The sequence below is a fragment of the Leptosomus discolor genome, chromosome 12 (assembly GCF_034619465.1).
Source record: "Leptosomus discolor isolate bLepDis1 chromosome 12, bLepDis1.hap2, whole genome shotgun sequence".
NCBI classification, from domain to species: domain Eukaryota; kingdom Metazoa; phylum Chordata; class Aves; order Leptosomiformes; family Leptosomidae; genus Leptosomus; species Leptosomus discolor.
The window spans coordinates 12,876,319-12,991,405 of NC_141402.1; the positions used below are offsets into that span (position 1 = coordinate 12,876,319).

General features: G+C 56.2%; 5 protein-coding genes across 6 annotated transcripts; 1 reads left to right on the forward strand and 4 right to left on the reverse strand.

Annotated features, from left to right (window-relative positions):
* Positions 1–373: 373 nt before the first annotated feature.
* On the reverse strand, positions 374–28,140 carry DUSP8 (dual specificity phosphatase 8). Of its 2 annotated transcripts, XM_086472263.1 has the most exons (7): positions 27,910–28,140; positions 21,383–21,521; positions 12,149–12,340; positions 4,608–4,774; positions 2,188–2,347; positions 1,856–1,979; positions 374–1,469 (listed from the first exon to the last, which is right to left on the reverse strand). In XM_086472263.1, the coding sequence occupies exons 1-7, from the start codon at positions 28,138–28,140 to the stop codon at positions 374–376; spliced, it is 2,109 nt and encodes a 702-aa protein (XP_086328389.1). The 2 variants fall into 2 exon arrangements, with proteins under 2 accessions (XP_086328389.1, XP_086328390.1); XM_086472264.1 differs by lacking the exon at positions 12,149–12,340.
* Positions 28,141–53,422: 25,282 nt separating this feature from the next.
* On the reverse strand, positions 53,423–63,953 carry IFITM10 (interferon induced transmembrane protein 10). Its single transcript, XM_086472325.1, has 3 exons — positions 63,928–63,953; positions 62,514–62,928; positions 53,423–53,572 (listed from the first exon to the last, which is right to left on the reverse strand). The coding sequence occupies exons 1-3, from the start codon at positions 63,951–63,953 to the stop codon at positions 53,423–53,425; spliced, it is 591 nt and encodes a 196-aa protein (XP_086328451.1).
* Positions 63,954–68,364: 4,411 nt separating this feature from the next.
* CTSD (cathepsin D) lies at positions 68,365–84,706 on the reverse strand. The gene is made up of 9 exons (XM_086471941.1): positions 84,618–84,706; positions 83,983–84,139; positions 81,482–81,605; positions 79,733–79,851; positions 75,597–75,796; positions 74,310–74,432; positions 72,990–73,134; positions 71,925–72,023; positions 68,365–71,264 (listed from the first exon to the last, which is right to left on the reverse strand). The coding sequence occupies exons 1-9, from the start codon at positions 84,704–84,706 to the stop codon at positions 71,103–71,105; spliced, it is 1,218 nt and encodes a 405-aa protein (XP_086328067.1). The 3' UTR covers positions 68,365–71,102.
* A 9,606-nt stretch (positions 84,707–94,312) lies between these two features.
* LOC104345579 (cytosolic 5'-nucleotidase 1A) lies at positions 94,313–98,611 on the reverse strand. The gene is made up of 6 exons (XM_009950078.2): positions 98,567–98,611; positions 97,688–97,855; positions 97,196–97,325; positions 96,459–96,581; positions 95,170–95,348; positions 94,313–94,615 (listed from the first exon to the last, which is right to left on the reverse strand). Exons 1-6 carry the CDS (start codon positions 98,609–98,611, stop codon positions 94,313–94,315), a joined length of 948 nt encoding a protein of 315 aa, XP_009948380.2.
* A 6,114-nt stretch (positions 98,612–104,725) lies between these two features.
* On the forward strand, positions 104,726–107,559 carry SYT8 (synaptotagmin 8). Its single transcript, XM_009949588.2, has 8 exons — positions 104,726–104,843; positions 105,204–105,361; positions 105,508–105,603; positions 105,838–106,005; positions 106,213–106,380; positions 106,573–106,690; positions 107,101–107,234; positions 107,326–107,559. Exons 1-8 carry the CDS (start codon positions 104,726–104,728, stop codon positions 107,557–107,559), a joined length of 1,194 nt encoding a protein of 397 aa, XP_009947890.1.
* Positions 107,560–115,087: the final 7,528 nt, after the last annotated feature.

Genomic DNA, 115,087 nt, shown 5'->3' on the forward strand with positions numbered 1-115,087 from the left:
GCAGCTGTGGTCCCCCCCCGAGGTGCTGTGCCCCATGCCTGCAGCCAAAATTGTGACCCCTGTCCCTTCCCACTTGAATTTTACGCCCAAATTTCGAGCGCAGGTCTTCGAGGGCCGAGACTCCCTGGAGATGAGGGAAAGGACCGGGGCGGGTGCAGGAGGGACACTAAGCATGCGCTGTTATGTTTCCCGACTCTGGAAAGACTCATCCACCTTCGCTTCGGTTTCAGCACGTGCGCTCCTGAAAATGCACGCGTGGGTATAAATACTCCCCTCCCCAACCCTGCCGCCCCCCTCCCCTCCCATCTCCCCCCAGCTTAAATATCCTCCCGCCCCGTCCCCGTCCCTGCTCTCCCAGTGCCCCGGGTGGGTGTCAGGACACCTCGATGATCTCCATGCTGCCTGAAAAGCTGGACTGTTTGCTGATTTTGCCCAGCTCTTCCCGGGCCCTGCCCTCGGACATGGTCTCCTCGAACTCCATCTGGCAGCTCCTCCGCTTGAACTGCTTCTCGGCGCCGGCCTCCTCGTGCCAGCTGTGCCGCCCGTCCCGCGGCTCGGCCCGTGCCTTGTCCCTCAGTCTGATCTCACAGCCGCCCGCCACCCCGCCGCAGCCGAACGGCGGTGGATACGGGCCGGTGCCGGCGAACAGGTTCCCACTGCTACCGCCGGCGCTGCCGGAGTCCATGCCAAAGTACCAGCCAGCCTCGCCGGAGGGAGTGCTGGGGGACTCCAGGTGCACCCCGCCCCAGGCAGCGGTGGTGGTGGTGCCACTGGGAGCGGTGGCTGGCTGGCCGAGCCGTGGCGGCAGCCCGTCCTCGGCACTGGGGCTCTTGCGTGCAGTGCAGGCCCCGCCAACGTTGAGGCTGAGGCCGTGGGCCGGCGAGCCCGCCGGGTGCCGGTGCTTCCGCCGCTGCCTCACCTTGGCCTCCAGCAGGAGGTCGGGCCCGCTCGGCCGGTCGGGGCTGTCCGCCCCTGGAGAGAAGGGGCCGAGGCCACCGGGGCCCGAGGGGCTGTCCAGCTTACAGAGTTTGGGGGCATCCCCGGGGCCAGGAGGTCCAGGGGGGTCCTGCCGCAGGCCAGGGGAGTAGGCGGACTTGATGTCCAGGGAGAAGGAGCGTTTCAGGCGGTTGGTGTCCTGGATGCGCTCGGAGGAGAGGTGCAAGCCGTTGAGCCCCTGCTGCAGGGCGGTGGGCGACAGGACCTTCGGGGTCCCGCCTGGCCGCTCGGGGTCACTGTGGGGGGACGCCGAGCTGGTGCCTCTCGGCACCTCCTCGGCCTTCTCTGAGGTAGGTGGTGGGGGATGCCGGCTGCCCTCAGCTGCCTCTGCCAGGTCCTGCTGGGTCTCCCCCTCGCCCCGGTCGCCCTTTGACTTCAGGGCCTTGAGGAGCTTCAGGCTCCTCTCGTACTCCAGGAGCTGGCCCAGGAAGTTGAAGTTGGGCGAGATGGACGGGCGACGGTCCTTAACGAACCTGCCGAGAGGCACAGACAGCCCCGGTTGGTGCTTGGTCCTTCAGTGGCTCACCCCTACTCTCTCAGCCTCTTTGGGGAGAAGAGGCATCGTCCACAACCTTCTGACCAGACTCTCCAAAGAAAGGGGTCTTGGGGAACCACGGGGCCTTGGACTGTCCCAGGTGTACAGGTAGGACTGCCTCCCCCCTCCATTTTACCATTCCCAACTATTCCTCATTACATGCATTTTATGAAGGGAGGTTTGGTTTGGTTTCACTGGGACTCAGCCAAGGCAAGACAGAGCTTCAAGGAGCTCCCACCCTCTCCTTCTGGGCTCAGCCCACTTTACTTCCCTGGAGTGAAGCATACCAGTGTAACCCCTCCCTGCCCTCTGGGCAAAACTCACCTGTAAGCATCATCTGACGACATACCCATGGTCTTCATGATGTAGGCAATGGCAATGGTGGCCGACCGGGAGATCCCGGCCAAGCAGTGCACAATCACCTGGCAGCTGGACACCTTGGCCTTGTCTGGAGCATGGTAGAGGAAACAGGGAGAGAAGCATCGATGCGGTCAGAGATAGTGAGCAAAATTACTCCAGCCTCCCTACCCAGCCCTCAATCCCTTTGTGTGAAAGGACAAGGGTTGCTGGGAGTAAGACCACGGAGGACAGAAGAAGAGCTCAGGTTTTGAAGGCTGAGAACTGGAGGGTCTGCAACCATTGTAATAAAAGCTCACCAATGAATTCAATGGACTTGTCCAGCCAGGGAAGCAGCTTCTCACAGTAGTTGTCATTGACAGGAATGCGCATGAAGTGACTATCACAGATGAAGTCTGGCTTGGGACAGGAGTTGCTGGCGTTGAGGACATAGCTTATCCCGTTCTGCGTCATCAAGTCCTGGTGGGAGAGAAGCAATCAAATGATCGGCTGAGTTCAGCCAGCAGCGAGCGCTGAAGATCTGCCTCGCCATGCACTCCCTGCCTTCTCCCATCCCAGTGTTTCCTCCTTTGCGTCTCCCACTGCTGCCTTGGCCTAGTTGATGGTAGTACAGCAGAGACCAGCTGAGAGGGTTGTGCCAATTTAGATGACACAGGTTTGAACCTCAGCAGATCTTTACTTTGGTCGAAGTAAAAGTAAGCAAGACCAAAGACACCTGGAAGGGGGTCCCAAAACCCAAGAACCCCAGTATGAGAGAAACAGGAAAATACAAGAAAGAAAATCAGCAAAAACTCTCGCTGAAAGCTTTGAAAGTGTCAGCTGAGGGAAAGAGAAGGCATATCACCAACACAGTGGGGTGAGTCATTGGTAGCATCCTATGTTAACCAACGTCAACCCATGCCTTTGCTCCCACACTCCTCACAAACACATCAGGAGTTCTCACAGATTTGTTAGTTGTTCACAGTTCTGCACTGTGAACATATGCTCTTGGGTTGGGACATAGGCAGGCAGGTGAGGTGAACCATCTCTTCCCTCTTTCTGACTCTGGAGTGAACCTGAACTTGTTTTCTGTGACTTTTCTGCTTTGGCCACTCAATGGCCACCATCACTGCCCATGTTTCTGACTCAATAAAATGCAGTGGCACAAGAAAGATCTTAGGTAAATGGGGTCAGATGAGAAACTGCAACGAGGGGGTGAGGTTCGACCCACAGGCTATCCGTCAGGGAACTGGCTTGCTGGGTGTGTACTGCTGCATCTACACCAGCCTCCATTTCTTCCCTCCCAGGGCTACAGCCAACTTCACCTATAATGTGGTGTTGACACCAAATTTATGCCTCACCTGACCCCTGTCTCTTTCCTTGTCCCATCAGATTAGGTATCACCTGTACAACTGGGGGCAGGTTGCTCATAAAAAATGGGGAAATGTCTGTGCCAGCTGCTGGGTCTCAGTGCACTATTCCAGGGAAGACCCAGAATTAAATGGAAGGAGAAAACATGGAGATAGAAGAGTCCTTCCACACATCTGAGTGCGTGGAGCTGCCATGTGGGATCCCTCCTTTGCAATGTGCTGGAGAAGAGAAGCATTGCCCATGCATGGCCTCCAAACTTGACCCTGCTCTGCTGCCTATGAATAGAGCATCTTCTGGCCACATTGTGGGGATGGCAGAAAACACAGCTCCAAAAGATGAAGAAAATCCTCCGAGGAGGCGGGGAGGGAAGGAAACCATCAATTTCCCTGCCTGACATTGGCTCCTCAGGAGACCGCACCGGGATTTCGGCCTTGGCTCTCCAGCAGCTGGTTCCTGCCCACCCCAGCAGGCTCTGCAGAGCCCAGCCTCAGCTCCGCGGAGCCAGCCCAGCTCCCGGGCTCACATTCTTGGCATTTTTCTCTTTCATTTCCTTCTACTCCCTGTATATAATTTCTCTCTCCCTCCTTTCTGTCTCCAACCCCCCTCTGGCATTGTGGTCCCTCTCCCTCCTTGGCTGCCCCAGGCAAGGACGCCCGGCTGGCTCCCTCCTGCCCCTGGTAGGCAGGCGCCCGCTGGCATTTTAAGTGCAATTCCTCTTTCTTTCTTCTCGAAGTTATTTTTCCTTTAAACAAAATTCCTTCCCTGGCGTGACATCACAGCACAGCCCTTCCAGCACCTTTAAAAGGGCACCATACCTCTTTTCTCCTCTCTCCCCATAGCAAAACTTTGCTCACTTTTGGGCCTCCTGAACAAGCCCCTGACCCTGGTCAGAGCTGCCCGTCCCTGCGCTGCCGCGGCTGAATACCCCAGCTTGCTTCCACTCTCTCTGGCTCCCAAGGAGATGGCAGGGTTCCTGAAACCAGCGTTATCTGGCAGCCTGGCTGGCAAGGTGGGTGGGTGCAAAGCTGGCTTCTGTCCCACACCTCCCTCCAGCTGTGGTAACTCCCCTTCCAAGGCCAGGTGTTTTCCCAGCTGTGCTCCTCCTGCCCCTGATTTTGCTATGGGTACGTGGGAAGAGTTTGACCATCCCAAAGCCCATCAATATAAGATGACTCATCCTGCGACCACTCCCCCCAGTTCTGCCAGGCTCTGCCCATGCACTCCCTGCCCTCAGCCTCCTGGTAGGGTCAGGCCAACCACACGTGGTCCTCCCACCGTGCAGGAGAAGAGTCCTTAACGCCTTCACCCCTCTGCATGGCTGGGGTCCCACATGGGACAGAGCACACGTGTCCCCTCGACAGGGCTGTACCTTGTTTAGGACATCTTTCTGGGAGCCCAGGTAGAGATGCGGCAGGATCCGCGTGGGGCCGACATTGGCCACAGGCAGGCATGGCTGGGAGATGCTCATCGGCAGGATGGCAGCTGGCTTCCCCTCGCAGAGCCCCGGGAAGCAGGACGAGAAGGTGGCAAAGCCTCCTGTGGAGAAAATGGGGACACTGAGCTCGTAGCAGTGAGGCCGGCACCATCAGCACCCGGCACCCCAAGGCCCAGCCTGGGGACAAAGTGGTGGTAACCCTGCAAGACTGAGAACAGAGCCCTGAGGAGCAAAAAGACACCAGTCATTGCTAACCAACACAGACACGTTGTGACGACTGTGCCACACACATGGAGAAAGGAGTGGAGACCCAGCTCTGATTTTTCCTGCCACAGCTGGATATTAACACACACATGAGGCATCCTGCACCCCCTCCTGCTCTTCGCAGCTTCCGCCAGACAAACGACAGGAAGAGAAAGTCCTTTTCTTGGCTGCCTGCTCCTTTGAGGACAACCAGGGTCACTTTCTGATAGCAAAACCGACCAGTGCAGGACGATGAAAAGCAAGCCCACCAAGGCACAAATCTCCTCGGGCTGGGGAGGCCAGCCCAGACCTTGCTGCAATGGCTACACCTCCACATTGCAGTTTCTGAGCTGCCTCCTCTGCCCAGCCTCGCCAAGCCCATGACTTCTGCCACGTTGGACCGTTGGTACCTGCAGGCCATTTCACACTCTGACCTTACTGAATGCGACAGCAAGCAGCGCCCAACTGATCGCACCAAGCTGCTGGGCAGTCATACCCCGCTTGAGCATCTTGAAGCCCGATGTTGAAAGAAATCCCCCAGCTGGGGCCACTGTAGGTGTCATCTGACAGCCAGAGCTATCGCCACGGTGTCTGGCACGGTCAAAACCACAGTCTAAATATGAATGAGCCTGCCTGAAAGCCAGTCCCCAGCTCAAGCTGCAAGAGTACTGACTTGAGCGTTGCAGCAAGTGTTGCCTTGCCTGCATGGTGGGGAGCTGGAAAACCCCCAGTGCTGTCGCATGTCCCGCACAGTTGCATAAGGCCAGATTTGCTCTCACTCACCAATCATGTTCTCTGGAGTAGAGACAGGCCTGGCTAGTGGTGACATAACCTCACTCCTTCCAACTGAGGACATCTGGGTGGAAGCTTGGTGCAACGGAGAGGACCTTGGGTCATATCAGCCCAAGCAGTCTCCCTTGAGGTCTTTCCAGTCATGTGAATGAGCAGATGCTATCACCGAAAGGTGACATCACCCAAAGGGCAGAGAAGACTTTGGGACTTGACCACCTTTGACTGTCAGAGGGACCAGGATGACCCCACGAGATCCTTCTGAAAGTCCCACGTGTCTGGACTCAGCACCATGGGAATCCCTAGCCCATCTCCACAGCTAAACAAGACGTTTTAATGAGCCCTTGGTAATAACCTTTCCATTCAGTCTCTCTCCCCTTCGGAAGTGGGGCAGCCCTGGCACATTCTCAATTTATCTTCTTCAGCACCTTGCCAGCATTTCTGCTGATCCTCCTGGAGCACCTCCCTGGCTGCTGGTGTGGCACCCAGGCTCTGGTGGCTGCAGACAACCCACCCCATGTGTTTGGGAGGTGAAGGCGATGGAGAAGCCAGAGCAGCGCACAAAATCGTGCTCATACCACCTGGGAACATCCAAGGTCCTCCATCACCCTCCATCTCAGCAGCTCCTGGTGTCAGCTCCCACTGCTCCAAGAAGAAGGTGTCCTCCATCCAAGCTCTCTCTTCCCCTCTCTTATGTTTTTCTTGCTGGCAGCTAACACAGCTCGCAGCTTCAAAACCCAGCCAAGCCGGAAGGGGTAGAGTTAAAGCACCTTATCTTCTCCAGCACTTCCTTTTCTCTGGCTCCCTGCGAAATGACATCACCTCTCAACTGGGACATTAAATCAGAGCGAAAGCAGGAGGCCCAGGGCAGGTGCAGCACAGCTCTGGTTACTGCTCATCCTTGCACTGCGTCCCCATTGCCAAGGAGCGTAAACCACCGGCCAGAGCCCTGCGTGGACACGTGCGACCTCTCTGCTTCACCTCGCACTTGAGCACACGCTGCTGAAGCCTGGGGGATGTTCCAGCAGAAACCCTGCAGGAAGGGTTTCCTTCAGCTGACCCCAGGGAAGCCTGCAGCACATGGGGTCGAGTGGGGTGCAGATTTGACCCCCGGACTTGTGCAAAACAACATGGGAATCTTTCTGAAGGAACCCAGCACATTTTTGAGGAGCAGGGTGCACAAAGCGCAGCCCCAGGGATCGGTGCCTGCTCCAGTCCCCAGCCTCTCGTGCTCAGTCGTACCCATCAAGAGCCGCCCGGGGCTGTCTACAGCTTCCTATCACTCTTTAAAAGCTGGGAGCGTGGGGTGATCTCATAGCTAAAGCAGGTCGGGGCACGCCGCTCTCTCCCCCTTGCCCGCCTCCGCCGGCACTTGCCCGGCAGCAGATCCTCTGCCAGCCCTGCCCGGGGAAGTCCAGGCAGGGGCAGAGGGGGCTGCGAAGACAGTGGCAGCGGCACCCTCAGCTGCGGTGCCTACCCCAGCACATTGCCAGCAACTGGAGGATGCTGGCACCAAAACGATGCCCACAGCTTGCCACGCTTGTCCCAAGCAAAGCCTCAACCCTGTGTCTGGGAGCCTGGGCATGCTCCCATCCTGCCTGTCCTCATTACCCCCATGCTTGCAGCTGCTGAGGGCAGCCCGGGCTTGGGGGAAATCCTAGAGATGGGGCCGGGTACCTGATGCCATCCCAACCTCGAAGCGAGGCTCACCCCACCCCATGCCGGCTGCTCTAGCATGCCTTTCATTTTTAGAAAGCAAAGCAGCTCTTCAAAACAATCCCAAAGGCAGTGAATGTCCCTGGCTGGGCTCCAGCTGATACCTGGGCTTTCCCCCCTCTATACCCTGGGCCACGGATCCCAGCTTTTGCTGGGAGAGAGCAGCAGAGCCCCACAGGGCGAAGAGCCAGAGCAGCACTGGGTCCTTCTAGTCTTTCCTCTTTTATTTGCAGTGCTGGTGCTGGGAGCGCCATTTCTCTTGGCACGTGTAGAATTAAACTCAGGAAGGATTTGTATCTGACGTGGAGTGGGTGCTTGTGGATCTCTGGTTTCTTCTTGATGCTCCCCTCAAGCCTGGTGAGGAGTTGCTGGGGGGGAACAAAGCCATAAGTGGGGATGCCTTCCCTGCTCCCGCTGAAGATGGAGGGAGGTCCTGATGCTTCCAAGAATCAGCATCAGGCAGGTCTCTGCGAGGGCTGGGGGGTGAAAATCACCGCCCCAACTTTGGGGCATTCATTCAGCAATGCCCCCAGAGACATAAAAACCCTCAGTGGTTTCCAGCTCAAGGTGGGGCTGAAGAGAAATGCAGCTTTTGGGAGGGAGGGGAGTGCTGTCACCCCTCTGCAGACGAAAGAGGGAAACTGAGAGAGGGGCTGTTGCAGCACCTTAGTGCCACAAGAGTGCAACAACTGAAACCTTGTTTTTTCCCCCCTCCTGAGCTTTGCTCACAGGGTGTTCAGCACCTTTCTACCTCCTGCTGTGCCCTGCTTTGTGTGGCCCTGGCAGCAAACAGCGGAGAGGGGAAAAAAACCCCTAACTTCTCCCCCACCCCCATCTTTGCCAGGCCCTCCCCTCTGCACGTTTTGCAGCTGAACATCTATGACAACCTCCCAGTGAAACTGGATTTGTCGTGAGGACAGATGCTGCAGAGAGAAGGAGGCCAGCCCGGAAATCCCTCCCAAGCCCTTCCATCAGCCCAGGGGGAGATGCCAGTAGCATCTTTCAATAAGCCCCTGTGACACCAGCACTGCTGCATCTGTTGGGGAGCCCTGTGACTTTTCCCCTTGAGCAGCAAACTGCACAGTGAGGAGCCCCTGTGGCAGTCTCTTTTTGCACTCGTGGCTGTGTAAGACCCTGAGATGGCTACAACCAAAAGGAACAAAGAGCCCCAGTGCTGGCACTGGGCTGAAGGGCATGGAAGGAGAGAGGCATCAGACTGCCGAGCTGGGACCCTGCCATACCTGGGAACCCCTCTGCTGCCTTGGCTGTCACCTTCAGGTGATCTCCAGGGACATCCAGCTCATAGTTGGGACACTGACAACATCTCAGGCATCACCCATTACCTGCAGGTTGCCCTGTTTCCCTCTCTGCCAAGGCAGGGCAGCAGTGGTGGTGCAAGAAGGGTGACACAGAAGGTGGCAAAGTCCTGGCTAGGGACAGCGACGTGGTGTGGCATCATTTTCCTCCTGGTAGTGAGCCCCAGCTTTGGGGATTTACAATCCATTAAGCTGCATGGGATGTTAGGGGAGATGCTGCTGCGGACAAAAGGGAGGTGTGGGGCACATTAAGCAGGGCTATCCCAGCTCCCTGCTGCTCCCTGCATCCCTCCCTGCACTAAGGCTGTCTTCCTAGGCTGGAGGCATAAAGTGGAGACAGGGAAATGACAGGGCTTGAAAACCCTCTCAGTCTCACTCTGACGGACACAGACTGCCCATTCATCTCCAGCCCCATGGACTCACCCGCTTGAGTCCCTTGAAACAACCCAACAGCTCTGGCCTTGATGCTGCGCCCCGACGACTGCAAGAAGCTGTGAAAGGGCTGCTCAGGGCACCTGTCTCACCCCAAACCCACTCTTTGGGAGAGCCACAGGCCTCTCGAACACCCCCAGCACAATGTGTCTCTTAAATGCCCTCCCCGCTCAAGACATACTGCACAGCAGGGACATGTCCTGTTTACCAGCCTCCCATGCACATGGTGGAGCACACCCAACCCAAAGCCCCCCAGCAAGAAACAGGAAGAAGAGGTGACATGTCACCCTGCCGTGCCATCAGTCTGTGGCAGCAAGGAGGAAGGGAATAGGTACAGCCAGAGCTGCAAACCCTCCCTGGGCCAGCAGCTGCTGCACCCCACCTCCTCACCCCCAGCTCTCACACCAGGAGCTGGCAGGAGACCTATGGGGGTGTTATGGTTTATAGCCCACCCTCACTGCTGCCATAATGAGTGTTAAGGAGCAGCAGCCGGAGCTGCTCACAGACCAGTTCCCTGGGCAGGTGCTGGAGCTTTTGTGGCAGCCTGTGGCCCCACCAGTGGGTTTTGTGCTTGTGCTCATGCTGGAGACCCTCTGCCCCCCCTAGAGCTCCTGGCCATGGAGGGGCCTGAACGAGGCCGGGCTCTGCCCAGCTCTCATTAAAATGCCTGTGGTGGCTGAGAGCCGCTGCCAGGGCGGCACGTGGCGAGGGGCAGCGGGGCATGCAAGCGAGCACGCGCCTCGGCTGCTGCTGGAGCAGCCACCACGCCAGCACGGCTCCCCTGCTTTTGTGCCGGCTCGGTGGCCAGGATGGAGCCTGGATGCCCCTTCCCCATCACCCCAGCCCCCTGGGGACATGCTGCTCCCAGTGCCCCGACACATCCGTCCCCAAGTACCACCTTGCTGAACTGAGGCATTTCGAGGAGATGAACAAGAGGCGGGGGGGACCTGCAAAACCCCAGCCCTTGCCTGCATTGCACTCAGCCTTGGCAGGGCAGTGAGCTTGAGCGCTCAGCTGAGCATCTCTGCAGCAGGTTGAACCGAAGGAAGGAAAGCGGAGGGGCCAGGCACGCCACATGTCAATCCCCAGAGCCGCTGGGAAAATCCCTTCTTGCAAAACGCTGCCTCCCTGGCTCTCGTGCTGGGTGGGAGCCTGTCAGTGCCGGCAGCTAAGCCGGGTGGCATGATGAAACACCGCTTACTGCCACCCTTACTCACTGCACTCTGGGAAGCTCCAGGCCTTTGTCAGCACCTTCTGCTGCCTGGGACCTTGCTGAGTTTTCCCCCTGCCTCCATCCTCGCTGTTCCCCTCTTGGTGCTGCAACCCCCTTTGCTTTTCCCCAGCAATGCCCGGTGCAGGCAGTCCTGCCAGTGATGTCTGGTGCAGACAGCCCGCTTCCTTGCATGCCCTTCCCACCCGCCTGGGTGAAATCCCAGTGCTCCGCAGCCTGGCCAACTCGCCCTCTTCTGGCTGATGCTCTTCTACTTCCACCCATCTCAGTGCATTGAGGAGAGATGTCCAGTGCTCACCTAGTCCCCTGTCCCCCTGCACTCCCCTGCCCAGTCTCTGTGCTCTCCCCCAGTCTGGGTTTCACCCTTCCTTCACTCAGCACCAAATTTCATCACCCCACTGCTGGCTCCATTTTTTTTTCCAGGCAGTGAGGATGAGAAAGCCGATGAATCAGCCCTATTATGGATTCATGTAAATTCCCCATTTCCCCAACAGTCACCCCGAACAGCGTCTGCCCATCTGCTGCTACATCACTCTGCTGCCTCCCAACCCACGCCAGCCCCCCCTGGCCTCACAGGTTGGTCTCAGACCCTCATCCCATTCTCCCGAACGAGCAGAAAATGTCCTTAAAAAAAAGGAAAAGCGGCAGAAAGGAAGCCCTCCACCCACACAACCATGGCCACACTCCCCAAGCTGCTGGTCTTGATTTTCCTCTGGTGACTGTGCCTGCTTTGACACAGCCTTACTCGTTCTAAGTAAAGAAAAATGTGTCATTTCCAGGAGTGACTTATTACTAATGACACCATCACTGGGTTATGTGCTTCATGCCACAAAAACCTGTCAAGCACTTTTAGCAGGCTCCCATTTTAAGTGGTGATGGAGGGGAAGTTTCTTGATTCAATCCTTCGGTAATCTAGGTCATTCCAGGCTCGGCATGTTTTTAAGCTGCTCCAGTTAATATCCCCTTCCTCCGCTTGCCCTTCACCCTGGCACTGGGGCGGTGGAAAGACTGCAAAGCCCCTTTCTGAAAGAAAGCCCCCGAAGATGGGCAGGCAGCAACGGCGCTAGCGAAGCGAAATGGCTCCGTCGGGCAGCTGCCTGGCTGCGGGCAGCAGCGCAGCGCTTCCACCCGACTGCTCCTGGCACCCCTCGCCGCCCTCGCTCGTCCTTTCCCCCGCCCCGCGCACCCCCCTTTGCCCGGGGCGACCCCTCCAAACCGGCGCCCGAAGGCGCAGAGATGCTGGCGGCAGAGGGAGGCTCCCGCCGCCTTCCTCCTTCCTTCCTCCTCCTCTGCTCCCTCCGCGCCCTCGCCAACCCGAGAAAGGGTTCAGGGGACTCCGGAGCGGTGTCCCCCCCGCCCCGGCTAGGCCGCCTCACCGGACCCCGCACCCGCGGGGATGCTGCCGACCGCCGGGAGGGCTGCGGCTGCCCCCGCCCGCTGCAGGCAGCCCCTCACCTGCCCGAAGGAGCTGCCCGCCCCGCGCAGCTCGTGCCCCGGCTGCCGCCTGCAGGGCCGGGCTAGCAGCCGCTGCCGCACATCGCCCCTGGCTGGGAGCGGGCGATCGCCCCCAGCTCCCCGCTCGCCAGCCGCCCGGCGCTCTTCGCACCGCCAGCCGTCGCGCTCCGCTCCCCGCCGGCCGCTCGGCGAAGGCGATCGCCGGGCCCCGGGCAAAGCGGGGCTCGAGCGGAGCAGCCCCCTCTTCCCCCTCAGTCCCCGTGGGAAGGAAAGGAGCCGGCCGGCTGACAAACCTCTCATGTCCCTGCTCTCCTTCATCCTCCGCACCCTTATCTTCAGCTTCATCTGCCCCTCGCGCATGTCCGTCCAGAACGGGTCCTCGGAGGGAGCAAGCATTACATCCACGGGCATCCAGGCAGCTGCGCTGCGGCTGGCGGGGGCACCTCTTGCCTTAGCAAAACAACAGCTGGCGGGCAACCGAAACACTAAAAAAAAAAAAACAAAAGCCCCCCCCCCCCCCCGCGGCAGGCCACCGCCAGCCTCCCTCCGGCTCCAGCCTTCAGGCTGAAAAAATAAAAAGCATTAAAAAAGGATAATTAAAAAAAAATTAAAATCGAGCGGGGCAAAGGGGCCCGGCGTAGCCCCTTTCCCCCGGCCGCCCTCCTCCTCCTCCTCCTCCTCCTCCTCCTCCTCGCCTCTCGCTCCCTGCGTGCCGGCTCCCGCTCCAGCCGGAATGAGCTCAGCCCCGGAGCAGCAGCCCCGCTGATGCATCCACCGCCGCGCTCATCGCTAACGGGTCAGGCATGCGGCCGCATTCCTTACTCAGCACACAGACACGCAGGAGAACGCCGGGCCTGACAGACGCTTCGCTCCCTGCTTAAAGGCGCAACTGCGCTTTTCTCGCCCGCCCAAACCCCCCCCCCTTCCCCGCAGCGAGCAGCCGCGGTGGGAGATGGAGCGCTGATCCACGCCGGATTTGGCCCCGCGGAGTTAATTTGGGGACAAGGGACTTGGAAGGAGGAAGGTAATGGCCACACTTCGTTGTAGCACCAGCCAGGGTGGTGTGCGATCAAAGCCCCGCGCAGAAGCGAGGGGGGATGCGGCACCGCTCGCCATCCCTGCTCCCCGCTGCCCACCGTCCGGTGATGGGCACCCCACGGCGGCGCCCCGTCCTGCCCCCTCCCCACAGCTGCTCCTGGCAGGGCCGGCCATTCCCCCAACCCCCGCGGGATGCTTAACTCTGAAACCCAGCGCTGAGAAGGGCGATGGCACGATCGCAGTTTCCCAAGGGGGGAAACTGAGGCACAAAGGATTAAATAACTTCTCCGGGGTTCTCTGCTGCAGGGACCAAACAGCAGGTCCTTAACCACCAGCTCATCTTTCCTCTGGATGTCTCCACGGAGAGCATCACCCAGGAGGGATGCTCATCCTGGAGTGGTTTCCAACAGCTGGAGGCGAATGGGCCCCCACAGCTGGCTGGGAAAGGGGCTGGTGCTGGCCTGCTCACACCTGCGCACCCCGCGCCAGCCTGAGTTATCTGCCCCGTCCCAGCGGAGCAGGACTGGGGGCTGGAGGAGATGCACCCTCCGCCAAAGCCTTCTCACATGCAAAAGTCCAGCAAGAGGGGACACGTAGGAAGGGGCTATCCCAGTCCTGCTGGGGTCCAGCCATCAGCGGTGGCTTCTGAAGCTGGTGGGGGCTGCTGTGTTTTCTTCTTTGCATTTGTCCTGAGGGAAAGAATTACTTGTCCCCCGCTTCCTACCCGTGGGACTCCTTAATACGTCTCCACACAGCTCCTTACGAGTTTATTGGTCTGAGCCCAGGCCTCCAGAAAATCATTCAGGATTATAGTAAGCGGAGGAGCGAGGCGGGGGGGGGGGGGGCATGTATTGTGCCTTTGAAAATCTGAAGCTTTATGGGCTGAAAAACCTCAGGCTGAGCCATATGTGAGTGACTTCAGTGTTTTTCCTTTGAATGACATCACATGAGATGAGGTCATTGGCATTAACTAAGTGCTCTCCCCTCCCCCCCACCCCGAGCGGAGCCAGCCTCCTAACGAGCCTTGTTGTTGTAACAAATATGGTTTGATTACTATCAGATGTGGGTCAGAGGTTGGATAAAATTTAAAGTGTGCTCCAACTAGGCTGGAAGAGAGAGGAGCAGCCTTCCCCCAAGAGCCATGCTTGGGAAGCAGCTCCCACAGCAGCTCCCCAGGGGGTCCGTGGTCCCCCACATTTGACACCTCTGTCCCTACAAGGGAGGGCGCATGATGCTGGTGGCCAGTGCCAATGGCTCCCGGCAATGGTAATGCCTCCATCTCCCACCACCGCTGTGCCAGTGGTGCTCTACCCATGCTGGTGGGCGATTCATCTGCAAGGCGCTCCGTTGGCTGAGGCTGGGTCTCCGCTGGGGTGGAAACTATCACTGGGTCATGCAGGGGCAGCGGCTGGCTGGCCACTCTGTGCCAGCCAAGAGGGATGCTGCAGGAAGCACGTGGTGAATTAGGGGGTGCGATCATCAACCTGCCCCCAACCCAGCAGTTCACAAGCGTGCATTTGCCTTCCCTTGCTGCCCTCCGGTTTCTTGACTCCCTCAGCCTTGCAAGAGCCCTTGGCACAAGTTGTTTCGGCACTGGCAGGTTCCTTCAGGATGTGTTTGAACCGAGCTATCAGTTCAGGGCTGGTGGGAGCCCCAGCTGGGGAGCTGGGCATGACACCACCAAGCAGCCCTTGAAGCAGAAGGCTCACTGGCGTCTCATGTCCCACTGCCCATCACCAAAAGACAAGTGAGCACAGGTAGGCAGCAGCCCCCTTCCTCCACCAGTGTGAGGTCCAGCCACGTGGAGATGTCACCTGCAGCCACCATTCCCCAGGCAGCACCTTCCTCCCTGCTCCCTCCCCATCTTTTTCACCCCTTTGCCAGGACCACGGAGCTGGTGCTGGTGCAGGGGGGAGCTGGGAAGTAGAGATATGAAAGACAATGTCCATATATGTGGGATGTCCAGAAATACATCCCACATACCAGCTGCAGCCCCTCAGCCCCTTTCCCCAGGTGCTCCACCTTGCCAGGCTGTTGCCCATCCTGTCTCCAGGCCCTGTTTAGGAGAATGAGGTGCATCACCCGGGGAGCGATACCTCACTTCACTCTCATTGCCACAGCACTCCCCAGAAAAGCATCTGCTGCAATGGGTCGGAGAGACTCATGCAACCTGCCTGCAAGAGCAGGGAGAAGAACGAGTTCCTTTTTGGCACCTACATACCTGCAGTGACAATATCTATAGCCTGGCACGAGCCCAGCCGGGCAGCGACCAGCGGTTCCTCTCTCCACCCAGGGCTGACCTTTTGCAAGCCTGTGGCACAGGCCCAGGGAAAGGGGGAGGCGGATGAGGGGAGGCAGGTTTCTCAAAAGGAAGGAAATCGTAACTGGGCAGCGGCTCCTGCCCATCGGGATCTCTTACTGGGGAAGTCGCCTTCCTCCCATCAGCTTTCCAGAAATGAGAAGCAAAATTACACGGCGGTTTTGTAAGTCTTGGCAACCTGAGGGCTGCTCTTCCTTAAGTCCCTTCTCCTCTGTCCCTCTCTGCCTTCGGCCCTTTTGCTCGCCTTTTCTGGGTCCGATGGTTAAAAACGCGGCTGGAGGGGGAGGGGAAGCTCCTTGGGTAATTATAGAATCGGGAAAACAAGTTGTCTGACGACAGCGTTGCTAAACAGGGAGGTTTAGAGCATAGGTCTGGAATACAATCAGCTCGTGCGTACATGACCTGGCTTAACCCCTCCCAGGGATGCAGCCACCATTCCCGCCGGGTCCAAAACTTCTCCAGGCATCTCCTGGTCATGGTGGAGGGTGGGAAAGGGGCACCTTACCCCGATGCTGTGTCTCAGGCTGCAGAGACTGGGAGCACTCCCTAGGGCCACTGCTGGGTTGGGTGGCTGACGCTGGATGCCAGCACCCACTGGATGGGGGCTGGAGGGCAAGAAAACAGGGTCCTGCCCTGGCCAAAGTGGTCCCAGATGGCTTTGCTGCAGGAAAGAAAGCAACTCCTCTGGTGCCATGGACCCAGGGATGTTTTATGTGGGAGGAAGGGAGGTTTGGAGAGTTACCTAAACCTCCGGGACTGTAAAAGTCACAAACCTTGGTGTTACCATTTGATTTTTAAAAAAGTGCCTCTCCCACTAGACTGGCAACAGCACCCTACCTCCAGCCCTCTGGACAAGTCAAAAGAAAAGCACCACTGCAGGTAATCCCCCTGTGCCCCACCACCTACAGCTTGAGAAAAGCCGGGCATAACCCCCTCCACAGCACTTCTTACGTTCCTGAGCGTCACGTGGGACATTTGTAGATGAAGAACAACCAGGATCACCGTTCACATTATTTGCAAAGCTGTTTCTTCCAAACTCCCAAATCTGGGAGAAGCAAGAAACTGAGAGTCCCACGTGAGCGCTCCTTGCCATCTCAGCCCACCCTTGTGACCTCCTTATTCATACCCACACTCCTGCCAGCTGAGGAGCTGCTTCTTTTGGCTCACCACAGTATGCTATGGGATGGAGACATCCATGGGTGGGCAGAGGTGCTCGTGGGAGGTTCAGAGGCAGTAATTAGAACAAAATCTTGTGGGTACATCCGAGGGATTCACGCCAATAAGTCCACAAGTGCTCTTAGACCTTCCAGTCTGAGGGTACCCGAAATAGCCCTAATGCGTCCATCTTCAGGCTTGTGTACTGAGCAGAGGCTCTGCTGGAGTCCGAGGAGAGAGTCCACCGGCTAGTGCATCCTGCATGTGCCATGTCCCCAGGAGACACACTCACATGCCAAAGTCATCAGATGAAATCATGATGCCGTCCAGAGCGGGCGATGAGGAAGGTGACCATCAAATCACCAGCTGCAGTGGGCTCCTGCTTCCCCACTCCCGTCAGACAGCTTCTGACTGACGACCAAAGTGTGGATGTTGGGGGTATTTTCTTTCTTAGGTTTTAGGTTATTTTTGTCTTACATTGGGTTTGTAAAGACGCCTTGATCCTGCTTCTGGATCCTGCTAAGCTTTTAGCTTCAGCATCAACCACGACAAGCTTTGCAGATTCATTGGTATTTTTGCTGCCTTTCGGATGCACACGCTGCCTCCAGCCCCTGGACCTCTGACTGAAAACAAGCCCTCTCTGCTCTGCCCTGCCTGCGTGCTGCTTTTGCACCTGCCTAGCTTGCCTTTTTTCATTCATCTTCTCTATTCCTCTAAAAGAGCTTCAGCCCAACGTGTTTCAAGAGGAGCAGGCAGCAAGGGAGATGTGATGCTGGCATGTGGCTTCTCACCGACATGACATGCAAAAGCATCACAGTATTTTCGGCCAAGGATGAGCAAAGTCACATTCAGCTGCTCTGATGTTTAACCTCCTTTTAGGACTGTTTCTATGCAGCAAAAAAAAAAAAAAAAAAAAAGTGCCTTTTCTTTTTTTTTTTTTATGAAAATCCTCTGTCCCCGAGTCCTTGTTTCTAAAATAATTCCAGGCAGTGCTGAACCCACTCATGCCTGGGCAGCCCAAGTCAGCTCCTGTAATGGAAATCCCCTTTCTTTTTTCACTACTTCATTTTGTCCACTCTGAAGTCACCTGCCTTTGGTAGATTCCCCCAAAATCCCCCCAAATCTCAGCCCCTTCCTGGATCACCATCACCATGCAATTACAACTCTTCCCGGCCGTGCCTGCTGGCTGTGGCACTGCCGGGCTGGAGAGGACCTGGGTCATGGCCAGCACTGCCGAAGCCAGCCCACTTGCCGAGGAGGAGGATGGCGAGTGGAGGGCTGGGAGGGATTTCTCGCTGATGATATTGTGACATTCTTTCCGAATCCTGGGAGTAAACAGACGCTCCAAATTTAGAAAGAACAGGACTGGAAAATTTAAACATTCCTTGAAGAATTGGTACAAAGGCGGGGGGGGGGTGGGTGCTGAAGATGATCTCACACACGCTCCCGAGCCAGATGAAAAGCTCATGACTCGAGTTCAGAACGCAAGCGAGGGGCCTGTTTCAGGTCGGAGCGCGATATCGCAACGATAAAGCTCCCCCCCACGTATGAAACTGCTGTGGAAAGAGCCTGTGCAGTGCGAGGAGGGGTCCCAACCCCCGCAGTCCGGGCTGTGGGGACCACCGCTGCTGGCCACGCTGCCACCCAGCTCCACCTCTGGCTGACAGATGGTTTCGGATGCAGGAGAGAGGAGCCCGGCGCTTGGCCCCAAGACCAGAGGTAGGGACAGGATGGGTGCCCGAGCATCATCTGGACGAGCATCCCAAGCCCTCGGCTGCTGCTTTTAGCTGCTGAATGGGAGCAAAGGAAGAACTACCCACTCTCCGCTGCAGCTGGACAAACGGAGAGGAGCTGGTGAAGCTCAGCACCCAGCAGCTCAGCACCACGCTAGGGCTCTGGCTGGGCTCCAATACAAGAGCTGGCACGCGGGAGCCATCAGGGAGCCAGACTGCTGCTGCTGCTTCATAAACAGATAATGGCTGTTAATAAAAACCAAGCGGGAGTTTGCAAAGGGGAAGAAGAAGGGGGGAAAAAAGGCAAAGTGAAATAAAAAAGAAAAGTAAAAAAAAACACAACAAAAAAAGAAAAAAAAATAAAGCAAAAAAGCGAAGGTTTGTGCTGAAGTAAACAAAGGTTAAAGAACAGTCAGGCTCCTGCAGGAATAGCAGAGCTGGGCTGGGAGGGAGGGAGGGGGCATTACGTAATGCAGGAAAAATGTTGGCTCCATTCAGTTTTCCACCACTTCATGTGATGTCAGGAAAACCATATAAATCAACAGGCTTTCTGCTCCCACGGATGGAGGGCAGCAAGCAGCACTATTTATACTTACACAATTAAAAAAAAAAAAAAAAAGGAATAAAGAAGAGAAGCTGATGATTTCCAAGACTGGGAATAATTGACTCAGGTTCCTCCTTCCCAGCCCCACTGGAATCCCTGCTTCTGGGCTGTTAACCCTTGAGGGGTCCCTACCAGTTCTCTTGCCACCCCCCAGCTCCCCTGTCCTGGACCATCAGCTGCTTCAAGGGGCTGAAGGACGATGGGCTGGAGGCGAGCAAGAACGGCCAAGCACGGCGTTTGCACGAGAGGGGGACACCAAGGCATGGACGTGTGTCCTATCTGCTGGGGCTGAGGAGAGCTGCGGAGGACGGAAGGGCCGCATAGGGCTGCCACACTGGATTTGGGATCCTCAGGATGGGGTTCCCTGTGGTGCTGGCATCCATTTAGGGATGGGCTGAGACTTCAGCATAGGACCCTGAGATTTCAGCAGCCCTTGCCAGCCCAACTCCCCGCTGGGGTCAGAAGCCACCTCCAGGGGGGACCCAGGAACCTCTTCTGGGACATGGGATGGGTTGGGGCAGGACAAGGTACCTGAGTCCAGAGCAGATGGATAGAGGGGTTAAACCCCACCAGGTCGAGGGGTTAGAATCAGGCCCAACCCTGCTGCTGCCCACCATGAAGGCAGGAGGAAGCTGTACCTGTCAGCAAGCGTGCCCAGCCTCCCCCGGACACTCCCTGCAGCCACTTCCAGTCACAATTTCCATGTGAAATGCCACTGCCGTGACCCAGTGTTCTACATTTTAGTTCCCCTTTTTCCCACTCGCTGGTGGCCCATGTTCCACATCAGGCTGTGGCCCTGCAGCACATTTAATTAGGGAGGTTTCAGCTTTGCTTGGCGCCTAGCACAGCCACACTCCTCCTTTGGGGTCTGGGCTCCTGCAGCCCAGGGGGATGGAAATGGCCGCCCTGAAGATAGAGGACGCGTGTGCCCAAGCAGGGTGCAGGTTTGCCCACGGGAGGCTCAGTGGTGGTGATGCTGATGGCTGCGGGGGTAGCCCACTGCCGGCACTCACCCACCATGGGGCATGCTGTGCATGTGGCTGGGGTGCACTGGTACTATGGGGGTCACCCAAGCCTCCTCTCGCTTTCCCAGAGAGAAGAAGGCTCCAGAGCTTTCAGAGCCATCTCACCCAGCCCCGTTTCTGCTCCAGGAGGACTCAGGGAGTGGGGGTTTGCAGCCAGCGCACAGCGCTGCCCCTCACCCAGCCTTGGGAAAGCGGTGGCGGGTCGGTGGGTGCCAGGGTCACGCCGTGAAGGCTGTTTCCTGACCTGTCCTGGTGACTGCACATGATCCTTCCCAGATGAGACTGAATCCACCCTCTCCTTCCCCTGCACCGTGTGCCAAGCCATGCCATTGTATACGCCATGATGACCTGGGAGCTGCAGGCACGGCTGCTGGGGCAGGCCAGGGGCTGCTGCAGCAAGCTCATGGCAGCATCCTCCAGCACTGGCATCAGCAGAGCTCCTGCAACCCAGGCCACGTTAATTAGCTTTAGTGTGATTTCATGTAGTCTCTGCCTGCTTTTGAAACCCTGGAACCGGGGGTTTATTCACGCTATTTCTCTGCTCTGTTCTTCCCATCACAATGCCGCTGTGCGAATTCAACAGCACTTACCCAAGCCTTGCACGGGCAAGGCTCCCTGAGCGCCACTTGCTCATGCCACCTTCCCCATCACAACTACCCCTTCCCAGAGTCTGTCACGCTGCTGGGTTTGTGGGGATGGCTGCTCCCTCCCTCCCTGCGATGCCCTGGGGACACAGAGGTCGGTATACTCCACCTCAGCCCCAAAGCAGTACTCCATTGCCACAGGATGAGGATGGGCTTGGGAACGGAGATGATCCCCATCTCTGTGCTTTTGGCACTATCTAGGAGCCCAGCTGAGCTCAGCGGGACCGAGGGGCTCCGTGGGGCTGCATGGGGCAGTGCCTGCCCACCCCTCCATGGGCAGAAAGCTCGGAGGGGGGCAGCCAGCCAGGCAGACGCCTGGCCATCCCAGCCAAGGGGAATTAAAGGCAGCTTTAACTCTCCCTTCAGCAGCTCACTGCCTCTTTCTCCTCCTCTCTGCTGGGTTGGAGTGTTTCATTCATCAGTTGCCTGCCTCCCATTTTGCTCCGCAGAAGGGCTGTAATTAGGGCAGCACGTGCCTCCTCCTGCCTGCGTGCTTGTGCCTGGAGAGCATCATCTCCAGCAGACCCTGACTCACCCAGTGATGACCCTCTGCCTTGCCCTCCTTCCCCTTCCCCTTCCCAGCACATCCATGGATTTCCTCTCCTGCCCTCCCCTCAACAGCAGCGAGAGGGAGCAGAGCGCTTGAACCGGGTCCAGCCCTTGGCACATTTGCCAGGGACGAAGTAGCACAGGGATGGGGGAACGAAGGGCAGCTTTTGGGTGGCTGGATCCATGTCACTGCGACCCCTCCATACCCTCCTCTCTCCTTCACCCTGGCTGGTGGGCACAGCAGCGGGGAGCTGGATGGCACAAGGAACGAACACACGGGGAGGACCCAGCGATGCTGGCGTGGGTTGAGCCTCCTCAGTCCGCATGTGGGGCCGCTCTCTGCCATCACAGCCACTGGTGGCCGGGAAAATAGTTGCAGATGGACACACATGGCCACAGCTCCGTAACTCCAGACTAAGGGCACGAGCACCAGGCAAAGTGGTAATCCGGGGCTCCTACCTGTGAGGATGGAGACGCTGTGGAAACAGCTGTCCAGCTTGCCCAGGAGGATGGAGAGGAAGCTGTCGGCAGCCAAGCCGGTCACGTCCCGCGTGCTCTGGTCATAGACCACCACGTCCTGGTGCTCCTCCGCCTCCACCTGCAGGGGAACAGCGAAACCTGGGTGTCAGAGAAATAGGCTGAGCACTGAGGATGCTGCTGCCCGCACCACCATGGGAAGCAAAGCTGAATTTAGTGGTCACAGAAGTGGGACGCACCAGCTCCATGCCATCCCCACGAGCTGGCTTCGCTCACCAAATGATGGGTCCACCCAGGCTGGGACTCTGCTCTACGGCTACAAGCGAGTGTGTCAGCACAGATGCCTGTCGGAGCAGCCCTACCAACTGCAAGCGGTTTTGAGCATCCTACCCAAAAATAGGGACACTCCTCCCCATCGCCCACCCTCTGCTTGCCATTACTTAACCGCATCCCAGAAGTCACTGCGACTTCTTCCACCACCTCCTCCCCACCCAACCTTTGCCCTCAGATACTCCTCTGCAGCCTGGCTGGTGTCACGGGGATTTGGGGGTGGTTCTGCAGGCAAGGGTGCTCCCAGCACAACCCTTGTGCTGCGGCTGGAGTGAGCGGGGCTGGAGCAACAGCTCTTCAGGGCTCAGCCTGGACATCGTGCCCAGCACAATAACACCTCTGTAGGCACCACTCCTCTGGAAGCTCAACCCAAACTTGCAGCTCACCCCTGAGGTCTGAAGAAGAGGGAAACTCTCTTCTTTACAGCACCCAGCCCTGCTGCTCACTGCTGCAGTGTCTCTGGGGTGGGTGAGATGGTGGGGTACCCCGCAGGCAAGCAGCTGTCTGCAGGCAGGATTTCCCTCAAGCCTGGTTATGGCTGGATTGCCGTGAGAGCACTCAAGGCACAGCCGGCTGTTCCTACACCTACCCGAAGGTCCGTGCATCAGAAGAAGATAAAAACCCTCGCAGAGCCACAGCTCAGCGCATCTGCTGCATAGCCAGGCGGCCGGCATACGCCTGCCTCGTGAGCGCCTGCCCTCCCAGCCGGCAGGGTAAGGCCCATCCATCACATCATGCGAGGAGGAGGAGGCAGCAGCAGCCTGGGAAGGAAGGTCTGCACCCCCAAGCTGCTCTCTCCTCTGGCTTGTGTTGGAGCTGCCCATCGCCCAGCCCCTGCTCAGCCCTCTCCAAAACCTCTTTAGGAGACCACTGGAACTAGGAACAACTCACGGACACCCACCTCCTTTTCCTGGCTCCCTGCCATGCCCTCTCTCACCACCAGAGCAGATTTGCTCAGGGTTGCTGTCGATATTAATGCTGCTTTCACACCCTGCTGCAGGTGCTTCCCTGCTTGGCAACGTGAACGCCATCCAAATAAAACTGCAGGGCGCACTGGTTTAGCTGAGCTCATCATGTCTCCTTGCTGCAGCAGAAGGACAGCCCCGCACCAACAGAAATCCCCGCCGGGGCACCATGCACAGCTCTGCACTAGGAAGGGGGGGGCTCAAAGAAGCCACTGTCCCCAGCCCAGCACCAGGCACTGGAGAGCAACACTGGCCCCACAGGTCAGCGGGATGATGGGAGGGATGAAAAAGCAGCAGCAGGATGAGAGGGAAGAGAAAAGGACATGGGGATTTTAAAATAAGACACTGAAAAATGATCGAAGCCACCTAGGGTAAGCCAGCTGAGGATCTACCCCAGCGTCTCTACCTCAGCCATCCCTGAAGCAGGATTTTCACGGGAGGCCATCCCAAGCACAGCTGGAGGGAAACACAGAGGCTGCCGAGCCAGCTAGGACCCGAGAGTCCACCAGTCCTTAGCAGGACCACTATCCCTTCAAGCCCCCCTAGCATGCCATTAGCACGTCCCAAAACCCCAGTCCTCAGCCTGAAGCCCCATGCCAGTGAAAGCATCGGCCCCAAAAGCACAGTGAGGTGGGGACCAAGTTGCGGCGGGGCAGGGGCTCATCCCGGCTGCATGGTCCAGGCTGGGGCGGCTGCAGGGGAGATATCAGCTCTGGCCAAGCAGAATTATCCCACAATAGGATTTAGTGTTCCCTCCACACGGGGAGGCTTTGTTTGGGCCATTACTGCAGGGTTGCTGAGCGACGGCAGAGATGGGCGACACGGTTTACATCTTATTGAAGTTATAAGGTTTCACTCAATGTAAATGCCAAACAAGCACTGGCCTCACATGGCCTGGCTGCAGAAAATAAACACCCGGCTTGATGGGGTGAGGATGGCTGCAGGATGGTCCTGAGGAGCCCTTGTGGAGCACACAAGGAGCCTGCACCGGCATCCCAGCTCCTCGCCACAAAGGGAAACGAGGGGGAGATGTTTAATGAGGTCCATGGGTCTCCCATTAACCTCACGCACTCCTGATATGCAGGGGAAAGCACAGACCCATCTCTAGCCTTAAATGTATGAAGGTTAAAAGCTGACTGGGGCAGAGGAGGAGGGTAACGCTGAAGAGACGCTCAGGGCCAGATTCCTGCCTCTGCCAGGTGCTGGCATAGGGCAGGGGCACGGCTGACAACAGAGGAGTCCCTCCAAGAAGCAGCACCTTCATGGTGGGAGCTCTCCCATGGGGGTTTCCCACCGCCCCAAGGCTGCTGAAGTAACCAACTCCCCAGGCATCACCCCCCGGTAAAGGTCCCCAAATCCAGCCAGCAAGGGACAGTGAGGCCAAGGCGCAGCAAATCTTTTGGCCCCAAACAGATTGAGTGGGGCTTGCAAACCCGTGCATGCCTTTGAAAAGCTGCTGGCCCACCCCAGCGCTGGAGGTGCCCCAGGGCATCCCCTCAGGGACAAACCTCCTCCTTGTCAGCATGTCGGCTGTGGGGGTGGCCAGCCTAGAGCAGGGACCACCCAGCCAACAGCTCCAACCAAAGCCCAGCTGAGACCATCCATTGCTTTTGCACCAAGCCCAGTGCTCCCCATCACCCTCCCCATCTCTGGCTGGAGGTAACTCTCTTGTGGACATCTGGTCCTGGGCACTGGGTGGTTCAACACAGTCCAGGTCCCTGCTCTGTCTCTCTCTGGCTGCCAAGCAGGGATGATGATGCTTTACAGGTGATCCGGGCTAAGATAAGAGTGAGCTATTCTTATTATCCCAATTACTACCAACATCTCAGTCACATATTGTTTCAAAACACAGTGAATCACCCCACTGAAATAACAGGGCTTCCATCAACATAAAGAGCAGCCAGGCACACAGCTCAAAAATAAGCCCCGGCTTTCCCTCAAGCAAAACAGCTGCTTGCAGAGCCATGCTCCTAACGCAAATAAATAAATAGTCCCATCGCCCAAAGAGACCCTTGTCATGCCTCAAACCGTGGCTATAGCTGCTCTGGAGATAGCTACATTTCAGGAAGCGAGAAGAGGTTGAGAGGTGGAAAGACTTTCCAGGGGGATCTTGAAGAAGTGAAATTTTCAACATTTCCCTCAAGAAATGCTAGTGAAAACCCCAAGCAGGAATTTCCCATAACCTCTGCCCCTGAAACTGCACCGAGGAGCTGAATTATTCCAGTTGTTATTGGAATTTATTATTGGGAGAATTTGTTATTGTTAGAACTGGGAGAAGGGTTCAAAATCAAAACCAGAACAGCACATTGGTACCATTTTTGTGTGGAGGGAGTCTATTGCTAATTGGGAAATGATTTGCTGCTGCAGTTTTTCCCAGCTTGGGTACCACAGGAAGATGGCACACAATGGGGCTCAGGGAGCATTGGCTTAGCTATGCCCATGATCGTAGGCATATTTAACTGAAAAAAAGGAAAGGATTTTTATTTTCCCCTTTCCTACCAAATGGTCCTTTCCTTTTCTTGCACCAAAAAACCCAGAAGCTGCTGTTATCCCACAGCATCGCTCCAAACTGCAGCATCCTCCCTGGCAGTGCTCAAGGCCAGGCTGGATGGGGCTTGGAGCAACTTGGTCTGGTGGGAGGTGTCCCTGCCCACGGCAGGGGGTTGGACTAGATGGTCTTTAAGGTCCCTTCCAGCCCAAACCATTCTGCGACTCTCAGAAGCATTGTTAATGGAACCTTTCCTTAGCAGTGGTACGGAAAAGAGGGGTGCGAGCACTGGGAAGAGCAAATCAGACAAATGCTCTCATCCCCGCTGCCTGCACGCAGGCAGGAGGAGCGGAGGGGAAAACCAGGTGGGGTGGCCCAAAAGCTTCGCTCTGTATCAGCCCCTGCCTCCCTCCCCAGAAGGCGATCGCTGCCTGGGGCATCGCTGAGCTGGGAGGCGCAGGTCAAGCTCTCCTTGCGTTGGGCAGATAAGAAGGAGTGGGACGAGGTGGGGACTCAGGGCTGCCCTTTCCCTGCCCGGGTAGCCCCGCGTCGCTGCCGGCCGCCTTTGTCTCGGCAGCCCTGGCCAGCCGGGAGCAGGAAACAGGAGGAGGGCGGGAGGCCCGTCAGGAGGAATAATGGGGCTGGACAATCGCGCCACTGATGTCACCCTTCCTGCCATCTGCTCCCAACGCCAGTCGTGCCCCCCGTCCCCCCCTGCTTAGCCCCACCGCCTCCCCCAGCCCTGGTGTGGGGAGCCAAGGGCAGAGCAGGGCCGGGGGTGGGTTGGCCAGTGATGGCAGGTGGAGGCAGGGAAATGATACGGGGGGTAACTGAGGTCTAAACCAGCTTTCAGCATCCCCCTCTGAGGGTCTGTGCACCTCGAGGCAGCAGATTGATTTCTGGGTGTCCCAAAAGACATCCACAACCCAAGTGGCTGAAATTGGAGGCACGGGGGGAAGAGAAAGGGGGAGAGGAGAGTTCATCCCCCCAAAATGCAAACTCACAGGTGCATGTACGGAAAGAATGGACATCCTGAGCCACGGCCACCATCCCTGCTTTACAAGGGATACGGCTGTGACCCCCTGTCCCCTGCTCCAGCTTCCCAGGGCAAGTGGCTTAACCTCACAAGGGTGCCCTGAAGCTTAATTAATTCCTGGGCTGCGTGCGCTGGGAGAGCCAGCACGGAGCAGCGAGCGCGGCCCGGGGCACGCTGCCTCCCGCCCGTGGATGCGCCGGGAGAGATTTCAGCCGTACCAAAAAGAAAAGAAAAGGGAAAAGCTGTGAATTAAAGACAGTGGCAACGCCTCTTCTCCGCTCCCCTCCACAGCATCCCTGGTTATAATCACGTTGCCAGCCGGTACCTGGACCATTACGCAATGATCCAGGAGCGGGGAGGAGGCGATTGCTCCTTCTATGGGGACAGAGCAGGGATGGCCAGGCTGGACCAGCCGACCCCTTCGGAAGCCTCTGCGGCTGACGAGCTGCAGGTTTGCAGGCAGATGGCATCAGCTGACGTTAACTCTTCCATGCTTCCCCCTTCCCCATCATTCTCCTCTTCTTCCTCCCCCTTGCGCATCGCTTTTGCTGCTGCTGCTGCTGCTGCTGCTCCACGTGACAGCGGCCACTGCAGAGGTGACCCTCGCCAGGAGGAGGGCGACTGCGCCGCTCTCCTCCTAGCTTGTGAAAAACTGATTATTCTGCTTTATTCTCCCGGGGATTTAAGAGCAGCTTAAAGCCGTTCAGGAATCAGTCTCTGCAATCCCCTCCAAATCGCCCAGCTCGGAGCATCACGGCAGCAGATTGGCGCGAGGCCGGCCCCCCCGTGCTGCGCGTCCCCTTGATCCCGGCAGGGTGATGTCACCGGCAGCCAATGCGGACAGCGGGGGCTTCGTGGGGTGGCGAGGGGGGGACACGCTGCAGATGGCTCCAGCTGGGCCCAGCATTTGATTAATCGCCTGAATTACCCTCGCTTTGCCATAAAATGACAAGGCGGGAGGGGGTAACGGTAAAAGCGAGCCGGTGGGAGGGCGGCCTGGGATGGCAGACCACCCTCCGGCTCGTCCCGCAGCCCGGCACCCACCGGCACAGCCCTCTGGCAGCACCTCGGCCTATGGCATGGCAGGGGCACCCGGCGCTGATCTGGCCGGGGCTCCAGCCCAGCTCCGTGGCTCAGAGCCACCTCTATTATTTAACCAAGAGCGATAGAGAGAGGAGCCCGGGAGAGATAATATGCCATGACACCGGATAAGAGCTTCTGGCGTCACAGGGGAGGAGGATTACATGTCCCTGAATGGAGTTAGAGATGACAGAGGGGAGGGGAAGAGTTTTTAGCAGGGGATTAAGCTTACAGCTCCAGGAAGGCTTTGGGGGGTTGTTTGCTGGCACAGGACAAGTCCTAAGGCTGATAGACCTGTTAGACTTGCCTGGGGAGGGCTCCTGGCTCAGGGAGCCACGTCACTGGGGTGGTGGCAACAAACAGGTCCCCAAGGACAGCCCTGTGGCCACATCAGCTCAGGCTCCAGCTCTCCAAAGGGTGCCAGAGAAATGCTGGCAAATACTGAGGTCAAGGGATGGAGAAGGAGGATGCACACCCCAGGCGTAGACCAGCCCTTAGGGGGCATACCACCCCCACAGGCCCAGGGGGCACACCACCCCCACCCTGCCCCTTTCTACCAGGGAAGGGGGTGCAAGAACCCATCAGAAAAGGTGAGGGCCACGTCTCTTACCTTCATCTTGGAGGCGGGCTGGATGAGCTCCGTGATGGAGACCTTGTCCTGCTGGAGCCTCCTCTTGACGAGCTTAGAGCAGCAGATGTTGACGGAGCTAAGGACGTGCCAGGAGTTGTACTCCACGAAGGAGCGGCTGTCGATGACCAGGGTGCCCTCTGCTCCGTTCCTCAGGAGGCTGGCCAGCTTCTTTGGGTCCATCACCTTGCGTGGGAGCCTGTCCCCAGCCATAACGTGCCCGTCCCCTCTATGGTGAGTGGGGGCAAGGGGCGGAAGGGCAGGGCAGGGATGCCAGCACCCGTCTCCCCGAGGGGAACGAGCGAGGGGGTAAGGGGTGAGCAGGGCAGCACCCGTCCTGGATTCCTCACGCTGCTAACACCCAGGATGCCAACTCATTGTGCTGAACCTGGAAAGAGAGGAGAGGAGAAGATGACTGGTCAGCTGGGCAGGACACGACATGCACCTTGGGCCAAATCCTCAAGGGCTTGGCCTTCAGAAGATGCCTTCAGAAGAGCATAAGTGTGCAACAAGCCACACTTTCCAGGTACGTTCTCCCAGCCCACGGGCATCTGTGGCTCCAGAGCTGCCCAAGCCAGAGGTTTTATCTTTGTATTTAATAGCTCAGTGGAGCTTTCTTCCATGAATTTGTCTAATTGCTTTTTGAAGCCTCATCAGCGTTTAACAGGCACAGTGGCCAGTGGCAGGGAGCACAATGGTTTGCCAGCTACGATGAAGAAGTCCTTCCCCTGGTTTGCTCCAAACCTGCTAACTGATGGCTCCTCTGGGTGACCCTTACTACTTGCACTGGAAGAGGCCAAGCATGCCCGTTCCCTAATCACCTTCCCCATGGTTCTCACCACATTTAGACCTCATTTAGGAGCCTTTCAGGTCAGAGCATCTACAGAGCTGCCTGTTGCACAGGCACCTTTTGCCACCCTGGCCAGCCCTGATGCGCTGTGTTTCAGAGGCAGGCACACCGGTGACCTGCATGAGGCAAGATGTCTCCTCCTTTCCTTGTTCCCAGCCCAACAGCTCCTCACACTCAATTTGCTTTTTCTGACCTCTGCCGAGCACAAAGTTGATGGTTTCACAGAAGCAGCTTAGCTCAGCTCTAAGGCTTTGCTGCTGCATGGTAATAGCTAGTTCGGGGCCCGTCAGACACACCAGGTTTATCCACCCACGTCCACCACTTCACACTGGCTTTCACCTGCCTTTTCATAAGAGCCTGCTCATGGGTTTCTTGCCAGCTTGCCTCCTGGCAAGTCAAGAGAAGATGACCTCTCTTGGAAGCCAAGAAGCCAAGCTGACCTTCACTCTTGCCTTCAAGAAACAGGCCAGGCTTAAGGGCAGAGGCCCTGGGAAGCTGTACTTGGTGCGAGATGGCCCCAAAGAGGCTATGCTTGCCAGCATCTAACTTGCACAGACTTTGAAAGGGGGTTCATATGCAGGGGTACATATCTGGGCTCCATCTTAGGAGCTGAGGAGGGTTGAGTGTGGTGCTCTCTGAAGTGCTACCAAAAGGATGAGCTTCCTCCACACCCAGCCTGTGGGGTCTGCAAGAGCAATAGACAGGCTGGAGGGCATTCAGCTCAGGGTGTCTTCTTAGGTTTTAATGGCACACGTCATTGCAGGCATGTTTTAATCGCATTAGGTTTTAATGCCACTGCAGTCATTCAGAAAATAAGCCTGGGCTACTACCAGGCTCCTCTTGTTCCTGCCAGACGGTGTTTTAGAGAGAACCCACAAGCTGTTCCATGGAAGCTTTAATGCATCTGAATTAGGAGGACTATGAATACCATGCCTGAAAAGGCCAGCGTAAAGATTTTCATTGACTTCTGCAGGGCCAGGATTTGGGCTAGAGGAGGCTTACGCGTCACTCTGATCCAAGCAAGCCAGCAGTTCTTGGAAGCTCCTATACCCGAAGCCCCTGCAGTGCGGGCACCTACTGCAACAGTACCTCAAGACACAAAAGAGATGCTTGAGCAGGACACGCTACACGGTGAAATGACAAGGACCTCAGTTTCCAGTCACCAAACCTGGAGGACACATCCAGCTCGCAGCAAAAGGATGGAAAGCCACAGAATATGAGGATGGGGGATCCAGCATTTGCTCTGGCTCATGACTCCAGTGTTAACAGCCCCAACTTCCCTGGGCTACCACACCCGCCTCCCATAGCAGGGGGTAGATGTCCCAGGCTTCAGTGGCAGGATCCAAGCTCCCAATACGAGGCCATGATAGGAGGTGCAATCCTCCCCTGCCCCTGTATCACACCCCTGCTGCCTCCGCCAATGTGTTAATTCAAATTAGAGGGGGAAAAAGAGTCCCCTAAAGGCTGCAATAGCGATGGCCCCTCCTGGCACAAAGCATTTCGGCAGCCCCGCAGCAATACGGCATCGCTGTCCCCAGCCCCATGGCAAGCTTGTGTCGCCCTGCGGCTCCTTGCTGCGACTCCAATTAGAGCTGCCCCCTCGGCGGGTGGCTGGCGGTCCCCCCGCCGCAGGAACCTCGCTCCCCCTGCCTCCCCCCAGCACTCCTCCGGGGGGGCTTAAAAATTGAAACAGTTCTAATTAGGGGGTCTGAGGGGGGAGCGAGGCTGGCTCCTGCTGGGATATGACACACCTCATTACGTCGCTACCGCCTTGCCAGAGGACCCCCTGCTGTACCTTGGCTATAGAGCCAGGGCACTCAGAAAGGATGCAAATTAGCCAGCTTTTCCCCTTCGTCTTCCTTTCACACCCCACTCCCCAAATTGCTTTCTGCCTCCCTTCCCCATCAGGACACCAGGCTGCAAATTCTTCTCGGCTATTCCAATTAAATCCAAGAAATAAAAAGGGAATGGAGAGAGTCAGCAGACAAAAAGGATGAGGATAATACTGTGGCAGAGGGGTGACAGTGAAAAACTGAAGTGGGAGGAAGGAGTAATCCAGCATGGGGAGGGGACACTGCACAGTACCTCCAGAGATAACACGGTATGTGCTCTCCAGATAATGATCAAAGGGTAAATTTTGGGGGTCTCAGACACAAACAGAGGGCTCTGGGAAAGATAACAGATCCTTGATCGCCTAACTGCTCTGAGAGAAACCCATTCAGAAAGCCTTTCCATGAATGAAGTTCTGGCAGATGACCAGGAGCTTGGGTGGAAAAGATTGGAGAAGACAGACGAGGGGGTTCCCCAGCTCAGCTAACAGTCACCCTCGTGCAGAATGACTGGATAAATGTCCACTCCAGCACACCCAGGTGGACCTGGTGGCAGACATGTGTGACACATCAGCCAGGTCCCACTCCCAGCTCCGCCAGAAAGATGTGGGGGAAGGCAGGGCAAGTTTGGTCCATTCTGCCCCTCCTTCCAGGAGGATTTAAGGGGGATGGAGACGACCGATGGAGTGTGGTTGTAGGGAGCTGTAACCTTGGCATTAGACCCAAGACACAGGGACTTCTCTAAGAATATGTCCAGCATCAAAGGCAGATGAGCCACTTCCCTGTCAGCAACCACAGGACATTTTGAGGCCACACTGAGGGGTAGTGGTTCATCCCCAGCTAACAGGTACCCCAGGTACCAGGAGAGACTACAAGACCTTCACAGTACCTCGCAGGCTGAGTGTGAGATGGCGTCTGAGAAGAACAAGCTCTAATGCCTCCATCCCTGGGAAGGCTACCAGAGAAGGAAGGCTACCAGAGAAGGAAGGAAGGTGATTTTCTGCTCAGACGGGTCAAAAGGAAAATTGAAGGAACAGACATTGCCATGGAGCACTGCTGAAGTAAGAGATCTTCTCACCATGGTGACAGGAGACCAGGGGAAAAGGTTAACCTGGAACCTAAATTAGGGTTTCAGAAACATAGCTGTGTCCCTTTCTTATCAGTTTATTAAAGCCATCTTAATCTTCTTGAGTGTTCCTCAAGAACATTACCATAATCCTTTAATCCCACCTCTCCCTGGAGTGCCTGTAATGAGGAGATGGGCACATGGCTTAGCTGAATGGGGACAGCCAAGCAAGAGAGGCCATACTGCAGCTGAGGGACAGAAAGACGGGCAGAGCTTAGCACACAGGCTGGGCCAACTGCCCACTCTCTGGGACTCTGTCCCTGGCGTCACCTCCACGGACATGCGTGTCAGGAGAGGGGTGCTGGCCGCACGAGTCATGAGCGTGACTGAGATGCATGTGGCAAGCCAGGCTAAGAGCAGGCCAGGCAAGAGGGCAAGAAAACCCAAAACATGCCACAGCCTGAGTCTATCTGTGTGGCATGACGGACCATGCAAACTCATCCCTGTGCTGGCCCAACACAGGCCACCAAGGTGGAGGCCACTTCCCTCCATTTCTCATCTTGCACAAGGCCCCCAGCTGCCAGACGTGGTATGGGAAGGGCGCAGATCTGGTTTCTCTTGTACTGGAGATATCAACTGGAAGGCCAGCATGCCTCAGTAGCAACCATAAACCTCACTAACCAGCATGTCCACTCTTTGCACCAAGCTAGTAGTTGTATCCTGGAGAGCTCTACTCTCCACACACAGTCCAGTTGAGGAGATGCTCCCCCCGCTGCCTCAGGCAGGCCAGCTTTGCTGCAGGAAACAGCTCTGACCCCATGAACACATTTCCATCACGCGAGACTGGACCTACACATGCTCCCTGTGATGCCCATCCCAGGTGCATGCTCTCCTGGTGGCATCTCCACCTTGAGTTTACAAAGGGATAAGAGTAACACAGAGAAATGCCTGCTGGTTTGTCCCCAGTAACCCATGAAAGCAGCCATTCCCAAAGAACTGCCATATCCACCAGGAACCCAGCAGCACTGAGCTAAGTCATCTGGCTTTTCCCCCTGCAGCCTACCTGGGGAAAAATCCATGTCCTCTGAGCCCTGCAGCGAGATGCTGCCTGGCCAGGGCTCCTCCATCCATCCAGGTCACCCTTGCCACCAGCCCCAAGCTTACTGCTGGGATGTTGGCAGGACCCCACCAGCCCCCAGCTCTCCAGACACTTATTAAGATGTAAAACGTGGCACTTTTGCCAAGGCCTCCACCCTTTTTTTTCCTTCCCATCCCCTCATTTCTTTCAAGTGCTTCGGCACTTAGCGAACTCCCCTCGGCAGGCTCATGCTGTTTGAGGGATTCCTAAATCACGGCCTATTACTAATTATTATTATTTTGCAGCAGCAATCAGGGACGTGGGGCTCATTAACAAGTTAGCACCTCTGGTTTCCCTGGAAACCCGCAGCTGCCAGGCAACGGCTGCGTCTCCGGCCGGAGGCAATGCTACTGCAGTGCCTTGGGCTCACTCCCAGAAAGATGCTCGGGTCCTGCACGGGCTGATGAACCAAGCTCAGCAAACGGGACGGGGCCAGGAAACTCCAGAATGTGTCCCCCTGCTCTACCCCATCCGCTCTAACGTCAGCCTATCTACTGATCCCCTTGTGCCACTCCCAGCATCATAAACTGCGTAGCAGCTTCTCCCTCCCAGCGAGAGGCACAGGCTTTCTCCAAGGGCGAGGAATTTGGAGCACTAATGATTCCCCAGGGTGGCAGTGGGACAAAGCTGTCAGGTGCCTGCAGTAGCCACTTTGGAGGTGATGTAACCACTGATGATTTCTTAGCAGCTACTCAAGGTCCCTTTAAAAGGCAGCACAAAAGATTTCTCTGCTTGATGATGGAAAAATCGAGGGTTTTTTTCCTTTTGCTCCTTAAAACGAGGCTGGGAAACACCACTAAACACATCCACTAACCCAGATGCAAAGTCTGCTTGTCTATCTTTCCCTGATGAATCTCAAGGATAGGAAGGAACAACATCATCTGAGCCCCAGCCGTATGAAGAGGTAGGGGAGATGGCAAAGCCGCCTGCTGCCCTGCTCTAACTCCCCGCCCTGAGACCCGCAGGGGGTTTTCCCAGGGCAGAGAACTCCCTCCCAGCCTCATCCACGCTGATCTCACATCCCCATCTCATTTCCCTACACACCACGGGCATCTTCCTCCCAGGATGAGAGCCCCTGCGCACTCCCTCCATGCAGGGAGGGCTTCGGGAAGGGGCAGCCTCCCCTTCTTCCCACAGCACATTGCCAGGAGGCAGCCACTGCCCCTTTGCCAGGGTTTCAGGCCCAGCTGCTTGCTGATCTCGTGATTTTTTTTAGTACTTTTTTTCCCCCTCCTCCTTTCCGTGCCGCAGTCTCCTTTCAATTCCCACAGGCTGGAAGCAGCACGGTGGGGAGCCCTGCGAGGAGCTGCACGCGCCCGAGCAGCACCCCCTCGCCTCCCCGTGCCTCCCATTTCCCCTTGCACCTGCAGCCCTCGGTCCAGAAGGTGTTTTCCACCGGAGGACACGGCTGAAGGACCAGGATGTCCTTCAGCAAAGAACAAGATGGTGCATTCACACCAAACGAGAGTCACGGCATGGAGGTACATGGCAGCACTGGCACGTGGGATGGTCAGCCTCGGGTATGCGGCTGGGGACATGGGGCAGCTCAGGGGCTGCTCACGCTCGAGCCGCAGACAGGAACACAGGGATGCAAGGAAAGGGGAGAAGTCACACCCAGCTGCAAGAGAGTCTTTCCCACGCACCCCCCACTCTGCAAGGCAGACCAGCTCTTTCGGTTGCAGCTGAGGCAAGTGAAGGGGTCCCTCACCCCCTCCCACCACCTGAAGTTGTGACAGCAGCTCTGCATGGGCTATGACTGCAAATGCAATCACCTCCTAGCCTGCTTCCACCAAAGCGACCCAGGTGCATTTAAGGGTTTGCAGACTGGCCATTCCCAGAAACCTTTCTGACTGCAGCCGTGGTGGTCAGTCTGGAGATCCCATCAGGAAAAGCCAACGGGAATAGCAGGGAAGGCAATTTAGCTGGCGTCTAGATGACAAGGCCAGTATCTCCTCCTCTTAGACTTGTGCTTTTAACGTGATTTATATGGTTTTTCCCCTTTAGGATAAACACAAGCATTCATTTTGAAGCCTACAAAAGCCAAGACCAAACGTTATCCATGACCAGCCAGCCATTTAATTGCTGCCTTTGCCCACGCTGAGGATGGAGCTCCCAAGCATGCTGCTCTCTAACACCAAAGCTATCCCGCTTCCATCACTGCCCTGCCAAGCCAAGAGCTGGCCAGGCTCTCATCTCAGAGCTGAAAGCACCTTCTGCTTTGAACAGCCTGGCACACATCGCAAAGGACATGACACTGGAGAAGGGAAATCTAGTCCTACTGATGCTTCAAGAGTTCCCTTGCTGCCCACTGCCTGATATCCCCATCATTTGCTGCTTGAGCCCATGAGCCCAGCAGGCTATCTTGAGGACCTCCAGGAGCTTGTTTGCCTTTTTGCAACAAGAGCAGGCAGAGGCAGCCCAGGAAGGTATGCAGTTAGATACTTCTGCAGGGCTGGTCCGTCTCTCTTGTCCCAGGACACGAGACACCATAAATACCTGCGGGGTGCATTTGCAGTCTCCTGGAGAAAGGGTCTCCAGGACCCGCATATTGTTTTCCCACACCACCTACACACTAAGTGAAAGAAAGCACAGGATTAAGCTGTGGCTTTTCAAGGTTGCAGATAAATACGCCAACTTCTCACTTTTTAAAGACAATGCCAAGTGACAGGAGCTTGTCCATCTCAGCAGGGTGCCAGTGACAGTCACAGGTGAGGCCAAGGCTGGTGAAACAAGCACCTAGCAAAAGCAGGGGCAGTGTCATTAGTCCTCCATATCTAAATGACAAACGTGACCCCTGGCCTCACTGAAGAACAATGATGTTGCTGCCTCCTGGCAGGTTTTATGCAGTTTCTGACAGCAACTGGTGCAAACTAAAGTGCAGGTGCAGACCCCAGCACAGGTTTCCAGCCAGTAGATGCCAATGCCCACACTTAGGCCGCCCTACACCCTCTGAAACTTTGGCCCTCCTTAGGAGACCCAGAATTCAACTCAAATGCAAGCGGCTATGCTGGTTTTCCACAGGATGAGACACTCCCCAGGGCAGTAAATATGTTTTGCAAGAATTTTCTGACCTGGTTCAAGGCTTGCTGGATTTCCTATATGCACACAATAGCCAAATTGCTCACAGGTTTGGGATGAATTAGCACTTGTCAGCTCAGGCTCTACCTATTACCACAGCCACAATGAGAAGGCGCCAACTCCAGGTTTTGGAGGATTACCTTTATCTAGAAAAACCACACAGGACAGGCAAAGCCCAAGCTGACGTTCCTGCCCCACTCTCTCCTTTTCCCTTGGGGGCTGTGATTCATTACCAGTTGGTTTTGTTCTGTTAATCTGAGGTGACACCAGGGTCAAAGTGTTTCGCAGGTCTTCCTCCATCCTCACCACCAGGGACAAGCACGTGCCCACTGACCACACTGAAGCCACAGAGTGCTTGTCAGATGCCAGAGCTCTTCATGTACAAAATCCTACAGCCTAGCCTCTTGACTGAGAGCTGGGTATTGCAGCATTTTGTAATATGGGCCTTCTCTCTTAACCCGTACCATCACCAGTATTGTGGGTGGCAAACTAGATGAACTCATTCACTGGGGAATCGAGCAGCACTATTCCCCTCACCAACTCCAGGCAGACATTGAAGCACGATATGTGTATTTTTTAAACCCCAGTTTAAAAAAAAAAATCCACAGAGATATATATAATGACATCCACCCAACATCCTCCAACTCGTTTCCATGCCAGCAGGTCTCACTCATCTCTGCTTCTGACCACGCAGCAGAAAGCATGGGTGATCACACCAAGCCTTGCCCCTTTAGCGTTGCTGGTTGACCCCCAGCTAAGATCAGTTCAGTCCTCTTCACCTTCCTGCCCTTCCTGCTAGACTCCAACAGAGCTCACACTTATCTTTGTATCAGTTACTGCTGAATGAACCTTGCTCAGGTGCCAGACAAAGAGGCAGCCAAGCTCAAAGCAGAAGGGATTGCAAGGATGACACAGAATTACAGGCATCAGCATTCAGCAAGCAAGCGGAGAACACGCTGATCTATTTTTAATGGTACAATGCAAGTGCTTTACAAAAGGATGCGTCTGGGGAGATTCTGCCCAGTCAGAGATTTGCATTCGAGTTTTTTGCAGCAGTCAACTTCCCTTGGTGCATGGGAGGCATTTTGTCCCTTCACCACCCCACAGAATAATTCAGACAGCCCCAGCTCAGTTTCAGCTGAAGGCTCATCCCTCCAGGTCACCTTCCTGCCCTGCCACATCCTTCTGACTTTCCATCAGAAGAGCCAAACCTGAGTGAGCAGCAGGCAAGGCATAAAGCAGAGCTCCAGGCTTGCTTGGCTCCTGGGTCTCAGCCCCACTGAGTTAGCAAAGCTGCCGGGGACATCTCTGCAAGGTCCACCGAGAGCAGCAAAGCAGTTAACGTGGTTTCTCACAGGCGAGCTCACAAGTCAGCAGCGCTGGCACCCTCTCCGCACCAGCCCTCTACTCAACAGCCTCAAGTGCCAAGCGAGGCTCAAGCTGCACCCGTCCGCTCCCCACGCAGGGCTGCCGGCCAAGGCAGATGAAGATGGCATGAATAACTCCACTCAAGCTACGGCTCAAGGAGGACCAGGCTGCCATTGCAAGCTTGGAAATGAGGGTTGTTAGAGGCAACGCAAAAACAATCGGATGCTGTAGATACTTCTTGGTTGCTTCTTTTCAACAGCACGCCCCAGAGACTGATGGACCCTCTTTGTTCGGAGCAGATTGCCTGGCGCTACCCAGGAGGGGCTGGATTTCAATGGGAGATGTGTGATTTAAGCAGACGCAGGTTTAATGTGTGGGAAGGGCTTGACTTGCTTGACGAAAAAAACCCTGCAGTCACCTAATAAACGGACTGAAATTTCTACCGGAGCTTCTGCTGCATCAGCGGAATTACCATGTGCTAGCTTTAGACAGCAGCGCTCCTCAAAGAATTAAATCCCCTATTAAAAAGGAGAGGAAAGGCAAGATGAAAAGCTGTGGATGCGGGCACACCGCGCACCAATATGCCGGGTGAATAAGGCAGGTGGGTAGAGACGAACCGGAAAGACGCACTGCATCATTAGCAGGGCTGGAGGACGCGGGCTGTGGAGGGGAGGATGCCAGGGTCATGCTGTCATTGGAATCTCCACACAGGATCAAAGCAGTGGTCCACCTTGTTTCACATCCCTTCACCATCGCTGCCTAATAACAGGTATTTTACAAAAGCCTGGGAGAAGCATGATGGTGGCTATTTATGGAGTAGTCATGGAATAATTTAGGTTGAAAGTGACCTCAGGAGCTCATCTGGTCCAGCCCCTCTCTCCCTTAAAAAAGAGCTAATGTCAACACCAGAACAGGTTGTCTTGTCCTTCTGGTCACCAAAGGACTTGTTCCCAGCCATCAGCAGGCTCAGAAATTATGCTACCCATAACTCAGCATGCAGAAATGCTGCACAGAGAGCCTCTTTGGCAAATTGCTAGAGCACTCTGAAGGGCTCTGGAGAAATTTCTGAAGAACACAAGGTCTCTACCCCAAGAGACTTGAAGGTTTGGTTAAAAAAGGTACAACAAAGGCAGACAAGTCATGCACGCACACATTGGGGCGGACAAACAGGAACCATGAAGGCCTTCCATGCACAGCAAACAACATGGGAAAAGGCATAAGAGGAGTGGGAAGAAAAGAGGGAATCAAGGAAGGATTTTCAGCCCCAGATAGGTTGTTGGGATGCTCTTAATTTAAGTCAGTGCAAAATGCATCACTTATTTTACCTTCATGAAGCACAGTCCCTGCATTTCTGTGCTGTTATTGCTCCCTCTTGGTGCTAGGAGACTCTTCATGTACTGGACCGGTTTCCAATGAGCACCTCCAGGTTCTCCTCTGATCCTAGTCCGGGCTACCGCCGCACCTACTTTCTGAAACACTGATCCTTCCAAGGCACCATGCAAGCAAACACTACCTGCAAGTCCAGAGCACCAAAAACCCACAGAAGCTCTGGGCAAAGCAAAGGAAGAAGCCCCCTGCACACCAACCTAGATTACCTTGTCCAGCTGGGTCTTGAAAACCTCAGAGGAAGAGCCAAATAGCAGAGAGATGGAGCAAGCTGTCCTACAGGAGCCACGGCAGTCTGAAGCATAGGCTGGGCAGGGCTCTACGTTGGGTATGTCCCCCCAAACATGGCCCTCATTTTACTCTCCTTCCTTCAAGTTGAGATGGTTGAGAGCCAAAGAAGCCTCTTGGACAGCACTGACCCAAAGGCTTGGGATAGAAAGCCTATGAACATCTCTTGGAAGAGAGAGAGATAAGATCCTGTTTTCCTTTCCATAACTTCATGCTAAAGAGGAGACAGGGTGACCAAGGCACCTGCTGTGGCCAGAGCTTGCCATGTTCCACCATGGTCTCAGCTGCTAGCCCACTTCTGGCAGAGCATCTCTCCCACGGAGATGTGACACATGCCATGGTCTCCCCCTCCATCAGAGGAGCAGGCAAAGCCATCAAGCCATCGCTGGGGTGCAACCCACGGTCCCCACAGGAACCTGCACTGCTGCTAATCACTGCGAGCTCTGCCTGGCTTTGAGGACAGCCCCTGATACCACTAGTGCAGAGCATCTTGGCATGGTCAGTTTTTACCCCCCTCATGTTCCCTTGGCTGTGTTATAATCCTGCACACCAAGTATGCCCTGGTCTCCTGAGCAAGCTTGAGAAAATCTTGCGTGGAGAGCTTGTTTAGCTTCTTATCTGATGAATGCTCCCAGGCCACTACCTCCCTTCCCCAAGCCTGCCTGTAATTACGTCAGGTGCCTCCTTCCCACTCGGCATCAGGCGGGACAGGTGTATCTTCAGAGAAGAAAGGTAAAGCTTGAAAAACAGGTTTTAAAACCCAGAGGGCATGGGGATGCAGAGGAGCGGGTTGAAGCTTTCCCCACAGGATGACGGCATTGCTGCTCTGGCTGCAGGAGTTTCTCTGCATAGCAGCAAGGAAGAAAGCCGGGTGAAACCTCGCAGCTGCGCTCGGAGGTCCTGGAGTGCCTCGGTGTTTCTGCAGCCATCTCCCCCTTGACATTAAACCCCCGGCGGAGGGCAAAAAGGTCTACAAACTCCCCTAGTGCAACCTCCCAGCTGTCCTACCGGGCAGAGAGGAGTCAGCATCCGTAAGCTCCTTCTCTTCATCAACCTCCTTCCCTACAAGGCTCAGTTTGGTAGAACAGTTTCAGTATGACAGCAGCATCCTATGAGCCCACACCATAAATCAAGGCTGCCAAGCGCTGGAGCACTTCCTTTTCTTCCTTCCATCCCTGCCAGCGTTAACACCCTCTGCACCTGCCTGTGCCCAGGGCTTTGGGAGCCAAGCTGCGCACCCGAGAAACTAACCTCTGATCCCTGAGAACAGCCTTGCTTAAACACAACGACGCAAATCCAAAGAGGAAAAGCACCTATAATACACCTCCTATCTCTTAGGTAGATTAAAGCAGCTGGTGCAGAGGTAAGGAGTAGGCATGGAGTGGGGACTGGCTCATATTCATGCCAGGAGAAGTCATTTCAGAAATCCAGAGCCCAGAAATTCAGAGCCACAACGGGTTTCCAGACTTTGGGGAGGTCTTTGGGGGGGGGGATGACACACGACGTGGCTGCAGGGGAGGAAGCTAGTTTTCTCCCACCACCCAAGATCCAATTTGGCAGTATGGGACAGATACTGCTGCAAAGTCCTACCCAGCCCTTGGGGGTGTTTTGGTAGTAATAGAGGCGTTGCATTTAATTTTAGGTGAATTTAAGCTCTCCAAAGGGAGGCACCTCAGTGGCTTTCTCAGCAGGGTGCCTAGCACCCAACAAAAACACAGTCCGCAGACAAACACAGTGCAGTATTTGCAAGAATAATCTCCATGCAGAGCCCCCAGTGAATGCTCCTAAGGACTCTGGCCACTTTACTCAGCTCTCACAAGCATAGCTGAGGCTAGATTTTAAACAACAATGCTAGATCCAGGTTTTCCTTCCCTAGTCCCTACCTTGCGTCAAGGCAGGGACAACCAAAAGCCATCGGAGGCAAATCTGCTGGGTTAAAAGCCTTCTGGTGTGAGACGCCACCATCTCGGCTTGGAGACCCTCCAGCCCAGGTTGTGCTGGTCGAGCATGTTGCCGATGGACTGAGGGCAGGAATTTCTGCCTACTGCCATCGCAAAGAGGCATTTGGGCATCCATCTGCTGCTCACGCATCCAACTGCCTTCTCTGGTCTCAGCCATTCGGACAGTCCTACACATCCAGGCTCTGCCACCATGGCTGTGCCAGGCAAAATTTGGGACGAGACACCTGCAAAGCCCTTGCAGGCATTTTAAAATCCCAAATGCCTCCAGCTATGGCCAGGAGGGTTTTCTCGGTGCTGCAGCTTATTTCGTTTTGGGAACCATTACGAGCAAAACCAAAGCAAGCACAGGAACCCCCAGCCAGACCCAAAACCCCAACAAACCTCTTCCGCAGAGAGAGCCCTCCTGGCACGGACACCCTCCGACAGCACAGGCAAACCCCGTCTGACAGAGGTAAGGCCAAACCCATAAGCGCCAATTCCCGTGCATCGAGTCCTTCCGAAAACAAAGCTCTCCGCAGCCGCGTTTGGGCGCGTAGGCAGCCGTGCCCCCAGCCTTTCGCCTTAGCGCAGGAGGATGAGACAATGCCAGCGGACGTGAAACATCGCTCCACGGGCAAGCTGCTTTCAAGGTTAACATGGCCCCTGGACTGCCAGGCGCGATCCTCAGCTCTACCTGTTCAGGGCTTCTTGGCTATCCTGACCATCTCCTGGCAGGGGGTGTCTGCCTTTATACCCCAAATCAGAAGGAGATCGAAACCTCCGGCAACTGTTCCCAATGCGATTGTCATCGCTAGCTGCTTGGGATGGGGACGGTTTCTTCCACACAGGCTTATGTAGCGCCCAGCTCCCACCAGGGAGCCACAGATAACGACCGCAATACGAAGGATAAACGCATTCGTGCCTAGAAAAATCCAAACACCCTGACCAGAACAGCACTGCACCGCGTCCGTCCGTCCTTCTAACGAAACCGCAAATTACTGACCTGTGCACAGAGCTCCCCCAATGCAAGCTGAAGCACTGACATCAGCTTTTGCTGTTGCTCAGGAATTTAATTCTGGGGGAGGAGAAAAGGGAGGGGGGGGGGAGCAGGAAGGAGAAGGAACTTATTTATCAATAAGGGAAATAACCAGGAATCTTGAAAAACAACCAACGCTCAGCACAGAAAGCAACATTTATCACTGTATCATAATTGGGGAGGGGGGGTGTGTGATCAATGGGTCCATGCACATTAGGGGAGGCGGAGGGGATTATTTTAAACGGGCAGTTTAACTCATTAATCGCGAGCAGCGCCTTCGGAGCCGCAGCAGTGAAGTGTTGCATGAAAACCCCCGCTGCTGAACACATGCCGGCTTCGTTTAAACGCCAAGGACACAGGGCGACACTCAACCTCTTTCATCATCAGAAAAACCACAGCGCGGTTGACACCGGGGCCTCAAACACCAGCCCCCCCCCCAAGAGAAAACCCCTCCGGCCGCGACCCCCGGCCCGGCACGACAGCGGGGGATTCCCCGGAGCTCCCCAAACCCCCTTCTCACCCGCACCACCACCGCCCGGCAAACGCACACCGCGAAGGCGGGGGGGGATTTTCAACACCCACCACCACCACCACCCACCCCCCCGTCTCCCAAAACAAGCGCAGTGCCCCCGCCATGCGCGGCCGCGGAGAGCCGGCCCCCCCCGCCCCAGCCGGCTGCAGGGCTGCTCCCTTCCCAACACCCCCCCCCATTTTTTTTCCTTGCCCCACAATAATTCCACACCCCCCCCCCCCCATTAAAACCCCAAAGCCCCATATCTACAGGTACATATATACACGTACGTAGACAGGTATATTGTTTTCGCGCTGTCCACCGGCGCTCGGGCGCGATGCCGGCTCCGCTCCGCACATGCGGAGCTGCACCGCGCCGCCCCCCCCCCCAACTCCGCCCGCCCCCCCCCCCCCCCTCCGCCGCGGGGCGCACGGACTCGGCGCATATAGACACCTATAGGGGATGCACTGACCCGGCGCGGCGGGCGCGGACGGCCGCGCCGCTCCGCGGGCTCTCCGCTGGCGCGGCCGCTGCCAGCGCCGCAGGGCCCGCATGCCTGGGGCGGGGGGAGGAGGGGGGGCGCGCGCCCGCTCCGCGCTGCTCCGCGCTGCTCCGCGCCGCTCCGCGCGCCGCCGGGAATGCGCCGGCGATGAGGTCATGCCTCGGGAACGGGGGGGGGGGGGGGGGGGGGGGGGGGGGGGGGGAGGGAAAAAAAAAAGACGGGGGGGAAAAAAGACAGCGTTGACGTCACCCGCAGCCAATCAGCGCGGGCGGCGCAGGGGCAGGGTGACGTCAGCCCCGCGGGCGCGGAGCGGCGCGGAGGGAGCGGGCGCTGCTCCCCCCTCCCCTGCCGGCCCGGGCTCCGCGGGACTTGCACGGCCCCGGCGTAGCGCCGCGTCTCCCAACCCCCCCCCCCCCCCCCCCTTTCCTCCGCGCCCCGGGGCCGCGCTGCCTGCGCGCATCCCGGGCGGCCCCGGCCTTGCTCCGTGCGCTGCGCGGGGGGTCGCGCGGCTGCGGGGTTTGGGCGATGCTCTTTCGCAGGCATGGGGGTGCGGGAGAAAGCGGCCTGAGCAGCGCAGGGCTTTTTTTTGGGGGGAGGACCCCCTCCTGAGGTTCCCGGGGGACACCTCCAGTGCCGCGCTGCTCCCGGCTAAAAAAAAAAAAGGCGCTTCCGTGTGGTTTTGGTTCAAAGGTGGTTCCTGGGCTGCACTTCGGGGCTGGGGCGGGCAGCGCTGCGCATGGAGCTCGCCCGCAGGCTGGGCCCCCCCCTCCTGCCTGCAGCGCGCCCTGCCTGCACCTCACCTGCCCGCTCGGCCCGCCTCGGCCCCCGCGGGTGCGGAGCTCGGCGCAGCGGGGCGGCTGCCGGGGTGGACTCGCTCGCTATGAAGCGCCCGAGCTGGAGACGGACAGAGGTCAAGGCAGCGTGGTCTGGGAGGGTGGGATGGCAAAAAGCAACCCAAAAGTTGGGGTGTTCAGGGGGAGCCTGGCCCACGGGTTGGCTCCTGGCCGGGCAGGGTGGGCTCACCTCCACCCCGTCCCGCGGCGGCGGCACCAGAGAGCGGCGCGGCTGGTTTGGCCAACGCAGCGGGGGCTTTTCTCTGTCCTTGGCCCTGGCCTGGCAGCTCCAGCTTAGAGAGGGATTAGGGTTTAGGAGCTTAGGTTTTGCTGGCGCTTAGAAAATCAAGGGAACCTTCCTCCCTGCTGATACGGATGCCGGATGTTTTAAAATTAACTCTCATCTCTCCGGACACGCAACCAGCAGCTTGCCCAAGAAGAGTCTCAAGCTCCTGGTTACTGGTAGCAAAACCTTTCCCAGAAAGGTCATTTCTTGTGAAGCATCAGAGGTACAAAACCCTGGGATGCTAAAAAATCTCGCTCTCCCCATTGCATAAGCAGCGCTGAGTTCATACCCTGCTCCTACCACAGAAAATCAGCTCACCCAAAGCCGTCAGCAGGGAAAATTTTGCAAAACCAGAGCTATTCTACCTAAACGGCACAGATTTCGGCCCGGTTACCACAATTGGTGGCAGGATGCTGGGGTAGCACAGGTGCTCGCTCTAGTGGCTCTGGAACGCTTGATCCTGGTGTGAGCGGGAGCAGGAGCATGCCTAGGATGGCTGGGACAAAGCTGGGGTCTTTCTTCCATTCTGCCTTTCCTGCTGGTTTTCCTGCCCAGCTCCCTCCTCGCAGCCGGGCAAAGCACCCTGGCTGGGGAAAAACTGAGAAAGACTTCTCCTGCTTCAGCTTAGGGCTGTTTCCTCCCTTGCCCGACACCCGTTTTCAGGGGTAAAATAGAAAAAAAAAAAAAAAAGAAGGGGAAAGGAATGAGTTTGAAAATCCCCAAGCTTCCTTGTAAAACCTATTATCTAGGCAGAGCGCCACAAGCTCGCAAAGCCTGCTGAAGGAAGAGAATTTCAACAGTTTCTTTCCAAACTCCGGTTAAAATTCATGTTTCCAGCCCTGGGCTTGGCACACCGCTGCCAGATGAGCATCCCAGGTGGGCTATTGCAAAGATCGCTCCGTGGCCGGCCCGTGGCATGGTGCAAGGGAGGAGTGCGAGGAAGGAGATGGGAGAAGGATGCTGGGCTGGCAGTAGGCGAGGGATGGGGAGGTGGTGAGGAAGAGGCAGAGGATGGGGTGTCCTGAGGGACTGCCAGCCACCTGCCTTGGGCTGATCATTCCAGCAAGAGGCCGAGCTGAGCTCCCTCTTGAGCCTTCATCTCCAGCAACCTCTCCTCAGCCACCCCACGGACCCCCTGGTGCATCCCTGGGTGATGGAGACACGGGCGATTTGACCCGTACAAACCCCCTAATGGCAGCAAACAGGAGGAGATGCCCCGGTGGGGCTGGGGACCAGTGGCACACCGGTTCTCACGGCTGGCGGGAGAGGCTCCGGCCCACGAGCCCTGCATCTCTCCCACGCCCACTGCTCCTGCACCAGGCTCTGCAGCCAAGCGCCTGGTGGGAGAAACCAAAACAAATGATTCACCGCTGCTAAACTGCTCCTGGGATTGCAGGGGCTGGGAGCAGGCGGCAACGGAGCCTTGCAAAACCTCACCTGCCTCCCAAAGCCCGGAGCTAACCCTATTTAGATCCCGATCCTGTTCAACCTGAAATTCTGGCATTCGGGTGCGGACCTGTGGCTACCTGGAAGAGGGCAGCCGGCCTGTGCGAGGGCAGGGCTGCGAGCACGCCCGGTCAGCTCCGGGTGGCTGGGGCGCGCTGGCCGGGCGAGCCGCATCCCTCTTTTCCCCGCGGGAAATCCAGCGGGAAGAGCCGGGGCGATGCTGTTATGGTCAGGCAGGCAGAACAAAGCAGCCTCCCGCTCTAAGCTCCCATTTACCAGATGTGAATCTATTGTCTCAGCCCCAGGGCCAGCATCCCCCCCCCCACTTCCCCATCACAACCATCATGAGCTGAGCAAAAATGATGCAGGGAGTTGCTTATTGCTAAAGGGAAGTGCTTTATTTCAGGTAAAGCACTAGAAAAAGAATTCGCCTCACTCTGATTTTTCCTCTTTCCCAGATTTCAGGAGCATCTGAAGATGGATTGCATCCCAGCTACGTGTTTTGAATGCGAGTTACGCTTCTACACGTAACAGTTCTTGCTAAAAGGTTTTCCAGAGCCCCTAATTGCCATGGCAGGCCAAGCGCAGAAGAGCGCAGTGGAGCCTCCTGCATCCTACAGGGATCAAAATCAGAACCTGATCATGAAGGAACTAAAACTAGGAAAAAGAAATCGCTGCCAAACCAACTTTCTTATCCATCAAAAAGGAGAGACTTTTTGCCAACCTGCAATTACTTTAAATGGCAGGATAACGGTGTTTTTAACCTTGCTGGGTGTTCAGACGTGGCTCCTTGTGCCACTGGCCGAGCCAGCCTCCCACTGCCCCCGAGCCAGCAGTGCTGGCTGCGGCGCAGGACGCTGTATTCCCACCGCAGGGGTATTGGCACCTCAAAACTGTGCTGATGGCTGAAGCCAGCGTCTACACTTGGGCTGACATGGCTCTGCTTCTACCAAGCGTGGTTGTTTCCACCACACTCATGCCTGTCACCCTCATCATGGTGTCCCGGAACGGGGCACGGCAAGGCGCTGGAGGAAGAGGTTTGCCAGGCTCCGCATCACTCCGGTTTGTAAAGAAACATATTGACCTCGGTGAACTGTGCACCCCACCATGGGAAGGGCATCGCTCCCCTCTTTGACTCCTGCCCCTGTGCTCCCTGGGAGCCAGGTCTCCGCCTCTCCCACCCCATGGCTGGGATGGAGCCCAGCAGATTACCAGTGAATCCCAGCATGCTGCCTTCCTCCTGCAAAGCCCAAAAGGGTGTCACTCTGTTAGCGAAGAGAGCTGACGTGCTTGAGCAGGCGAAAGGTGCTTGCAGCATCGCCAGGCAGCTGTGTTTCTTACACAGGGGGCTGCCCCGAATCTGTCTCCGTTTTCCTGATGGAAACACCTGCCCGTGCACAGGGTGGCTCAGCTCTTGCAGGGCGCAGAGCTGCGCGTGCACGTCGCAAAAGCGGCCACCGCGCAATTAGTTGCAGAAGTAGCAGGCTGGAGGGCTGCGTGCTGTGCCATTCAGCTCAGTGCACGCTGCAGAAGCATTCATTCTGCGGCTCTGACTGTGCAGCGAGGCACTCCTGCCAAAGGGAAAAAGGGAAAAAAACCCCACCCATAGTACGTTGAATGAATTCCTTCTGATTCCCTCTGCCCTGGATGTGTCTGGGAAAAGCTGGGCAGGAGCACAGAGATGTGCCAAACGTGGGGCACGGTTGCTGAGTACCGACACGATGGGTCAAAGTCAGGGGATGGGAGGGGTGGAGGAGCAGGACCTTTGCACCGGCATGAAGTGATCACGCCGGAGGAGCCAAGGCCGGTGGCAGCAGCTGAGCCGCACAGAGGTGCAGGTGCAGGAAGCGTGCTTGCTCCTTCCCCCAGTGCTGGAACGGTGGGCCATGTTGGCATGCACATTGGTTTGCCCTGGGCAGTGAGGGTAGGCGAGTGGCTGTGGTGTGCCTGGAAGTTGTCTGGGGTCATATTCACTCCTCTGAAGGTGGTGGGAGGGGGGCAAGGGAGAGGACAGGGACAGGGGAAGGGGAGAGATGCTGAATGGTTTCATTTCAGTATATTCAAGTCTTAAAAAATAATCACTGCCCAGTGTTCCAGGACAAGGCATGGTCTTTCTTTGCCAAATGTGAAAAGGAGGTGGGAAAAACATTACCCTGGCCAGAAGGCAGCACAGAGTCAGGCTCCATGCAAGGGTCCGTCAGGTCTAGACCCTTTTTCTCTACCCTTGTGCTGGTTTTTGTTAGGCTGCTCACCAGTTGCTAGGGTTTTTTTGTTTTGTGTTTTGCTTCAATCATTTTCACTGATGAGAGCATCTGCTGCCATCTGTGCCTCCCCCTCCTCCCCCCGGCAGGGCTGCGCACCGCCGCGGGCTGCCTGCAGAGCCGGGCACTCTTCACTGTCCAACCTGCCGCACGGATCCTGCCCAGGCCTGCCAGTGTCCGGGGATGGGGAGGAGGGAAGAGGCAGCTGCACCGGTGCCCTGCTCTTCCCCTGGATCCACTGACCATATCCAGGCACTGCTGCGGTGGCACCGGTTGTGGGGTGCCCATGGTGCCAAGGTCCCAAACAAGCCCAGGACCTGGCAGCACTAAGCAAGGCTGTGGTTCCTCCTCTGAGAAGCCAACAACTGGTGAGGCAGTGTTCGACGGGAAAACACAGAGGTGAAGGGATTTTGGTAAATTCACCCAGGACATCAGCACATGGCGGGGAAGAGAGACCCGAGCTGCTGCTTGCCCGCACTGTGACTGCCTCCTGGCCCGCAGAGCGCCTGGGAAGCAGGGTTGTGATGCTACAACCTGGTGTTGGGTTTTGCTGGTGGCTTACACACCAGCAAAGAATAGAGGTTCCCATTTACATCTCTCTCTGACTCTCCATTTGGGTATCCAGGCTCCAGCCCTGACTCACCATGCCTTGCCTGCATGCCCCGCAGCTCAGCCCCAGCGTGGGACCCGGCGGATGCTGGCGCTGGGCTGGGGGGTCATTACCCGAATCACCTCCAGCTCGCCGTGCTTACCGCCGCCAGCCCCTCGACGTAGGCGAGCTGTGGGGTCGCATTTACCAACCGAACCCAAACCAGTTCGCCCCGGCTGGGATTCGACGCTGAGATTCACCTGCAGACTGGCCCGCTGGCATTTGCGCGGGGGGCGGCATCGCTGAGCCCTCCGGGGCAGAGCCCGACACCGGCCCCTGGCCCCGCTTGGCCCCCAGCCACCCCCTGCCAGCGTGGGGGGGGGCGATGTGTGACAGCGCCCAGGCCCTGGCATGAGACCCGCGTCCCGGCTGGCACCACGGGGCACATCCCTGCGGGGGGGCTGGGGCTGTCGCCTCGCCCCCACCCGCTCCTGGCTGGTTTTGGGGCACAGGAGCCACCCTCACCCCCCATCTCTGCTTCTTGCACCAGCCAGCGCTTGCCCCGCGCGGGGGGGTTCGCATCTCCTCGGCTTGAAGGGGGGGGGGGGGGAGAGTCCCGGCTGCTCGGGGGGCCGAGCAAGGGGCGAGGGGCCCGAAGCCTCCCGGCCCGCCCAGAGGCCGCGGGGATGGGCGGCGCGGCGGCGAGGTGCCGGCTGCGGTGGAGCGGTGTGAGGGGGCCCTCTGCCTGCCTCCCGCAGCACGGCTCCTCGCAGGGCAGCTCCAGCATCCCGCTCCCTCCTTCCCTGACCTCCTCCGAGGGGCTGGGGCTGCCTGGAGGGCCGTGTCGGTGTCGTTCCCCGTCCCCGTCCCCACCCCCTCCGCCCCGAAGCCGTTTCATCGCCGGAGTGAACAGCCCCGTTCCCCCAAAATCTCCTCCCCGGGCAAACGAGCCCCTCGCCAGCCTTGGTGGCCTTTCCCTGCGCCCACCCCAAACGCCTGTCATGGACCAGAGACACAAAACCAGCATCAGTATTTTAGGCGCAATCTCACGACGTCGACTAAAAGGGAACAATCACTCCCCCTCCCCTTCCCCGTTTCTCCCCTCGAGCTAAAGAAAAAGCAAAAAGAAACCCTCATCAAGCTGTCAAGCTCAGTTTCCTGAAGGAATACAATTAAATCTCGACATGGCAACGTGACCGTCAGTTCTTCCCCATCTCAAAAGATGCTTCTCAAGCAGCATTCCGCTGTTCCGCTCTTCCACCCCCTCCTCTCGGTTTTCCTTCCCGCCGCTGAGCGCAACAGAGGCTGCGGCTTCGCAGCCAAAAAAAGGTGCGATTTGGAGAGCGCGGCGCGACGTTGTGAGTGGCAGAAGTGAAAAGGCAGAGAAGCAACCCTCGAAAGCCTGCCTTCTGCTGCATCAGGTGTCAGCCTTGGCAAAACCTGAACTTCCAGAATTTTCTTTCAAAATCAAAAAAAAAAAAAAGCAGTTGGAGGACCTGTCGGATTTGGCTGCTGCTTTTCTTTCCCTTGTTACCCCAAAATGAAAAAAATTCTTTCTTTCACTTAACTGCACAATCAGTGCAACCTTAGGTTCCACATTAACATAAGGAAAAACTTTTTCACTGTGAGGGTGGCAGAGCCCTGGAACAGGCTGCCCAGAGAGGCTGTGGTTGTGGAGTCTCCTTCTCTGCAGACATTCAAAACCCACCTGGACGCGTTCCTTTGTGACCTGCTCTAGGTGGTCCTGCTCTGGCAGGGGGCTTGGACTAGATGATCTTTCGAGGTCACTTCCAACCCCTAACATTCTGTGATTCTGTGATCTGGGATGTACCTGCCTGCCAGTATATGGGGACACAGTTTTGCCGTCTCAATTCGGGGTTCCCAGACACTGGGAAGATGAAATGAATGCTAAGCACCTTGGTGCTGCTGCACTTGGAAGACCTCCAGATGAATAAATGACTTTTTTGTTTCCTAAGCAGGGTTGGAAATCTATATATCCCCCCCCCCCATTTTTCCCATTTGGGGGGTTCTTTACTGCTGCCGTGAGTTTGGAGGAGCTCCATTAAAATGCATAGGGGGGCCCTAAGTGAGAGGAGAGGAAAGCGCAGGGGCTTTGCTGCTCCCAGCCCAGAGCCGCAGGTGGAGCCAAGGGCTGTGGTGGAGCTGAGCATCTGCCTGGGGTGATCATTCCATCTTCCAGCCACGGGGTTACTGCATCCTCCTCTGCTATGCTGTTCTTGTTTGAGGCAGGTCTAGGCGGACCTCTGACCTGCTACAGCACAGCAATCTCAGCGTTCACACCTCCTACAACGTGGGCAACAAATAATAAATATGATGGTTACTAATAATAGCCCACCCTCTCCATCCCTGATGGTTTATGCATGCAAAAATGCTGCAGAGTCAGTTCAATATTCCCCCTGGTTCATTAAACCAGCATCCATTTTCCTGCAGATAAGACGGTCCGTCAGGGGAAGGGATGATGGTAACTCATTTGTCACACTTGTTAAATGTAGGAAAGGCTGGCTTTGGGATACTTCCAATTTTGTGTCAGCTCTGCCTTTATCTGAGCAGCCCCGCGCCTGCGTGCCAAGCAGGGTGGCTCTCTCCTGTGTGGCACAGGAGATGGAGAGGGTGGCACCGTCCCTGCAAGTTCTTTTGCAGAGTTGGGGGGGTCTCCAAGTGCAAAAGAACTTGCAACATGGCTCCAACGAGCCCCAGCTCATAGAGAGGAACACACTTGTTATTGCGAGATGTTCCAGGCACATTGGTCCCACAGTGACCTAAACCTGGGGCTTTGAGCCCCTGGCACTGCAAGTGGGGCCCGAGCCGATCCTGCCGGGCTTGTGTTTGGTCTGCAAAGCTTGAGAGGTACGATGGGCACCCAGATGGTGAAGGATATCGAGCCAAGACCTTGGGAACAGTCAACATGAGCTCAGTGCAGGCACAGGGAGAGGAAAGAGGTGATGCAACCTCACCTCTACACTCCTCCTAACCCTTGGAGGATTTTGGGGTGACTGGTCCAGGTCTTGCCTAAACCAGAACCATCCCAGCAGGCTTTAATTTGCTCCAATTACCAGGTGCCAGCTCAGGGTGGGGGCAACGTGAGTCATTTTGGCTGCACCCTCTTTGGAGGCATTGCCATTGTGCTAGGCCACCTCCTTCCTCTGTCAGGGAAAAGGACAGGATACAGCCCCTAGATATGTTAGTATGGAAATGCTGGTGGCTATGACCTCTCAGATTTTGCATCAGGGAAGGGAGCAAGAAGTAACCAAGAAAGTTTGGGAAGAGTCTTGACCTCTGGATGAGTGAACACAGAGTAGTTCTTGGCTAGGATACTTCCCAGGGCACCACGTACTGCACTGCTGGTGGAAACTTCAGCGCAAACCAGACCCCTAATCCAGTCTGGGGTGGAAATGCCCTCCAGCAAGTGGGGAGCAGGTAGGACTGCAAGTCCTTCTGCCTGTAGCTTCCCCCATAAATGAGCCCAGGGGGTTAAAGCATGGAGACCTGGGCAGGAAGGAGGTGGCATCTCATGAGGCTTTCAGGGAAGCATCCTCGTGGTCTGTCCCCACGGCTCACTATGGCACAGCGCGGCCCAGAGACAGCACGGGGATTTAACCACGGACTCAGCAAAGGACAAAGTGTCCCACAACATCCTGCCTGCATTCCCCATCTCTTGCTGCACCTTCGCTTTCGTGGTGGGCGCAAAGGTGTGTGCTCTTGCCTCCTCCTGGCTCCAGTGGCTGGTCTGCAGCAACCGGTCTTCCTCGGCGCAAGGTCGTCTTACAGCTGGAAAAAGATGAGGCGGCTGCGGCATATGAGATGAGACAAAGGGTCAGAGGGGCTGAAAAGCTGTATTTTAGTCCTGGTCTTACCATTCATTTCTAGTGTTTTCAAGTCAGGGCATGTTGATTTGCAGCCCCACAGGCAGCCGCAGGCACCTATTGGGAAGGGCTCCAAGCTCCTGCCCCGTTCAGCAGCAAAGGTGTGGCATCTCCAAAACCTGGCTCTCGGTAACGACCCCGGGAAGTGCTGCGGTAGCAGCAGGTTCGGACTGCAGCGATTTATTTCGATCTTCAGCGTTGGTTCTAGCAGGGGAGGGGGGACCTGCCCACTCGGCTGCCTTTGCCTGCTTGCCATTGATCGACCATCACGGGAGTCGCCGAGGTGTCCGCTCTTAAATCTGGATCCGCGCCCTCCTTCACGGCTGCATGCGGCCCCGACCTGCAGCAGCATCCCTCACTCCTGCTTTAAATCTCTCCCAAGCAGCCGCTGGTGACATTAGCATTTTCTCTTGCCAGCCCGTAGAGACCAGGAGCCCAGCCCTCCTAAGGAAGGAATTAACCCAGCAGCATCAGATATCAGAGGTATCTTTTATTGACCATTTACAGAAATACAGTAGCACTCGGTTTAGGGGGCTTAGGCGAGTTCTCCAGAAGATGCCTTCCTTCTCAGCATTGCCAGGAGATCCCGAGGAGAAACGTGCCCTTTAACATTTTGGGGTTTCTCTGGAGGCTTTGGGGCTCCCCAGCATGAACTTCCTAACACCCTCAGCTCTCCAGGAGTTGGGAGTTGTTTGAACCAGTGGATGAAATTCAAAAGAGAAAAAGGAAAAGAAACCCCCGTATGTCAGGGGGTGGTGGGGTGTTCTGAACACACCTGATATGTTGTGAGCCAGCCCTGCCATGGTCCCCATCCATCACTGCACATGCCTCCCGCTCGGCAGGACCCCACTTCTCCCAGAGCTCAGCTGTCTGTCGCTAGGCGTGCGTCGCTCTGGGCTTTGCACACTCTTGTCACACGGCTTGTTGGCCATAAAATAAATATTTCTTGGTCTATTTTTCTCCCTGTGTAAGAGTGAGACCCTTTCCTACAGCAGTTCATATACTGTTTGGGGGCAGGAAGGGTATGCTCGGCTGGGCTGATAATCTCATTTAATTTTTATTTAATTGGCTTTTTTTTTTTTTTTTGCAATCAAGGTGGAGTGTTGGGTGGGGTGGTTTTTTTTGCGTCCTTGCTACAAGAAACAACTGCAGACACTTCTGGCATAGAGGCATTTTGGCGGCGGCCGCTGCTGTTGGCCTCACTCTAGTAGTCAGTGAGGGGATATCGCAGGAAGATGAAGATAAGGATGATACAGAAGGTGGCAAGGGCTGAGCTGGTGATGTTAAAAAGCCGGGCTGTCTTGGCATCTTCAACTGCTCCATTTAAGTCATTGAGGAGTTTCTTATCCCGGACCTGAGACCAAACAAACAAAAATAAATTAAATAAAATAATCAGGAGATGTATAAAAGGCATAACTTGTTTCAAGCAACACCCACAAAACCCGACGCACTTGTAGGGTACTTGTGCAGCGGATGGGGGCTGGGCTGTGACTTTTTGCATTTGAATGCTTGGGGTGCTGTAAAACACCCTGAGGTGAGGTTTGCACCCCTTCCCCTGTCCTGCTACGGGTTGAGCTTGTGAAGCCAAGCACTGTAGTACCTGGGAGCGGAGAAGACCTGGAAGAGTGACCCCTTGCTGTTACCAGCCAAGCCAAACGGGTCCCTGAGACCCCTGGAGTGGGGCAGTGCCAGGGTGCACAAGGAAAATGAGGTGCCGTCTGCACCCCACACACACGGGCACTAAAGCATCCATCCCACCGTGTCGTAGCCCCCTGACCCTGCAGCCCCAGCCTTTGGCTCCCCCGGCCCACAAGCGAGAAGGCTGGCTGCGCTGTGGGTGTGCGTCCCCGTGCCTCTGCCTGCGCCGAGGGGCTGAGCGGGCGAAACCTGGCACGGCGTCCTGCTGCAGCTCCGGGGCTGCGCAGGAGCCTCCAGCATATTAAGCAGTCCTGGGTTAATGAGCTCCTTTTGCAGGTCTTATGCGGCGCGTGTAGCATCTCTGCCACTGCCAGTTTTCAACCCTGACAGCGTGCTCTGCTCTCTTCGTTATCCTGAGGGCTGGGACTTTCATGGGCTTGCCTTGGGGCAGCTCTGCAGCGGGTAGAGATCGTGCGCGGCTGTGTCACTGGCCTGTCCCCACCTCCTCCGGGCTGCCAGGCAGTGCATGGCACTACCAGGCAGCGACAGCACCAGCAGGCAGTGGGTGGCACAGCTAGTCAGCGGATGGCACTGCGAGGCAGCGGTGCCACTAGCAGGCAGCAATGTCACTGCCAGGCAGTGGATGGCACAGCCAGGCAGCGGATGGCACAGCCAGGCAGTGACGGCATCGCAAGGCGATGACGCAGCCAGGCAGCGACGCCACTAGCAGGCAGGGAGAGCACCACAAGGCGGTGGATGGCACAGCCAGGCAGCAGATGGCATCGCCCCGCAGCAAATATCACTAGCAGACAGCGATGGCACTGCCAGGCAGCAATGGCATCAGCAGGCGGCAGATGGCACCGCCAGGCAGCTGATGGCACTGACCGCCAGCAGCAGCTCTGCAGTTTGAGCCCAGCAGACGAGGGGTCGGGATCCATCCCTTCCTAGCAGGGAAGTGTCTCTGTCCCCAAATTGCCCCTTGAGCCAGCACCCAGCAGACCCAGGCAGCTGGAGCCACGACAATGTGGGATGAAAGGACCAGGAGACTTTAACCCTCTTCCCTTCCTGGTATCTGAGCCGGGCATCCAGGGGCCAGCACAGCCTGGCAGTGCCTGCTTCACTGCCTGCTTTGTGGCCGGGGGTTGCAGGCCGTGGGAACGCAGGTCCTTCGCAGCCCGCCTTTGCTGCCGGCAGCATGGATCCCTCCGTGGCACGGCCGGCTGAGGGCCAGCTGTCGGTAGCAGGCTGCAAAAACCAGCCCCAGAGTCCTATCTAGAAATATTAAATGGCTTTTATCGACCAGGTGCTTTCTGAAAAGACTCTGCAATGGATTCAGACCATGTCTTAGTGACTTTTTCTCTCTCCCTCCTGCAGTGCTTACCCAGGGGGCTGTCCTCAAAGCCTTCTCCAACCTGCTGGCTATGGGGAAGTGTTGCTGAACCCCCCGTTCCCACTGAGCCATGCTGGTTCACAAAGCCTCCAAAACCACATCTCAGACCCTCAAGCAATGTCCCCTCCTCCGTTCCACCAGTGAGGACCTCTCTGCACAAGCATCCCCTGCTCTTCGTTAAGCCTGGACCCTGAGTAGGCAGGCTGCTGCTGGCAGGCACATAGGCAAGAATGGGACCTCTGTTTTCCTCCTTGGGTTAAATCCTGCGGTGCCACGTTCTCGGCCTCCATTGCACCCTGCTCCTGGGAGCCTGCAGCTGGAGCCAGGGCCATCCATCCACCACCCCACTGCTGAGTGCTCGGCAGCTACAGGGCATCCTTCTGGGAGGGGGGACAGAGGGCAGTCACAAGCAGTGCGTGGTTCTGTGGCATGCTTGGCTGGTGCTCCCAGCAGCGGAGATGACCTGTGGGAAGGCAGCGAGCCGGCAGCCTGGGAGCCCACATGCCTTTTTGTGTCAGCTTTGTGTCTGGCATGACTCACCTTTGAAATTATCCGGTAGGTTTAGCATCCTACCGAAACCTGTGGGTACAGCAGTGCCAGGCAGCTGGCACCTCCTCACCTACCAGTGAGAAGCACAGAGGGCCCTGGAGCCAGAGCCCCAGGGCTGCTGGATTCAAGCCAGAAATTCCACCCGCTGCTCCCAGCAGGCTCTTTGAAGCTCTCTCACATTTTCCTCTTTCCAGCGGTGGGGCTGCCGAAGGCAAACCCTGCGCGGAGCAAACGCCTTTGGCCCGTTCCTCCTGTAACCCAGCCGCGGCTGGGAGAGGTTGCACTCTGCCGCAGGCAAGCTGGTGTTTGCCATCGGTGTTTGCCAGGCAGACAGAGGTTTCTCCGGCAGACCGGTGTGGCCGGCACACCTAGCTCTGCAACCCTCCTGCAGACGGGCTGCTTGCTTTGCCTGTGTCGGGCCAGTTCCTCTTGGCCCCAGGAGCTCTCTCCCCCTCCTTGCCTCCTGCTCCTCCTGTCCCTGGGGTGCCCTGCCGCCCTAATTTCCATGCCCAGCCCTCTCCCAGTGCTCCCAGCAGCCTCTCACACCTGACACCAGCTCCCACTCATGACCAGCACTTTAGCTCTTTCCCACGGCGTGCTTCAGCAGCGCCTGTCCTTGACTTTCCTGTGGCTCTCCCTTTGGCCCTGCTCCAGTTCTGCTGCTGCTGAGCATCTCTAGTGAGGGGCACTTGGAGCTGCCCTCTTCCCAGTGCCACCATTTCCTCCCAATTCCTTTTTTTTGTGTCTGGGATCTCTTCCCATCTCTTCTCTTTCCTGCTGTTTGGGCCCAAATGATGGTACAACAGCCATCTTCGACTCCTGCCAAAGGGTGCCCAGATGCCTCCTCTCCCTGTCCCTCTGGCTGGTACCACCCACCTGCTCCTGGCAACCCCTGCGGCACATCAAGCTCTGCCCGCACCCCCTGTCTCCGGCAGCCCCCTGGCTTTTCCCTTCCCTTGCTCTCCCCTGGCTCTCCTCTGGCTGCTCTGGCCTTGGTCACCTGGATCCCTTATCCTTGCCAAGTCCTTCGTCCCCTTCCTCTCCTCCCTCATTATTTCCCCATGCACCCTATGGCTTCAGCGGTCACCCTCATGCAAATCATCCCTTATTGCGCATTATCATTTATATTGCAACGGAGCCCTTAAGCGCCGGACAAGGGCCAGGGTCCCTGCGGCACACAAGCGCAATGAAAAGGCATTTCTCCTTCCCAACCACTCGCAGCCCCAACCTCCCACATCTCTCGAGGGCAGCCTCGCCTCCTCCTGCCTGGCCTTGCACCCCCAGATGCTTCTAGATGTCTCCCTTTAATGTCCTTCTGCAGCATCTGAGCTGGGCTCTGGAGGAGGAGCTCTCCTGGTGAGCAGATAAGTGTTTCAGCTCCTTCCCTGCTTTGTCCTTAAGAAGATGCTGGTGTCTTTCTCATAGCCCAGCCTCAGCTTTTCTTATTTTCATGCTTCTGTGGCCACCATCACCATAATGTGCTGGCAGCTGGTGCACGAGCTTCTGGGACCCCTGGAAGCTGCTTCCTTCCACAGCCAAAGAGGTGAAGCATGGTGAGGGTCAGGTACCCAAGGTCACAACACTGAACTTCCCCAGACCCAGGTCTGGTGTTTCCTTAATCACAGACTCTTTTCTCATCGTCACTTCGACCTTTCTCACCTTGCCTAAAATTAGATGGGGATTTTTGGCCCTGTTTTGCACGGAGATGACTGGTGTGTAAGGATAATTACATCTGCTGGCTGCAGGGTTTCCCCAGACACCCCAAAGCACTGTGTGGTGGCCCCTTTGGAGATCCCGCCCAGGACAAGGCAGAGCTCATCTCTGGTCTGGCTTGGCAACTTACATGGTTCCTCTCCTCTTCCATGCCTGGCATTCCATGAAACACTCTCTAACTAGTGAAAGGCAGTGGTGGCCCTTCCCTCCATCCCTGCTCGCCTATCACCTCCCTGCTGCTAACCTTGTCCTCCTCCAGCTCACCTTGTCCTCCAATATTTCCAGCTCACCTCATCCTCTACCATCTCCATCTCACCTTGTCCTCCACCATCTCCATCTCACCTTGTCCTTCACCATCTCCATCTCACCTCATCCTCCACCATGTCCATCTCACCTTGTCCTCCAGTATTTCCAGCTCACCTTGTCCTCCACCATCTCAATCTCACCTTGTCCTCCACCATCTCCAGCTCAATGTGTCCTCCAACACCTCCAGGTCAACTTGTCCTCCAACACCTCCAGTGTGTTGGTGCCCAAGGACTCTTTCTTTCCTCCCTCTAACCACTGTCCCCTGCCCTTCCTCCCCTTGGGGTTTTGCCTTCAGCTTCCTCTCCAAGCACTCCCCTTGGCTCCTGCCACTCCACTCCTTCCCAGTCCCTTCCACAGCAGCCACCTTCCCTCTCTCTTCTGTGGGGCTCGACCCCTTTCAGTTTTGGGAGCAGGGAACTTGCTGTGCAAGTACGAAGTGCTGCCTCAGCTTGCAGGAGGAGACGAATGGTTTGTTGATAACGAGCCTAATGAGGCTGTATTTAAGGCAGCCTGGCTTTTGGTGTGCAGCCCACAGCTGGTTGCCTGTAAACCCATTTCTGTGCAGAGCTCTGCATCCCTACACACAACGAGTTCTGGAGGGGATCCTTGGATTTATTTGCTCTGTGAATAGGTCAAGAACTCTCCAGCCTGCATACCTCCACCGTACCAGCACCGGTGTCATGGAGCTGTCACCCCTGCATTTCGCCCACCTCCATAAACCATCGCTCCTCCTGCAAAGCAGGCTGAGAGCCTGCCTCTCGGTCGGGTGCCGCAGCCTCTCTGCTTCTTGGGGTTAATAAATAGCTACGGATTTGTGCCAGTCCGCTTCCACTTGAAATGGGAACGGTCAACAAGTGGTGAGAGGTGAAGGCAAACAGCCGTGCCCAGAGCTGCGTGCTAAGGGCTGGGCATAGCAGGCAGGAGAGCTCAGCTCTCCTGGGGTGCTGTCACACCACATAACTCGGTGGCCTCAAGGGGTTAGAAAAACTCTGCGAACAACCCTGAGGGTGGCTAGTGGGGCTTAAAAAGCCAGCAGGGCTTCTCGCCATCTTCATCTCCATACAGCCACGTGAGCAGCTGTACCGCAGCTCGTCTCAGATCCCAGCTCCTCTGATCTACCGCCGCATGGTGGAATGGGGACTGGGAAGGACTTGGCTCACCCCGGCGGCCTCTGGAGACAGACCTCCTCACAACTGAAGCGAGATCTCCTGCCACCAGGCACTGATGCATCATTCATTATGGCTTGGAGCTGGGAAAGAGGGAGGGAGCTGCCGAATATCAGGCCATGGCATTTGCTCCTGAACAAACCCGACTGAGTCCAAAGCGTTGCCATTGGGGCAACCCTTGCATCTGTGCTGCGCTGGGGTTAAGGTTACTTTAGGGTTTCTAACTTCCCCGGTCCTGCTGTTTATCTCCTCTTCCCCAGCACCAACATACACTTACAGGGATGTGCAATCACCTTGCTTGCACGCCAGGAGGCTGACCTTGAGAAGCCTGAGATGCTAGAAATAACCCCTGGAGGGGTACGTGAGTTGGTGCGATTCTTGCAGCCCAGCAAGATGTGTCTGCTGAAGATCTGGCCCGCTATGGGTGTAAATAAAGACGAGGCATGCCGTCACACTCTTATTCAGAGTGCTTGGCTGGGATGTCTGTCACACAGAGTACTTGGCTTGGATGTCACAGTCTCTGCCCTCACCTGACTTCATGTGTTTCTTCGAATAAGAGCATAAATTCTTTGGTGCTGGTTGATTTTTTTGGCATTTTTTAGTAAACGGTGGTCACTATGAAATAGCATTTCTCTGCAGAAGGAAATCTAGAAGGCTGTAGCTGACGTACAAAAGGCCAGGCAGGCATGGAGGTACTGTTTTCCCAGCTGCGGCTGAAAGAAATAAAAGTGGGCAAGGGGAAGGAGCCAGCTTTATGGGAATAGTCAAGTCTACCTAAGCATACATCTGGCTTCCAGTGTGGGCGTCGTGCTGCTGAAACCGGTGGGAATAGTAGGGTGTGCTAAGATATATAATGAAACACCTCATGGACTTGGGCATGAAGGAGCTACTGCTTTATTAACAGTATGAATCTGGCAAAAGCAGATGACGTTTATGGCAGAGTATTGAAAACACTATTTCTGAAAATGAAAACAATGATTCCTGAAGTTGCTAGATGTTTCAGTTATTTAAAGGAAATGTAAAAACCATAACTGTTTAATTCCCTTCAGCCGGGAAGCCTGTGCTCCACTGGCCAAGGGCTCTGCCATCAGAGGTCCCAGAATGGGCTCAGGGAGGGGAAGGTGCTGCTTCCCTCCTCTCCCTCCCACAGCACCTTATTCAGTCTCTGCAGAGCACAGACATTCTGGAAGAGCTGGGACTTAAGTATCTGCTGCTCAATTGTCCTTACATTTAATTGCAGAGGTACAAGAGAAGTTGTTTAAAGGGACATTTGTCCCCAGGGCATTTCTTGCTTCTGCTTTCTCTGAACTTCTGGGAAAAACTTTATTGACTGTAAAAGAGATGAAAACAACAGGCTTCTGGAGAAACAACCCTAACATTCAGCCTAGTCAGGGTGTTGCGACAGTCTTTGCAGTAGCTGCGAGTGAGGAAGGATTCCGTCTTTCTTAACATCCCAGTGGTCCTCCCCAGGCCAGACCTTCTCCTACTGCCACAGCATCCCTGTTGCCTCCCACACCCATCCCCACAGCAGCCCATGAGGGCACTCACCATCCCTTCGGCCACTTGCTAGCTCTGTCCTATGCCTCTGAGGGACATTTTGCTTCTATTTTCCTCCTGCCACAGAGTCACAGCCACTGGGGAGCTCCAAGCCCAGAGCAGGGTTATTCCTACCCGCTCAGCTCCATGTCCGTTCAGGTACCACCATCACATCCAATCACTTACTGCCTCCGCAGTCCAAAAACCAAGGCTGTTTTTTGACAGCCATCTTCTATTTTCCTTTCCCTGATTTGGAGCAAAGTTGCCCATTGGCTTTCCCTCACCACTGCTGCTTTTTTTTTCATGCTGGAGTTTACGTCCTCTAGACCTTTGCAGCCAGATGCTGAGCCCACGTCTCTGCCCTGGCACAAGGCTCTGGCCCTGGGTTACTTCTGGGCTTTGCCCTTCGTTCCACCTCGTGCCGAGGATAGTGTCCAGCATTTAAAAACAGTGTAGGTGGCCGACTGCACTCCATCCTGTCCCCTGGGGATGGGTCAGCCTGGTCCTCAGGCTATCCTGTCCCCGATGCTGGCTGCAGCCGAGGGACCACATCTGCCCAGATACCCGCTGTAGCTACCTTACGTCCTGGTGGCGTGACACCCATTCTTAGCCCACTGTGACCGTACGGCTTGTATGGGAAAGGCGCCAATCGTTAAAGGCAAATTCAGACGAGCAAAGACTTAAAAAATAAGGAGGAAGCCAGTTTCTTCCCTCTCTGACTAAAAGAGTAGAGGGTGTTAAGGGACTCCCTCCCCCTGCTTGTGTTAGGCGGCTGCTGCCTGGATTTGCCCTTGGGTCAGTCCTGCTTGTGATGGTGCTCAGCCCTGTCATGATTTAAGCTGTAAGTGCTTCGCCCAGGCAGCAGTGAAGCCTGGGTGGTGGATGGGTGATCATCTCCCATCTCAGGGAAGGGGAAACTGAGGCAGACACCACGGTGCAAGTGCCGGGTGAGCCAGGCTTGTCCCCAAGTGGTTCTGCTGGAGACCCTGATGGGCTCGGGAGCAGCCTCCTTGCAGTGCTGGGCGCTCGCAGTCCAGCTCGCGGGATCTGGATGGGGTTAATTGATCTGCTTCTGTGACGAAGCCTATCTGCGTCCTGGCCTTCCTCTAAATGCTGCCTGCCAAAACAAATCAGCTAGCTCTTCTCCGGGGCCACCCAGCCGCCCCGGGCTCTCTGCACATCCATTCAGTTAGTTTTGCATCTGGCAGGCAGGGAAGGGGAGGGCAGCCCAGGCCCCTCTCTCCCGGCAGCTGCAGAGGGGCTGCCTGTCTGCTGGCCTGCTCTCCCCTGCAGCTACCGGGAGTAACCTGGTCCAGTCCCCGTCATGGTCTGTGCTCCGTGCCATCGCCCTCTACATCAACACAACTCTGTTTCCCCCCAGCCCCGATGCTGGGTGAAGCCCTCCTGCACTCTCTTCCACCTCCTTGGCTACCTGGAGCTGGTTCCCACGATGCTGGCAGGTCTCCAGGACTTGCCTTGGGATTTATAGGGCTCAAGGGAGGATGTGGCCACCAGCTCTGGCATTTTAATTAGGAAGAGGGCAAGAAGGAAACAGCACCTTGGCAGCCTCTACCCCCTGCAACTTGCCAGGTGCCGGCTGATCCTGGCCAGCTGCTTCTTACTGCTTCTGCCCAACCAGCTGAGCTGCCGGATCCTATCCTGATGATCTCTAACTGATAGGATCCCGAAGAAGGGACCGAGTGCCGGGGTGCCTGTGAGCACAGCATGAGCCAAGCCAGCCCCGTGTTGCCTGCCCATCACCCTGCTGCCACGGTACAAAGGAGCCTCCGAGGGTACCAGGGCAAGTCAAAGCGCCTCTTCCCCATCCAAAACAACATCCCTGGTTCCAAAACACACCTTGGCTCTCCCCATCCCTGTTTCCAGTGGCTGCAAGCTCTCATTTGGGTGGCAAAGATGGAATTCACATCAGGCAGGACCCCCAAATACTCTCCCCTCTCTGGTCACCCCTTACCCTGTGCCTCGCGCTCAGTACTCACTTTCAAGGAATAGGCCAAGGCGATGAAGCCGAGGCAGCAGAAGTTGAGGTATACGAAGTTGAAGATGGACCAGAGATAGTAGTCGTTCACCTCGGTGGTGTCAGGGTAGATTTCGATGACGGTGGTGGGGTTGGTCATCGTCTTCTTCTCCACGGAGTGCTTGCACGGGACCGCCGGCCGCAGGCTGTCCCCTTTGTAGCTCTTGCTCTCCATGAGATAAACGGCAGAAGAAGGAGACAGGACGGGCGAAGCTTGCCGGAGGGCCGGGGACTTGGCGATGCAGGCGAAGCAGCCCTGCGGGGGGCCCTGGGGGGGTCTCGGGGTCCAGGCCACCCCCTCGAAGGGGCACGGCGGGCCCAGGGGGGGGTCCTGTGTCCTCTCCGTGGTGGCTGCCGCGGCGTCACCGCGCTCTGCCCTAGCAAAGCAAAAGCCCCCCCTTGAAAAATGGGGGTGAGGGGATGGAGAGGCTGGGGGTGGGGGGGTGGGAGAAGAAAACGGGGGGGAAGGAGCAGAAAAGGGGAGACGTGGGGGGAAGGCAGGAGAGAGAGAGGGACCGGGAGACAGAGGAGAGAGCGGGGAGAGGAGTGAGGGAGTGGGCAGAGGAGAGAGGGAGGAGAGGAGGGCAGGCGGGAGGGGGAGGAGGCAGCACCGCTACACCCGGGGACCACGAAGCCGCCGCCTCGGCGCGGAGCTGCCGCCGGCCCCGGCCCCGCGGCGGGGGCAGAGGAGTGGGCAGCGGCGGGCAGCATCCCTCCCCCTCGGCCTCCCCCCTCCGCTGCCCGCTGCCCTGCGTGACCCGCGCCGGAATCACGAGTGGGGAGATAAATTAAAAAAAAAAGAAAAAAAAAAGAAAAAAAAAAAAGAAAGAAGAAGAAGGAAACAAATAAAAGCAGAAAGAAACATTTGGGAGGAGGCGGGGGGCGCTCCGGGGGAGTTGCCAGCTAGCCGCTCTGCACCCCCCCGCAGCCCTCCCCGCCCGCTGTGGGTCTGTAGGTCTGTCGGTCTGTCTGTCGCGGCCTTCTGCTCTGTCCCATGCCGGGATGGGAGCGGGTCGCTCGGCTGCGGGGCGGCGGGCGGAGCGGGTCTCCCGGTGCGGCAGAGCAGCCCGGCCCTTCTCCCTCCCTCCCTCCTTCCTCGGGGTTGTATTTTGGGGGGGTGGGTGGGGGTGCTTTATGGCTGAGTCCTCGTCCCTGCGGGGTTCCAGATGGGATTGCTTTTCCCCATTCCTTCCACCTGCCAGCAGGTCGTCGCCCCCCCGCCCTTTTTTTGGGAGGGGAGAATATCGTGGCCGGAGAGGAGGAGGAGGAGGAGGAAGAGGCGATGAAGACAGAGGATGGGGAAGGGGATGTGGGAAGAGGTTCCGCCCCCCCTCCCCCCCCCCCCCCAGCTTTGCAAATAGGACAGACTGGTCCACCTCTGGCTGCCCGTCCGTCCGTCCATCCGTCTCCTCCGAAGGCATCAGGAGGAGCGAGGGATACTCACGAGGAGGGATGCGGGGAGTCGCTGCATATCCGGCTCAGCGCTGCCTCCGGCTCGGCGGCCTCGGCGCTGGAGTTGCGGGAGGAGGGGAGGGCGGCGGGGGTGTGTGTGTGTGGGGGGGGGGGGGGGTGTGGGGGGATGCACCCATGGGCTAGGGGTGGGCAGGGGGGGGAGTTAGGGGATGGAAAGGTCAACCTGCAGCCCCTTCCCTCCCTCCCCCGACCATGCTCCCCGCAGGAGAGCTCCTCCGTGCCTCAGCCCTTCCCCTGTGTTCCCCCCGCAGGGACGTCACCTCCTGCTTGGAGCATCCTGGCGGTGCCCCGCGGGAGAAGGGCATCGCCCGGGCCCCGGCCGAGCGGCTCCCCCGGCACCCGGAGCGGCTGCTTGGCCTGGCTCTGCCCAGCATCACCCACGGAGACCTTTGCAGCGGGGACTCGCCGCAGCCTGGGCGGCGGGTTCGCTCGCACGGGCCTGGGTGAAAACCTCAAGCAAGCGTGGCAGGGGCATGAGGGGACGGCTGGGACTGCGCGACAAGGGGAGGTGGCGGCAATGCAGAGCTGGGGGGGTCGGGAAAGTGCTCTGGTTGTGGGGGATGAATGGAAAGGGGATAAATCCTGTGCGTGGGGTGATAAATCCTGCCGGCGCTGAGCAAACCCCAGTGCGGGCAGGGGCGGGAGCGCCCCGGCAGTAGGACGCAGGGTATGCGGCTGCGTTAGGGGAGGGAAGTGGGGATGTCACGAAGGATGGACAAGCCCGGGAGGATTTGGCCGTGCCCAAGCTTGGCAGAGGATCAGGGAAATGCTTGCTGCCTCCCCCTGCCAGCTGCCCTGGGAGCTGCGTGGAAAAGTGATTCTGGGGTGCTGCAGGAGCATCCCCCCAGGGACACGGTGCCAGAGAGCAGCTGGTGCTGCGCAGGGACAGCGGGCAGGTCACTGGGGAGGACGCAGACATGGCGTGGGAAGGATGAGGACAGGAGGACATGCCGTGTCACCCCGCAGCAGCAGAGCCCGGCCCAGTGCAGGTGGCCTTGAGGCAGCACGCAGTTCAGCTGGGGCACTGGGGAAGGGGAGCAGAGGTCCCAGAGTACTGGAAACAGGCTGGGTGAGACAAAAGTTCATGTGAGCAGTACCTGCAGGGGAAGGGAAATCCTCTGGAAATGCCTTAAGCCTACCCACAAAGTGCTGAGCTAAGAAATAGGGATGGTAATTCACTCGACTGTTCACAGGCAGGTTTAGCTCCTGTGTGGGGGCACCCACGGCATGTTCATCCCCGTGGGTAGGTGTGATGCCAGGGGACTTCTTGTGCATCCACAGCGCTCCCAGGCTGGAGGGGGTCCAGGTTCCACAACCCCTCTGAAGGCATCTGCACTGGTTAAAAAAGGACAAATTGCCCTCTGGTTCGATATTTATCGCTGCTGGAGCGGTGTTGGGTCCTGCCAAAGTAAAGAGGGTTTTATTAGTGCTATGCCTGTGATGAGACCCAGGTCTCTCTCTGAGAAGCCGCTAAGAAGCAGAAGTGAGAGTGATGTTCCTGTGGGATTAAGAGGTTTGCAGGAGAAGCAGAGCTGCGGACAGCTGTCGTCAGCTTTTCTGGAGAGCTTGGACAAACCTGGGCGACCCGCAGCTGCATGGAGCATCCTTCCCACAGGCTCAGGAGGAGCAACAGAACCCCTTGGATGCAGATAGCTGCCTGCCACAGGAGCTACCGATGAGTCTGCTGGTCACTTGTCTGGGGAAAGCTGTGTAGGTAGGGGTGCTCCTCTTCTTAATGTCAGGCAGCGATGGAGGGCAAGCACAGAAAAAGGTCAAAGAGGTGGTCTGGGGGAGGCAAGAGGAGGCTGCAGGGTGGTGTAGGGGAACGTGGGATCAACAGGGGTGGGCACATTCCCTGGTGTGAATGGGACTGAAAGGTCAGGGAGGTTGGATGGCTGCTTTTTCTCTTCTCTGGGTTCCAGGTCAGCCCTACAGTTTGTAGAGCACTTTTGGGTCTTTGGGTTGGTAATTCATCGTCTTTCTTGATGCTAAGTGTAAGCAGTGAGAGGTCTATTACTGTGGACCACCACAGCATGTACTCAGTGGTCCCTGCAGCCGAGCAGAGACGGTCCATCACCCATTCAAAAAACATTCATGTGACCCTTCAAAATTAGGGAACTGGCTTAAAAAATAATGACACAAGGAATAAAATCCCCTCAATATTCTGCATTATTCTAGCATTTCTCCTATTTTCTAGGAGTCTTTAAAGGTCATGGGTGACCTTTAAAGGTCGACCATAAGGTCTAAGACCACTTTCCTTTCAAATAAAAGCTGGGGTGAGTATGAATAATCGCCTGTATTACTGTGTCATCAAAGCCCCCATCCCCTTGTGCTAAGCATGGGACAAATAGAACAGAAAGATCTTCCCTGCCCCAAAGCAATTCTCCTGTAATCGTGTTAGAGAATTGTGGGCTGTAGCATAATCAAGTGCAGTAAGACCCGTGAGAAAGTCTTCCATCTCAAATCCTACTCCAGCTCTCTGGAAAACCATTAGCAGGATCTGCTCCTGCTTTTTTCTGAAGGAGAAAGACCACAGCCTCCTGAATGCTCTTTCGTGTTCCCCCTACAAAATTCCCCAACGGGTTGCTAAGCCCCTTAAGCAATATGGTGGCCTGAGGCTTGGAGGGGTAAATCCCATCTCCCCACTCTCCCTTGATCTCTGTCTCCTGTCCTCTAGGCTTTCAGTCTGCACTCTGCTGCTTTTCCCTCCCAAAGGAACCTAAAAATAAATAAATCCAAGAAAGAGCGGAAAAAGAAAAAGCCACCAGCCCCCAAAACAACGTGCTTAGTCATTCATGATGAGTAAAAATAGTTTCCAAAATGAACAAATTGCTGAGCCAACCAGATGAGCAAGTCATCTCCATAAACAAGGGGTCTCATCCTCCCTCTCCTTGGGCAGGCTCTTGTCTGAACGGGCTTTTGGCAAGGCCCTGAGCAGAGCTGGTTGGAGAAGGATCAGGCCCACGAAGACAACCCTGAGGCCCATAGGGCCAAGCTCCCTACTACTCAAGGGGAAGGGTAATAAAAAAGTTTATTTTCTTTGCATCAGAGGAGACTTACTAAAGAGTGAGTTATCAAATTGTCGTGTGCACGGAGCTCTGCAGGGACAGTGCAGTAAATGAGGGGGCTGGTGTAAACCTGAGGGTTTGCCAGGCAAGGTAACGCGAGGCCATGTGCAGGCTGCTCGTGGGGTGGGCTGTGCTCTGCTCCCTGCTGGAAAAGCATGGGTGGACAGTCCTGGCTCTTGACTTCTCCAGCTCTTGGCCAAGATCAAGCCTGTGATTGTTCCTGCTGAGATGTAGCGTTCAGTCCTCACGGCACGATGAACAGCTTAGGCACAATCCCCCCAGCAGCGCCAACACCCTCATACTCCTGTCGATAAATATTTGGCAGAGGATGACTTGTTCTCCCCCTAGGCTATTGAGGAACAGTGGGCTGCATGATTAGTTTTCAGGACCCAGCCAGCCCTTTTGGGTTAAATCCACCTCTTTAACATAGAAGAACCGCTGATTGGGGTATTAAGGCATCCTGGGGGAACAGAGGCTCGGGACGTGTCAGTGGGGAAATCAGTTAAGCTCTCTGTGTGCTTAGATCTGTGCTCAGAAGATGGGATGGGACTTGGCTGCATCCCTCTTGCTTATGTAGATGACGCTTCTTTCAAAGTAGGGATTAGCTCTTATCTTCCACCTGGCACATGGGGCCTTCGTTCTGCATTGGAGTCTCCAGCTCCCGTACAGCAGCACTAGGACTGAAAATCACAGCCAGGCAAGGGGGATGGATTTTTCCTACATTTTTGAAAAAAGCCCCAAACAACCCCATGTTCTTCATCACCGGGCTCTGGGAACATAAACTCCACATCCTAGTGGGTTTTAGGCTGGACATAGAAACTGAGTCCCACTTTGGCCACTACAGGACCACTCTATGTCCCAAGTCGAGCAGGAGTTTGTTCTAGCTGTCCCAGAGGACCAGGGGACAGCCTGAATACCCTGTTGGAGGACTACCCTTGGCGGTACTCAGCCAGGGAGATGTGGCCCCAGGAGAAGGCAGTAGGCTAGGAGAGATGCTGGGAGTGCCTGCTGCCCTGGTGGCACTGGGTCTGGCAGGTGACACGGTCATGTCACCCTGCAGAGGCTGGGTTATGTTTTAACACATTGGAAAAGACAAACCCGACAGGCTCCCAGCATGTTTCCTTTTCAGAGAGCAGGGAAGGAGCCCTTCTGAAACACCTATGAGTCCACACCAGTGGGTGAGCAGACATACAGGGACAAGAGGTCAGGCATAGTCTATGGACACCGAGAGTCTGGCATTTCAAACTCCTTAAGGAAAGACAACTCTCAGAGTTAAGGGGGGAAATACTGTATTTTCTTTTCAATTTTCTATGATGAAACAGTAATTCTGACAGCGAATTAGATTAAAAAAAACAGTCACGCGGTTAGAGTTTGGTTTAAAAATGCAAATAAAAGAACAAGGGGAGCAGACCCATTCAGGGAAGACTACGATGAACCGCTCCACCAGCCTATCCTAAGGTACATCACTCAGGACATTACTCTGGGCCGTGCTCTTTCCCCAGGCAGCAGTCTCCTGCCCACCCGAGGACAAACATCAGCCCGGCCTTGGGTTACCGCGGAGGCACAAGGCATCGCACGCCCGGCAGGACCGCGGCCCAACGGCTCCTTCTGGGGCTGCGCTGCACCTCCCGCTTCATCCTGACGCTGAAGACTTCAAAACCCGCTGCCAGTCTCGTGTCAGGCTTCCCCCCTGCACCAGGTCTGATTTGCAGGTACCCAGAGAGGCTGTCGCTGTCTTGCTGCGCTGAAGAAATCCTGCAGCTGGGAAACGACGTAGAACCCGGAGGAGCTCTGGGCACTTAGCTGGTGAGAAACCGGGGCTCTCCAGAGAGGTGCTGAGTATCTGCTGATTTTGGAGTACCTATTGATGATTTTTTTTGGTAACACACTACTGTTCTCTAGCCAGTCGGCAACAGATGTCCTTAGGCTTCCAGACACAGGGTTGCAGGTGAAGACTACGAGCAGGCAGAAGCAAATTTGGGGAGCAGCATTTGACGCATCTGGGCTTGCAGGGGACAGTGCATGTGTCCCAAGTGTGCCCAGGCTGGTCCTCACTGCCCACGCCAGACCCCTCCAATGCGTGAGGCATGGTTATAAAGCCAAACCGATCAACTGCAGCAGGTGGGGACAGGGGAGCCACAAGGTATGTACTCACTTTCTCCCACAGCTCACCTCGGGACCTCTTCCCCACCTCTGCCTCTGACGCTCGTGGTGAATTCAGTATTGGGGATGATGCACATGCATTCCACTGGGCACAACCATTTATTCACTCACTGCCCAAAGACCTTTCTTGGGAACTTCCTTGGTTCTGCTGGCAGGATTATCAGTGAATTTTGGGGAATAATCTGTTTCGCCTGGTCTGGGGTCACGGCCAGTGCCAGTCTGATCCTCTCGTCACCCTCAGCTTTGCCTCTCACCTGCTGCCACTCCCCAATTTCAGGACCTGATCCAGCACACTGAGAAAGTGAAGAGTCTCTTACTCCCAGCACAGGCTGGGATTCTTGGCAGACTCTCTTCTGCTTTCCAGTGCTGCTTAAAACTCGCTTTATCGTCCTCCCAGCTCCACCAGTGTTTGCCTACTGACGCCAGCGCAGCGAAGCGAGTGGCTCCATATGCGCAGATCTCAGCTCTCCAGGAGGATCTGCGAGCACAGCTTAAATCAGCTACAACCTCTCCGAGGCACAGTTGTGCCTCACTCCATCTGCAACACGGGGTGTACGTGAACAGAGCTCTCACCAGCGTTAGTAAGGTTGAAAGCAGGTAAGGAGGGTGTCCAAGGCAGTTGGGTTTCCAGACAGGGCAGCGGGGAAAGCAAATGCAAGCCCAGCAGCTGCCGTGGCACCCTCCTGCCCAAGGGGCTTGTCTTGAGTTTCAGGCAGTTCAAAATGCTGCGAATAATGTTTCCAAAAGGCCTTATGTGGCTGACGAACACCTACGGATTATATCAGTGTGACTTTGGCTTGCAGATCACTTAGTTTCTTTAGGAAACATTATTTTCAACTCACCGGCTGCGGATGAAGCTGGGAAGATCTGCAGTTTGGGGAACCTGGGAGAAGTTCACCAAACTCGAGAGAACCTGTGTCAAGTGACTTTGCTCAGCAGGAAGCCGGGCCTTCACGGCCACGAATTCAAGTGACCTCTGTTAAATCCTATCTTGACCCCTTTATATTCGTACTCCCCAGGGTCCCATTGGCTGAAGCTCCCCTACAAATCCCTGTCCTGTTCGGTCAGGCACGAGGACGTCATGCCTCCAGCTCTCTCACTAGTGTCATCACTACACAAAACCACACCACCAGAACCCTCTGGCTCTCAAACTCGACCCTCGAGGCATGCTATTGCAATCCCCCGGTGCTCCAGCCCAGGACGTGCTCTCCTAGGACCAAGCCAGCACAAACCCACTGAGGAATGACCTAGCCGTCACTGCTGCCTCAATCTGTCACAGAGGGGTGATGAAGACAGACTCTTCCCCACCTCCCACTCCCCCACTTCATCAGTGAAAAAGCAAGAGGTAAATAACGTGCCAGCCAGCCTTCCCCATCCCTCTCCCCTAGCGCAGAAGCCCAAACCCAAGAGCAGCGACACAGCCTCTCCGCAGGAACAGAGCGCCGGGTGCTGGCTCCAGCCAGCTGCTCCCTCAGGAAGGAGAGACAAGGGCTGGGAGATGCGAGAGCCTTGTGCAGCTCTGAGAATCATCCTTAAAAACAAATACGGGAAGACCTAGCAGTAAAGCGAGGGGCTACTCCAGCTGGAGTTGTCAACTAGAGACCTCCCAGCACCACTTACTCAATGGAGGGGAAAAAAGTAGCTAGCAGGGCACTAATGACTATTTTCCATATAATTTTAAATCTAGTTCCATTTCTTTTTCCTTTTTTTTTTTTTTTTTCCTCCTTTTCTTTTCTTTTTTTTTTTTCCTTTCCACTCACTGGCTTTCTAATCCTGGTAATCTTTCTCTATGGCTCCCGTGCATGTGTGTAAGTGTGTGTGTGGCAGAGGCAGTGGGGGTCAGGTGCTTAGGCACATTTGGCAAAGCCAACAGAGTCGTTATCACGGTCAAAGACGGTGTAGTAGGGACCGATGAAGACATCTCCCAGGATCCAGAGCGGGCCCCCGGGGGGTGGGACGTCCAGACCTGAAAAGCCACTCAGGCAGATGGTCTCTCCTTGTGCAGAAACCTAGACAGAAGAGGGAAACCTTCAATCTGAGGAGGTCCTGCCCTTCCCTCAGCCTCGCAGGCTCAGCAAACACCCACCAATGCTGGCTGCGCTTCAGCCTCTCCCAGCCCGAGACCCACGGCTTGCACAAGTAACTCCCAACCCACCTCTCCCGCAGCTCCAAACCCAGCTCCCCCTCCCAGGGCCCTGATGCAGCAAAGCAGCAAGTAAAGCCGCACGTGCCCATAAGCCTCCCAGCCGTGGCTGAAATTCTGCCCAAGGTGGTCCTTGCAAGTTGACTCTGATGGCTTAAATGCCAGGCTGGTGGCCTCTGCTATGATAGGCTGACCTCACAGCACCAGAATCCAGCAGGAAAGGGCAAAATTTTTGTAGAAAGTGATGCAACAGCCTGCCTGCCCTTCCTCTCCCATCCCGCTACCCCTCATGAGCATCACACAGGGGGTCTTCTTCCTCCAGGACTCTGGTGAGGTTGCCTGGGTCCATCAGCAGCATCACCACCCTGTCACTCCAACCTTTCAGACTTTGACCTAAGTGCCAGCTCCAGCCTTGCTTTTGCTGCTGTTGCATTTTGGATTTCATGGTTTGAGGTTTAAGTGGAGGAGGCAAAAGTCTGGGCCTTGGGGGAGAAGCATAGGGCTGGCAAAAGCTGCCTGGACGTACCTTGAAGACATACTGCTCTCCGGTGAGCTGGTAGGGCTTCCCTCCCAGCGTCAGCGTGACGACAGGCAGAGATGACACCTTATCACAGGGGATGACGTACTGAAACAGCAACGGTAAAGGTTTTAGATGGCAGCTCCCACACCCTCAGGAAAGGGCATGGACTCCCTGGGAACAATCACGTCTTTGCTGGGGTGTTCCCCAAAACCAGCTCATCGCAGAGTGCAGAAGAGGCTTGAGCTGGGGTCAGTAGGCTGCTCCCTGCCCAGGGCTGCAAGCTGAGGGGCCAGGGGGTTTTAGGGATAGAAATGGAGCCAAAAGATGCTCTGGGTTCTGGATGCTAAGCCCCAAAGCACAGCACCTGGTATGGCAGGGCTGGGGGTCTCTCCTCTGCCACAGGAGGGGGTGACATGGCTCAATACAGCCTAGAGGCACAGACAGGGACTCGTGCTGTGATGAACAGGCAAAGTCGGTTTAATTAACACTGGCAAGTTTTGGGGAGGGTGTCATGTCCAAGCCTGCAGCGTGGGGTCTCCGACACTCCAGAAAAACCCTAGAAGTCCTCATGGCTCTGTGATTTGGGAGGGGTTTGAGAGCACAGCATCCTTCCTAGAGGTTCCATATAATCCCTGTTCCTCTTTATTCAAGAAGGAGAGATGACTTTGTGAGATTAGCTGCCACGGTTAAAATCTTGGCAGGGAAGGGCTGTCACAGGCATTAAACATATTTGTATTAAAGTGCCTCTGGACTCACGTTAACATGAATCCCTGGTCTCAGCTGCAACTCACACCCCTTCTCCTCCACCTCCCAGAGATGGGTGGCAGCGGGAACCCAAAGCCTCCCGAAGTTCACAGGACCTGGCCCTCTACTGAGAGCACGAGCAGGGTGGTGAACACTACCCAGGGTCAAAGGACGGAGGGGTCCCTGCTATGCCAGGGGCTTTTCCAGGAGCACAGGCTGGGAATGGAGAGCGTTCTGGGGGCCTCTAGAAGCATCTGGGTGCAAAGCAGGGTGTCAGCACGGATGCCACAGTGGCCATGGACTCCCACTTTCCCAGCCTGGCCTCACCTGGCCTTTGATGAGTGGTCTGGCACCAATGGCTGTCTGCAGCTCCTTCACTTCCTTGGTGGGGCCAGTGATCAGTGAGGTTCCCGTGTCCACGATGGCCTCGCAGCCCCCTTTGCACAGAGTCAGCCCGTTGGCAACATCCACCCTGGGGAGAGATGTCCAAACAGAAGACAACCCTTAGAGGCCTCCCAGCGAAGGCTGCAGGAAGCAGCAGGCGAACCAGTACGTGGGCACGCAAGGCAGGGCTGTGGCAGGCGCCCAGGACGGACAGATGCTAAGGAATACTGACACAGCACTGACTCAGTGCACAGACCCCCTGGCTGCCCCTCGCCTGCTCCCGGTGGAGCGGGTGCCTCGAGGAGTTACTGCATTTCTGCAGAGAGCCTGGACCGCTGCCTGCGCACCCTGCCTGCTACCTGCCCTCCAGAGCCAGCGCCGCAGCTAACGGGCATGTGGGTGAGCTGAGGGCAAGACATGAGGGACTAGTATGACCCGTGCTATTGCAAGAAGCGAAGGGTTAAAGGGGTGGTGTGACAGCTGAGAGGGTCACGGGCAAGTGAAGGGTTTGTGTACATCAAAGAGGGAAGACAGGAACTGCTGGGCTTCCTCACCCGCACCGCGCCTCGCAGCAGCGCGAGCAGCTAAAGCCTTCCTGCCAAGGGTCTGCCACGCTCTGCCAACGTGGCGGGGCTGGGGGAAGATGAGAACTAAAACCCTGCACTGGGGAGGGATGAGATCCCCAGGAAAAGGACACACTCTGATCACAGGCTGCTTTTAAGTTCCCATCACGTGGGAGAGCTCAGAATAGACCGCAGGGCTGGCGGCCGGCAGCTCAGCCTGCTCTCCTCCCCTCTGCCTCCAACAATGCACGCTGATTGCCGCGCCGTGCCCTTCAGTCAAGGGCTGGCTTCCTGGGGCCTCATCCTGCTCCTCCAGAGACGTGTGCAAGCAAGTCACACAGCTCAGACCTCGCTGAGAGCTGAGCAAAGCCAGGGTTTAACCTGTGGGGCTCGTCCTGCCTGCAAGGAGGACACACTGGCGTTTTTCCCTGCTTTGCAAGGGTACAGCAGGCGTTTTCAAGGGCCAAGCCATAAACCAGAGGAAAGGATTTTGCAGAACTTCTCCTGCTGTTTTCTGCCTCTCCTCCCCTTCCTGCAACAAACGACCCAGCCTTAGGGTGGGATTTTATTCTGCTTTTTTTTTTGGTGTGGATGTGTTGCAGGGATAGAGATGATTCCTTTTCGGAGAGGGTCATGCCCCAGGCGTGAGTTGTCTGCACACGTGTCCCCATGCATCTAATCAGGTGGAGGGGGAACTTACGCATCCATGTGGACCTGCCAGTAGGCCTTGCGCGTGACGTTGACCCAGCTGAATTCGCCGCTGTAATACTTGGGGTCAGTCCCTCCCAGAAGCAGCTCGCCACCAGGCTGAGCGGTGGGGTCTCTGAAAAAAACCCAAAACAAACCCCAAACCTGTGAACATCAGGGGCAGGACAAGAACAACCCCCTCCATGTACCCCCAAAATACATGCTGGGGTGCTTGGTGAAGCACAGCATTAGCAGCATTACAGACAGACTACTTATGTCGCGCTATAATATGTCAATATAAAGACAGATAATGGGAGACACGCTGGGGTGTGGAAATAGGAATATTGTGGCCCAGCCAATGCATCCTGCAGCTTTTCGCCTGGTGCCTTCTCATGGACACCTGGAGAAACTCACTGCAGAGCAGGGGAATGGCAAAGGGGAACTGAGCTCTGACACAAGGCCCCCCGATATAATCAGCTTGTAACGAGCACTCATGCAGGGTCGGATGCGGCTGATGCAGCATTAGGTTATCTGCACTCGACTCCGCGCCAGCCAGCAGCCTCAGAGCCGAATCCTCAAGGTTACCGTCAGATAAAAGCTCGCTGTCGAGCAGATGGGAAGAAATATGGTGATGGGGGAGGGCTGGTGCTTGAACGGCCAGCAGCAGCCCTCTCTGCCCTCCCTGCTCCCAGAGTGCTACTTTTTGGGCTCAAGTAGTTCAGAGTCCCCCCTGCGGGGCCAGGAGGGTGATGTGGTGTCCTGGAGGGGAGCAGCAGTGGGTGGGAAGGCGGTGGGAGCTGCAGAGGAGGATTTCCTGGGGGGTGAGGGTGTGTTAGCCTCATCATTAGTGATAACTGGTGGGGGGGGCATGCTTGCCTGGGAGGTGGCAAGGTGGTGGCCACATGGCTTGTGGATTTTGGCAACAGACTGAGGCTGCTTTTACCCCCTAACGGGGACTGCACTAGCAGCATGCAATCTCATGATCATAACCCTGTTTATTTTTACTTCTCTTCCCTCTGGAAACATCCTCTGTCTCTTCATAGTTAAGAAATCCAGTAGCAGATCTACCCAGTTTCTTATCAGCAAAATGGCTGCATTTCTACTTCCCTTCTTACTTCAAAGAAGTAAACAGAAGAGATTTTGGCCTGACTGCTCCAGCAAGGAGACCTTGCTGAGACCTCCCCCACGGTGCTGGCCAGGGCATAAACCAGCACACAGCAAGAGGTGCTACCAGGAGACAAAGAGAAATGCCCAGCTGGGCCTGCCCTCACAAGAAGTATGCCACCAAACCCAACGCTACCTGTTCAGGTAGAAGGAGAAGATGTTTTTCTCAATCAGCTTCTGTTGCATGATGTTATCGAAGAAAGGGGTGACCTTGTCCACAGAGATTCTCGGGAATGCCATGCCCAGGATGCCATCGAACTTGGCAGCGATGAATGTGATGCCTGGCTGCTTCACGGCCTCCCCGAACATCTGGTTCTTGATTTTCAAGTTACCAAGCTGAGGGGAGATGGGGAGGGAAGGGAAAAGCAGAGTGTAAAGAAAACCGACTCAGGGGACCAGGGCGGCAATGGGATCTCACTGAACACGGGCTGCAGCACGTCCCTCAACACGCTGCCAAACTCCTGCCTGCTTTCACCCTTGCATTTGCAGCCAGCTGCAGAAACCAGATATCCTGTGCCACCCTCCTTGAGGGCAGAGAGGGCAACTCTGGCTACACAGTGGCACCTCCTGAGCCCATGCAAAGCCCTAAGAGCAGGAGCCCCTCTTTGCTCCTTGCCCACCTCACTCAGCCCTTTCAGCCTTTTGCTGGGTCCCAGCACTGGCCATGCCATTCTGCAGCTCCTCCTCTTCACACAGAGGGCCCTGTATCACTTTGTCCCCTCTACGTACCTTCCCCCTATCGCTTACTTCATCCTTTCCTCCCAGTCTGAAAAGCTCTTGTGCTGTGCCTTTAAGCCTCTTCCCCACCCTGAACATCTCCTAAGTCATCTCCACATCCCAGCTCCTCGGGTGCTGCACGCGTCCCCGGTTGGGAGCACAAATCCCTCTCACCTCTGCCAACGAGCCCTGCGACCTCCCCTACATAAGAAACAGCCCCAGGATACTGTTGCATCTCCACGAGGAGCCACCAGCCTGCAGAGACCTTCCGTGCGAGGGGAGAAGACCCAGCTAGGAAAGCGAGGTTGAGCCTGAAGCACGAAAATAGCAAGTGGAGTACTGTGAATGCAAAGGTCACCTCTCTTGCCAGCCATGAGGACTGGCGTTCCCCGCTGGAAAGCTGAAACGCCTCGCAAGGGCAGATCCCCGGAAAGAAGGAGCTCGCAGAAAGCATGATAGCTCTGCTGATAGGGAGCAGGACATGCCTGCTGGCTCCTGACTCTAGCAGTTCAGGAGGTTTCTGAGCTTCTTGCTGACCACTGGCAATTTTAGCATCCGTGCTAGGACAATTTCAGCCTCTTAGCCTGCAGCCAGCAGCCCTGTAGTGAACCGGGTTGGACTGAAAAGCTGGCCTCTCCTACCTGATGGCAGATAACGATCCCTGTAAATTACAAATATCCCCCCAGGGTTAGGCAGCTCAAGGCTGGTAGGGGCAGCGCCGGCTTTAATGGTATCGGAGGCTTGCGCCAGGAAAGGGCGATCGAGCCTTGCAAAAGCTAAAAGCCACAGGGCAGGATGTGGGGTGAAACTGCTCACAGGAACGCATCCGCTCCCTGGCACGCGGCGAGCACCCCAGTTGCACGCTGCAGGTTTACAAAAGCCACCACTCCATCACTCAGCACAGCTGGTCCTGCAGCAGCTCAGAAAGTTCGATAAAGCTTTCACTTAAAAACCAGTAAAATGCAACGGACGGATAAAACTGAGCACCAGGTTTGTCTGAATACTGCCCTGGTTGCACAACCCAAGAGGGAGGCAGGTACCTGGCCGGGGGTGGCGTCTCAGCAGACCCTGCCTGCGCTTGGTCCTCAGCAGGACTGAAACCCAAGAGCATCTTCAGCAGAGCGCTGGCCCCAGGTGACAGATCCTTTGTCCCTCGGCATGGAGGGACCTGAAGTCATTCCCAGCGGATGGCTGTGTGGTGGCCGCCCTCCTGCGCTCTGCAGACAGGTGTCAGCCCCCAGACCTCACCCGGCCTCCTTGTCAGCAGCCTCAGCCAAGCGGGCAAGCGCCGGATGGCGAAGGCAGGACAGAGGTGAGGGTCTCCACGGCAGTTTGGCACCAGGGCGAGGGGCTCCCCTCTGCAGAGGCACAGGGGAGAAGCGAGGAGGGGCATCTCCTGCGCGACGTAGCTGCGCTGCAGCCCCGGGAGAGACCTTGTGCCCCACAGCCACCAATGTTTCCTCTGCTGTCCCTGAAGGACATCCCAAGGTCAGGCTGCATGAAAGGCATGAGATGCCCAAGCAGCAGAGGGCTGGCTGAACCTGCTGCTCTTTGGAGAGCTAGCAGCACCGGGGAGTGCGGTGCTACAGGGCATCATTCCTCCACAGGAGAGGGGATGTTTGACACGAGCTCATCACCCTCTCAAAAAAAAATTCAGGGCTGAGGGTCCCTGGACCACCTGCCAACCAGCACCTTTTGATCAAGTGTCAGTGTTATCACAGGCTGCTGTGGCTGCTTCCACCCATCGGGATGGCTGGAGCCGAGAGGGTGTTTCACCGTCTGTATTTCCAGACTACACCTGACTGGGAGCTTGCCTGTGGGATGTTGTGCATCACGGGAAGTATCTCTGAGTCCAAGGTGAAGGTCCCTGAACCTCTGAGTTGCCCCCGCTCCTGTGTACTGCAAGCGTGACACTGCTCAGGCTCCACGCAAGAGGTTTCTCTTGCTTCTGCCCAGACAGAAACCAAATGCTACAAGCTGTGCTGTGCCATCTCCACTTCCTGAACAAGCTCAGGCACAAAATCCTTCCTCTGAGCCGCCGGGAACTGGAGAGCTAATTAGCAAGCAGGCATTAGGGTGATAATTACCAACCAAAAAAAAAAAAAAAAAAAAAGCTGCAATTTTCCTTCTGACTCACTTCAGCCCCTGCATTAAGCCGGAAAGTGCCTAAACCAGCCCACACTTTCACAGGACAATAAAGTTTGCTGTTTGCCTTGCTGCCCTGCTCCATTCCTGGGACGACTGCAGATGCCTCTGCCTGCTCTGTCTGTATTTTGCAAACCTCATGTAAGAGACTCCACTAACGCTACCTACATGGCGCCTTCATTTGGCGAGCGCTGCAGGAAGGCTCGGAGGGGCGGCTGTTTTTGTGGTGGGGCGTTTCTAACGAACCAAGGGATGCAAGAAATAAATGGTGTGAAACAAAACTGAAACGGTCCCGAAGCCTGGTGGGCTGCAGGAGGCAGAGAGCAAAACCAGACGTGCAAAGCTGCTGGCAGCCCCTGTGGCTCTGCCCCAGAGCCTTGTCTGCACTGATCTTCAGGGTTCACCGAGCCCATCAAAAGCCCTCTTCCCCAAGGAGGGTCCTGCACACCCAGCCTGAGCTGCTGGCATCTTTGGATGCAGTGCAGAGGCAACAGCCGGTGCTTCCAAGCTAGCCTGAAATTTTCCTGCTGAGGCTTCTCTTGGATATTTTTTTTTTTGATCCCAGTGAAATGGGTAAGCCAATACTTTTCAGCTGAGCCTAACATGGAAAACGCCAAATCCTTAGATTTATGTGCTTATTCAAAACTCTTGCTTTGTCTCCCCCCCGCAAAGCACACATATGCTCTTATCCCTGCCAGGGGACCAAGTAGTCTGGGAGCACGTGTGCCGCTGACGTTCTGCAGCTGGCAAACTCTCACCGGCATCTGTACCTGGGATGCAGTCATGAAAGGTGCCCGCCCTTCACAGGACAGAAAGCTCAGCCTTTGCTTGCTGAGGAGGAAACGATGGGAAGCAACCACCAGCAACCCAGATACCTCAGGCTGGGCCCTGAATGCTGCTGGGAAACCCCCCGTCACAAGGTGTTACATAGCCTTTGCAAAAATAAGCACCGGTTCTCAACACCAGACCAGGATGGGGCAGCGAAGAGCCCATTTCTGGCTAGTGGCTGGGCAGCTGCCTGTGTGGACATCCACTACCACGTGGATATCGGCCAGGAACAAGCTGGGCCCCACCAGCTGGCCTGTGCTTGGGCTGGGAAATTTTGGGTCAGGAGGAAAGGGCTGGAGGGATGGCCAGAGACCGTGTTCGCTGGGCGCCATGCATGCGGTCCACGATCCTAGCCTGCTGACCTGCTCATTAATACCTTCCCCCTTCTCTGCCTGCCTTGGTCATTGTCACCTGCTAAGTCATTGTCACCACCTCATTTCAAAGCACTTGGACACAGGGCACTGAAGCATGTTCTATATGAGCACGACACTCAAGAAGGGAGACCTGTTGAAATTAAACAGCTTCGAGCGCTCTGCCAAGAGCAGGCTGGGGCAGCTCGGGGCAAGGGCAGCGGTTACTCACCGTGACAGTGTCCTGGCTGAGGTACCCAGAGAGGCTCCCTGTCCCATAGTGGATGGCAAACTCAGTGCCGTTCTCCACGTAGGTGCTGGATTTAGAGGCATCGTACTTGTGGTGCAGCACTGCAGCCGGGGAGGGGGACACAGGAGGACACACAACATTAGCACTCCTTGATACCGAGGGCTCCCTGATACCTAACCCCACACCACCCGGCTCACCTGGACAAACAGACACTCAACAATGTGAAGATGGGCCCGAACCCAGCATTTGCCAAGCCCAGACTGCTTAACAAAGCATTTCCAGTGTCTGGGGAATTAGGTGGGCAGATCCAATTTGCCTGTTAAATCGGATTTGGCGATCAGGTATTAGCCTAGAGGCTACGTGGCTGGTGTGTCAGGGTGCATTAAGACAGCAGAGCGAAATGTCCCCGCCCCGTGCCTTGGAGAACCAGGGTGGCTTTAAATACAGCCTGCTCTGGGCACGAACATTTTCACTTTATGGATTTATCTGTTTCTTTCACTAAGACTAGCTGGAAATTGTTCTATACAGTCATTGTTTGCTGTGCAGAGAGGACTCAAAATGTTCTTTTATTTGCAGAGGAGAAGGGCTTTCCCCTAGTCTAAGCTGCTTTTCCCCTTGCAAGGGTTGGGAACTGTAAGATATCCCCAGTTTTATGACCGCGCAGATTCCTCCTCCGCAGATTCCTCCTGAGTCACGAGTTGTGCAGCAGCACGTAGTAAGCTCGGCCAGCCCAGCTCCACGGCCGCTCGCTGAGCGGGACAGACAGCAGCTTAAGGCTGAACCAGCTGAGCCCTACAGAAACAACACGCTACACGGGGACCTCCCTGTCTGGGCTGTCTGGATCCCTGTCTGGCAGGAGGTTAGGTTCGTTGCATACTCACAAAACGAGCCCTGTGGTCTCAGCACCTCCTGCACCACTGCCTTGAGAAACCAGCTCCCTGCTACAGGTCAGGAACCCCCAAGACGGACCAGGTCTGGACCTCACCACCCTACCAGTGTGCTAAATCTCATTTCACGTATGCAAAAAGAAGCTCCATCTCCTCTCTGGGCACTATAGGGCTGTATAATAGTCCAAATTTCCTCCCTACCTCCATCGAGCACTGTGGGCCACCTTTCAGGGTTGCATTTGTTGGCTCCACAGGTTCCTCCACTCTACTTAAGCAGCACAACCGGTGGCTTTCAAACGGCATTGTGCCATAGCCAGGTTTGACACTTTCACCTGTGGAGGTTTATTGTGCAGGAACGCCACAGAGCAAAACCACTTGTAGTCCCTAAGACATTCTCATCGTGCCTACCTGGCTCTTGTTAATTATAAATCCATAAACATGCACGCACATGCTCCATGCAGCAATAAACCAGAAACTAGGACAGTTTGTATCAGATCTGGCAAGAGGCTGATTTTTTTTTTCCACCAGCCTTGCGCAACGGGGCAACAGCAGCGTCAGTCTGTAATTTGGGGAGAAACATCACAACCTGTGATGTTGCTCCCCGGCTGCAGGGCTGAGGCTGTTGGGGAAGGTTTGAAGCTGTGTGTGGGTGACGCAAGGGGGGAAAAAAAACCCAAAACAGTAATGAAGGATGGATGTGGGAGGTTGGGATGCTCTTTTCAGCTCTGACCCTAAAGAGCCCGTCAGCCTCTGGCAAGCCCTTTCACGCTGCTGCCTCAGTTCCTCCTCTTGCAATGCCAGGATCTGCAGTTTGCAGGGAAGGACAAGCACTGGTGACACTTACAGCAGGCGATGTCCAGCAAGTGACAGTGCACAGATGGCACCCAGAGGTTGGAGGAGCCAGTGTCGAAGACCACAGTGAACTTCTGGGGGGGGGTCCCGATGCCGATCTCTCCGTAATACTGGGCCTGCAAAGGAGGAGAAGGGAGCCATGAGCACGGGCAGCCAGCTGAAAGCAGGGATTAAGGACCAAGGAAATCTCTCAGGAATTAAAAAGGGACCAACTTCTTATCTAGACACTGCCCTCCTCTTGGTTTTGGCAGTGATGATCTCCCAGCCTTCCTCCTCTGGAAGGGAGGCTCCCCTTCAGTGTTCATACCTCATTACAGCAGGTGTGAAAAGGATAAATCAAAATCAGGGAGGAGAAGTGGAACGGGTGCTTGTGGAGGAGGACTTTTTGGGCAGGGAGACAGGTCAGAAGAGAAGGGGGAAGGTCTGCAGGCCAGCATGCATTTCATTATATGAAAGAAAAAAAAAGACGTGTGGAAGCCAAGCAAAACACCTGCATTATTGAAAAGCTGAAACTGGCTGGGAAGCTGCTTTGCTAAGCAACTGTGGGTTGCAGAGGAACTGTGAGTTGCACTGAGCAGCAGCTCTGCCCACCGCAGGTGGAGGTACAGCTGCTGGGGCTTTTGGTATGTGTTAGCAAGCCCCTGGGGTGGGGAGGAATAAACAAATGCTCAGTTGCAGGCATTGGAAGACTTTGGAGGAGCTGGAGGGAGAAAAGGGCATCAGCAGCACTGCCAGAGAGGGATTTAGGGCTGCGGGGTGAGAGTGTGGGAGAAGGCCTTGTAGCACAAGTATCTGATGGACACCCCTCTGTCCTGAGAGTGCATCTCTGCTGCGACTGGAAGAAATCTGAGTGGCTGAGATGTTTGCAGGGCATCCCTCTATCCAGGGCATAGAAAATGAATGGAGAATGCTTGGCAGGTCCTGGACAGACCCATTTTTCCCCAGCCCTCCCAAAGGGGCAGAAAGCTGTGTCGTGCTTGGCGAGGAGCTGGATCAGGGCCTTGCAGAGAAGGTGGCTAGCAAGAGAAGTCAGCCTGTGGCCCTTCCAAACCCCCTGTGTACTTAATTAAGGGGGGGGGGGGGGAACAACAACAGGATTATCAAAGCCACTCACCTCCTGAGCGCTTAGTTTGCAAGGGTTGCTCACCGAGTAATTAATAATCCATTACCATTAGCCATAACGGGGAGGCAGCACTTGCTTCCAGTGATTCTGCAATTATTGCTGGGGCTTGAAAATTAAGCCCCAGTATAGGGGCCCCGTCCACCACATACGCAGATCCATGAAAGGTCCCAGGAGCTGGTGGGGACCATACGGGGCAGTCTAGGGGAGGTTGTGCCTTTCATCCCAACAGCTCCTCCAGCAGCAAGAGCATTTTTGGCTGGCCTGGGCTGGGAGGGTCCCAGCGGTCCCTTATCTCCCACTACAGGTTGGGCTGTCCCGCTGCAACACGGGAGCACAGTCTCTCTCTTCCCGGAGTGGTGGCCCAGGCTGTGGTTGCAAGAGACAACACCGTTGTGCAACCGCTAGCGCCCCGGCTTTTCGACACCGCCGATTAAAACACCAGCGGCCCTTCCCAGCACAGCGCGGCAGGATGGTGCTGGCTGGGTGACAAGAGCCCCTGGGGAAGGGGAGCAGGGGCAAATATCCTGAATTAACGCCCAAATATCTGGCACCAGCTTTATTCTGTTGGCCAGTGCTCATATCCCATCACTCCAAGACCCACAAGGGTAGCTGGTGGGGAACCCAGAAACAGGAAACCCCACATGCATCTGGCAGATAGGCAAGGGCAAACCTCATACCCTTTATCTGGTTTCTCATTTTATTGCTGCTTCCACCACAAAGGTCCCTTTGCTCCCTAAGCCGCTAAGAAGGCGGAGGTGCAGGGTGGCTTTTCCCAAGGCCATGCAGAAGATGACGGATAGCAAGAGGAAGGGTCCTGCAAGCCCCGTCCCATAGCAAGCTGGTGCCCAGTCCAAGCCCTCTTCCCCTGCCCTGTGCTCGCTCTTTTCTGCCCCAACGCCCCAAGGAGCGGAGCATGATTTTTATGTACCTGTCTTGCAGAAAGTGGAGCCCAAACGAGCCAGAAGATGCTAGGAAAGACCACAAGCAAGCAGGACCCTATTTACGATGGTTAATTAGTGACAAAGGGGGAAGGAAATAGGTCACAGAAGCTACAAAGCTCCTGCTCGGGTTGCAGTGCGTTGTTTATTGTTATTATTGCAATTATTAGAATTAGTATTTTTAGTTTAGCAATTATGGGAAGCAACTTTCAGCAACCACCCACCCAAGCCATGTTGGTCCATGAATCTTTCCTACAGGACCAACATCTCTCCCTCCTTCACCTTCCCAGCTGTGGTGGGATGGCAAGGCTGGCATGTCCCACCGCCCCCCTGGGATGGGTACCCCCAGAAGTGACAGCGGCCCAGCCATCATCACACTGGGGCCCGCTGCAGGGGCGGGGGGGGGTTGTCAGCGAGGGGGATACTACTCACATCCATGTAGTTCTTCAGGATCTCCGGAGTGGGCTCAGCCAGGTCAGAGAAGCCCAGCTTGAACTTCAGGAGCTGGGTGAGAGCATTCATGTCCGGGATCTCGCTGCCCACCTCGTTCAGGACCCGCCGCATGGAGGGGAACTTGGTCAGGGGGATCCTGCAAGGGGAGGGCGAACACCCACCTGTTACTGGGGGTCTCTGTGCGGGGATCCCCAGGGGGAGGGGGGCAGCACGGCTTCCCCAAACCCAGGGGACCTGCCAGCACAGGGTGGACGAGGTTTGGGCTCCCGCCAGCCCCCGTGCCGGATCCCCTCCGCAGTGCTGCCGGGGGATGGCGGGCGGGGGGGCGGCAGGTGGCCGCCAAAGGTCACCGGCAATAGGGGAAGCCGGGGCGAGACCCCTCCACGGACAGGACATCAGCCCCGAACCCCCATCTGGGGGTGGTGGGGGGTGTCCCCAGCTCTTCTCTCCTCTAATGGCGGGGGAGCAGCACCCCGGTGGGGGGTGCCTGCGAGAGGAACCCGGCGGCCACCACCGCCCCAGCACCTGGGGTGCGGGTCCCACGTCGCCCCCGCCATCCCCCCCCCCATCCGGGGCACTCAGCCAGACGCCGAGGGACCCCCCGCAGGGCTCACCTGATGAGGGCCGCGCAGGGCCCCGCCACGGCGAGCAGCAGCAGCGGCGGCAGCAGCAGGACAAGGAGGCGGCGGCCGCGGGGCGCCATGGCGGCGGTGCTGGCGGAGGGGGGATAGAGGCCGAGGGTCCCGCCGCTGGCAGGCCGCGCCCGGCTGCCTTCCCTGTTTTTGTAGGCGCGGCGGCCCCTCTCCAGGGATTTTTCGAGTCAGCTGACGGTCTAAAATTGCAACCGGCGGCGTCACGTGAGGGCGGGCCGGGGCGGGAGCACCGGCGGAGGGTGCGGGGCCGGGGGTGCCGCCTCACGCCCCCCCCCCTCCCCCCCCCATCCCCCGGGCCTGAGCCCCAGCGCCTCGTCCTGTGACTCAGCCTCCGGGAAAGGGGGGATAAGCACCATTAAAGACATCACGAGGCGCCCGGCTGCCCGCGCGTGCTCGCTTTTTTCGTGCCTTTAACTTCCTTTTTGTTGGGGTTTTTTTTGTTGTTGTTGTTGTTCTGTCCAGATTTTTTGGCTTTTCCCTCTTCCGTGAGGAGGTAGGGGGGGGACACACCGATCAGCCAGCAGCCCCCCGAAACCCTGCTGAGCTCAGCCCCGCCCCCCGGCCCAGGCTGGCATGGCGGGGGCTCAGCCTGCCCGAAGCCCGGGGCTGCGCGGGGACCTCAGCCACCCGCCCGCTGTCGCCCGTGGGGCTGCAGTGTGCGGGCGGGCTCACGGCGCTGTCTGCACCCCCCGGCCAGGGGCGGGGGGGCCGTGACAGCTCCCCCAGCCCTATGCTTCTCCCTGGCCCCAGGACACCCCCAGTTTGGGGGAACTCATCCCTCCAGGCTGGGGGCTTGGGGGGAGATGGGCCTATCCTGGATAATAGCTTGTGGGGAGGGGCTGGGGGGTGCCAAGCCAGATGTGCGCCCCCCTTGCAATGCCACCCTGGTGGTACCAGGCCACCTACAGCCATCGAGGATGATGGTGGTGCCAGGCAGAGCCCGGGCGGGCACTGGCCACCAGCAGACCCCGAGGTTTGCCCTCCCCCCCGCCAGCATGCAGGGATGAGCATTGGGGAGCGCTGGGACGGGCTCTTTGCCACCACACCAGGGGTGTCACGGCAGGGCCCAGAGGTGACACGTCGCTGGCTTGGGAGGTGGTGGACTGAGCTAATCTCTTCCCATTTCACCCTGACAGAGATCTTTCTTACAGAGCCACGAGACCGGCTGGGAAAAAAAAAAAAATAAAAAGAGATTTACAGACACTTTCAAATCCTGAGGGCTAGGGGTGTTTGTTTTCTGCTCCTGCTTCTGCCCAGCCTTGGGGACAGGAGAGCAGCAGCCCATGGGACAAGCTGGGCACTGCTGGAGTGGGGGACTGCTTGCTTCGTGGCAGGGCCCCTGTCCCTCACCTGCCTCCTTCGTGTTCATGCACCTTCTAGAAAATTGCTGGACCATGTCCCTGGCACCTCGCTCGTGCCATGTCCGCCCCACCCTCCCTCCCTGAGCCTCTTCCGTCCTCTCACCGCCTCACGCAGCATCCGGCTGCCCCGGGCCTGTGCCTGCTGCCCCCGACTGCTTCTGTGCCGAGTGGTTTTAGAGAGTACTTCTGTCCTGGGCTGCCTCTCATCCCACTAGCTCTCCAAATTGCCGTGACTCGGTCAGCGGGGGTATCAGGAAACCTGCTGCCTCCCTGTGGGACGCAGCACCTGTTGGGATAAGGTTTTTCCAGAGCAATGGTCGGAGGCATTGCCTGAGCCCGCCAATGGGTCCCGTTACTTCGGCCAGCCCCTGCTTCCCTCCTGCCCCCGCAGGCATGTGGTCAAGGCGAGTGCCACTGACCCTGAGTCAGCAAAACCTGGCACCCTCCCGGCCTCGCGGCGCTGTGTGACTCAGCAAAACCCTGTGTGGCTCTTTTTGGGCAAGGGGCCAAGATGTGGTGAGTCCCCAGCATCCATAGCCTGACCCCAGAGGCACTGCTCTTGCTGTGGGCTCCAGCTCAGGGGAGGGGGAGTATCCTTCTCATGTCCCCCTGGATCCCAGCAGCCCTGGCGCTGAGTGCCTGAGAGTGGGCGTGGGTCAGACATGAACTAACCCAACCGCGGTCCCATCCAGGCAAACCCACCCTCCCCAAGGGCTCTAAGCCCCTTTGCAAATGTGCTTTGCAGACAAAAAAGATAGTCCTGACGCCAGGCCCGGGGCTCCCCTACACCGTTTCAGGCTCTCCGGGAGCCGCGGTGGAACCGGTGAGGTACCAGCCCTCCTCTTTGATGTGGTCAGGAAACTGTAGCCAGCCAGGCAACGTGCACCGGGCCCCCAGGCTGGGGCACCTACAGCAGCTCCTCCACAAGTGTTTCCAGTCCAGCCAGTCTCTCCCAGTATCCTGTGGCTACGGAGCGGGCTCTGGCATGAAGGGATGGGCTGGTGAGGATGGCACACGATGCTAGACCCATACCATCATGCAGTGCAGAGCAAAGTCTTTGAGCAGTGTTGAGCAGTCCGGACACAGGCCACGTCTGGTTTTTTAATTCCAAGGGATTAAGGGCAAGCTTTGCTGTTAGCAAAGCCGTTATGAACGAGCCTTTGCTTGGGCTTCGTGGTAGCAGGGCTTGTGTCTGCATCCAGAGCTGCTCTCATACCAACGCAAGAAGGTCACTGCTTTTAGATGTGCTTCTCTAAGCGACTTATGTGTCCGTTGCACCGTCGAGCCCAGACACTTCCCAGTGCTTTATTGGGAAAAAGGGAGGACGGGGCCATGTTGGGGAACATTACGACACTGATCCCATCCTGAATGCTCGCAGGATGGGAAGGGACTGGGAGGCTTATCCCCAGAGTGTTTCTTTCACTCCAGCCTTTGGCGCTGGTGGTTTCGGAGCTGACGCTGCTGTGCCTGTGTGTGGGGGAACCAGTGGCCCCAGCAAAGAGCCAGGATTTCTGCATTCGGGCTCCCTCAGCACCTCTGTGGGTTGTTTGCCCTGATGTCAAGGCCTCGAGAGGTGCAGCGGGGATGTTTAACCAGGAGCTGGGAGCACATCTGGGTAGTTATAGGCTGGGGCCGTGAGAGTTGCATTGTGTTATCTTCAAAAGATGCACTGGCATGAGCCTGGGCTTGGAGGTTTTTACAGATTTTTTCTTGTTTGCGGAGCAAGACTTGGAGTGCTGCAGCTGAGGCATGTGGAGCAGGCAGAGATGTGTGAGAGATGGCCAAGGGACCTGTCCTTCCTCACTCCTATTTTTGGCTTGGTGGATGAACCCCTGTCCTTGCTGGTCTATCTCCAGCCCCCCAGGTCGGGGGGGGGGGGGGGGGGGGGGCGGGCGTTGAGTGGGAGAGCTGTCCCCAGCAGCCACGGCTGTGGGTGTGGGGCGACGCGCCCCTGGGAGCGGGCCATGCTTTCGCAACCTCGATCCCTGCTGGAGAGAATTCCCAAGGGGATGTCAAATGACTCAGCCCCAGCAGCTCCTGCAGGGAGGAACACCCCAGCCCCAACTCCAGGAGATTGGGGTCCTCTCTGTGGTGATGCTGAGGTGTCCCACCTGCCCTTTGCTGCACAGCCAGGGACCTGGTGCTGCTTAGTTTCAAGCTCTTTATTTTTGGGGGGGCTCTAGCAGCTCCCCCATCTGCAGTCTGGCAGCACTCTGGCAGGGGTGCTATGGTGGCCTCTTTATCCTTACATAAGGCCCTGCGTTTGCCTTCACCCTTTCATTGATATATATACTTTTTAAATTATTTATCACAACAGTGGCCGATGCCCTAAACTGCAACAACCTAAAGGGCAAGGAACGCTTCAGTCCAGAAAGACTGATCATGTTTTTGGCCAAGAGGTATCAAATGCAAAGCCGTGGCTGAGATTTCTAGAGGATGAACGTCTTCTTCAAATTCAGAAAAATGTATTCAGGATTTTGCAGGTTGTTGGTAGAGGAAAAAAAGAAAACTATTCCTCGGTCTGAGCCAAGCAGAGCCTACAGGTGCACAAGCCTGGGCAGGTCTGGTTGCAAACACCCTGACTCCGACTCAAGGTCCCGGTGCCGGTGTGAAGCTGCTGGATGCAGCTCATTAGCAGAGCCTGATTCACCGGCCTGAGCCCCCGAGCGAAGCAGTGGTAACTTTTTCCTGGTGCAGTGCCAGGACCTCGCCCACTCCCAACGCCGTTTCCTAAACCAATGTACAGTTTGCAAGGCGAGGGTGCATTTTCCAGCTGACATGTCCCAAATGACACCCTTTTTCTGGGTGACACCCGCAAAGGCAAACCTGAAGGTGCTTTAGTAGCAGCTCCGGCTGATGGGAAATGTGGGAGCAGGGGAGGGATTGCACGGATCACAGCGAAGGGACTCATCCAGGCCCTGCCCGTCCCCTTTGCGGGCACTGGGGAAGATGTCTTGGGCGTCACGGGTGGTGGCAGTCCCCGGTCCATCGGCGCTGGCTGGCTGGGGCTGGTTTGGAGGCAGAGCTGGCCAGCAGCCTGCTTAAACATTTTTTTGGCTGCCAGCACAGGCTGCAGTGACCTTGGGGAGACGCTAAGTGGAGTTGCGAAAGGCTTAGGCTGGGTGGCAATTGTTGCCTTGGTATTTCTCACACCACAAACCCTGATCTTGATGGCAGGTGAGGGTGGTTTGCTGGTGGCTGGGTGTCATGGCTGGGTGTCACGATGGGCAGGAGCCCTGCGTGTGGCTCCATCCTCATCAGGGCCATTTGCAGCAGCCTTTGAGCGTGGGATGCTTTCACCCCAGTGGACCTTCTTCCATCAGATCCTGCTCTTCCAGCCTTTCCTCTGGCTATTTAAAGAAAAAAAAAGAGGCTTCATGCAGAAAAATGCTTGTGGTCTTTAATTCTGTGAGCTGCTCTGGGGTCTTCACTAGAGTTTACTCATGTGCCGTCATGCCTTGCCGGGCTGCTGCCAAACTCGGCATCGCCCATCCCTGTGTCCCATGCACTCCATGGCCCTGTCCAAATCCCCGCCACCCCCACGTCACCTGCCTGCACCTGACCCCGCTTGGCGTCAGACGTCCTTCCGCATCCCCCAGCCCGTCCTCCCCCGCAGCTGGGGACACGCCTGGCACCCACCTCGGGGAGGAGGGGACCTGCCTCACCCGAGCTGCCAGCCCCGTCCGCTCCTCAGGGCAGGGATCTCGTGGTGTTTGCCTCACCCGAGTTATTTTGCAGCAGGCTGGAATTGCTGGGGATGGGCAACAACCACCCCGGCAGGCGCTGGCAGCTGGCAGCGTGACCAGCGGCTGACGGGATGAGGTGGTGAGTGGCATCGATGGCATTGATTCATTGCCTCCCACGCCAGGATGTGATGGGGAGCACCGGGACCCAGCTCACCTCGTCACCCGCCTTGAGCAATCCCTGCTGCAGTCCCCAGGGCCGCGCGAGTCCGGCTTGGGGCAGGGGGGTATTGGCTTGCCAGTGAGGTTTCCATGCACGATGCAGAGATGTGCCTCCAGCCACATCCAAGCACGCCATCCATATAATTTTCTTTGCCAGGATTAAATGCCATTTAATTATTTCCTTTAATTTCCAGCCAAAGCTTCCCTGAGAAGACCATCGTTTATGCAATCACATCTCCTCCATGTGACAAAGCACTGAAGCAATTGAGCCTTCTAGTCCTGGGAGGAGGGTGGGCTCAGAAAGACAAGGGTTAACACTCCGTGGCGACCCAAGGATTGGCTTAAAATTTCAATGTGTTTCCTTGGAGTGGGAGCAACCACCCAGCTTCCACTGGTGATTTGGTGAATCAATCCCAACCTCCTGGGGTGGCTGGTGCTCTGTGAGTATGCCCATGAAGGCTCTTAATGCCTACCTATTTATTGCCACCTTTCTCCTAAGTTCCAGCTTCACTTGCTGTCGCAGCCAGCATTTTCCAACATGCCTGCCTGGAGTTAAGAACTTGAACCCATGTTTAAGTACCTTGGCAAGCACAGTCTGCGGCTTTGCACGCCCTCTCTTTGAGCTTCTGCACACAAAGCACCCTGTTAATAATTATTTGCTGCATGGGACTTGGCACCTCAACCTTTCTGGCTGCAAACCCCGGAGTGTTTCCCAAGGAGCTGTGCCACCAGGGTGGCTTAGGGTTAGGGTTATGGTCAAACATGTGAAGATGCTTTGCCCCATGCTTGTGGCTGAAAGCACTTGTAGGTTATGGGTGGAGGGAGGTGTGGGAGCATCCCTGGCAGATAGCGCTGCTGCACCTGGGTCCTGCAGCCTCCAGCATCCTCTCCCGCTGCAGCCAGGAGTCAATAAAGATAAAGCTGAACTGCTTGGACACTGCCAATGCAGATGTCCGTTAGCAGCTAAATACCTGCCAATCGTCCCTCCCTGCAGCACCACCATTGCATGAAAAATCCCTTTCTCTCTCATAGTGTAATTTTTTTTAATCATTGCAACCCTAAATTGACTGGCGCAGTGAGTGCAGGATTAAGGGCACGCCCCTAGTCAAAGGTCTGCTGCAAACTCCTGGGGGCCAGCCAGCTGCAGCCTCTGATCCCTGGGGTCACACTTCGTGTCCCCTCCGTGAAACAAGGGCCACTTGTTAGGCACTGCCAGCAAGGCTGGGCTCGGCGGAGCAGGCAGCCAGCCTGCCTGCAGCTGAGCGGAGCGGGGCCATCGCCTGCTTCTCTCCCCGCACGAGGAGGGTGTCCTGGGGGTGTCCCAAGCAGTGGTGGGTCAGCACTGGAGGGGACCCCGACACCAGGCAGCTTTGGCTGGGGTGGCGTGGGGTTGCTGGAAAGCAATGGCCAGAGTCAAGTGCAGGTTCTCGGAGCCCCCTTTGCACCCGTTCATTCCTTTTCCCAGAATGGAAAGGTGTGAAACCCAGCAGGGCTCAAAGGGAGCCTGTTGCTGTGGGTGACACAGGGGTGTGACATGCTCCTGCCTTGCCCTGGCCCCCAAAACCTGAGATGGATATGAGAGAAGCATCCTGCAACCAGCCCCAGCAGCTAAATGCCCTTTGGGCTGTAGCAGCAGCAGGAGACCCCATGGGCACCAGCAACCACTTGAAGGAGGGAGATTAAAATGCCTCAAAGAAGCCAAGACCTGCGGAACTTCCCAAGCATTATTACAGATGCCTCTAAGACAGAAACAACCAATTTGCCCTTGCAGGAGGGGGTGCAGTTGCAGCAGTCCTTGCCAGAGGGTGTTTTTGGTGCTCCATCTTCGGAGCAGGGCAGAAAACAGCAGGTTTTGATGCCACATCTTTGGAGCAAGTCAATAAAGGGCAGTTTCAATGCTACATGTTTGAGCAATGGGGCTCAAGCATGAGCAGCTGCACTTGGTCCCATATGATGCAACCCCACAAACCCCGAGTTTCCTTCCTTTTTTCCCATTTTCTGCGTGTTTAGCCCTGTCATCCCCCGCTGTGCTGACAGCACTGGAGGAAGGCACACTGCACTTTCCCCTTGCTTCAGCAGCTTGTGCCCTGAGATGGCTCACGTGGGCCTGTCCCCACCACCCTTGACTCAGCGAATTCCCCCTCGCCCAAAGCGTTGATCAAGCTCCTGCTGGTGCCATCCAGGCACTTGCAAAGGTGATGGGTCTGAGCAGTGGAGGATGTCCAGGATCACCATCACCACCACCACTGGGTCCGCGCCCCCACCACCAGCTACCACTGAAGCAGCTGGCTGTGCATGGCGAGCGGGGCTGGAGATGGGCGCTTGGATGTCTGCACTGAGCCCGGCAGTATCTGACCTGCATAAAAGTGGGATGAACATCTGTACCTGCTTACCGGGCATGTTTTGAGCATCCTGTAATTAATGTTTGTTCAGCGATTGAGGCTGATGGGTGCTTAGTGTTATTAGCGAATGATGAATAGCTGATGTTGTTGCTGTTGCTACCTCAAAACATCTAATTTCAGCATCTGGATTGAGCAAAAGGGCCAAGGGCCGGACTGCTGGTGCCAAGACCCTGCTGGGCTTTGTGTCTTTGGAGGTGGCTCCATACCAAAGCCCTGCACACGGGCATCCCTGCCCTGCCCTGGCAGCCCCAAGTTTGGACCCAGGTGATGGCCGTGGTGGCAGGGACAGGACCTGTGCTGGTGGCACGGTGGGGCCAGCAGCTCCCCTTGCTAGGTTGAGATGTGCAGAGTCCCCAAGCCTGGGGTAGCGGGAATGGGTTTGGGGACATGGATGCAAGAAGATGATCAGGGGCCTAACCCAAAGCCCACTGAAGACTTCTTGTGTGTATAACCCATCTTGATGCACGCATGTAAGACCAGATAAAAGAACTGAATATCCATAAAGGAGCACTGAGTTATCTCAGCCCCCCTCCCACACTACTGAACATGGGCATGAGGGACAAGCACTCACGCAGGGATGCTTGTTTATTTCTTTCTTGGGGGGGAAAAAAGCATTGGTGAGAGCGACGCTTGTGAAGCCTTTAAAAAACATTACTGTCTGATTATGCTGAGATTAAAAACCTAAGCCACCATCACCTTCATCTCCTCCATCCATAATCCCACTGCTACCCAGCAGGCACTGCCCTGAGCAGCTAGTTGCTTTTTTTATTTTAATGAGGCTGTTCTGGGGAGCTCCCAGGGATTTGGGGTGCTGCGTCCCGGAGCAGCAGTGGCCTCTAGTGGCAACCGCTCAAACCCAGCCCTGGGGCAAGAAACCTGCAAACGAATCCTGGGGGCTGCTTGCTCCCCAGGAAAATTAGGAGCAGAGTCCAAATTGCCAGAGGAGAGACGTCCCTGCGCCGGGCGGTGGCTTGGTGCCAGGCAGGACCCTGAGCACACCCACGGACCCCAGCTGCCCTAAGGAGCTGCCCCTGGGACCCCCGCCCGCGCCCTCCACCCATGGCCCTGGAGACTCATTTAAGCTCAGGCCCAGGCACCCAGTCCTGCCCTGGTGCCCCTTAGTGCTGGTTTACAGCCGTGGTCCCTGCACGGCTTGTGCTGTAGGCAGCCCATCTCCAGTGCCCTCTCCTGGTGGGACATCGGAGCTGTGTGGCAGCTCTGGCTCCACCTTGTTCCTGGCCCATCTCCTGCAGCTCCAGGAGCTGAGTGTCTGACAGGTCTGGGTCTCCTAAGGGCACTCTGGGAGCAGCCCGCGTGCCTAAGGAAAGGTGATTTGTGCTACAATCTCTTCTATAAGGTGGTACAGCTTGGGCTTGCTTTTTTCAACCTGGTCACCTATTTCTAAAAAAGTTTGTAGGTCTGTTACAGCCTTGAAGTCTTTCTTCCTCTGCTGAGTTTGGCTGGAGCTTCCTGAAGGACTTTCTAGCACATCAGCCTCCTCAGGAAACTGAGCTGAATATGTCTGCTGAGGCAGGGTTTTGAGGGCTTCCTTTGGGCAAAGGTCCTGGGAATAAACCTTGGAGACTGTCTGAGCACAAAGCTAACATCTTCAGTGCTTGGCTTCATGCTTCCTTTAGCTCATGTGTGGGGCAATAGCTTCGTTTATTTCTTTACAGAAGAGAAAAGTCCCCAGGTCCTACAGGGCACATAGGTGGTAGTCCTTAGTGTTGCAGCAGAGGTGTCCATCCTTCCTGGAGCAGTTGTGTCTTTGGGCTTTATCCTAAGACCTAAAAGACCTCGTTTCAGGAGCAGAAATGAGTGTCAAGTCTTGCCTGGTAGTCTGTGCTCTCATGCAATGTTCTTGACTCCTTTCCCTGAGATTTGCTTGCTGCAGGTTAGGAAATCCTTCCCTCTCCACCAGAAGACTTGCCTTCAACTGGCCCAGTCCCCTGTGCTGCTGGGAGAGAGAACTGCTAGCCTGCAGCCCATCAGCAGCAGGAGGGGACCCAGGCAGAGGGTACACCCACATTTCGAGCCCCCTGGATGTTATGAAGCCCATCATCAAAGAAGATGTGGGGCTGGATCTGGGCAAGGATGGGGCCCTTGGGAGCCCCATCCATGAAGAAAGCCTCATCGATAGCGAGACCCCATTCGCGGAGCGTCTTGATGGCTCGGATGCCCATGTCCCGGCCACTGCGGGCAGTCACCAGGTAGGTGCGGATGGGGGATTCTTCCTGGCTGAACTTCTTGCGCATCTTCCCAAGGTGCATGGCAAAAGCCTTCAGGGGACCCTGGAAGCACAGCAAGACACGTGGGAGCGGGTGGGAAATAAGGAGACATCAATTCTGCCTGTACAAGCCACTTGTTCCTCTTCCAGAGTTTCTCAGGGCTCTGCAGAGCACAGGGATGCCTGTGGGGTGCAGGATTGGGCCATGCTGGGACTGGTGCTGTGCACTGGGGTGCTTAGGAGGAAGGTGAGCATTGTAGTGCTCATCTTAATCCCAAAGTGACCAGGAAGGTACATTCCAGTGAGCAGTGCCTCTGGGTCTGAGTCCTGCAGGGACTTCCACAGCAAGAGGTCACAGCCTACAAAAGGTGACGCTGGGGGTAACCACAACCCTGGATATTTGGGAGCTGATGCTCACTTACAGGAGACACCAGGCCAGATCCATCTCCAGTGGGGCTCCAGATTAGGCCTACAGCAGGGACCAAGTGGTGGATGCAAAGGGAACCTGTAAGGATTTGTGCTTTTTTTGGCTACTCATGGCGAAGCCCTAGCGGGAGAGATGCTCATGGTGGGTGCAGAGCCTGTTGGGTACCCATGAAAGTGCGGTGGCTTGCTCACCTCTCCCATGGGCACGGCCTCCATCGCTCGCTCGTACTGCAATGCCCCCTCCAGCCCCTGCTCCCGGAAGACCTGGTCTGTCTCGTTGGAGAAGAGCACAGCATCCCCGTCGAACACCACACGGAGAGGGGTGCTGGAGGCCTGCACCTCCTGCTGGAAGACGAGTGCTGCCGAGACCCCTGTGAGACAGAGCAAGGTGGGGCTCAGGAGGAACACCCCCTCCTGGGGGCAGCTCAGGCATGGCCAGCTCCTCCCCACACATCTGCTGTGGCCCTGTCCCACACCGCAGTGTTGGGGTCTCCAAGCCAGGGGGCTTTCTGTGGGGGTCAGCCCAACCTTTCTAGGGCTGGGTTATCCCCCCATGGGTATGGAGCTGGACAAGAAAGCGCTGCTGATCAGCGACTGATGTCTGGAGAGATACTGAGGTCTGCTAAGGGACGATGGGTGGTTGTGTGGGCATGAGCAGCCCTCCTGCTGGTGCTCGCTCACCCTGCCAAGCCTGGCTCTAGTGCCCAGATTTAGCACTCCGTGCTGTGAGTAATAGGGACTGGCACCTCCACTTGATTGGGGTAATTGGCTTAATTACAGGTCTCTTCCTACAAGCTGCTACCTGCCCACCCTCATCTGTGGACCCAGGCCCCCAGATGAGAGATACTTGTCGGAGCAATGATGCTCTTTAAGGAGGCTCCAGGAATGTGCTACGTAGCGAAGGAAAGCCCAGGCTGCAGATGGCTTGCTCCTGACCCTGAAGAACCTTGGCCAGCTGATGTGCTCATACCCAAGTAAATTAATAAGGAGGCGATTAACCCCATTAGAGCTGTTGAGGAGACTGCACTCCCTCTGATCCAGGTCAAGCATGTGCTTATGTCTATCACTGAGCACATGGTAACTGCAAGTACCAAGAAAGCAAATTTCTATAGCAGCCTCAAAAAGCCCCGGGAATTGCTGATGTGCACTCATTGATCCAGGGAGCAGCCGTGGGCAGCATCTTTGGTTAGAAAGGCTTAAATGTCAGGCAGAGAATGACCAGCCCACGGCAGAGTTATGGTCAGAATTATGCATGAAGCACTCAGTGACTTGTGAAGGCGTCTGAGAAACCCTGTTGTGTTTGCAGGCTACTGCTGGGGACAGAAGAGGAGACTGAACTGTTCAGGACTGTACTGGTAATCAGTGTGCCATTCACCCCCTTGCTCCTGTGAAAGCATGGGCTCTGGTGTTGTTTCTTGGTACTGAGCTGCTTGGGAAAAGTGTCCTGGGTTTGGGGGCGTGGGATGGACGTGAGAACGCACCTCTCCGGAGGGCGTTGCAGACATCTGTCCTGTCCGCTGAGAGGAAGAGCTTGACCCCGTGGGACTTCAGGTACTGTGTGGAGTCCTTGTCGCTGACGAAGCAGAACTTGGAGATCTCCAGCCCTTCGGGTCATGAGATGTGAGCAAAGTCTGTTACGGGGCAACATCATCCTCGCAGTCCCCCCCCGCTTCCCCTCCCTGGACCTTGGTGTGCTTTGCTGCACAGCTCGGGGTAATTAATTTCCCAGTGCTGTGTGGGGAACCCACCCATGTTCTTGCTGTACCTTCTTGCCCTGTTGCCCCTACAAAACGGCAGAGTGCAGTTAAATATTCCTTTCATCCCTCCCTTAAATGAGCCTTCCTGACAGCACTCTGGGATTTAGGTTTGGTGTGGGTGGTTTGTTTTTTGGGTTTTTTTTGGGTTTTTTTAAGATCTCTGTTTGTTAGTAGCTGCCTGAGGATGCCCAGGTGGTGTAAAATTCTGTCAGGCCCCCTAGTATGAAGGATACAGCCAAAGGGAGCTGGGCTTTGCCAAGGAGCCTGTACCCAGGGTGTGCTCGGGCACCCTGGGCAAGCTGCATTGGACTGGCAGGAATTGGCCTTGTTTCCAAAATAACCCTTTCCCCTTGTATCCCCCGGCTCTGTGTTTGCCACTGATGCTCCACTGTGGTGCCTTATCTGCTTTGTAGCCTCCCCGGGGGGGAAGCAAGCACTCCCGGGGCTGGGGTCCCCCTTACCGTAGTGCTTGGCGCTGTTGATGATGCGCACGCCGCTCTCCGGGCTGTTGTTGGAGAGCACCAGGATGTCAAAGAGGTCCTTCTCTGCTGGGTTGCTCTCTAGGATCCTCTCGTTCACATACTGTGCTGCCTGCGAGGAGAAGATGAGACTCTTTTGGAGGGGCATGACTGCAATGGCTTTGCCAGGGTTCTTCCGCAGTTAAGGTTAGTGGTTTGTGCTACATCTGTCAGCTACGGCAAGGCTCAGACAGAGCAACCATCCCACAAAAGCTGTCGCCAGGAGAGCAGAGAGCAGGATACCCCAGTAGGGGGGAGATGGACATGTGGGACCAGTGAGGAGCACAGGTCTCAATGCCTTGCAACAAGGCCAAGAGGCCAGGACAGGCATATCTGCACCCCGTGATGGGAGTTGAGACCTAAAGCCAGGAAAGCTGAGCTTTCACCCCATCCTGTGAGTGTCTGCATGTGCCCCTGGCCGAGCATGGAGCTCACCTGGATGAAGGCAAAGGCTGTGCCTGGTGGCAGGGGTTTGTCCTGGTTGGCCTGCTGGTGCCTTGCGTACTCCTCCTTGCCCTTCTCCAGGTAGAGCTTGTGCTCCTCCTCCAGGTTGAAGATGGCTCTGGTGGTCACGGCAATGACCAGTGCCTCGCTGGGGTCTTTCTGGAGAACAGGGAGGAAAGAGGGGTTGGGGGACAGCAAAGAAGGAGCTTGGAGAGCTGGGCTTAGCAGGGGAACACAGGACTCCACTGACCAGGGTGGTGGGGTTGGGTGTTGGAGGCATCAGCCATGCATTACTATTCCTGATGCCAGAGGGCCTTTGGAGAAGAGGTACCAAGCCCAATCTTCATCTTCAGGCCACCAAGGATGGGGCAGGCAGTTGTGAAATCCTAACCTGTCTGATAAGTGCCATGTGCTCTGAGGACAGCTCACATCAGAGGGGATTGCTTCATAGTTTTGCTGTTTGTGGGCACAGCACAACCATGGTCATCTGTTTGTGCTGAGCTGGACACTGCTGGGTTTCTCTGCAGATACTGGTGGTTTTACCCTTCATTTGTGTCTGTTCTGGAGAGTCTAATAAAGTTTCTATGTGTACAGAAGCTGCTGCTTTCTCCCTGGCACTCCAAAATTTAGTGTCAGTTTTGTCCATACAACTGGAGGTTCAGCCCTGCAACCTTTCCCATGTGGAAATTACACAGACCTCACTGGGACCACATACCAGTAGCCCTGGGACAGGCCACTTCTCCTGAAAACTAGGCACAAGCAATTCAGGTCACCATAGCTCTGTGTTGTGGTGTGTCCTCTCCTGTGGTGGCATTTCAAAACTTGCTTTAGAAATATAGGATGTGTGTTTTGTAATGAACAACCTTTTACCTGTTTCACATCTGAGTTTATCACCGTGCTTTCAGGCTCTGCCATCTTCAACTTTCAGCCTTAAAGAGAAAATATACAATTAAAGGGATGCCTTATAATATAGCCAATCTAGAGAGGGGGATGAGTGGAAAAGAGGCAGGGGACACCCTACCCACCAAATGGAGCAGCCCAAATGAACCTGCTTCTGCTGACAACAGCTTTGCTCTGAGAAAACTTGGTCTAATAGTTCCAATTAAATATGATGGAAAAGTGGCTTTTCAACCACAGATCACTGCGGTGTTTTTATTTTCCTTGCCCCTGAAGAGTATTTTTCTCTGGGGGGGAACTGCTGAAAGCAGTTGTGGAACTCTTTTAAAGACAGACTTATTTTGCTGGGAAAAGCCAAAATAGGTCAGATCTTATGGGTAGGCTTCTAGTTCACATCCTTACTGCCTGTCTTACTACTTTTGCTTGAATGGTGAATTTGTATCCATAAATAAACAAGTTCACTGCATGAGCAGCGTATTTGCAGCTGTAAAAGGCCTGAGTAAGTAGAGATGTGTGGTGAGGGCTTGGGTGCAGGAGGGGACTCCCCTGATGGGGCTGAGCTGCCCCCCCGCAGCCCTGTGAGCCAGCCAGCCCCTGCACTGAAGGGCTCAATGCAGGCTGTGCTAACCCGGGTCCAGCAGATGAAAGTCGTGGGAGGGTCACAGGGTCTGCCTGTGCCTGGCAGCTGAATCCTAAATCCTATTTATTTTTGTGCACCCAGGTCCTGTGGTTTCTGTAGCTACCATGCTGTACACTTCACTTCTATGCACACTAGTCAGTGTTAGAAGTGGACCTTTCAGATTCAGCCTTTGGGATGGGAACTGGTCCCATTCCCACCGAAGGGCATCACATGGGAGTTATTTCCACCCAGAAGCTCCTAGAAGTATGCTACAGATTTTCTCTGGAGAGCAGAGGCAGCGATGACTGTTCTGCACAGATGCCCTGGGAATGGCAAGGGTGTTAAAACCTCATTTACCGATTCATACCCTACCTGATGACTGGGTTGGGGGGCTGTGCAAGCACAGACCAAAGCCAGCATGCAGGGCAAAGGGCAAGTCAGAGCCTCCAGGGAGACCTTTCTTTTGCTCCAATTTTCTTTAACTCATTTTTATTATTCAGTGGCTGCAAATTGGGCTGGTAGGAAATGCACTTGACCACTTAACTGATGCCAGCCCCAAGAGCCAGAGCCTTGCCATGGGGGGCTCGATGCTTGCCATGGGCACTCCCTGACCGCCCCTGGAGTGTCCGTCCCTCTGCTTCCTCCACCCATACCCCATGCTGGGAAGGGGTCCCTTCCCAAAGAGCAGGGCAGAGGGTGGCAACCACCATCCCAGCTAAGCAGGGAGCAGCTTTCCGCTGACAGCATTTCAGCCAAGTACTGTTCTGAATGTGAAAATTAAATAAGAGGAGGCAACGGAGCTCAGCAGCCCTTCCCAGGGGGAGAACACCACCTCTAATTTTTATTATTCAGGGGCTGCAAACTGGGCTGGTAGGAAATGCACTTGACTGATGCCAGTCCCGAGAGCCAGAGCCTTGCTGTGGGGGGCTCGATGCTTGCCATGGGCACTCCCTGACCGCCCCTGGGGTGGGAAGCCCTGGAGTGTCCGTCCCTCTGCTTCCTCCACCCGTACCCCCATGCTGGGAAGGGGTCCCTTCCCAGAGAGCAGGGCAGAGGGTGGCAACCACCATCCCAGCTAAGCAGGGAGCAGCTTTCCGCTGACAGCATTTCAGCCAAGTACTGTTCTGAATGTGAAAATTGAATAAGAGGGGGCAACGGAGCTAGCAGCCCTTCCCAGGGGGAGAACACCACCTCTGATTTCTGCTCTGTTGCAAACCAGATTCCTCCTTTCCATCCACCTGCCTTTAACACCTGCAGGGCTGTTTACACCCAGGCAGGCCCGCACGCACGCACCTCCGCCGCGAGCACCCCCGCGTACGCAGCGCCAGGCCCGCCGCAAAGCGCTTCAGGCGGCCGCTCGCTGATGCCCGCAGCTCACCCCGCAGCTCACCCCGCAGCTCACCCCGCAGCTCACCCCGCAGCTCACCCCGCAGCCGCGTAGCGCAGAGCAGACACCACCCCGCAGCCGGGATTTTCCTCAAGAGAAAAGCCCGAACTCACCGCGAGCGCTGCCTCTGCTTCCCGGCACAGCCCGTCCGGTGCCGGCATCCAACGTTCGCCCAAGATGCTGCCGTTTATATTTCCCCCTCGCCGGGCTCGCAGGAAGCGGGCAGCAGGGCTGGGGTGCAGCTCCGCTCCCCGGCGCGCTGGGATTTGTAGGCAGCCGGGTGGGTTGGCGTCAGGCCCAGGCCGGGCTGCATTTCCCAGCCGGCGCCGCGCAGGCGGCTCATGGCCGCCCAGGCCTGGCCTTGTCCATGCTCTGGGGAAGGGGCTCAGCCCTGATCCTGCTTTTTTTGGGCTCCCTCGGAGCTCGGTCGCCGCTCGCTGCCCACAAGCGCTGCAGCGATGTCTATTTCTGTAGCCAGGGTATTTTTAGCGTGCCTCCAGACTTCTTATTTCCCAGCCCTTGAATTCATAATGGTTGTGGTTTTGACCGAAAATACAGGGGTATCTGTTCAAGAGCGGCTTGCAAGTGTGTGCAGGCAGATGCAGGGAGCTGCGCCAGGGAGAAAGGGTGGTGCAGAGTGTGGCAAGGTGCAGCGGGGCCTCACCACATTTGCAATTTTACTGGAGTGTTTCTGGGTCCCTTTTCCCTTCTTTTACACACTATCCCAAGCAGGGATGATTTTTAGGCTGGGATCTTGCTTTTCCAGGTGGGCTATGCAGCACCCAGCTCTGGAAGGTTTGTACTGCCAGGGTATTTCAAAACTCCCTTTCTGCCTAGGAGTGAGATCTGGGGGTGGGGGCTGCCATCCTGCAGGTTTTCCCTTGCCCAGCTGGGGCACATCGCTGCCCCAGTGCTGGAAGATGGCCCAGAGCAGCAGCATCCCCAGCCTGGCTCCTGCCAAAGGAGACCAAACTCACCTGCATTAAGGCCAAGCATCTGTCCCACTACGTGGCACCAGGTTATCACCAGCATCACCGAATCTCCTCCCAAAGCGTGGGCTGCACAGCTTGGCTCCACTGAGACACTTGTCTGTAGCAAATAGCCTGTCGAAAAGGCTACTGGTATGCTCAGTTTATAGCACGCATATGCAAACCTCTTTTCCCTGGCTGATTTTCTTGGGCATGTTCCCTTCTTCCCCTGTCCCCCTCATGCATTTCTCCCGTGCATCTTCCAGGACTGCCAGTTTAAAAATGTGTTAATGTGGTCTGGCATCTACGTTTCCCACGCAGAGGTTTGCTGCAACATCATTCCCATACCATCTCCTGCTCCTGGAGATGATGCTTCTCTGAGCAGCAGGAGTGCAGGGCGCTTGTGAGCAGGCCTGTGTTTTGGGTGGCCGAGGGGCAGCTCTGTCACCTCGCATGTGGCCAGGCACCCAGTGTGGCAACACCTTGGTGGCCATGTGGAAATCTGGCAGGACCAGTGAGCCAGGGTGGCTGGGCAGAGCTCGGCTGGGTCTGGTTTCTGAGGCCTCTCCCCTCATCTCTGTGTCAGCCATCAGGCACCGGCGGTATCACTCCCTGCTTCCGGCACCACCCCAAATTTCCACAGTGACAAGGTGGGTTTTTGGCTGACTTTGCTGAATTGGCAGCAAGGGAAGAAGTGTGCAAACATAAATTTAATGCGACAGGGATGCTGGTGAAATTGCTTCTGGCCACGTGCCTGGTGTTGCTCCTGTTGGCGCTGGGGCATGGAGCCACCCAAGCAGTATCCCCTTGCCCTCTCTGTCCTCCCTGCAGCGTTGGAGCGGAGCATCCCCATTCATCCTCACCGCTGCCTGCATTTCCTGGCTCCTCGCATGGTGCATTAAACCCCTACGTGCCCCTGTGGGCCAACAAACTGGGCTCTCCAAGTGCAGAGCTCACTAGGGATGGATGCAGCCATGCACCCGACCCCTTGCAAGCATCCATCCCCTTGTGTTGGGTGCCTGCAGCCATGTGGTCCAGCCCAGCAGCACTGCGAGGATAACTTGGAGAAGCGAATTTGCCAGGGCACAGAGCTGGGCAGTGATCCCCACCGGCCTCTCGCAGGCAGGAGGGCAGGTTTAGCTTCCTGGTCCGGCAGGGAGTTCCCCGCTGGCTTTTCGCCCGCGGGAGCAGCGCTTGGGTCAGCGGCAAGGTGGGGCTGACGGAGCTGCTGGGGCCGCCCGGTTCCTAGGCTGGTAAAGCAGACTTTCCTGTTTTGGCTGTGCCGTGCAGCCACCATCCCTGCTGCGCCCTCAGCGCCGTGCCCGGCGGGGTCTCGTCTCAGCCCGCGGCATGCCCCTGCCACGCACCACAGTTGGGCCCGCAGCCCATGCAGCGGGAAAGGGAGACTGAGGCTGGGAAGGAGACTCGTTGGTAAGTGTGGTTCCAGGAACCTGGTCAGCCCAGGGTGGGAGCAAGAAGCAGGGCTCCCCCAGCCCCCTTTTTGCAGGAGCAGGGGTGCTCGATGCTCCCTGCAGAGCCCAACGAAGCTGCGCTGCCTCTCCCAGCCTGTAGCAGGGCTGTCCCCATCGTCCCCAAAACAGCAGCTCAGGTCACTCTGAGAGGATGGGATGAGGTTTTTCTTTACACCAGGGCCAATGTCAGACTAATGTGACACAGCCCGTGGGGGTCTGGCAGGGAAAAACTGTTGAGACACCTAATTCTGTGCTAGGTGGGTGCCTGCTTGCTCGTGCTGTCACGTCCACCCGCCGCCACAGCCCGAAGCCACAGCCTGGCGCCTCCTAAATATCACAGGCACGTCACCGGCCACCGATTTCCGCGTGTGGGGACAGGAGAAACCGATCATTAAAGCTGCTGGTGGCCAGGCTGCGAGCAGAGCTCAGGCGTCCAACGATACTGATGTCCCAGGTGGCCCTGGGCAAGTCCCTTAACCTGCACCTCGTTGCCCCAGCGCTGATGCCGCAGGGATGACAGCAATTCCCACGCCCCTCCAGCCCTATGCCCACATGCAGCAAAACCCGTTGTTGAAAAAATTAAGGGCTCTTTCTGGCTTCACGGCTCAGCGGAGGGAAGTGCAGGAGTGGTTTCTTCCCGGGGGGGATCCCCATGCAAGGAGCCACATCCCTGCAGGGCGGGTAGAACGTGGGCAGAGTACAGGCAGAGTGAGGCGGTGTTGGCTGCTTGAGCAGGGACCTGCTTGGATGAGGGGCAGGTGGCTGGGGTGGCCAAGACAAACAGGGACATACCTGCCAGCCTTGCTCACGGCACCGGGGCTGGGTGCCGCCAGCGCCGAGGTGGCTGCAGACCCCTTCGCTGGGCAGCCTGGCTCCTGGTGCACCTCTCCCACTGCTGCTCCTCACCCGAAAGGAGGCAAGAAGGAAGTTTTGGCTACGAGGAAGTGTTCATGCTAGAATAAGAGCCTTGCTCTGGGGAGAGCCGTAGTGAAACACCATTCTGCTTTAAATTTGAAGCCTTCCCTTGAGCCGCGTCAGCGTTGTCATGTGCACAGGTTGGGCTTACGCAAAGTTTCCAGCAGTGACCCCTGCCTGGTGGCACCACTGCCACCTGCAATGCAGCCACCAGCCCCGCTGCAAGCCCAGGAGCAAACCCTCCCTGCTCCTCAGCCCTGCAAGAAGGGGGAAAATAGCTGGAAAGGGGTGTTAGCTAATGGTGTGGCTTGCCTAGGGCTGAGCAAACCCTTCAGCTCATGCTGCCTGGCCAGCTCTTTTGGCTTTTTTCCCCTAAAGCCAGGTGATTCGTCTCTTCAAAATGAAAGGAGAACTCCCTAATCCACCCCCTGGCCCCCTCCCCTTTCCAAAGGCAGGCTTGCAAAGGTATAAATGAGAAGGCTGTAGGTGAGGGATAGGCTGGTGCAGAGCCCTCCCTGCCTGCAGCTCCCTCTTGCTCCATTTCACACCTCACTGCCAAAGCAGCCAAGCCCTGTGTTTTAATTGTGTTTGCTCTCATTAGAGCCCTGGGCCGCTGGCAGCACGCACGCTACTGGGAAGGAAATCCCCACCCTGTTAATTTTGCTTGCATCCGTGCTCTGCTGCTCTGGTGGGGGGGGTGGACTAGATGTTCTTTCGAGGTCCCTTTCAACCTGTAACATTCTGTGATCCCCAGGTCAACCCAGCTGAGCCATGGCAGTGGCAGCCAGGAAAGGCAGGGTGATGACCTCCATGCTTACCAGCAGCCCCATGGCCTTCACCACCACAGCTCAGCCGGGCTTACTGGGTGGCTGGCTTGGCCGGATCCCATGTGAGTACCGCAGCGCTTGCCCTGCTCTCTCAGGCAGCGTTATCTGGTGGGGCTCCTGGACTCTGAGGCTGTGTCTCCACTTCTCCCTCCCTCCAAACCCCTTTTTCCAATGGGGTCTATCAGGGTGGGGACGTTGCAGAGTGGTACTGTGCTGCTCCAGGAGCGCAGGGCATCCTTGCTGCCTGTTTGGGGAATGGTGTCCAGCTGCAGCCTCCCTGGAATCTCCAGGATTATAAGGGCAATTTTGAAAGTACAGCTCCTTAGTGCTGAGGCACCAGGAAGGGGTTCAAACGCACTCTGTATATTTTTGGCTTGGTTTTAACTCTTCTGTCCATCTCTGCTCCCTGAACATTGCACCAGTACCCAAGTGGGCACTCATTGCTGTGACTGTGGCAGTGGCCATTCTCCTCCTCCTCTTCCTCATCTGCATCGTCAGGTGCTGCTGTGTCAAGAAGAAGCCCAAGAAGAAGGAGAGAGTCAGCTTGCACGCTGTCAGCAGCCCCACCACGGCCAGCCTCGTGCGTCCTGCTTCCCTCTGTCCCCCACCTCCCTCCTCCCTGAGAGGTTTGCTGCCGTGCTGCCTGCTCCCAGGGCTGGTGGGAGCATGGCATGGCTGGGGATGTGGGTGAGCACGTCCTGAGGGTAGTGCTGTGCTCCGCTGCAGGTCCAGCCTGAGATGGAGGACCTGGAGCATGGCATGGAGCAGAGGGCGCGAGGAAAGCTGCAGTACTCCCTGGAGTACAACTTCCGCGCACAGGAGGTGGGGATGCTCGTGGCCACGGCACAGCGGGGAAAAGGCTTTGCTCCTGCGTGGTCCCTCTTTGCTGCCCACTGTGGTGGACCATACCCTCTTGCACCTCTCCCCCTGCCCGCAGACTGCTGGTTCTCATGCCTGTGTGGCGCGGAAGCTGCACTCGCTTGCTTCCCACGGAGCCTGGGGCTGTCTGGCCCTGTCCTCCTTCAGCTGGTGACCTTGCACATCGCTCTGTTTAAGCTGAAAGTTGGCGTGAAGCAGGCAGCTGAGCTGAAGGCCATGGACAGCGGAGGCACGTCTGATCCATACGTGATTGTCTACCTAACTTCTGATATGAAGAAGAGGTACGAGACCAAGGTTTACCGCAAGACCCTGAACCCCATCTTCAATGAGAGCTTCATTTTCCAGGTAGGAAACTATAACTGATGATGGGGTTTTTTTGGTCCCATCAAGAGTGTTGCAAGGGCACTGCTCCTGGGCAAAAACTCTGCAGGCAGGGAGATGCCTTTGCAACTGGGGCGGGAAGCGTCACCTGTTACTGCATCCACTGCCCCGTCCCGTGGCGCAGTGCTGCCACCGAGAAGTGAGTTTGGGCTTTCGAGTCCTCCCCTGCAGGTACCCCAGGCGGAGGTGCCTGAATCCACACTGGTGATGCAGATCTACGACTTCAACCGCTTTGCCAAGCACGACATCATCGGCGAGGTCCGGCTGCCCCTGGCCAGCGTCAGCCTGCAGCACGTCATCGAGCAGTGGAGCGACCTGGCCGTGGCCAGTAAAGTGGAGGTGGGTCCTGGCGGGTGGGAAACTGCTGGGGTGGATGCACTGTTGCTTCGTTTGCCACCACCCCAAGAAGCAGGTCCTTAGCGGCAAGCATGAGGGGGGGGAGACCCAGAAAACCTGGGGTCAGCCTGGTGCTCCAGCCCCAGGTGAGCTGGCTGCTCTGCCCGGTGATCATCACTGGCATCTCTCCATCAGGAAGAGCAGCTGGGCGAGATCTGCTTCTCGCTGCGCTACGTTCCCAGCACTGGCAAGCTGACGGTGCTCATCCTGGAAGCCAAGCAGCTGAAGCGTATGGACTCCCATGGGCTCTCAGGTCAGCAGGGGCTGCTCGCGCTCAGACCTCCCTACTCCTGCCCAGCCCTTAACGATGGCACCAAGAGTTGCAAAACCTCGAAAGCTCTCGGTGTCAAGACCTGCTTCCTGCTGCCGTCACCATACCCAGCCCTCGGCCAGCTCCCAGCCTTCCCCCAGCACAGATACTCCAGAGCTGGAGGTATCTCCCAGGAGAAGATGTCATGTCTGGATGGTATGGGGAGCTCGTGGCAGGAGGAGGTGAGGTCTGGGGTGGCTGGCAAGGGGAAGAGGGGTGGATGCTCACCGTCGTGAGGAGTGACAAGTGGGATGCTGTAGTCTGTGTAGGAATGACCCAGGGAAGCTGTTTTGTGGCTGAGCTCCTCAGTCAAAAATTGTCACTTGTGGCAGTTATGTCCTCTCTCTCCTCAGATCCTTTTGTCAAAGTGCATCTCATCCTGAACAGGAAAAAATGGAAGAAGAAAATTACAAGCGTGAAAAAAAACACCTTAAGCCCTTACTTCAATGAGGTGTTTGTTTTCGAGGTCCCTTTCAGTCAGATCCAGGTGGGTTTCCCTGCAGCACCCAGGGCTGAGTGGGTCCACACTGTGGGAAGCTCCTTCCCACTGACTCTCTTTCTTGTGTCCCCTCCCCCAGAACGTGGACCTGGTAATCTCCGTCTGGGATCATGACAAAGTGACCAAGAACGAGCCCATTGGCAAGATCTTCCTGGGCTGCCGAGCCACGGGCAACCAGCTGCGGCACTGGTCTGACATGCTGTCCAACCCACGCCGGCCCCTCGCCCAGTGGCACAGCCTGCAGCCCCCAGATGTGGTTGACAAAGCCCTGGGGCTGAAGTCCCACCTCAAGCTGCCCCTGCCCCCCAGATAGTGGGGGTCTCCTCCTCCTCCACCTTGGGGCCAGGATGGAGGGCTTGCAGAGGGGTGAGGGGCTTCTGCTCAGCAACATCTAGATGTTGTTTGTCCCAGCTCAGTGTCAGCAAAGAGGGGACTGGGGGCTTTTTTTTGGCCAAGAGATGATCTAGTTGCTGATGAAGTTCATGCCCTGGGTAATGACTGGATCGGTGCAGCTCGGCACCCCAGGGCAAGGCTTGACGCGGAGCAGAGGATGCTGGAGGGGACGGCGTGGGCACAGGATCCTGCTGGCTCATCCCAGCTGCTTGCAGACCAGGGAAACGAATACACAGAGCTTCCAGCTCATGCAAAAACACCGAGTCCATTGGTATTTTTAAAGCAGAGGATGAATGTGCTGGCAGCCTGGGGTGGGCAGTTTCTTTCGTTGTGAATAACTTGGCAAGAGGGGAGTTCTTGGGAAGGCTTTATGTGTCCTGGGAAGGCTTTATATGTCCTGGGAAGGCTTTTAAACATGACCAAGATCTTGAAGCACCCTAAGAGCCTTGAGAGGAGAGAAAGAGAACAGGCTGATGAGGAAAGTGTTGGAGATACAGGACTAGCTCTTTAGTGCCTCTGCAGTAAGCATGCTCTGTGTCCTGGCTAGAGGCTGAATGAGACAGCAAAATCAGGTGCTGGTTGCCAGCATGGCTTCACTCTTAGCCCATTCCCAGCCCATGCTGACTTGTGCATGCCAAGATGTGACTCGGGGTACAGGACTCACCAGCAACCATCCCTATGGAACATGCTGATAAGGACGCACTTTGTCGGCTCCATCTACCCTGCGTGCTCCTACAGCACGAGCACAGCAAGGTTTGCACATCCAGCACCTGGAAATGCTGCCAGGGTGGAGGGGCTGAGGCGCTCGCTTTCATGCCACGATCACACCACCCTGGTGGAGGCTGGGTTGCAGCCCTCACATCACTTCTGGGTAGGCTTGCTGTAATCTGGGAGGTTTTCGTGGCCACATGTCCTGCCCTGCCCTGCTTCTTGGGGCCTTGGGGTGGGGTCCTCCTGGATGAGGGCATTGGAGAGGTGCCACTGTCCTTACCTGTCCTTGAGTATGCTACAGTTTGGGGTGGCTTGAGAGCAGCTCCTCTGAGCCATCTGCAGGAGGAAGCTCACTGCACTGGGCTGGAGGAGGGAATTGCCCTTGCTCCGAAATACTTCTGCTACAAAGCAGCCATAGCACAGAGAACATTTGGGCTCATATCATGGAATTCCGGCCCAAAAGACAGAAGTAATTTGCACTGTGGGGAGCTGTGGGCATGACACCAATAGCTATTGTCTGGACTCTGGAGGGGAGAGCGCCCAGTGCATTAATGAAGAGCCATTAATATTGAAAAGCAGTTAATCTGCAATTACCCGGAGCTCCATGGAGCAACCATCTGAGAGTTAAACAAACATGGTGAAGCCGAGGAAGATTATGAAAACTCTCTATAGAGATTAATGACCTGAGCTTAACTATAAAAAGCTGCTGCGTCTGCTTCTTGATAAATATTCTCCAGGCTTTGCTGTGGCTGTGAGGAAGGAAGAAATGACAATTGAGATTGCTGTAACTGTTGGTGTGTGGCTCCTGCTGAGGAAACAGCATCTGCTGGTGGCTGCTAATGAGATAGAGGAGGAAATCGGTCACCTGAGAGACTTGTAAAGGGATACTTTAAAGCCTCAACCTTCAGTCTCAGCCTTAAATCAGGCTGAAATGGGCTGTGCAGATGGGAACATCTCTGCATTGGGTTTGGGGTCCCAAATCCATCACCAGGCTGGCTGTTGGTGATGCTGTGTGGTGATTTAGGGCCATTCAGGACCCAGAAGTGCTTTTAGAGGTGTTGGGAACAGGCGTTTCTTACTTGTGTGTGTGCTTTTTCCAGCCCTCTTTTTTTGAAGTCATGGCCTTTAGGTTCACTGCATAATTTATGGGGCCGGGCACAAATTTGTGTGCACATTAGTCCCGAAATGGATGCGGCTGAAGAAGGTGCAGGGACATCCCCTCTTTGAGAAATGTTACCCCCACTACCAGTGCCTCCTCTTTCCAGCTTTGGCCTTGCTTAGAGCCCGAATCACTGGTGCAGTCCTGAGTGAGCAGAGCTGGCGAGGGAAGCCCGTGGTGGTTTTAGGGGGGAAGCCAGGGAACCAGCAGACAAACGCCCAGCTGGGCTGGCTCTGGGCAGCCTGGGGTGAGCCTCAGCGCAGTGAAACTCAGCAAACCGATTTGTTTGCTCAAGAGGGCGAGGCGAGCGGGTGGGGATGGTCTCCACCCAGGTCCAGATTTAATGCACCACCGAGGCTGCCTTCTTCCTCCGTCACTGCTTTTCCTTCTCTATTTGCCTTGTGCTCTTACAACAAGGCTTTGAGTGCTGCTGTTCTCTGGCAGGATCCTCTTAGTATCTGCTGGCAGCTGTTTGGAGCAGGGCTGGTGGAGCTGGGCTTTGCTTCATGGCTCTTTTCACCCAAAGTGAAGACAGCCAGCTTGGGAGCTTATTCATGGGAAGGCAGACAGCCCTGTCTTGTATGCAAGCATCTCCTTTTCACCTCCCCGTGGCCTTGGCAAGGCCAGTTGTCCCTCATCCACCAAAGCCAGATGTCCAAGCATCTTCTACCTGACCAATGCTCCTCGTGTACTTGGAGGGCCTGGAGCAGGAGGATGCCCTGATGCAAGATGTAAAAAGGAGTTAAGGGAGGAGGAAACCAGCTCCTCAGCTTGTGTCTGTGCTGGATTCCCACGTCTGCATCTAGAGGGCAGGGCAGGTACGTGCTCTGAGCTGGGTCTCTGTGTCATCTAGTCTGTGGCCCCTGTTAGAGCCTCACCAGCCAAGATTTCTTGGCAGTCCTTCTGCATTTAATTAGCAGCTTTGCAGGTCGGTGGCGAGGCAAAAAGCAGGGCTTGGGCCAGGCAGAGGTCTGTTAAAGGAGACAAGAAGTACTGAAAATTGAGATGTTTGCTATTAAGATTTATAATCTCAATTACTTACTTTCAGGTACGAAACTTCTGACCTCCAGAAGTCCCTCCCAAAGCAAATTATTCCCTTGTTCAGTGACTTTTGTGATATTGGTCCCTGCACTTTCGGAAATCAAACAGGAGAGCTGCACCAGGAGAAGGCTGAGCCTTATACGTGCTTGTCACCACTCGTCTGCCGTGAGACAAAAATGATTACGGGCTGTCATCATTCAGCCTGGGTATGGGCTGGCTGTGCTCCAGCCGCAGATTTTTTGGCTAGTCTCACAGTTTTTGAGAGCTGGAGAATATCTAAGCTCTTCTCACCAGGAGCAAGCGTGCCTGTTTTATAAATACTCATCAGCTAGCATCATTATGTCTTGCAATTTTATGGGCGAAACGTGTACTTTGCCATGCATGGGTTTCTTTTTCAGAGCGCCAGCTCCTGGATTTCTGGGTTCTTATGGAGGTTTGCAGCTTTTTCTTTTAAAGCATATTTTTATCCTTTGTGGTTGTGGGAGGTGGGAAGGGGGGAAATATGAGGATGCCTCCTGGCTCAAAACCCAGAGGCAAAGCAAGAAGGTGGTTGGGTTTTGATCGAGGGTCTTGCAGAGGAGCAGGGGTCCCCGCAGTTGCCTGGCCGTGCTGCAAGCCTGGGGTTTGCCATGGGAGGCTGGCGGTGCGGGGTGCCGGAGGGATGCCCTGCACAAGGGTTGCCGGCCGCTGCTGAGGTTTGCAAGGTGGGTGGGAGGAAAGCTGGTACCCCTCGGCTGGAGCAGAGGAGAGGGGGTGAGGCGGTGCGGGCTGCAGCCACTCGCCCCTGCCAGAGCCCTGCTGTGTGCTGCTTGCTCTAGGGGGGTGGGGGTGCCCAGGGCCATGCTTTCCACCAAAACTGTGTCCCTCAGGCTGCCTGGCACGCTCCCCTGCTGCTGGATCCCCAGGGAAGGCTGCCTGGGGGAGGTGGGGGGCGGCTGCCAGCCCCCACCAACCCCAGCATCCTGCCCTCTCCTCCAGTTAAAGTGCTGTGGCAGCAGGGGGGGAAACTTTGCTGAAGGGTTCTGTTCCATGCGGGGTGGGAGGGATGGCTGCCGTCGCCAAGCGGCCTCTGGGAAACTCCGATGGGAAAGGGGGCGTGCTGGGAAGGGGTGCTGGGAGAGCCGCCCTGCTGGGTGCTGGTGGGAAAAGGGTGGAGGGGAGAGGTTGTGCCTGTGTGCTGGGGTCTCTGGGGTGAATGGGAGGGAGGGGATGGGGGCTTTGGGCTGAAGCCAGGAGGGGGTGGGGAGAGGAGAGCGGGAAGGGGGCCTCTGGGATGGTGTGCCTCTGCCTTTTGGTGTGATGGCGTCCTCCTCTGCCCTAGCCAAGTCTGCTGTGGATGTTTCCAGTCTCTCAGAGAGAGGCAAGGAGCCTGGCCCCTCTGCCTACTCTTTTCCCTGTCCCCTTTTTCCTACCTTTTTCCTACCTTTTTCCCCCTTTCTCCTGCTCCCTTTTTCCTGACGCTTTCCCTTGCCCCAACTGCTGCTGTGGCTCTTGCATCTAGAACTGTTCCTGCCCCAGACTGGGGTTGTTCTACTTCTGGGTCAGTCTGGTGACACGGAGGTATTTTTAGGACCATTTACATCCCAGTGCACCTTTCATCGCCACGGGCAGGAAGGGAGGAGGGTTTCCCTTCTGTGGGCAGCAGCCTCCTACCCCAAACAGCTCAGTCCGAGCACAGAGATGCTCCCCGACGTCTCCTTCCATTTGAACTTTGAGGGCAGACCTAAGAAACCTAAACCTCCCATTTCTCCATATTTCAGGTCTTGGCAGGATGGAGCCAGGGGAGAAGCAGCACAAGGATGTCACAGCTTTCATGCTGCCGGGCAAAGAAAATGCCACCCCGAAGAAGATCAGCGTTACGGGTGAGTGGGTACCCATCAGTGATGACCTGTTGCACATCAACAAGATAGGGATTTCTCAACCGCCCTTGCTAACTTCCCACAGTGGTGATGAAAGGCCTGCAGGCACTTATTGAAGTTCAATTTGAGCAGAAACAAGCACGAAGTCAATTAGGAATAGGAGTTCCACTGAGCTGAAACGAGGCCTTGACCTGCAAACAACCCAAACCAGATCTTATTTTAAGTCCTGTGAGCAGGGTCTGGGAAGATGGTAGGCTTGCAAACAAGTGTTTCATCAGCCTGCTAATAAACATGGACATTTCAGATGTCCCTGCCTGAGCCAGTTATCTAGGGGCAACAAGCCCTCTGTGGGAAATGGGCACTCTGAGGTGTGAATCAGTTGTTTGTTCACTTAGGATGAGAAAAATCACACCCTTGGAAGAGGCAGCGGATAGCCCATTGCTTGTGAAGAAGGTGGCTGGCCCAGGTGGAGATTTCTGCCCAGTTGGCAACTGGGTTCGCCCTGGATGGAGAGCATTTTTCTCTTAACTTACATAGATCAGAGCAGTTTAGACATAGGAGCCTGAATTTTGGCATGAAGTGTGTGACTTAGGATAGTCCAGTTAAAACACTTGGCCTTGGTGTTATAAAAAGCTGCTGGGGAGCTTTGCTCTGGATGTGACAAAGGACATGTTCTCATCTGCAAAGGCCTCCTCTGAAGGTCTCTCTGCTCTGTTTGCACTCATCCCACACCACCCCTGACTTTTGTGCATGTGCTAAACTCAGGTCTGCCTCCATAGGGGAAAATTCATGTCTCAGATACCCACTGAATTACGCAGCATTGGGGCTGTTCATGAAAGATGCTCGGTGGGGTTGGGTGTTGAGTTTTCCTGGCTCAGCCCCCTCCAAGTCTGAGTTCATCCCCCCCCCCTTCTCAGGCCTGACTGCGAAGCACCTCCAGAAGTCCTTCCAGAGGCCCATCTCCTTGCAGCTCTTCTCCCATGGTGCTCTGTGTTGTGCAGGTAGGTGAGGCTGCTGAGGGTCTTTGCAGCTGCCAGCTTTTTTTTTTTTTTTTTTTTTTTAATAAAATTGGTGTCTGGGATCACACAGCACTTGCAAAAAGCCAGTGAGCTTGAAATGGATAGTTCCTGGATGGTCATTCCCTAGGTGGCCACTGGTTTGCAGGGCAGTTGCTGACCTTGGGGACAGAAGAGTTTTGTGAGTTAACACTCTTTTTCTTGAGGTCTATGGCCACGTTTTTTCTTTGCACTAACACCATGTTCTCTCTGCTGCTTCGTTTTGGCACAGGAGCCTCAAAGACCTTTTGAGAGGAGAGACATGCTGCAACCATGCTCATTTGAGCACACAGAGGTCTCAGCCTGTTCTCCAGACATGTTCTGGGTCATGTCCTCGTCTTTAGCAGGCTTTGAGGACGCACAGATACATGGAGGATTGTGATCAGGTGTCAGGTCACTGTGGTAATACTATCCAGGGGCAGGCTTGGTGGGAATGCCAGAGGGATCACCTCCTGGACACATCAGCTGCCAAAGGCCTGGGCACGGGCCAGCGTTGGGCAGAGGTGTTGGCTTTCCAGAGGGCCTGCCAACTCAGCCTGGGGCTGTGGAGAAAGGGCCATGCTGTGGCAGTGTCTGAGGCACCTTCTGGTCCAAGTGTCCTTGGTGGAAGTGGGAAAAGCTCCTGCGAGGAGTGAGGTGTGTGCCTGTGACTGATCTGGGAACCGAACGATCCCAACCTTGGCTATGAAAACAACCTCTCCATCGCTGGAGACTGAAGCCCCAGGTGCTACCGTGGTCAGAAGGGGCTTAATCCAGAGGGGTTTTCTGTTATTTTCCCTCTCCCTGCAGCTGTTCTTAACCCCTTTGTGTTTTCAGTTTGAAACGCCTGCCTTCCTCCTGGCTCCAGCTTGCAATGAGTTGCAAACCCCTCCAGCAGCCCACACTGAAGAATGTCCCTCTGGAGTGGAAGGGATCAATAAAATGCCTTGTTTCTCTTCAAGGATGGTGTTTATATCAAAAGCACCTGTGGGTACTTGTGCATGTCCATGTGGAGTTGTTCTGTTCCTACAGGGTCTCGTCCAAACTTGGTGATGAGTAAAAGTAAAATGCATGAAGAGAAGGGTGGGAATGTGGTGTCCGTAGCCCTGCAACCTGGCAGGACACACTGGTCACTGCTCAGTACCATCAGCAGGAGGGGACAACCGCTCCAGCAAGCTGGCACCCCAGGACTGGCAGAATGGTTTGCAGGTCCACGTGAGCCTTTACAGCACGTTTGTGCCTGTCCCAGGGCAACAGGATGGCTAAGTATTTGAGATGGCTGTGTGCAAGGTCTTCGGGGCCTCTAGTGTCTCCAACTGCTGCTGTGGGCAAAGCCGGCCACCAGGTCATGTCTCCTTGCTCATACAGCTGGAGAGACACATTTCTGTAGTCTCACCAGTTCCTTCCTTTTTTTTTTTTTTTTCTTTTCTTTTTTTTTTTTTTCCAGGAAAAGAGTCAGAGCTGAGGGCAACCCACAGCACGGAGTCCCTGGTGCAAGCATCCCTTTCTTGGGATCCAGTTCCACCCACGGATCCAGTTCCACCCCTGCTCCTCCCTGCCTTGCTCAGCGGACTCCCCTTCTAAGGCCAAGCTCTCCAGCTGCTTCTCCCTCTTCTTGCTACCCTCATGGTGCTCTGAGCCTGA

Excerpts from the sequence above, each read along its gene's own strand:
- IFITM10 (XM_086472325.1), bottom strand. The coding sequence starts at position 63,953 with ATGGACGGACGGACGGGCAGCCAGAG. Across the intron at positions 62,929-63,927 it reads GGACGGACGGGCAGCCAGAG|GGCAGAGCGCGGTGACGCCG; the intron begins GTGGACCAGTCT and ends TTGCTTTGCTAG. Across the intron at positions 53,573-62,513 it reads CCTTGGCCTATTCCTTGAAA|GTCCGGGATAAGAAACTCCT; the intron begins GTGAGTACTGAG and ends GTTTGGTCTCAG.
- DUSP8 (XM_086472263.1), bottom strand. The coding sequence starts at position 28,140 with ATGGCTGGGGACAGGCTCCCACGCAAGGTGATGGACCCAAAGAAGCTG. Across the intron at positions 4,775-12,148 it reads GGAGAGCAGGGACATGAGAG|GAGGCTTTGCCACCTTCTCG; the intron begins GTTTGTCAGCCG and ends TTTTCTCCACAG. Across the intron at positions 1,980-2,187 it reads CAAGTCCATTGAATTCATTG|ACAAGGCCAAGGTGTCCAGC; the intron begins GTGAGCTTTTAT and ends ACCATGCTCCAG.
- LOC104345579 (XM_009950078.2), bottom strand. The coding sequence starts at position 98,611 with ATGGCAGAGCCTGAAAGCACGGTGATAAACTCAGATGTGAAACAG. Across the intron at positions 97,326-97,687 it reads CAGCCTTTGCCTTCATCCAG|GCAGCACAGTATGTGAACGA; the intron begins GTGAGCTCCATG and ends TTCTCCTCGCAG. Across the intron at positions 96,582-97,195 it reads CAACAGCGCCAAGCACTACG|GGCTGGAGATCTCCAAGTTC; the intron begins GTAAGGGGGACC and ends CATGACCCGAAG.
- SYT8 (XM_009949588.2), top strand. The coding sequence starts at position 104,726 with ATGGCAGTGGCAGCCAGGAAAGGCAGGGTGATGACCTCCATGCTTACC. Across the intron at positions 105,604-105,837 it reads ACAACTTCCGCGCACAGGAG|CTGAAAGTTGGCGTGAAGCA; the intron begins GTGGGGATGCTC and ends GCTCTGTTTAAG. Across the intron at positions 107,235-107,325 it reads TCCCTTTCAGTCAGATCCAG|AACGTGGACCTGGTAATCTC; the intron begins GTGGGTTTCCCT and ends CCCCTCCCCCAG.
- CTSD (XM_086471941.1), bottom strand. The coding sequence starts at position 84,706 with ATGGCGCCCCGCGGCCGCCGCCTCCTTGTCCTGCTGCTGCCGCCGCTG. Across the intron at positions 73,135-74,309 it reads TGGCAGGTCCACATGGATGC|GGTGGATGTTGCCAACGGGC; the intron begins GTAAGTTCCCCC and ends ATCTCTCCCCAG. Across the intron at positions 72,024-72,989 it reads GACCACTCATCAAAGGCCAG|TACGTCATCCCCTGTGATAA; the intron begins GTGAGGCCAGGC and ends TTGCTGTTTCAG.